The 142999-nt window shown below is 32.1% G+C and overlaps 16 protein-coding genes and 2 long non-coding RNA genes across 34 annotated transcripts in view; 7 read left to right on the top strand and 11 right to left on the bottom strand.

The window, feature by feature from the left end:
* The window catches only part of LOC107958434 (mediator of RNA polymerase II transcription subunit 15a), an 11667-nt gene extending 6436 nt beyond the window's left edge, over window positions 1-5231 (bottom strand). Inside the window, exons 1-5 of the mRNA XM_041113396.1 lie at window positions 4970-5231; window positions 3845-3963; window positions 3053-3164; window positions 2675-2777; window positions 971-2311 (exon numbers count right to left, since the gene is read on the bottom strand). Of these exons, the coding sequence (XP_040969330.1) occupies window positions 971-2311; window positions 2675-2777; window positions 3053-3164; window positions 3845-3957 (1669 nt within the window). The 5' untranslated portion in view covers window positions 3958-3963; window positions 4970-5231. The remainder of the gene's footprint in view (window positions 1-970; window positions 2312-2674; window positions 2778-3052; window positions 3165-3844; window positions 3964-4969) is intronic.
* An 888-nt stretch (window positions 5232-6119) lies between these two features.
* LOC121229334 (mediator of RNA polymerase II transcription subunit 15a) lies at window positions 6120-8494 on the bottom strand. Of its 7 annotated transcripts, none has more exons than XM_041113392.1 (5): window positions 8214-8494; window positions 8037-8124; window positions 7558-7631; window positions 7053-7133; window positions 6120-6785 (listed from the first exon to the last, which is right to left on the bottom strand). In XM_041113392.1, exons 2-5 carry the CDS (start codon window positions 8107-8109, stop codon window positions 6309-6311), a joined length of 705 nt encoding a protein of 234 aa, XP_040969326.1. In that variant the 5' UTR covers window positions 8110-8124; window positions 8214-8494; the 3' UTR covers window positions 6120-6308. The 7 variants fall into 7 exon arrangements, with proteins under 7 accessions (XP_040969326.1, XP_040969329.1, XP_040969325.1 ...); XM_041113395.1 differs by having other exon boundaries at window positions 7558-7619; XM_041113391.1 differs by having other exon boundaries at window positions 8037-8121.
* A 1205-nt stretch (window positions 8495-9699) lies between these two features.
* Window positions 9700-16798, bottom strand: LOC107958436 (mediator of RNA polymerase II transcription subunit 15a). Of its 6 annotated transcripts, XM_041113387.1 has the most exons (7): window positions 16308-16798; window positions 16079-16125; window positions 15444-15562; window positions 15251-15362; window positions 15065-15164; window positions 14586-14776; window positions 13905-14232 (listed from the first exon to the last, which is right to left on the bottom strand). In XM_041113387.1, the coding sequence occupies exons 1-7, from the start codon at window positions 16318-16320 to the stop codon at window positions 14209-14211; spliced, it is 606 nt and encodes a 201-aa protein (XP_040969321.1). In that variant the 5' UTR covers window positions 16321-16798; the 3' UTR covers window positions 13905-14208. The 6 variants fall into 6 exon arrangements, 5 of the variants coding, with proteins under 5 accessions (XP_040969318.1, XP_040969319.1, XP_040969320.1 ...); XM_041113388.1 differs by lacking the exon at window positions 16308-16798 and having other exon boundaries at window positions 16017-16120; XR_005927069.1 differs by lacking the exons at window positions 15065-15164; window positions 15251-15362; window positions 15444-15562; window positions 16079-16125; window positions 16308-16798 and adding exons at window positions 10792-10943; window positions 11216-11295; window positions 11800-11870 and having other exon boundaries at window positions 13720-14232.
* A 2208-nt stretch (window positions 16799-19006) lies between these two features.
* Window positions 19007-19366, bottom strand: LOC121228854 (uncharacterized). The gene has a single exon (XM_041111860.1). It carries the CDS (start codon window positions 19364-19366, stop codon window positions 19007-19009), a length of 360 nt encoding a protein of 119 aa, XP_040967794.1.
* A 3234-nt stretch (window positions 19367-22600) lies between these two features.
* LOC107958439 (putative UPF0481 protein At3g02645) lies at window positions 22601-24718 on the bottom strand. The gene has a single exon (XM_041113383.1). The coding sequence runs from the start codon at window positions 24541-24543 to the stop codon at window positions 22870-22872; it is 1674 nt and encodes a 557-aa protein (XP_040969317.1). The 5' UTR covers window positions 24544-24718; the 3' UTR covers window positions 22601-22869.
* A 6511-nt stretch (window positions 24719-31229) lies between these two features.
* On the top strand, window positions 31230-35688 carry LOC107958441 (BRAP2 RING ZnF UBP domain-containing protein 2). 2 transcript variants are annotated; one of them, XM_016894213.2, is made up of 12 exons: window positions 31230-31546; window positions 31726-31841; window positions 32045-32153; window positions 32274-32397; window positions 33123-33220; window positions 33375-33481; window positions 33559-33802; window positions 33883-33936; window positions 34021-34164; window positions 34276-34340; window positions 35053-35107; window positions 35266-35688. In XM_016894213.2, exons 1-12 carry the CDS (start codon window positions 31358-31360, stop codon window positions 35344-35346), a joined length of 1386 nt encoding a protein of 461 aa, XP_016749702.1. In that variant the 5' UTR covers window positions 31230-31357; the 3' UTR covers window positions 35347-35688. The 2 variants fall into 2 exon arrangements, with proteins under 2 accessions (XP_016749702.1, XP_040969316.1); XM_041113382.1 differs by lacking the exon at window positions 35266-35688 and having other exon boundaries at window positions 34021-34190.
* Window positions 35689-41904: 6216 nt separating this feature from the next.
* On the top strand, window positions 41905-43338 carry LOC107961319 (ethylene-responsive transcription factor ERF084). Its single transcript, XM_016897484.2, has one exon. It carries the CDS (start codon window positions 41930-41932, stop codon window positions 42764-42766), a length of 837 nt encoding a protein of 278 aa, XP_016752973.1. The 5' UTR covers window positions 41905-41929; the 3' UTR covers window positions 42767-43338.
* A 1005-nt stretch (window positions 43339-44343) lies between these two features.
* On the bottom strand, window positions 44344-46062 carry LOC107958442 (F-box/LRR-repeat protein 3). Its single transcript, XM_016894214.2, has one exon. It carries the CDS (start codon window positions 46060-46062, stop codon window positions 44344-44346), a length of 1719 nt encoding a protein of 572 aa, XP_016749703.2.
* Window positions 46063-65902: 19840 nt separating this feature from the next.
* LOC107958443 (pollen-specific leucine-rich repeat extensin-like protein 3) lies at window positions 65903-67075 on the bottom strand. Its single transcript, XM_016894216.2, has one exon. It carries the CDS (start codon window positions 67073-67075, stop codon window positions 65903-65905), a length of 1173 nt encoding a protein of 390 aa, XP_016749705.1.
* A 15453-nt stretch (window positions 67076-82528) lies between these two features.
* On the top strand, window positions 82529-84396 carry LOC107961320 (uncharacterized). The gene is made up of 3 exons (XR_001701255.2): window positions 82529-82628; window positions 83511-83596; window positions 84282-84396. It is a non-coding gene; the product is annotated as an uncharacterized lncRNA (long non-coding RNA).
* Window positions 84397-92614: 8218 nt separating this feature from the next.
* On the top strand, window positions 92615-93184 carry LOC121229333 (uncharacterized). Its single transcript, XR_005927068.1, has 3 exons — window positions 92615-92671; window positions 92749-92850; window positions 93008-93184. It is a non-coding gene; the product is annotated as an uncharacterized lncRNA (long non-coding RNA).
* A 5567-nt stretch (window positions 93185-98751) lies between these two features.
* LOC107958444 (probable receptor-like protein kinase At1g80640) lies at window positions 98752-102061 on the top strand. The gene is made up of 10 exons (XM_016894217.2): window positions 98752-99199; window positions 99619-99792; window positions 99942-100192; window positions 100282-100414; window positions 100524-100587; window positions 100675-100771; window positions 100873-100972; window positions 101235-101353; window positions 101430-101519; window positions 101601-102061. The coding sequence occupies exons 1-10, from the start codon at window positions 99028-99030 to the stop codon at window positions 101724-101726; spliced, it is 1326 nt and encodes a 441-aa protein (XP_016749706.1). The 5' UTR covers window positions 98752-99027; the 3' UTR covers window positions 101727-102061.
* A 2775-nt stretch (window positions 102062-104836) lies between these two features.
* LOC107958445 (ATPase 9, plasma membrane-type) lies at window positions 104837-109737 on the bottom strand. Its single transcript, XM_016894218.2, has 15 exons — window positions 109414-109737; window positions 108939-109058; window positions 108742-108840; window positions 108511-108648; window positions 108087-108401; window positions 107670-107996; window positions 107438-107557; window positions 107215-107337; window positions 107023-107127; window positions 106616-106925; window positions 106021-106535; window positions 105757-105930; window positions 105478-105660; window positions 105210-105391; window positions 104837-105115 (listed from the first exon to the last, which is right to left on the bottom strand). Exons 1-15 carry the CDS (start codon window positions 109465-109467, stop codon window positions 105019-105021), a joined length of 2862 nt encoding a protein of 953 aa, XP_016749707.2. The 5' UTR covers window positions 109468-109737; the 3' UTR covers window positions 104837-105018.
* A 9053-nt stretch (window positions 109738-118790) lies between these two features.
* Window positions 118791-119905, bottom strand: LOC107961321 (ethylene-responsive transcription factor ERF003). The gene is made up of 2 exons (XM_016897485.2): window positions 119539-119905; window positions 118791-119442 (listed from the first exon to the last, which is right to left on the bottom strand). The coding sequence occupies exons 1-2, from the start codon at window positions 119619-119621 to the stop codon at window positions 118983-118985; spliced, it is 543 nt and encodes a 180-aa protein (XP_016752974.1). The 5' UTR covers window positions 119622-119905; the 3' UTR covers window positions 118791-118982.
* Window positions 119906-121438: 1533 nt separating this feature from the next.
* On the bottom strand, window positions 121439-126227 carry LOC107958446 (protein RAE1). 3 transcript variants are annotated; one of them, XM_016894219.2, is made up of 12 exons: window positions 126025-126226; window positions 125849-125909; window positions 125293-125379; window positions 125035-125112; window positions 124741-124934; window positions 123982-124123; window positions 123473-123553; window positions 122805-122933; window positions 122573-122650; window positions 122120-122191; window positions 121953-122033; window positions 121439-121833 (listed from the first exon to the last, which is right to left on the bottom strand). In XM_016894219.2, the coding sequence occupies exons 2-12, from the start codon at window positions 125900-125902 to the stop codon at window positions 121783-121785; spliced, it is 1047 nt and encodes a 348-aa protein (XP_016749708.2). In that variant the 5' UTR covers window positions 125903-125909; window positions 126025-126226; the 3' UTR covers window positions 121439-121782. The 3 variants fall into 3 exon arrangements, with proteins under 3 accessions (XP_016749708.2, XP_040969314.1, XP_040969315.1); XM_041113380.1 differs by lacking the exon at window positions 123473-123553; XM_041113381.1 differs by lacking the exons at window positions 121439-121833; window positions 121953-122033 and adding an exon at window positions 122386-122446 and having other exon boundaries at window positions 122125-122191; window positions 126025-126227.
* Window positions 126228-127797: 1570 nt separating this feature from the next.
* On the top strand, window positions 127798-134536 carry LOC107958447 (DCN1-like protein 4). 2 transcript variants are annotated; one of them, XM_016894221.2, is made up of 9 exons: window positions 127798-128130; window positions 130145-130229; window positions 131461-131535; window positions 131620-131656; window positions 132204-132287; window positions 132404-132464; window positions 132563-132669; window positions 133115-133180; window positions 134301-134536. In XM_016894221.2, exons 1-9 carry the CDS (start codon window positions 128037-128039, stop codon window positions 134334-134336), a joined length of 645 nt encoding a protein of 214 aa, XP_016749710.1. In that variant the 5' UTR covers window positions 127798-128036; the 3' UTR covers window positions 134337-134536. The 2 variants fall into 2 exon arrangements, with proteins under 2 accessions (XP_016749710.1, XP_040969313.1); XM_041113379.1 differs by lacking the exon at window positions 134301-134536 and adding an exon at window positions 133988-134140.
* A 2714-nt stretch (window positions 134537-137250) lies between these two features.
* On the bottom strand, window positions 137251-139213 carry LOC107958448 (deSI-like protein At4g17486). 2 transcript variants are annotated; one of them, XM_016894222.2, is made up of 3 exons: window positions 138779-139213; window positions 138212-138499; window positions 137251-137715 (listed from the first exon to the last, which is right to left on the bottom strand). In XM_016894222.2, exons 1-3 carry the CDS (start codon window positions 138909-138911, stop codon window positions 137471-137473), a joined length of 666 nt encoding a protein of 221 aa, XP_016749711.1. In that variant the 5' UTR covers window positions 138912-139213; the 3' UTR covers window positions 137251-137470. The 2 variants fall into 2 exon arrangements, with proteins under 2 accessions (XP_016749711.1, XP_016749712.1); XM_016894223.2 differs by having other exon boundaries at window positions 138212-138539; window positions 138779-139117.
* A 240-nt stretch (window positions 139214-139453) lies between these two features.
* On the top strand, window positions 139454-141923 carry LOC107917121 (microtubule-associated protein TORTIFOLIA1-like). Its single transcript, XM_016846504.2, has 4 exons — window positions 139454-140281; window positions 140577-140768; window positions 141266-141371; window positions 141459-141923. Exons 1-4 carry the CDS (start codon window positions 140096-140098, stop codon window positions 141743-141745), a joined length of 771 nt encoding a protein of 256 aa, XP_016701993.2. The 5' UTR covers window positions 139454-140095; the 3' UTR covers window positions 141746-141923.
* The last annotated feature ends 1076 nt before the right edge of the window (window positions 141924-142999 follow it).

Here is a 142999-nt window from a genome sequence, read left to right as displayed (position 1 = left end):
TCTCCTAATCATATATTTCATGTTGAGCTCCATGTTGGGAATATCTTGAAAGTTAGATTACTAGGAAGTACAAAGATACAAACGTTGGACAGAGGAATTGAGTGGAACCAACCTGACATAATCAAACAAACTGCTAGAAATTTCAGACTATTCTAAATTTGAAATGAAGTTGAAGCCGTGGACATGTTTAGTTGAGCTCAATAACTCACTGCAAAATTTTCTTCTTTTTAAAATTAACCAACAAAACATGACCACTTCTTTCCTTTACACAGTAAATAGTTTAACTCTTTCCTGAAAAAAGTTCTACATTCAATAGGACAACTCACTGAATGAAGGAGAAAGAACTGTTTGTCAAAGTGAATAGATTAACCCAGTAGTTCCTTCATGGTTTAACAAAACTGTTGCACAATTACTGCCGCAAAGCATTAACAGTGACATGATAGCAAGGTCACAGCAGTTAAGACCTCACAATGATAAGGGCGACAACAATGTTTCTCATGGCATCAAAAGCCAGGCAGTGTCTATGATCAGCTAATGAAGGCAAGGGTGCCGGTAATTTTCCTAGCATCTGTTTTCCGAGCTACAGATTAATTATCTAGGCACAATGTGCTTCTGATGTGATAGCAGAGCCAAGTTTAAGAAGATATTCTCTTAATATCCTCAAGTAGGAAAGGAAATTACTTTCTATAGTAGAAATGTAATGCAAAACTAAAGCATCAACTATGAAAATTGTGTAGTTGGTGTATAAGAGGAAAGAGAATTCAGGGCTATCTGAGGAAATATTTAAAGATCAGTTAAATAACACAATATCAGAAAGCAACAAAGAAATAAGGCAAAGAGCAACAGTATGTAACTGCAAAAATTCAAAAACATAATATTTAAAGATCAGTTAAATAACACAATATCAGAAAGCAACAAAGAAATAAGGCAAAGAGCAACAGTATGTAACTGCAAAAATTCAAAAACATACTTGATGATGTCTCCGGAACAGCTCTCTGTGATTGATACAACTGCTTTTGCTGATCTATCAAATTTTGTGATTGAAGCAAGGAACTTGATGTTTGACCTGATGCTTGAAGTCTCTGCTGCATATTTTGTTGCACTTGATTGGGCTGCTGTTGCAAGCCCAACTGTTGCTGCAACTGAGTAGGCTGTGATTGCATCTGAGACATCAGTTGCTGCTGCTGTTGTGGCTGCTGGGATGTCTGTCCTTGAGTTGGCAGTAAATTAGGTGCAGTCTGCTGCGTTTGTTGGAGTGCAACCTTGGGCTGGGATAGCATGTGTAAAGATTGTTGATTAGTTTGCATGCTTGAGTTACCCGACTGGGTTCCAACCAATTGCTGCTGCTGTTGCTGTAGTCCTGAAATATTACTCTGAGGACCCAACTGTTGCTGATGCATATTTGAAAGGTTGTTTTGTTGAGCCATTAACTGCTGCTGCTGCTGTTGTTGCTGCAGATTACTAGACTGGCCTAGCAGTCTCTGCTGCTGCATGTCTGCAATACTGTTTTGTTGTCCAATTAACTGATTCTGTGGTATATTTGCAGCATTTGCCTGTTGCCCCATCATGTGCTGCTGCTGCTGAGGCATCATTGACTGCTGTGTCATTGGTGTTTGTTGTTGATGAATACCAGCACTGGTGGTCTGTTGTGGCTGTTGCTGCTGTCTAAGAACTGACTGTTGATGCTGCTGAAGCATGGACTGTGTCGACTGTTGGAGAGAAGATTGCTGATTCTGTTGAAGACCAGGAAGAGTTGATTGCATGGCTGATGGCTGCATAATGGATGATGTTTGCATACCAGATTGCTGGGATGATTGCAACTGAGTAGGTGGTAGTAGGTTTTGCTGCTGCTGTTGCTGCATGTGAGACTGCAGGAGTGAAGGCTGAAGATTCCCCTGTTGAATCTTTTGCTTCATAAGTGTTTGTTGCAGCTGCTGATGATATAGCTGTTGCTGCTGCTGCTGCTGCTGCTGCTGTTGAGGAAGCACCTGCTGCCTTCCTTGCATTTGCCTCTGCTGATTAGCAAAAATATTGGAAGGCATTCCTTGCCCCATTGAGTTCTGCGAAATTCCAGACATGTTCTGGATGTTGGAATTCTGTCCAACAACATTAGATATAGGATTCTGAGATAGACCAGATACAGGAGGCATTCCAGGTTGTAAACCAGCAGAACTCTGAACTCCAGCAGATGCCATGTTATTCGGAACACTCTGGGGTAACAGTTGTTGACGTGCTTGAGACTGATTACTTTGTAATGGTATAGGAATTGATTGTCCTTGACTGTGAACTTGGTTCTGCATGCCCTGAGAACCTACCACCGATATTTTTGGTTCAAAAAGAGTAGGGGAAGAACCAGAAGAAAAGAATTGAAGAGCATTTAAAACAAGATAACAAAAACCAAATTAATAATTAATACATTCAAAAAGATAACTAGACCAAAAACAGGTGAGGGCACTTGAACAATACCCAACTAGTTTAAGTGTTAATACGCTACCATTATGGGGACAAATGGGGTACAAAAATAGAAAATGTTCACTAAATTACTAACTAGAGCAAATGTCCATACATGTTAAACATTAAATGACTCTGCATGTAGAAGAATAGAAAGGACATGCGAAGGGAAAGTACCCTACTACTATAGTACATCAAAGCAATTTCTCTTTCTTGCTATTACCTGGATCAGGTGGTTTGCTGTTATTCCCAGTGTTGGGCATGGTATTCTGAGACTTGGTCTCCATTGTAAGCATCTTCAAAGATATTCTTCTCAGATAATCAGTCTGAATATGGAAATCCATAGCAGTGTTAAACAAGTTTCTTTATTATTCTAATACAAGATTCTCAAATATTTAAATTAATCATGCTTGATATTGAGTAGCATTTAGCATCTTTAGTTTTTTCCTCTCCTCTCTCTTTCCTTCCCAGATTTCTTCCATGCATATGAATAAGAAAAAACAGATAACACAAATACGAAGACACAGTGCAAACACACCTAAATATTGGTAAAGAAAAATGCAGCCAAGCACATTATGGAATGCTAACATTCGATGATTACCTGACTGCTTGCAGCTGTAAAAATCTTTTCCTCGAACCTCACAGCAATTTTCCTGAGTTCACTTAAACCCTCTTGCCCAGAAAATGGAAGATGCCTCTTCAATGTATCCATTCTATGTGCACAAAACATTGTTTAAGTTATTGACAAAGAAATATGATATATGTAGGAATCTTCAATTGGTATATAATAAATGCTAAGAATGCGAGCTATCGGGGTCAACATAAGATTTTCCTCTTTAACTTGTTCAGGACATCCTTCATTTAATTCCGAAACCGTAGCACCTGAACTTAACAAAACCTTTCCAATATAAACAAAGTAGTCCTCATGGCCTTCATATACCAAATACATTCAAATAGACCACATAACATCAAAATTACCATAGTTCAGAGAATGTTGTAGAAAGACAAGGTCATTAGTGTACCTTATAGCAATAAGTTATTTAATAAAAGAACCACCAAATCTTGCAAGGATACAAAGATCTAAAAGAAGAATGCATCTTTATTCAATCACATAGTTGATTAAATAATGATACCAAGTGTAGCAGATAGAGTTGGACCTGGACAAAATAGCTTAGCTACATTAAGCTAAATTTACGTGGCTAACATAGTGTGACCCCAAACTATGGGTAAAGCAAGCTTTGATTCTGAAGCACTACTAAACAAAACAGGTCCATTTTAATAAGAAACATACTGTTATTGATGCTATTGTTTCTCACAGCATACAACGACCCACAGGATTTCAGCAACTTAACAAGTATATTTAACGGAGAATTATACCATAAAATTGACTTACATCTTGTTGACAATTCTTTGTCGTGAGTCAGGCTGCAAAGTGGTTCTCCAATCACCACTGTCCATGTTGGGCTCTCCACTAGGAGGAGTAGGCCTCCAGTTATTCGTATCCATGAAATTCTGAAAAGAGAAAACAACAGTCACAAACATATCCAATCTGAATTTCCCTAGTCATAAATTGGAAGTAGTCAATTTGAAATAAATTACTTCTCAAATATGAAAAACGTTTGGCAAAGTTCTTTTCAGTAATACTTCCCTCCCCATCCTAAGTTTCTACTACTGGTAAGAGCCTCGGGAAAACACAGACTTTGTTAAAATTTCTCCTTATTTCCCCCCAAAGAAACCAAAAAGAATAAATCCATACATAAGAGCAGAATGTACTGTAATGTTGTAACACAAGGGGGACAGTTTTCATCATTTGCAGCAACATTTTAGTTCTAACAAAATGACGGCAAGTTATTAGACACTCATAAACACCCTACGACCATGATTGAAGTTGAACATGATCTTTCCCGATGTAAACCAAAACTTTACAACCGAACATCAATTTCGTTGATTAATACTAACACAAGGTGATCTTTTTAAGATTTTATTTTCTTTCTCTCTGTTTGCCCCACTAGCCCAGCGCATATCACTGGCAAGCAATGCTTATATTCAAGTAATAGCTATTCAGTAAAGAATTAAATTGTTTGTTGGCTTCCGAGAAAGCTACCTAGACTCATCGTTATAAAAAATTTGAGCCCTCTTACCAAAAAAAGCAACTGAAACTCTTGCAGCTAATTTTTTTTTTGACAATTTCCCGAAGAAATCAGCCCCTTTAAGTAGAATTTTAGCGTAAATTATTAATTACAAAAAAGAAAAAAATAAAAAAAATGTATATATGTAAGTACTTGCTTTGAGGCTTGCTTCCGTTATCGAGTATCAAAATATTCAATCAAGCTTTATACTTTTTTTTCACAGCAGAAACTATATATGTAAATGCAATGTTACTGGTGAAACAATGATATTCAAAAAATAAAATAAAATCTTTCATTCTTGAAAGTAAAGACCTAATCGCAAGTAAAATTTCTGAGGATATTCAAGCAGCAGAACCCTAAAATCTATAACTTTTTTTTGAAATTTTTACCTCGAGAAGGAGGCCCTAATTAGAAACAGTGATCGGCTTCAAGAATTCCAGAAGAATGTATTTCCCAATTCCGAAACAGAGATGGGCTTCGAGAATTCTTGAAGGATGTATTTTGCAAATATGGAATTCCTTAAGGAAGTATGTTTTTTTTTTTTGATCGAAACTTCGAGGAAGTATGTTTGGTTGTAAAGAAAGCATAAGAAAAGGGAAATTAAAAGAGAGAGAACAGACCAAAGTTGATGAATTATCTTTTATATAAACACAACCGTCTCTATGTTTATCGCCCTTGTTTTAATTGTCTTATTATTAATATTATTATTGTTATTATTACTGCATCGAAATCCAAATAATCAAGGGATACACTAGTTTTCTATCAATACTAATATGCATGGATATCGATTTATTTCAATAAATCATTTCAAATTTTTTGTAATCTATAAAAAAATATTTGATATATGTATATATTTTTTATAAATATTAAATAATAAATTTAAACAAATCTTAAATATAAATACTCATTAATTATATCAGTAAAATCAATTGATAGACACTCATATGTCTCTTATTAATTGAAATTTGTATTAGAATGAAATTTAAAGTTTAATTTTTACGATTTACTATTAGAACAAAAGCTCCGAGTAGCACATGCAGTATTAGAACAAGTATAGATAACAGTAGTAAAGTACATTGCACTTCCAACAAAAAAACACAAATTTAAACATTAGTGATGACATTGTTAAAAGGATTAAAACAAACCTCAAACAAAATATGAACTAAAAACAAATATATAAATAAACAATATCGTATTTAAATTATTTCACAACTATTCAAATTATTTCCTCATTTTATTAATTTTTAAAATATTTTAATTTTAAATCGCGAGAGTTAAGTGAGATAGATACATTGAGAAATCAAAAAAAAAAATTGATTTTATCTTTAATTTTATTAAAACTATTCAAAATAAAATAAATAAAATTATAGTAATAAGATTAAAATAAAAAATATTACCAAACAAAATAATTATATTTAATCTATACAAAATATATTTATAACATAAATTTAATGGTTATAAAATTTACTACTAATTTTTTTTAAATTATCAAACTTATCTTAAATTCATTTAACAAAATAAAAATTTGTTAATTATGACTTTTTCTTGTATTTGTTTCTATTGAGTAAAATTTGTTATTAACTAAACTTTTGCAAACTACAGTACTTCAAACAGACCGAACGGACCAATTATATAAGTCAACCACAATAACCTAAGCGAAGTTCTTCACTTCGATTCAGTCGTTTTTCTTGGTTCCAACTTCGTTTTCCCAAATATTTATTTATATATTTATGCAGCCTTATCCTGTCCTGAATCCAAATTGGAACCTGGTTGCAGCGAATTTAACATGGTCTGCTGTTCTGTTGAAACCCCAGACAAAGAAGACAATGGAATATGCAACGAGCTTGTCAGGTTGTTCGGCTGCATTGCTGGCATAGAACCTTGTAAATTTATTGACCGCAACTGAGGGTTCATTTGATTATCACGAAACTCTGTTTGATTAATTTGAGGTCGAGGCTGCTGCGAGGAATGCATATGAGGTGGAGGAAGCTGTCCTTGCTGCAAAGCTGAGACAGACTTCCTTAGCCTATTTGCATTTATAAATTTTCTTATCTGCTTCTCATACGAACTCAACTTGTCCTTGTAAGCCGGTACTTTAGCAGCTTTGGAAATTGTTAAGAAAGACAGAATGCGCTCCAACATGGTCTTGAATATTTTCAACTTCTCAAGCCGCGCTGACTTTGGCTGCTGTGGAAGAGAATCATGCTGGAAAATAGAATGCGTAGAATTGTTTTAACTGATGCAAGTAGAATAACAAACCACTATTACATCAGATAAGCATAAAGTGCAACCAGTAAACAGTGCCAAAAGGAAAGGGATTCAAGTAGCAATTAAAAAGCGGTATGGGACTGAAAGCTTCCTGAAGTGTAGTGAAGTCCTCTCCATATTCAATTTAGAGATACAGGGAGGCAGGGGTTCATGCAGTTGGATTCGATTACTCTTTGAAGGTTGATTACGTGAAAGGATACCTACCTCTACCTGCAGCAACTTGGCTGCAATTTTCTGTTGTATCTCATATAATTCAGAGAAGTATGTCTCTTTCATGGCCCTGATCTGCAACATGAAATCGGGAACAGAATGGTTAGCCGACATCCTAACCACTCAATTCATCTAGAATCATGGCTTATTAGAAAAAAGTAAAAAGATTTTTCCATTTTCTGACAAGCTGGCACTGACTTTAGTTAATAACAGAAGAAACTGAAGGGCTTAAGTAAGCTTTATTTTCTTTCTTCTCAGAAAATTCAAGTTCATAATAACAAAATAATAAATCAATCAGAAGATGCCTGAAATTCCTTTCCAAATTGCCTTTTGAGTTAACTCTTCCGTTTTATAGTTCCTGTAAAGAGACTCATCTCAACATAAACAGATCATACCATACCCTAATATTCTCTCAGTACCCTTTCCTACTCAAAATCATCTTAAACCAAGTTGAAAGCATAATATTATGAATAGGAGAACGTGTGAAGATAGTTTGTACTTTTTGGTAGACCTCTTCTTGCCAATCACCCCCATTTTCATGTCCTGTTCGAGCTGTGGAATCTGTAGAAGATGCTAAAAGAACATAACATAAACAATGCACACATAAGAAAAATGAAACTTTTTGGAGCAAGAAGAACAAGGAAAACATAATTTAGATGAATGAAAACCGGTTATGCACAAAGATACATCATTATGTTGCAGGTCTAAAAGAACATCGATATAAATAACTTATGGAAGAGGAGTATCTTTGAGCAGAGCCAAGTTGAAGAAGAGATTCTCGTAATCTCCTCAAGTTGGAAAGAAAATTACTTCCTATAGTAGAAATGAAACGCAAAGCAACAACATCGACTAAAAGAAAATTGTATAGTGGGTGGTGACTATACCGGGAAAAAGAATTCACGGCACTAGTTACAATAACACAGTATGAGAAAACAACGAAGAAACAAATCAAAGAGCAGCAAAGATTCAAAAACTTACTTGATGATGTCTCTTGCTTTTCTTGATGATGGTGGGGCTGCAACTGAGTAAGCTCTGATTCATTCTGAGACATGGGCTGCTGCTGCTGCTGGGATAAGTTGGCAATAAATCAAAGCGCAGTCTGCTGCGTTTGTTGGAGAGCAATCTATAAAAAAAAAAGATAAATGAAAATTTTACCTAAACTCGAAAACAAGATGGACTTGGAGAATCCTATCTGTTAGGCTGAAAAGAAAGAGAAGAGAAGTAGAGAAGCTACTAATGGGAAGTTATGTTATATCTGAAATCTGATTCAACCCTTCTTAGATAAGCTTAAAAACTGATACGAGCCAAAATATGGTGGTAAAATTTACAGATAAAAGAAACAAAGAAGAAAGCGAAGAAATTGTTTCTTTTTGCTCAATGAAAGGTAATAAAAAGGTTCAAGAAACAATTAAGAACATGTAACAGCATTTCTTTCCTTTTTGTATTGATATTGATCAATTTACGTGATTGCTCGATATTATTTAAGAAAATATGGTCAAATTCTGTTAGTAGACCTTATACTTTGCGTAAGTGTGGATTTAGTACCTTTACTTTGATTTGATCATGTTCATTGCCTATACTTTTAGAACTTAAAATTTTGTCCTAACCAAATGATAACTATTAAATTCATTAACTTAAGTTCTGTTATTTTTAAAATTTGATGTGTCAAACATATTATCACTTGTATAATTCTATATTTGTTTTTTTCACGTATTACTCACAAAAAGTTAGGTAATAGATTTAACGACTGTCATTTGCATTAAGAGTAAAATGTTGAAATTCAAAAAATATAACCACTAAATCTATAACTGTACACATAATATAGGACTAATAATATAATTTAATCAAACAAATTTAATTGTTATTATTGAGTCAGAATTAAAAAATTTAAAATTAAAAAATACAGGGACTCAAATTAATCAAATTAAAGCAGAAATATTAAATCCACAATTCACACAAAGTATGGGGATCCCACATGGAAAAATGCCAATCATTGTTGGGGTCTGACCAACTATGCAATGGATAATACTTTGAAAACTTCTCAACATAACAAATAAGAATCCATATGAAGAGTAATAGGTTAAAGAACAAGGTAATAGGTAACTAAGAAACAACTTATCACTTAATGTAGAACACACTAAAACATACTTTATAACTTAAGTTTATTACTTAAATTTTCAATGCTTAATTTTAAGTAGTATACCGAACATATTTTATAACTTAACTATAATACTTAAATTTACAACACTTAATTTTTTAGTTTAACAAATAGCACATAAATTCAATTATAAAAAATATTTAAATTATTATTTTAAAACTATATAAAATACTAGAATAGATAGTATTTAATAAATATTAAATTGCATTTTATATTTATATTGAAATACACTTTTGTTATAATTTATAAATTTTAAACTATCAAATTTATAGATAAAAATATCTTATTATTTAATACTAGATTATGCTTATAATTACACTTACAATTTGAATTATTAAAATTTAAAAAAAAGGAATATATTCGTAGGAAAACATTGACAAACACAAAAATATTTTAGATATTCGAATGATGGTTTGGTTACAGTACGCAAATATATATGATTTCTCAAGCTAGAACAAGAAGATAAATTATCAGGACATCTAATGAATAACAAGGGAACAAGTTCCCTGGCTATTATGATTATTATAAAGAGAGAAACCAATGTTAATAAAAAGATCTTTCATCCTTTACCCAAACATAAACTTAAAACAAAATTTAGGGGGGTGGGGTATAGAACTGAACCGGTCCTGCATATTCCAGTGCTTTAATATTGGTGGTTGAGGTTGAAAATGAAAAAAATGAGGAGAGCTAATATAACTAATGCACTCAAATAACATCTCATTTTCTCAGCTCCACTCATTCCAGTTTGTGTAAAGAAATTTCTTGCATGCAGTCCTTGCTTTTTCATGGCCGCCAAATCCTCGCCGACTGCACTGACTGCCTCATCAACCATGGTCACCACAGTTGCACTCAGTGATTTGGGTTTTGCCTGAACCATAGAAAATAGTAATCAGCAACTGAGGGTTAATATGAACATCAGAAAGGAAAATAGATGATAAATTTCAAGGTGATTTCCCCCATTTCCTTATGAGCTAAACTATCAAACCCAATGAAGAAAAAAGGAAAAAAAAAGCATGTGAATTACTTACCATGTTCACCTTGAGATCATGTGGCTGTTCTGTGATGTCCGGCTTGCCAAAATCAGTTGTCAAAGCATTACCACTAGTATCATTAACTTCTTTAAACCCTGGAAGCAAAGGTGGTATTGACATAGTTGGCGGCACACCAATCCCAGCAGTGTCGGGTGCGTGGTATTCAGATCTTGCTTCCTTATAACCTGGAAGTTGGTTACTAGGGAGGTTTCCTTGAACTCCAGAATCAATATCTATTTCATGCCAAAATGATAATTCATTTGTTTTAATCTTTGCAGGTGACTGCTGCTCATCAACCCGGTGCAAACCTCGCTGTTGCAGCATTTGAAGAAGCTGCCTCGGCATTTGCTTCTTCAATTCCGGCATCTGAGCTGGTCTCATCATTGACGGAAACTGAGGGTTCATTTCATTATCGTGAGATTGTGTTTGATTACTTTCAGGTTGAGGCTGCTGCATGGAATGCATATGAGTTGGAAGAAGCTGTCCTTGATGCAAAGCTGAGACAAGCTTCATTGGCCTATTGGCAATTCTAAATTTTCTTATCTGCTCCTCATACGAACTCAACTTGTCCTTGAAAGCCGGTACTATAGCAGCTTTGGAAATTGTTAAGAAAGCTAGAATGCGCTCCAACATGGTCTTGAATAGTTTCATCTTCTCAAGCCGCGCTGACTTTGGCTGCTGTGGAAGAGAATCTTGCTGGAAAATAGAATGCATAGAATTGTTTTAACTGATGCTAGTGGAATAACAAACCACTATTGCATCAGATAAGCATAAAGTGCAACCAGTAAACAGTGCCTAAAGGAAAGGGATTCAAGTAGCGCAATTAAAAAGCGGTATGGGATCGAAAGCTTCCTGATGTGTGGTGAAGTCCACTCTGTATTCAAATTAGAAATACAGGGAGGCAGAGGTTCATGCAGATGGGTTCGATTACTCTTTGAAGGTTTGATTACGTGAAAGGATAAACCTACCTCTACCTGCAGCAACTTGGCAGAAATTTTCTTTTGCATCATATTTAATTCGGGAAAGTATGTCTCTTTCATGGCCTTGACTGCAACATTAAATCAGGAACAGGGTAGTTAGCCAACAACTAAACCACCCAATTCATCTAGAATCATGGTTTATTAGAAAAGTAAAAGGATTTTTCCATTTTCTGATAAGCCGGTACTGATTTTAGTTAAATACAGAAGAAACAAAGGTATCAATAAATGATGATTACTTTTAAATCAAGCATGCGAGACTTTTGTAGTAGTCCTTGGGCCTTAGGTTTCTTGCAAACACATCTTAATGGATCTTTCAAATGAAACCAAAAAGTTTTATAAGCTTTATTTCTTTCTTCTAACAACATTCAAGTACTTTAACCAAACTAACAAGTCAATCAGAAAATATCTGAATTTCATTTCCCAAATTACTTTTTAAGTTCTAATTCTTCCGTTTCATAGTTCCGGTAAAGAGACACATCACAACATATTCAGGGTTCAGGGGTTTTACCTTCTTAAACCAAGTTGTAAGCATAATTATTATCTGTAGGAGAATGGGCCAAGATAGTTTTTACCTTTTGATAGACCTCTTCTTGCCAATCACCCCCATTAGAATGTCCTGTTTGAGCTGTGGAATCTAAAGATGCTAAAAGAAGATACATAAAGAATAATGAAAATTTTTGGAGCAAGAAGTATTACAAAATCATAATTTAAATGGAAGAAAATTGGGTATACAAAAAAATACATGATTTTTTTGCATGTCTAAAAGAACATTGAAATAAATACCTTGTGGAAGAGGGGTAAATTTGAGCAGAATATGACCAATTCTCAAAGAAAATTAAGGTGCACATAGCATAGAAGGGGAGACGCAGGGATCATAATGCAGTCAATAATGAATTCTTAAGTCATAAGATTCCATCAGACACACCACGGGTACAACAGCAAAGCATTTGAAGAAACCATTAAACATTTTGGACTTGACTATATGAAAATGTTTTATTGCTAGTTTCTGCAACTAACCATGCATATCCAAGTTTTTTAGGTTATGCATTAAAAAGCATGCTCCCTGCAATCCCATTCCAATGCCTTTTCCTTTTGGGATATTCCAAGATCTATGTCTACTCTACTAAAGCAGCAATTCTATAAAGTCAGTTCAAACATCATTCTTAACTATCAAGGCTAGTCATAGATTTTCTCAAGTTTAAAGCTAACTATTTGCCACCTACATCCAAGTTCAGTTGGAATATGAATAAATGATTGGTCAGTTTAGTGAGAAGGAAGACCTAAAATAAGTTAAATATTTTCTGCCATTAACCTATTAAACCACTGAAAGCTAAATCTGGTAAGCTAATGAGGATGAATCAGACTAAAGCATTAAAATTGTTTGTGGAACAAATTAGACACAAGGGATGTACAGTTCAGATATAAAACTTAATTAAATCTACAGCACAAATCTCATGTCTCAGCGGAAGCAGTGAAACTGAGCCAAGACACCACTAAAACAATCGAGTTTTGACACCCTATTAAACCACTTGCTTATCTGGACGTTCTTTGTGCATCCTTCTCCAAACAAAACTCCTAACATTTACAAGCATGTTTACCCTCTAGTTTGATGCAAAAACAGTAACAAGCGGATTTCAAGGACTGCAATCTCCTAATCATATATTTCATGTTGAGCTCCATCTTGGGAATATCTTGAAAGTTAGATTACTAGGAAGAACAAAGATACAAACGTTGGACAAAGGAATTGAGTGGAACCAACCTGACATAATCAAACAAACTGCTAGAAATTTCAGACTATTCTAAATTTGAAATGAATTTGAAGGCATGGACATGTTTAGTTGAGCTCAATAACTCACTGCAAAATTTTCTCCTTTTTAAAATTAACCAGCAAAACATGATCACTTCTTTCCTGAAAAAAATTCTATATTCAATAGGACAACTCATTGAATGAAGGAGAAAGAACTGTTTGTCAAAGTGAATAGGTTAATCCAGTAGTTCCTTCATGGTTTAACAAAACCGTTGCACAATCACTGCAGCAAAGCATTAACGGTGACATGATAGCAAGGTCACAGCAGTTAAGACCTCACAATGATAAGGGCGACAACAATTTTTCTCATGGCATCAAAAGCAGGCAGTGTCTATGATCAGCTAATGAAGGAAAGGGTGCCAGTAATTTTCCTAGCATCTGTTTTCCGAGCTACAGATTAATTATCTAGGCACAATGTGCTTCTGATGTGATAGCAGAGCCAAGTTTAAGAAGATATTCTCTTAATATCCTCAAGTAGGAAAGGAAATTACTTTCTATAGTAGAAATGCAATGCAAAACTAAAGCATCAACTATGAAAATTGTGTAGTTGGTGTATCAGAGGAAAGAGAATTCAGGGCTATCTGAGGAAATATTTAGAGATCAGTTAAACAACACAATATCAGAAAGCAACAAAGAAATAAGGCAAAGAACAACAGTATGTAACTGCAAAAATTCAAAAACATACTTGTTGATGTCTCCAGAACAGCTCTCTGTGATTGATACAACTGCAGCAAGGAGCTTGATGTTTGACCTGATGCTTGAAGTGTCTGCTGCATATTTTGTTGTACTTGATTGGGCTGCTGTTGCAAACCCAACTGTTGCTGCAACTGAGTAGGCTGTGATTGCATCTGAGACATCAGTTGCTGCTCCTGTTGTGGCTGCTGGGATGTCTGTCCTTGAGTTGGCAGTAAATTAGGTGCAGTCTGCTGCGTTTGTTGGAGTGCAACCTTGGGCTGGGATAGCATGTGTAAAGATTGTTGATTAGTTTGCATGCTTGAGTTACCCAACTGGGTTCCAACCAATTGCTGCTGCTGCTGCTGTAGTCCTGAAATATTACTCTGAGGACCCAACTGTTTCTGATGCATATTTGAAAGGTTGTTTTGTTGAGCCATTAACTGCTGCTGCTGCTGTTGTTGCTGATGCATATTTGAAAGGTTGTTTTGTTGACCCATTGTCAGGTCTGCAAAATCCACAGATGCTACAAGAAATTGTATAAATGTTAGAAGAGAAATATTATCTTCTTTGGACCCCTATCTATGGTTTAGAAAGACTTAAAAAAAGTAACATGCTAATATGGCGCTGAAAAATATTATAATCTACCCAATACAAGAAGCGGAAGATACACAAATATCAAACATGTAAAAGACATAAAAGGACAACAAATTCATTTGGACCACCACAGACATGCAGGGGAACTGCACATTCATGGAAGAAAAAGTGTGATGATGTTGTAAAAACTGCAGGACAGATGGTTTAGAAAGTCCTAAAATAAGGAAACATGCTAATATGGGGCTGAAAAATAATATAATCTAAAGAAACCAAAACACATACTTGACCATATCGTAGGCATTTGTTCGGAGATATACACGCTGGTAAAGGAGGCCATTGTTTTGGGAAGAAATCGTCAGGTCCATCTTTCCCTGGAAGGTCATATATGTTGCTTTTGCCCTTCATATCATTTGGAATGTTCTGGTGTGATAGCCCTTCAACGTGAACTTGTTCTGACTGCATGCTCTGGGAACCTACCCAATACAAGAAGCGGGAGATACACAAATATCAAACATGTAAAAGACATAAAAGGACAACAAATTCATTTGCAACACCAGACATGCAGGAGAACTGCACATTCATGGAAGAAAAAGTGCGCAGTATTTCCCATTTTATCACCATTACAACACATATTGCCACCAAAATAAATGATGTACCAGTGTTATAATACTACTAACACTACTGTCATTGAAGTAGAACAACAAATTGAATATAAGATCAACACTTAACTAGTGCGAGATAACATCACTGGTCTCAGATACCTGGATTTTGAAGATTATATTGGCCAGAATTCTGCACAATGTTCTGAGATTGGGTCTCCTTTTGAAGCAACTTCATAGATATTCTCCTTACATAATCGAACTGAAATTAGAGATCAATAAATTTATTGTTCATAGTTAAACATATATATATGATTATACAAATCATGGTTATGCGGATCAATCTACCTGGTTACTTGTTGCATTGTAAGTTTTTTCTTCAAATGTTTCAACAGTTTTTCTGAGTTCATTTAATTCGTCTTCCCCAGAAGATCGAAGGTGCCTCATCATCCTATCGAACCTAAAACAATCATGCAAAGGCTAAACTTCAATGCACATGTTCAGATTTTGAACATAAACAATACCAAAATTCTTGCATTACATCTTGTTCACAATTCTTTGTCGTAAATCACTCCGCAATTGGGTTCTCCAATCTCCTCTCCCCGTTGCAGGCTTCTCACTTGCAGATGTAGGCTTCAAGTTGTTGCCATTCATTAATGTCTAACAAAAAAAAAAAAAGCAAGACAAAAAATAAAATAAATAACGAACCACGAATGCATTGCCAAATCAGGTTACATTAAACTTGTTTTTTTATTTATTACAATACCATGGGTGTAGAAGAGGGATGACAAACTTGTATCTCCTAAATGCCTAACTTTAAGTTTTAAATAGATATTGTTTATGACTTTTTATACACAGACAAGAATGCCGTTTAAGACTCAATCAACTATTTATTTATATTTGATTAATAACTAATTTATTAAATTACATGGTTTTGACTACCTCGTTGCTAATAGAATGTGGTGGTGAAACTAACCAATAACTCAACCTTAGTAATTAAAGCAAAACTTAACTATTTTGAAAAAAAATTAACCATTACATGTGTATTATATAATCAATGAAATTATATTATTAAATTTAATGATTAATCATATATAAAACTATGAAAACATACCACTTTAAGCAGTCATGAAATGAAATAAGAGAAAAATACATAGAAAACAGTGGTAATATGACCTCTTGATCATGATCTATAGTCTCTCGACAAGCCTCTTTTCCACAATCTGTAAGAAATTAAAGAGAAAGCAAAATTATATATATATATAAATACAAACTGTTTGGAGAAATATTAAAAGAGTAATTAAAAAATTAAAAATATTGTTTAGAGAAATCAAAATGTATAAGGAAGGGGGTAATTAGTTAAAACAATAAAAAATAAAAGCAACTTAAGATTAAGAACACGTACCTCTATAATCCATGAGCAGAAACTAAAAAGCTGTTTGGATGGATTTGCTGATTTGATCAAACTCCAAACAAAAGAGAGAAACGATGTATATATTTTGGTACAAGAAATGCGTGTTGATCACTTGATGTCAGTATTTATAGAGGAAATTGGAAAAAAAGGGGGAGATTTGTGAGTGTTTTAGTTGTTTATGGTTTCCATCAAGTTTGTTGATGGAATAAGTCTATATAATGGGAAAACATGATATCGACTTGGGAGTTTTCTGTTGGGATACATACTTTAAATTAGGGATTTATAATGGTTCTATAGATTCAGATAATATTTAATACGGATATTTAGCAAATTCCATGGTGAACAGATTATATTATTTCAATCGTATTTGGATTGTAGCAATCTTGATTTAATATGATAATAATATAATTATATGAATTCAAAATTCCTAAGTTGGGGGATATTTGGGTGAATAACATTAGGAACAAACATCAAATAACTCCTGAAATATTTTATTTCTGGGTACATTAAACATCACGTTAGGCCCAAGCAGCGGATATCTGACGTTTGAGTGCTTGTTTTGTCAGGTCTGTATCAAATGTGAAGATTTTGTTCCTATAAAATTTAGATTCTCACATCCAATTATTGTACGTTGGAACATATAAGTTCCAATTTGAATATAAAATTACTGGACTAATAATGTCTGCAAAAATGACAACATTCTTTAAATATCGCAGTCAATTCAAATTTTAAAAGTCACGATTACAAAATTTTAAATAGATATCAAGATATATATTATTTGACCTCTAAACTATTTGAGCCATTTTCTAGATGTATCCTTATAAATGCAAATAATTCATAATTTAAATCATTTTTAAAATGAATTCTTTGTTATATTTTAATAAAATAAATTTGTTATTTCAACCCACATACAATTAGCAAAAGGGTTATTTAATCTTATTTAATAAAAGAGTAATTTGGTTTTCTAATTTTATAAAAATTTCATTAATTTTTCATCTTTTTTAACCTTTAATTTTATGTTTTTTGTCAAATAAGATGAATGCATATATGTGAGTTGTATGCGAATGACACGTTAGTATTTATTTAATTTTTAAAAATTTAAAATTTTTAAAAATTATAAATCATTAAATTTATTAAAAATTATAAAAATTATATATTTTTAAAATTTTAAAAAATAATTAAATATTAACTTATCATTTATCAAAGTTAACAAATCTTAACTTTCCTATTTATTTTATAGTGATTTGAAAAATATAAATTTAAAAAATTAAAAAAAACTAATAATTAAATGCAAAATTAATAAAATTGAATTACCAAAAAGGTTATTATAGATTTAATTAATGATTTCTAAATACACCAATAATTGGGTAAAATAGTCGCTTTCTTAAATTCTAGGAAAAGATGGATCGTGGTCCCTCTATATAGTAATATCCTCAATGGATAAGGATTGAGAAAGATATTTTAGATTAGGTTAAAATGTACCACAAGTGTATGTAATTTTGGAAATTTAAGAATTTAGTCACTGTACTTTTATTTTATTAAGTTTGATTTTTTTTATATCTTAAATTTTAAAATTTAAGTCCAAATGTTAATATTATTATCATTTTATTAAATTTAAGTTAATTACAAAGCTATTTTTTAATTACATACCTATTGAATAAGTTTCTTTTTTAATTTTAAAAAAAATGCCACAACAAAAAATTTAACTGTATTAATGGTTGGATTAATGATATTAATAGTTGAACTTAAGTTTTAAAATTTAAAAAATAGAATTATTAAATTTCATGAAATAAAAGTACAAGGATTAAATTTTTAATTTTCAAAAAGTATGAGAGACTTATGACATATTTTATCCTTTAGATTAAAATATATATCGTTAGCATTGGTGCAATTAATAATGATGCTAACAAAGGCCGGCATTGATTAGATTTGATCCCCACCTATTTTAAATATAATTATTTCACTCATCCAGATATTCCCCATAACTTTCGTTTTCTTAATCAAAGGCTGAACAAGAATGCCTTGCTTATTGTTTATGGAGTAGTTAATAACTAATTAAAATAATTTTATCAAACATGATTAAAGGCCCCAGACCCCAGAGTGGTATAATATTAGTAGCGAAAAGACATTTGGAGGCTGGAGCCTCTATTTTCGGATATATGAATGAAATTTTGGCAATTAGATTCACATGCATCGTGCTCAGTGGGCTGGCACAGCGTACAATCAAGAGCCACTTATATGTTCTCTTTTTGCCACATATTACGTATTTGGGGGGAACATATCACCACCGTTTGAATTCTGATTTTGTATGTTTTGCTCTTTGTTTGTGTTGCGTCAAATAATATATTTTTCATTTTTAAAATTTTGACAATCTTATATTTAATAAACAGATCATATTTATTTCAGATTCATGTTTAATTCCATGTATATCTTATAATCTACCTTAAACATAACACCATATAAGGCATTAATATTTAATTTTATGCTTGAATAAACAAACGGGGGGGAAGGCAGAAACATATATTTTTTAATATATAATATCGGAAAGCAAAAAAAAAAAAACTACAGAAAGAAAAAAAAATCCGAAATTCACCGCTCCCCTGAACAATCCCTGTCGGTTTAAAAGTTTGAGCATCTCTTATATACAAAAACAACTCAAAATTCTGAATTGAAGAAGACCTAAAAGATGATCAAGAAACCGTCACTCCATTAGCAGAGGTGTTGAGTGAACTAAACCTTGAAGGTTTGGGGTGGAAATTGCGCCTCCTTTGAAGATCGATGTGGGTGGAAGAAGGTCTAATGATCTGCATCAGAAAGGCTTTGATCAAGCTTGATTTCGACGATGACGATGATACATTAGACATCATCAACATCATCGCCGCCTTCGACTGACGCTCCCTCTGTCTATTAACATGGGGCGTCGCCGTCGATTTGCTTGAAACTTTATCCGAATTCCTATGGAGGCTGCACCTGAAAGACCCAGGGTGATTGGTGGGAGAGCAAAGGCAGACCCGAGTTGAAGAATGCGACGACGAGCTCTTGCTTGCCATTGCAAACGATCCGTTTCTATTTCTTGAACGAACTTCTGTGGCCTTACGCTAAAAGAAATATTTAAGCTTGGCTTTCAAGTTTCAAGAAGCGGTGAAAGGGTGTTTCTTTAACCTATTGACGATGTTGATTTACCAAATAGACCTTTGTATTTATCTAATATTATGATATGATAAGATGGTGTTTTGGTCATTACGTGTGTGAATTGGTTAATGTCGATGTTAATTAATTTATGCAGTAAATTGAAGTTCGATTGTGGTCATCTTTAGCCATTTGATAACGAGTGTAGTGTAGTGTAGTAAATTACTAATTGCTTAGCTTTCAAGTCAGAGCCAAAGCCGAAAAGCCACGGTGACTATTGAATAATATGGGATTCGGTTTACAGTGGCGTAGCTGAAGGGGCCGGGGGCTTGGCCCAAAATTTCAAACTCTTTAGCATCTGTTAATAAAAAAGGGAATATTTCTATGTTTGGCCCCTCCAAAGTTTATGCTCTTTGGCACCTTTTAGCACGCCTAATATAAGAAAAAGTAATAATATTTTTCACATTTCACTTATTAATTTAATTTATTTTTCACATATCACTTATTAATGAAAACTTATTTTACGTTCTATACATAAAAAATTATTTATTTAACATAAAATTAGTTAAATCAGTAAATTTTTTTATTGCTGACCTAAAAAAGTATTTTTGTTATTAAAAATTATTCCCATATTAATATTTATATATTTTATTATAACAATGTATTATTATTAAAAAATAATTTGAATTGGACCAAATTAATTCAATTTTCTAAAACGAATAAGCCCATCATATGCTTGTCTGGCCCATTAAGGTGGGAAAGTCGAGGGAAATTACAAATTTGTGCCGTCATATTCTATGAGATTTATCTTTAGATGTTTTTGTTCTTTTGGAGAGCTTAAGACAATAGAGGAATTTTTGTTGCAAAATGTTGTGTATTGTTTTGATATAAGATTATAATTTAGTAGTATCACTATTTTTCTAATATCAATAATTTCAAGTATATTTTATAATTTATACTTTATGTTGATTATATATATAACAGATAAGATAAAACCCTACAATCTTACAAATAGCAAATATGGAAAGCCAAAACTTGGAGCAGAAGAAAATAGAGTACCCTAAATAATAAAAAGAGAAACAAGAATGTCAAATGAAGAAGAAAAATAAATTGTGTGTTTGGTTGGTTGTAATAGCCAACCAAATCCTGCGTGATTCGGTCGTTTCCCTTGATGGAATTTGATATTCAATGGAATTACTATTCAGGATTTATTTAACGTTTTCTATTCTGAGCTCTTCTTCGAAATGGCTCCTTCGATGCTCAAGAATAGACAAAAGTTTTATAAACACCCTTCAAGATTTCAGCCTTTCCAAATCAAATTTCAACGATATTCAGTACCACATTTCAGCAATATTCATTAGTACCAAAACCCAAACCAGAAAAAAAAATCGTGGATAGTTTTTATAAATTTATGATATTCTGGTGGTTTTTAAGAAATAAACAAATGAAAAAATAAATAAAAAAAGAGAGAGACAGAAAGAGGAGGACCACTTGGATGAAATTTTGGGATGTTCTAGGTTAGTGACATGGTGGAGGCAGGAGAAGGCCACGGCGACTATTGCTAAAATCTGAAAAAAGAAAATCTATAACTTTTGGGGCTTGGAGATGAAGGGTTCTATAATAATACTTGTGTTCTTGTGTCTTCTGTCACCTTCATTCCACAATCTGCAAATGAAGGTTACAGACTTGGGAAGATGGAGCTTTCTCTAATGCATGATCTCTTTTTGGGTTGAGGAAATAACCAGCCATCTCCTTAGATGTATCAAATCTGACCAAACAGTTTAATTTGTGTGAAGAATTTTTTTTTCTGTTCGAATTTGCGTGAAAAAATAATTATAATAAATATGTTGTTATGTAAAATATACGGTATATGTTTGCCTTTTTTTTTGTTTTAATTGAACGAAGGTCTTATTATATTATTTTAATATGAAACATTTTATAAATTTTAATGTATTCTTTTTTAAAATAACATTTTATGGTTATTAAATAATTTTTTAATATTTTATAATAAATCTATTACTAAATTAATTTTTTATAATTAGAATATTATTTTATAATAAAAGAGTCAAATTTATATATATTTTTATCTATCCCTTACACATTCCTTTCAGCACATTCAATCAACTAAATAATGTACTACTTTATTTCTCATTTATCACATTTCATTCAACTATACTATATAATAAAATTTTTTTGATGTTATATATTTTCATTTTATAATTTATGTTGGAATTTTATAACTACCTCTTCCAAAAAAGAAATAAAGATTTTTGCTGGAAACTTTTATATAAATTATATGCTTAGAAACATCAATTATATACAGCAATAATACTGTAAATACAGTTCATCAAGATTATAATACAAGTTGAGTAGTGGTTTTCAAGTCTCATAGTCGATTTGGGTCGTAATTATTGTTGAACAGAAAATAGCTAGAGAATCGAAATTACTATTTCATTTCTTTATCTTTACCAGAGATGTTAGACGCATAAAGCCAAAACAAATTAAAGCCTTAAGTTACTAAGGAGATTCGCACAATTATTTGGGTACAATTTCTTTTTTTGGAGGGAGGATTTTGACTCAATTTGACTTGTATTTTTATTTAATTAAATTTAATTATAAAATTCAATATATTAATACATTTTTTAATATTTATATATTTTAAATTGAAAGACAGATGTTTTGAGTCGAAATACTGATCTGGAACTATACAACCAACAGATATTTTGGGCTTCCAAACCAAATTCGGCCAAAAAAAAAAAAGGATTGATTTGTATATATATAAAGGTAGTGTTTGAGCATCAATTGATGATATATATGTTTCATACAGCACATTGTCAGATACGTCTTATCCTCAAATAATTAGGTTTCCCACTTTGGGTCTCTCTCATGCTTACTATGACTTTAATTTAATCTTGGACACAAAGCATATTAATTAGAAGATTAGGCTTTTGGTTTTGGACCTCCGCACTTTTCATAGCAGAATTAGCACCTTGTTTGCTTTTAAGCGCCATAGCTGGAGAACAATCAATGGATAATTTTATTTAGAAGCAGCCGAGGATTAATGAAGAAGCCAACGAACTTTGTCATCATTACAAATTTAGTATATTTTATACCTTGGAATGAAAGAAAAAGGAAACTAAAAGCACACAAAGCCATACTTTTTATATTTTTATTACTACATTAACATACTTTTTAACACCATACATTGGAATCTGCAGTAAAAATAAATAAATAAACAAATCATCTGTAAATTTCAAAAGTTCAACCCACATCCTTTAAGGAAAAGTTATACCCTATCAATCTGACTAAATCTTGGGTTCATGATTAACACATATTCAATAGGAAGAAAAAGAATCACACACAAATTAACCAAAATGAAGAGAGAAAGAGCGTTAATGTTTACCGATGGGATGGAAATTACTGATCAGTCATTGGCATCGGCGGCATCGATACGGAAAAGCCGACTGCAACTATAGACGGAGCAAAAAGCTTGCAGTGTCATCAACAACAATAGCACAATTGCAGCCAAGAACGTAAGGATCTGCCAAGAACCAAACACATAAGATTTCATCATGTTTTTAGCTTTGATGTTCCATCGTCCATTGTGATACTTGTTGACCTCTTCGATCGTCTTGTCGAGAAAAGGAACTTTGGTCAACCTGATTGACTTGCTCATCCCATTCCAAACATCTGCAGCTTCTCCATCGCTCTTCAAGTGATTCAAGATGATCCCTTTCTCCCTCAGCAGCTTCACGTCGTCTCCCGTGTCGATGATCCCATTCATCATCTCGGTGTAACGCGTGAAAACCAGCGGCCCCGATGCATTCGATGCTTCGTATGCCACTAAGTTCCTCAATATCACCTCGGTGTTGACATCTAAGCTGATGGTGGGGAGGTATAAAGTGAAAATCTTGGGATCAAACGTAATGGATGAGATGTTGCCTGTTGTGGGCAAAAAACGAACACCAGAATCTGAAAGCTCAGAAACTGAAGGAATCGTAATCTCTTCCACTAATGGTGGCTTGTCAGCACTCGATTCTTCATCTGATTTGGCGCCTTCACTATCTCCTCCATTGAAGAAAAGTTCCACAGGCTGTTTCAAGATAGAAAAACCTGGAAGTTTACTGAGGATCGTCCAAGGCAACTTGAATATGAGTTTGATTGGTTTTGAAGATAAAATCTTCTTGATGAGACGTATTGGACTCTTGTTTAGGTTTGATAACAGATTCCATATAGCGCATAGGACTTTCTGTACGTAACCAGGGTCCTGATCCTCTTCTCGTTTGCCTTTGTTGGTCTCATTTGGATCTTCAAGCTCGGATATCTCGGACGTCGTTCGAATTTGGAGTTTAGGCACGATCCTATCATATAAACATTCTAGCAAGTGAGATGCTTCGGAAAGATGGATCTTGGGCAATACCTTCATCATCTTGAAGGGGGAGAGCTCCTTGCATAGTCCAGTTATCATCGACAGCAATAGATCATCAGCTTGTTCAAGCGACGCGGATTGAACTTCCAGTATCTTTCTCAACACAAATAGAGGAATTTGATTCTCAAGCATCATTATATCTCTAAGGATTGCGTTATGGGCAGATTTCCGACCAGCATAATCAACCAAATGCGACATCCTTGAAGAAACCCTGGTAAGCAACTTACCTTCTTTCATGGCATAGATTTGAAGGAACTCGAGCAAGAAGGAAGCGTCAATGGCCACCATCCATCCCAGAGTTTCATTGTTGAAGTCTAGTAACTTATGGTAGCATGCTCGGATCTTGGGCGCTAGCCTCTTGAGTTGCTCAACAAGATCATCAAACTGGAGATTGTTGTGGACTAGAATATTTTTCTGGGTTCTTTTAGCAGCATCGATCTTATATCTCTCCATCTCGTACAGCTCAGGACGCCAATAATGGTAAGGACCAACGGCGACCAACTGTGGGGTGTATGAATCCGGATCACTAGAGAAAAGGGCTTTGGGGACATTGAAAATGCTGACGGGGATTTCATGGTCATCTTCAAGCTCTGCCTCCAGTGTTCGACGGATTTTAATCACCCATCGAGTCTCATCAAAGCTTGGAATAATAGTGGAGCTTGCAGACATAGTGTTTATAATTAGGTGTAAGCTTCTTCTTCTTCTTCTTCTTTTTTTCTTTTGGTACAATGGAAGTAAGGGGGTTGAGTGATAGACTTAAAAGAGAATGTCCCTTTTAATTTATAACAAGGAAAATGGTGCAAATTTATAAACAACCTTATCAATATCATTAGGTCTGGCACCAACTTTGGCTTCAGCTTTAGCTTCGTTTATGTTTCTTTATTATTTATTTATTTTTTGTATGAATTAAGAAAATGAAAAATGCTTTCCTCATGTTCTAATATACTTGATACTTTGTTCTCCAATACCATTCATTTGCGTATGCCTACGTCTTGATAGCAAATGATATGCATCTCAATTGTCAAAACATCTAATGAAATTATATCTGTGATAAAAAAAATACTAAAATAATAAATAATTTTATATTTGTTTAACAGGTTAATTGCAGCGAAAGTATCAAATCACCTCTAAATTTCGAAACTTTCCAATTAACTCATTTCGTCAGTCACTTCCTTAACTGTTCTATATCATGTTACTGTTTGGGTGCAACACATGTCTCCTGAAATATTATGTAATTTTATTATTTTTATTGCATAGTTTTAATTTTCATTTTATTTGTTTATAAATAAATATAAAAATAGATAATCTTTTTAATTTTACCAATTAAAAATAAATAAATATAAATATGTTCTTGATTAAGTACCGCAAATAAAATTTTATATTTCAGTTTATGTTTTAGATAATTATTTTATCTAAAACTTGATAATAAAAAATTTATTGACAAATAAATGAAAATAACATAAGTTTAAAATGTATTGGAGAAGTAATCCGGACGAATATTGTTATACATTTGCACAAAGTGAATAGACATTGAGATTCAGATGTAAGCTAAACTTAAATCCGAAATTGATAAGAGTGATGCTTGGACACCTTTGTCAAGTAACTAAAACGGAATGTCTAAGAAAATAAAAAAGTAAAGAGAATCATTTTTTTATTTGTTTATTTATATATATTATTTAATTTGAAGGTTCTTCTTTAAGGTTGTTCTCAGTATTCATCAAAGGAAATACATGCTGGAAACCAACAAGCTGCCTTCTTGATTTCAACTTCCTAACTACAAAAATTTATGTATCTTATAAACAAATAATTAACTTATGAAATTCAAAAGTAACTATCAAATTAAAATAATTAGCTTATAAATAGATAATTAGACTCATCTATATTCAGATGGAATTTTGAACGTATTTCTAGAGAAGAAAACTTAGAAGTTGACTTCATCACCAAAATAGCATTTAGAAGAAATGAAGGCTTACCGCTATTTGCAGAAAATTCATTAGATATTATTAGATAATTATATTTAATTTATCTGGTTTTTTATCAACAAAAAAAAAAGTAACTATCAAATTCAAATGCGTGTATTTGTTTTATTACAGAAGGAAACAAGAAATTTAAATATACCTAGTTTTTCCCCACTTGAGTCTGCTTTCATGGGTTAAACGTGCCTACTTTGCTTGCCTTTACTTTCTAACTTAAGCACACATTCTTTGAGTGAAACACTAAAGAATTATTAATTATTTATGTAATATATAAAATGAAATTGAAATATTTAGAATAAAAATAGAAAACAGTGAAAATAACTGGAACTGTTTTTGGAAAAATGAAAACAAGAGAAATAAATATAAATAATGGATATTATATAGTTTTATTTCTCTAACAAAAATAGTAATATAATCTTATAGTTAAAATGTATATTAGAGTTATGTTGCTCTTAATTTTTCAATGAAAATAAATGAAGTCCAATAATATTGGAGGGAAAACGAGTAATTATGGGTTTGGTCATTGGTGCGTGTAAACGTACGTGTAAATTGAAAGGTAAGTAAAAAAACAAAATAAAAAAATTGAAAGGTAAGTAAAAAACAAAAAAAAAATTTGAAAGGTAAGTATTGTCTGCTGCTGCTTTGGAGTTGACGTTTCAAAAGATAGGAGGGGCAGGTGGACTATAGTCAGCCACGCGTCTTACATGGAATTGAATTTACGATTTACAAACTTCATGAAAGACCTTTTTCACATGTGCATTCTATTGCTGCCTAGAAACCACTGCTTTGGGATAGGGCTTTCGAGTTTGGACCAAACAGTGATTTACACGTTAAGTGAAGCATCTGGATTTTGATTAATATAATACCGTGTAAAGTAAAAATAGGCATCAATCAATATATATATTACGGCTGCTCTAGGGAATTGAATTCCTAGTCTCTTATTTGTTTAACGCTTTGCAAGGGCTGTGGCATCTCTTGAGGGTTTCAATATAACAAAAATTAATTACAATCTTTTAATTATAAAGTTAGAGTTTAATTCTATAAAGTAAATTTTATGATCAGATAGCTTATGAAAAAAAAAATCTCACTAATATTCATGATAAATTCTTTATGTATCAATTTTGTTTATAAGTAAAAACGGAAAAAGTTAAAAGAATCTATATTAAAAATATTGGAATAATACCTGCTTAAATTATAAACATTTTTTTGGGTTAAATAGCAATAAGAGGGCCACGCCCTAATTTTAATAAAACCATAAAACCAGGCTGTTAGGATCCCGACCCATTTTGATGAAGAAACTGAGCAACCCTAAAATACTTAAAAAGCTTCATTTTTTAGTTTTTTAGGAAAAATATTAAAAAAACACTTGGAAACGAATATTCATCAAGGAAGGTTAATGCAGGATTTTGGAGAGCAATGATGGTTAAAGAAGCCGTGGAACTTATATGGAAGATTTTCGTGCTTCTGTTAGAAATTGGTTGATGATCAGCAACTTTAGATTTTCTTTCTGATAATATTGGTCAACTTTAGAAATTGTATGCAATGTGTTTGTGTTGGAGGTGTGTTGCCAAGGGGAGATTGTGGGATCTAGAGTTGAATTGTTTTATGCAGATACTGATGAGGTTAGGGTTTGAATGCAGCCATCCTTGATAGGGTTTTGTGGGTCCAAGGCTTAGACCTTTTTGGTGCCTTGTGCTTGTATTTGCAAGTAACTTTTTTGGAGCTTTGTACTCTCCTATGGTGCTTTCACTTCTATTAATAAAAAAATTAATTGCCAAGAAAGAAATAGTTATTTTATTAATAACACTTAAATAATTTGAAATTTATACATGAGATGATTTTTCCTACATTTTGATTTGCTAAATGTTTAATTAATGTATTAAGACATGATGAAAAAGAGTAATTGAATAAAATTATATAATATATTTATTTGTTTGTTTTCCAAGCATATTTTATATTCCAAAACAATTTTTTTTTTAGAATTTGAAATTAGATAATTACCTATTACAAATATGACAGAATTAAATTGTAATATATTTTTCTGTATTCAAAATACAGAAGCATTTAGAAATACATTTCTCGTGTTTACACCTATATTGTACAATCCCTTGAAAAGTATACCTCCAAAGTATTTCAGGGAAGGTTCTTTGCCCGGAGATGTTTGCAAACGTTTATTAAAAATTATTATTTTGGCTATATGGGTTATTTTAATTTTCACTTAAAAGAAGGATTATTAATTCGAAATAGGTTTTATAACTTGTATGGATATAAAGATATATAACTATCCATAAATATTATATATTAATGAAAGTTGTTTCATTCAGGAGCATGTTTAGATAATTGACCCATATAAGATATACTGTTTCATTCAATTCGAAAAAATAAATTGAATTTCGAGTTAATCGAATTAAATTATTCAAGTAAACTCGAAATAATATATTGGTGTAAATACTCCTTTAGTCCTTATTAATTTTGAAAATGAGCAAATTAGTATTTCTCTCAACAAAATTTACAAAAAAAAAATTCAAAATAATTTTTAAAATTCAAAATATTTATAAAAATTCTAAAATTTATATTATTTTAAAATTTTATAATAATTTAAAAAAATACTAAAGAATATATAAAGAAAATGATTTTTTTAAATTTTCTAAAATAATAATTTTGGGTCTAAATAAGTTAATTAATGATTCAAATTTATTATACTAAAATATCTTTTTTATTATTATCATGTTTTAAAAAAATTCAAATATATATGGTTTCAAATTTATGTGCTATAACATGAAAATAATTAAATTATAAAAATATTTTTATTTGACATGTTTAATTTTTTTAATTTAACTCAAATAATTTCACTCGATTCGATTCGACTTGAATTTGAAAAAAATTTAAATCGAATAATTAGAATAATAAAATAAACTTCATCAACTCAATTAACTCAAAAAAATTTACTCAATTCCATCAAACACTAATCCCTATATTTAACATGTGAGAAATGTAACTAAAGTAAGCAACTACGAAAGTAAAATGAAGAATAATAATTAAAAAGTAGTTAGGAGACAGTAATTCACTCATATTAAGCCACGTAAGAGTGAAACTTATCAAGTAAATAAAAATAATAATACCTTGGATGCCATTGACTTGACGTAAAGAAAATGCTAACAATTACCTTTTTTTTCCATAAAAACAGATTTGTATAATCTACTGCTAATATGCGCGTGGTCAATACCATTATTTTTCTCATGTGAATTAGATTAGTGTAGGTTCCTTGAATCTTTTCAGTTTTTTGGAAGTTCTTTCTTGTTCTTTATTCTTACGTGAGAGACACAGATATTAGAGAGTAGACTAAAATTTCATCACCCAAAAAACTTTACTAGACTACCTTTTTGGGCATGGGATGTTTCACTTTCTTCATGCAAATTACTGTTCTGCGTTGTTTTAAGTTCTTAGCCAACATTGCATATATACAGTAAAACAAATAACAGAGACTACGTGCCCAATAATTCATCGAAAGAAGTGGTCGTAAATTTCATTTGCAAACATTTAGATTGAATTTAAATCTAAAAATAATCATTGTTAGAAAGCTTGTTTTATCCAAATTATTTTAAAACTCTATAGTTGGCATACGTTAAAGAGGTAAGTACTTGATCGAGTCGAGTCGAATTAAGTCAAAAAAATTCGAGTTAATCGAGTTGACGAATTATATTTTAGCAACCGAACTTAATTTAAATTTTTTTGGAATTGAATCGAATCGAGTGAAAATTTTTCGAGTTAAGTTGAGTCGAGTTAACGAATCATATTATTTATACTCAATGTTCCGTTTACATAGACCGATTATTTAACTAGTAGATAAAGTACAAGATTATTTAACTACATAAACAATATAATTGTTTTAACTTTTAACTTAATGAGTAAATATTTATCAAAACAACTTAATTTTACCTTTTAACTTAATAGTTTTGACTTTTAATTTTTTTAAAAAATAAATATTTATCAAAACGACGTAGTTTTACCTTTTCTTATTCGGATTTTCAGATAATTCGAATACACAATTCATATTCGAATTAAACCAAAAATTTTAATTTTTTATTTGAATTATGATTAAGTCAAAATAACTCAAACTATTTAATTCAAAATTTAAAATTTTTATAGAATTTTTAAAATTAAATTAAATTTTACACGTACGTTGAAGTTCCATTTATGTAAAATATTTCGAAGTGTCATACAATAATGTTGAACACGTTTACTAGAGTTCGGCCTTGAAATTTGTCTTTCGAGATATCCAATTAATTAGGACTCTCCTTAAAAAAAGCAGAGAGAAAATACCATGCTTTTTCTTTTACTTTTTTTTTTCTCTTTCTTTCTGTGTGTTTGTGGACCGTGCTGAGCAGGTTGCGGCCCAAGTTTAATTTGTTTCTTTATTTACTTGTATACATAAACATTTTACTATTTAAAAATATTTTATTTATTTATGATTGATCTAAATTTAATCGGATGCAAATTCAATCTTAAAATTCGAAACATACATATAAAAAATACTATTATAATAGCATACTTTTAGATTGAATAAATTAATATATAGAAATTATATATTCTAATTATTATATAATTATATTAAAAGTAATCTGATCATATATGCAATTTTTTTATTTTTATGTTTCATCTTAAATAAATATGAAATATATCTATTAATATAAAATAAAAGTAATTATAATTATTTAATTAATAGTAATTTTTATATATGATATAAATAATTTGAACTATATTCTTTTTAAATATTTTATTATTATTGATGTTATAGTTATTATCATTTATTTAGACTTTAGCCCTATATTAAAATATACTTAATATTTTAAATAGATTATCATTTTTTTGATAGAGTTATGTGAATTAAAACTAAGATTTACTGTCATAAATAAATTAATTAATAATGCATTTTCATTAAGTAATATTTAGAGAAACTACGGGAAAAATAGCTTTTAATATTACTTGATAGGTTTTATTTACGATATTATAAATGAAAAAAAGGCTTTATTGATAAAATCTATATATAAAAATTATCTTGCTTTTTTTTTTTAATGATTGCCGTCAGCAACATTAATAAAAAAAAAAGTTGTGAGTTATGAATTCGACCAAAAGTTTTAAACAAAAAAAAAAGAATAAATATCTCAAAAGTCAAAATTAGAAATAAATATTGAGTTGAAAAGAGCAGACGAATTTCCGATAGGTTTAAATATTGGTATGAGTAATTAATTTTTTGATATTATGTGTTTTTTGAAGAATTAAATCTTAATGGGGATTAAACCCCGACCTTATGGTTAATTAGTACTGCTTAAACGAAACTTATAATTGGCGGCTGTTCTGACGTGGCATTTCTGATTGGATGCTTTAACACGCCGCGCGATGTCCCTCGCACAGAACTGAAACCCATTCTCTCTCTGTTTCGGTATGAATCACAAATTTCATTCGACTTCCCATTTTTAAACCCCAAAAGTTAAAGAAATAAAGTAATGTCATCAAGCTCAAGCACGTTGACTAGCGACGAGAAGTTCCGGCAGTCAGAGACGGCTGTCTCCGGCGATCTAACATCTCCAAACATGAATACGGAGGCCATCCCTTTCTCTTCTGGAAACCCTAGAATCGAAGAGACGCGTGGAGTTATGCATCTCTTCTCCAATGACACCGTATCCGCCCTTCCCGTAAGCTCTTCCGTTAAATTTTTATTTCATTTTTTGAGAAATCTCAGTCATTCTTTCTGTTGCGTGCAGAAGGATATTCCGTTTTTCATTTTCATTTTGCTGAAATTTCAACTAATTTAGTAGAGTTTGATGGAGTTACTGTTAATTCTGCAAATTGATATGATTTTATATGTTTATAGGTTGAAAGGAAACCTCTTGCATGTGTTCTAGGGGTGCCGAACCACATGACATACGCTGATTTCTGTCAGTTTTGTGCTTCATTTATCCATCACATATCGGAGATGAGAATTGTCAGGTAAAAAATGCTCTGACATATTTCAAAATTATATCATCCATTCTGAAATCGATAGTCAATGATTTACTATACTATAATGTTTGTAGTTGGCATAATATGCATTGATATGCCTTTGTTTAGACAATGCTTTTATAATTAGAGCTGATCTTGCACATTGACTGAGATTTTGAGTTTTTATTGCTGCCTTTGATGGTGATGATTAGGAATGATGGAATGGAGGATCGTTATAGTGTTTTGATAAGATTTGATAGTCAAGACTCCACAGATAAATTCTATCAACATTTTAACAACCGACAATTTAATTCACTTGAGGTAGGGCTTCTTTTTCTTGTTGGGAAAGTATAGTGTTGATTAAATTATCTATGTTTATTATGATGTCATTATTTATTGTTTTTTTAAACGACTTATTTTACTAATTTTGGGTTTATTTAGGAAGAACTTTGCCGTGTGCTTTTTACACTGGATGTGCAGTTTACAGGCTACACCGGTTCCCTTGACCATGTACAGTCTCCCCCAGCAAGTTCAACTGAGCAGCCTTCGTGTCCAGTTTGTCTAGGTACCTACATCAACTCTGATTTTAAAGTTATATTCCTTTTTCTCTTTATGGTACCCTTTTTCATTACTTCTTAATCGCAAAGTTATTGTAGATTAGACCAATATGATCAAATTTTTTGGAAAGAATAAAAAGAAATTGTTGAGAAGAATTGTGACTTTAACTGCGGGTTTTGTACATCCATTTTAAGGAATTTTTTATTTAAAGCAGCCAAGCCCTAGCCACAGGTGGACTAAAATAATAAGGAAAATTATGTAGTTCTCTTTCTGGCCTGTTTAATGGTCAACTGTATCCACTGTGCAAAGTAAAATTGTTAAGATTCAAATGGCATTGGTTAGACCTGAATTTTCTGCTGGATTGGCGGTAAGGAGATAATGTATTGGTCCTCTAGTTGAGTCATACCATATCAAACCAAGGTTGCTAATTCTGAATTTGTACTGATGTGCTAACCAGATCAAACCATTACACAATATCCTTCTGTTCTGCATCTTTCTAACAGGCTGCACCCCATATGCCACACAATACCCTCAATGATTTTCTCCTTGATGCTCCGTTTTCTTCTTCCATTAACCGTCTATTTGTTTGCTTTCTTTCTTGCATACTTCTCCTTAAGGCAGTTCTATGTCTCTAATCATCAGATTTAGTTTTCACTAGCTTAGTGCATATTCATGGGACAGGAAATTGTAGATGGCATCATATTCATCTCTTTTTTTTGCCTTCTGTTACAGAGAGATTAGACCAGGATGCTAGTGGGATCCTCACGACCATCTGTAATCATTCTTTCCATTGCTCCTGCATTTCAAAATGGACTGATTCTTCTTGTCCAGTAAGTGACTATGATTGTTTTTTTCTACTATTTAATCTTTTTCGGTCATTTGCGACCATACTGCTGTTGTATCTTATGGAAGTCATTTCATACACCTGCTCTTAATCTGGAGAAAACAATTGAAGTATATTGAATGTCAAATACTTTGTTGCAGGTATGCCGATATTGCCAGCAGCAGCCTGAAAAGTCAAAATGTTTCATCTGTCAGACTTCAGAGAACCTTTGGATTTGTGTCATCTGTGGTTTTGTTGGCTGTGGGAGGTAAAATTTTTCTTTTCTCTCATCAACGTTTTCTTATATTTGTTGCGCTGTTTCTTAGAAGCAAAATATTAATGTAGGTATAAAGGGGGGCATGCTATAATACATTGGAAAGAAACACAACACTGCTATTCTCTTGAACTGGAAACACAGCGTGTCTGGGATTATGCTGGTGATAATTATGTTCATCGTCTAATTCAATCCAAAACTGATGGCAAGCTAGTTGAATTGAATTCACACTGTCTGCATGCTAGTGATGGCTGCGGGAGCTGTCACTGTGTAGATTCTGGAGTTAATGAGGCTATGTTGACCTGTGAAGCTGAGGTTGGATTATATATATATATTTATTTATTTCACCTTTTGTTTTTGGTGCTTTTGTGTAATATTCTGGTCTTCTTTTACAGATTGTTAATGAATACAATGAACTACTTCGCACCCAACTTGAGAACCAAAAAGTGGTAAGCTTTTGCTTCCCTTGTTTAGTAACATTGAAAGAGTTACTCTTTAAGCTTACAGTTAATGCGAGCTTGATTTAATTATAGTATTTTGAGACTTTGCTTCAACAAGAAAATGAAGAAACTGAGAGGGCAATTGCTGATGCCGTTAACAAGACTGTTATGCAAAAGCGGCAGAAAATGCAGGCCAAGCTGGAAAGATGTGTGAAGGAAAAGAAATTTCTTGAGGATGTGAGTAATAAGCTCTTGACCTTAAGGTTATCCACAAATTTTTGGCTGGTTTCAAAAGTTATTTTCTTTAACACATTTATTAAGTACGAAATTTGCTGTTTCTGTCTGTAGCTCAACGAGAATCTTTTGAAAAACCAGGAGATATGGAAAGCAAAGCTGTTGGAAGTTGAAGAGAGGTATGGTTAGAGTAGCACTTTTTGTAGGTTACAGCAACAACTTTTTTGCATGCTGTTGTCTTTGACATGTTTTGATGTTATTAAACTGGAAGGGACCTTTGTAACTTCTCAATGAACTTTTGAAAAGTTATATCAGACATTTATTTCTGCTTATGTTAACACTTCAGATTTTTGCCATCAATTTGTCATTTACTGTATTTTTGGGTTGGATGTCTGTCCCTTTACAATCCATAATCACATAAATTGTAATGAGAATGTTGGAGATGGATGCTGTTCATCATTAGATGTTAATTTGACTGGCTGGACTTTTTTGGCATTTTACATTTTCTTGGTAAGCAAAGGATGTATTTGGGCAAATTCTCCTATCAACATCAATGAGAAAAGGGAAAGGTTTCAATTCACCATGTATGATGGTGATGAAATCAGTTAAAATACACTTTAGGTTTCTAATAACATGTTATGGTCCTAGAGGTATTGCTGGTACACAGTCCTGGTGTTAGAAAATCTTTTCATATGGATCTACAGAGGGAAACCTTGTGTTATGTGGTTTTGATAACTGTGGATGCTTGCAATTGTAACTTTTAACTACATGAAAACTGATTCTATATGGAAATGGTAATTTGATCTACAACTCAAACGCATAATGAACTATTACGGGTTAATGTGTTGTACTTTTTCTATTTGATTTAACGTTGAGGTTAAACTTTGTCAGGGAAAAGAAGGTTTTGAGGATGAAGGTTGATAAAATTCAGGCCTTGGAGGATCAGGTAAAGGGTTATTTGGATATTCAAACGGATTTAGTGCTCTGTTGTTAATTGTATAGTCAAGTTTTCTTTTCTGTATCTGTGTTATGCGCATTGCCAGGTATACTTAATTTACTTATTTATTAATATTCTGCGGACTATTTTTTCCACTGACTTTGCAGCTTCGAGAGTTGATGGCACAGCTTGAAGCAGCAGGGAAGGCAGTAGAGCAATCGTCAGTTTCTAATGAAAATGGACGATAACAGTGAACAAGCAGCAGGGATGGGTGAGGAACGAAAAAAGCTCCTTCCAGAAAAATAGTGCTTCTTGAAATTGGTTAAATCATGGGGTTCCCTTTTTTTGTTCCATCAGTAATGACTAAAGGAAAAAGAGAAAGTAATTAAAAGAATATATGTTATATAACATCTGTAGGATGCAAATTGATTGTAAAAAATCGGATATCTGAATTTTTTAATAGTTTAGATAACTTTGGGATTAGGATATTAAATATATCATGGGTTATGATAAATTTTTTTTGGATATCTGATATTCAAGTCCCTTGTAATTTCGATCCGCATGGTATAACATGTATTAGTATTGGTAAACATATGTTTTGCAGTGCCCGTAGCCTCTCCAAATTGGATCAACGTTTAGATTCACTTATTCTCTGGTTTGCTTGCCAAATCTTTAAATTAATGTTACTCAGTGGAGTAATATAAAGAAACAAGGATGGCGTGCACTATAATGTACATGATATATTTGTGTTGGATCACATTAGGTGGTGTTCAGTGGTGGATATTTGTCGCTTGATTTTTGGGGCCGTGAAGAAGATTAAACAAAAAGGGTATCATGGATCCACTCATCAGCAGCTTAAACATATGAATATAAAGATGAAACAGAAGAATACAAGTTACAAATCAAGAGATAAATAACAATGTAATTCTAATCTTTTTAGTTTTACAATGTCAAAAATAAATTAAAAACAAGAATATAAATATAAAAGATACAAGTTTAATTTGAGGCTATTAATTTTTTTTTGGTGAGACAAACAAAACTATAAGTAAATTACTTAATCATAAGAATAATCTGAATATTTGTTCCTATCAATTAGAGCACAAGCTGTCTCGGGTGGATCATCAAACACTTGCGAATCTCCTTTTTTGAGCAAAGCTTGTTTAGCTAAACAGTCCGCAACCTGATTTTGCTCCCGTTTGAGACTATTAATTTAATTTCATTTAGCATATAAACACACATAAATATGTATGCTCTATATGTTTTCAAAATTTTTGGAAGGCACTCGGTTCCCATTGCTTCCGGACAAGAATAAATAAAAGACCTCAAAGACTTTCTTGACAACAATAAATAGTAACTCGTTGCATAAAGAGTATATATCAAATATTACATTTTAGTCTGCTGGCACGTGAGTGTGGCACTAATTAATTTTATTGTTTTCATAAGTATTCATAAATTATAGTTTTTTTACATGGAGGGGGGGGGGATAATTTACACATATAGAGATGTCCCTTGGCATTGGCAGTTTATGGTGGTGGGGGTTTGTGTCAAGCGTAATTACAATTGTAGAGTTCCAGAGTTAGTGATTGAATATCAAAGATTCAAGGTAAAAAAGTACCAGTGGAAAGGGGTTTCCAAGAACTAGGCGTGGTCCTGAAACTCGAGCTTGCTCTTAGTTGACATAGGCAAAGCCCAGCATTCAGTTTTAAGGCACAAAACAGTACTGACAAGACCCGTCGTGGTCCGGGGGAGGTAAACCAAACCCACCTTTTTGGTTGACCACGTTTCAAATTTACCGTCAAAAAGTAAAAAAGACAGAAACATACCATTCTAGTGCAAAGGAAACATGGGTATATTCAGAAGTGGCTCATCAATGGTCCCAAACCAGGAAATTACAAAAGTTCGTAGCATCTCACATGATCTCACCACAAAAGTCAAGCCAAACCAACAGCGACTTCAATTTTACTTTACACTAAAATACACAGTTTCGATGTAAAAGAATCATAAAGATATCATAATAACATACTTTCTTTGTCTTCTTTCTTCTGGGGATTTTCTCACACACTTTCACTTCCTCTCTCTCTTAATTTCTTTCCCCAAAACCCGAAAGCTTTTTAAACATTAAAACTCCGTGGCAAGTGAAGAACGCTTAGTCCAATGAATATGATATTAGTGTTAAAATCATCGTAAACTAATTATAAAAAGCCAGTCAGCCCCCATGGGCGTGCAGTGGCAGTGCTTCATTATCAGAAACCCAGTTTCTCTTGGGAACAACATTCATCCCAAATCCTGTCTTCATAGATCTAGAGTTCAAGACCGACATTCCTTTTTTATTTTTTTCGGAAGTAGCGAATGTTTCTTCAAATATCAAAGTGAGGGTATCCCAGTGGCCAACAACCCTAATCTCACCTTCACCTATTCTCTTGCTTGTGTTTTGTGTTCCCAGAGATTCTTGCATGGATTATTTCCCAAACTAATACTGCAAAAACCATGCTAAATGCATGACAATTTCTTTATTTTCTTGATTAAGGTTATGTTTAGATTTTTTACATGAAGATGAGTGACAAATCTTGGAGCATAAACTCCTTTAAAGATTTTTTAAAGAAACAATTACTTCGATTTTTTACATTTACCAAAGAAGTATTTCGCAAATATAAAATCCAAATTCCAACGTATTAAAGCTTGACTAGGAAGAAAAGTAGCAAGCATTGATCCACTATTCCATGATTATGCTTCAAATTGGAATAATAAAATAAGTTAATAACACACACGCACACAGAACAAAATTGTTTTATTATTAATTTAATCATGCATGTTAATGTCTGATTTCAACATAGTTTGTGATCTTGTATCTTCGAATTTGGATTTAAAAAATGTATGTTTTTCTCGAAACAACATAGCTGCTTCGATTTGCTTTTGTCTTTTTGCTGTCAAAGTATTTGATAATTGATATCGAGATTTTTTTTTTCCTTTTGGTCAATGAGGAATATCGAGATGCATTTTGGGACTTGGAACATGCAAATATGTTATTAGAACCGATTTTTTTTTCCAAAGGAAAAATTATCTCATTTATGGTTTGCGAGAATTCTCATTTCTGTATATACATTTGGCTTGCGGTTTATCCGTCATGAGGAAATTAATTATTATTATGGACGATGGGTATTTTAAAAAACTAATTTTAGTATTAATATAATAAAAAATCCAACTCCATAAAAATATTTAAAAAATTTAAAATTACACATAGATTAAATTATAATGTTTATTGTGTACTGTCATTAATAAATTTCAATTTGGCATTGATTTTTTTAACATAATATTAATATAAATATTCATCGTATTTTTCTAAACAATTATTTAATTAACCATATTTTTAAAATCATAAATAAATGTAATTATTTTTAAATATATACAATTAAATAAAAATTAAAAAATTATGAATATAATTAAATTAAAATTTAATATGTAATTATATCAAATTAAAATTTATATATTAAATTAAAATTTTAACATTTAAACTAAACAAAATTGAAGAATGTGAATCGGACACGATGCAGAAAACTTTTGATATAGGGTGTGTTCTCCATTACTTTTGGGATGAACTTTTTCTAAAAAAAGTGCTTTTCTCTTAAAAGTAATGAAGAACACATATCATTGGGGCAATTTTTTTAACTTTTGGGATGAGTTCTTAAAAGCAGTAGATTTTAGCTTTTTCAGCCAAAAAACACTTTTGGCTGTTATTTTACCTTTTTAACCTTACTTTTTGACTTAAAATGTGTTTGATGCTATTATTTTGTGTTCTCTTTCTTGGTTATTTAATATGAGTTTTACAAATGTGTTGAAACCATTAATTAAAAATAAAAAATATTTTTTTAAATAATACAGTTGTGTCAATATCTAATTACAAAAATTTAATTATTATATTTAAATATTTAAATATAGTTTATATATTCTAATTAAATTTAATAAATAATTAATATTAATTACTTAAAAATATTTAAAATTAATATTATATATTAAAATATTAACAATAAGTTATAATAAATTATTTTTTATATTTTTACTAAAATATCATAATATTAACTAATTTGAACATTATATAAATATATATTTGTTACTTTATAATATCATGTCTAAAATGGACATTTTACTTTTCAAAAGTATTTTTTAACAGCAATATCAAACACTTAAATTTTTTTAAAGTACTTCTCAAAAATACTTTTTCACGACACTTTTTAAAAGGAATGAAAAACTGGCCTATAATATTTTATTAGTCAATTTCGATAGATTTTGGCCAAGTAAACCCAAAAGGAAGGGAAAAAGATTAGAACTTTAGAAGTGAAGGTGTGATTGACATGAACCATATGATGTGGACCTTTCGTGTGTCCATAATAAGATACGCCATTTTGACTCGAACCGAATAATCATCATCTCTTGATCAAAATCATGCCCTTTTCCCACTTACACATCGGTTCTTCAACAGTCTCCACACGGTTATGCCACTGCACCTCACCTACTCCCAATTCTTTCCCTGTAATAACCATGCATCCACTTTATTATTTTAGCCAACATGGCACGGCAACCCAAACATAATTCTTTCTATATAATATTGATTATTATATTTATGTAATTGAGTATATCAAAATTTTTATTATTCATTTAATATAGAGATTTTTCTGTTGTTAGTCGGCAAGTTCCATCATTTTATTTGAAAAAAAAGTTGGATCATTAGATTTAAAATTTAAATATTATTAAATCAAATAAAAACGATTTTTAATAGTTGGATTTTTAAGTAGATTGATAATTTATAAAAAAAAGAACATAATTTTTTAGTAAAAATATGGAAAATGATGAATATATGAGAGTTGTTTATAGCTTAATGTTGATTTTTTAATTCTTTTTGTTTTGTTTTTTGTATTTATTTTAACACTATGTGCTTTACTTTTAATTTTTTAAAAAAAATTACATTTATCAAACTATTTAATTATATTCTATACTTAATTTTTTAAAAATAATTTTTAATATTTAATTTTTCAAAATATTATTAAAATCTTAATTTATCAAATAACAATTAAATAATAAAATCTATCTACATAAATTTTGACTTATCAGTTAAGTTCATCCATGGATTTTTTTTTTGTGTGATGAATGTAATGGATTGAGTTATATATGTATTTATATTATAAATACATGAAAAGTAAATAAAATATCATACATATAAAATTCAGTAGAAAATTTTATTAAGTAAACACCAACCGGTTTAATCTATTTTAATCGGCCATATAATTATTAATGGATTTAATTCAAATGGATAAAATTAAAAATGATAATCAAGGCTTTACTCGATGGAATAGAAAAAAATTGAAAAGATAAAAATTCGAAAGAATAGAAAATTATAAGAAATCATAATGATTATAGATTTTTTTCTATTCATTAATTGGGAGAAGCGAAATATGGAATGAAAGAAAATAAAACATTTAAAAAATATATAGATTTAAATTAACATGCATATCTTTTGGAATGAATAATTTTTATTTATTAAGATAAAAAAAATTACATTTTCTATTTTCTTTCTTCTCATTTATTTTCTCTACTAAATATACTTAAATTTCACTTATCGCTCCACTTTTTCACTTAATCAAATATATCCTAAATAATAATAAAAACATCAGTTAGGACATCCGCTACTTGCTTTTTAAAATTTATAAGTAAGAATTGTTTAGAATTTTGGTGTTGATAAAAAAAGTATATACTTTTTCATTCATTTAAATATTGAATTGCACGTACAAAATTATACACTCAAATAGATTAGAACTTGTTTTGGGTTATAAGATTCCACCAAACACCATCAACAAAATCGACTCAAAATTATAAATCTATAATAACTGCATTTATATTACTACATCTAATAAGCTATAGAATATAGAATCGTTGTCATGTACACTCTCTAAAAAAAATTATAAATAAAATAGTGATAAATGTCCCTTTTATTTTTATTTCTTCCCTAATTTTACTATCTGAAATAATACTTACTATAGTTTTAACTTGTAATTCTTTTAATTTCAATCAAGAATATACAGTAAAACAAATAAAATTTACAGCAGTATGATGAAAAGCATCATCGACACATATCTCGAGCCAAAGCGTCAAACAATCTAATCTTTTGATGCCAAGCTGACGCCAAGCAATCCAACGGCTATTAACCCATCAAGTACCCTAGGGATTACGCACATTAAATACCCTATTACACTCCATAATTTCTCCCCAAATTCTGGATTGCCCATCATCTTTTACCTCATTCACAATCATGACCCTCTTCTATTTACTCCCCGAGCAGAAATTAGAGATCCAATTAGGGCTTAGGGTTATTTTTGACCTTTTAAACCTCTTAATTCCCCTTCCATCAAATCAACTTTAGTCACACTTCTAGTTTGTTTTTGTTTTTTTTTTTTATGATATCCTTAAATAAGCTTACTTTAATTTTCATGATTGTCGTGTTACGTTTTTGTCCTCTACGAAAAGAGGTGTTCCAGCATACATTTGTTGTAAATTACAACGAAATAGAAGAACAAAATAGGTAATCAAGCAAGAGATATGGCAACGTAAATATTACGGATTACGGTCTCATCGACAATGACGTTGACAGCAATATCTCCAAACCCAAAATCAAATCTTATTAAACCCTTAATTAAAATAATTTTAATTTACGTAATGGGTTAGATTATTTCTTTTAATTTAATTAAATAATAATTTGTTTCCCCTCTATAAATGTAGTTAATGTTACGCACACTAATCGAACTCTACATGTCTGTCTGCTCAGTTACTCCACCTCTTACAATGCAAAGCCCCGCCATGGTAGATTTCCGTTCTTTGCAAGCTGTTCCGTTCTTCGATACGCCACAGACGTCTGAAGCGTCTTGGCCATGCAATCGCCCCGCGGGTTCCTCACAAATCCCTTCTTGTTCCTCAATGATAGCCCCGACCTATTTTTACAAGCGAAACTATCCACCATTTTGCACTGAATTCGCTGGTGTTTTGTCACTTGATGGCTTTGATAAGAATCGTGAAAATGCAGTTGAAACCACGATCGAATCCGGTCCAGAAATGCCGCCAGTTCTCGATGGGATAGCCGTTGTGGTTGGCCAGCACGTTCTCTTCGGTAACAAGACAAACCCCCCTTCAACCAACCGTAGCAGCGATGGCGATAGGCCAGGTTTCATTTCGGTGTCGCAACGTTTCGGGGCGAACAAGAGAGAGCTCGGTAGTAGTGTTTCAGTGCAGAAAAGCTACAGGGGTGTGAGGAAGAGGCCGTGGGGAAGATGGTCGGCGGAGATACGCGACCGTGTGGGACGGTGCAGGCACTGGCTAGGCACGTTCGACACGGCAGAGGAGGCTGCACGTGCGTATGATGCGGCGGCGAGGCGGCTGAGGGGGTCGAAAGCCAAGACCAACTTCGAAATTCCATCGGTTTTGCCAGCTCTGGCATCACCCTCCACCTCGTCTTCATCTTCAGAGGCGAAGAAGGTTAAAGGTAAAGCTAAAACAGTGAGGAAATGCGCAGTGGTGACCTCCGTGGACCAGCTCTTCAGTTCTGATAGTTTTGGTGGCAATGAAGGGAAAGGGAAGTCGGGCTTGGTACCTACTGCTAGCAAAGCTACTACGTCAAATAAGTAAAGAATGCTGGTTTAATATGACGGCCAATGCCAGCTCCTCCCTATTAGCAGTTTCTTAAATTTTACTTTAATCCTTTGTTTCTTTCTCAAGACTTGTAACCGAAACTAATGATGGTGCGTGCCAAGATACTTTTTTTTGTTTTCCTTTTGCATGGTGCATTGAAGCAAAGTACCTATCTGGGCTTTTTCAGGGTTGTAAGTTGAAATCTAGGAAGATATATATATATGAAGATATAGAAAGAATCTGACAATATAGTCGTTATCTTTTCTGCTATGAAAGATTCATCTTAATGGTTTTTTGGTGCTCGGGGTGGGTTTTTCTTTTGTGTTGAACTGGAAGTGAAAGTGAAAGTGACGGTACGCTTGAAGCAAAACCAGTGGAATGTCCTCGAAACGAAGATTAGTGGTAATGGTTTATTATTGCATGATGACATGAATCTTCTACTTGGAGTTCTGGTTGTGTATGTTTAAACTCCCAAGAATAATTCTCTGTTTGTTGGCGAAGTAGTAGTACCTTTTTAAAGCAAATTCGATGTTACAGTGTTTTAGTGAACAATACACATTTTAAGCGAATCATCTGCTGCTCTCAAAACCTTCAACCAGGAAACTCTATTAATCTCGTCTTCATGTCTTTGCCTTGTAATGATCTGTGTGCAATTATTACAAAAGAAAAAAAACACTTCTACTAACTCGCTCTCGTGTTCATTTAATTGATAATAACTCATATGAGGTTCCTAAAAAATGATAACCGGACATGAAGAATATAATAACAATTAAAATGTAATTTTGACTTAACTGTGTTAATAATTATAATTTCTGAAATATAATACATTAAAATAAATAATTAGTTTTGCTTAATTGAATTAAATATATATAATGAAAAGTATAAAACGATTAACTAAATAAAAATCAAATTCAATTGTAAAAGGATTAATTCAGATTCACTAAACCTATTAGCCAGACTATAAACCTAGTTTAGACTGAAAGAATGAAAAGATCGGTATCATCATTGTTAATTAGCAGTAGCTTACATAAGCATACGGGAAAAAGGGACTATATTTCCTTTCAAATCGACCTGAAAAGCCGCGGGTGAAACTTGAGAGAGAGATTTTCAGGATATTATATATCTTTGCTTTCACAGCTGGTTTCATCCATCTATAGCCAGCTCAATTTCCATGAGTTAATGAGAGATTTAGCTATTGTATCATTAGGATCGAGTGTTAATAATGGTTAAATTACAATCAGTAATAAAATATTTCTGGATATAAGGATAGTTGTGGGGAGTGGAAAGTGTTGGCAATCAGATGAGGTGGAGAATTTGGAGTATATTATATACAAACTAACAATCAAACAAATAAAATGAAACAGTGTCTGAAAGGAAAGAATATATTATAACATACGTATCATAGCAACATATTTTATGTGCAAAGTATCAAACAATTAGGTTAAGTTGCAAGCAGTAGCAAGTACAGGGAAATAGAAAATGACTAGTTCATATGAGATGCAATTCTAGTCGTCACATTGTTTCATGTTAACTGTGCACAAATCTGAACTTAAACGGAGTGTGTCGAAAAGCTGCTAGCCTTGACAAACTAAACATCCATGACGAAGGAAAAAATTCCTCTGGTTTGCAGTAGGAACAGAACCACATGGCAGGGTAATCTTCCTCAAAGATGGCCTTGAAAGCACCATCCAAGCTACAATGTCTACACTCACATTGTTACACCATCTCAAGTTCATCTCTTTCAATGCTTTGCAGTTCACAATCACGCCTTCAACTCCTCTGGCAGTCACATTCAAGCAACCTTCCAGATTCAGACGGGATAGGCGACCACATCGCTTCCCGATTGAAGCCAATCCCTCATCGTTAATTGCCAACCCCTCTGCCTGCAAAACCTCTAGTTTAGGAAGTTCAAAGTCCAATTCAAGATTATTAACCCCCTGGCATCTACTGATCTCTAAACACCTAATCTGCACACAACTCTTCAAAACTTCCAAGATGCCCTCTTCCGTAATACCCGAGCAATAGGTAACGTCGAGTACTTCTAGATTGGGGCAAACATAGGAAGCCATTTTCATGCATTCATCATTCAAATTGTTATTCCAACCCAAATGTAACGACTTGACTCGAGGATTCACCACGATTGCAGCTGGAAATGCTTCCACCCCTAGGTTTGTTCTCTCCATATTGATAATTGTTAGCAATGGACAGTTTCCCATAAGATTGAACAAGGTTGAATTGGTAAGCTTAGAGCATAGACTAAGGTTTATAAAGGTTAAATTACCAAAAAACTTGGCTAATTCTATTATGGACTCGTCATTGAGAAAATTTGCTCCTTCAAGATCCAAGTATGCAAGGGACTGGTACTTGGACAAGAGAAAATAAATCCCATCAAATGTGAAGCAAAAGCAACGAGAGAGAACAAGTTTGTTCAACGGAAGGTTTGCCTCAGCTACTAAACACAACAATTCATCGGATATAAACGAATTGGAGAGATCAAGCTCGCATAAGCTTCTGGCATAGGAAAAAGAACCCAGAAAACATACATCTATAGAAGGAATTCCAATTCCGTTCATGAAAATCGACTTCAAATTACCAGTTTTACGAATAGCCAAAGCAATCCCGTTCTGGGTAATGAAATCGCAATCACGAATCCCAATTTCAGTCAAAAACATACAATTGGAGGATAAACTAACAAGAGCTTGATCGGTTATAAAGGTATTACCGGAAAGATCAATCTTGCGCAGTCTCCTGAGCGACGAGGCCAAACCGAGGATCCCATAATCGGTAACCAAACCCGAAAAGCTCTTGGAATCCAATGACCCATTAGGGGAAAACCCACATCCATGGTCAGGGTAGCTAATGTCAACCACTTCAAGAGAAGGAAAACAATTCCCGATCTCAATCAAATCAGAGTCTTTCAAAGACCCAATGTTGGAGCAATTCAATTCCGTCAAAATCCTAATTTTGGAAGCCAAGCATTTCAAACCCAGTAAAGGGAAACACTTGTGGCAGGACACGTCGAGGGAGGTCAAGGGCAACCCAGACTGAGAAATGAGGGAAAGAACGGAATCGAGATTGCCGTGGAAATCACGAAAAGCGATGGTGGTGAGATTGGGAAAGCGGAGGAGGAGATGAGGGAGGGATTCAAGGGTAGGGTCGGTGATGGTGAGACTGCGACGGAGATGATTGGTGATGGAAAGAAATCTTTTGCAGACTAAAGAAAGAGGCTCGAAGTAGCGATGGCGTTCTAAGAAACTGAATATTGATTCCCAGCATTCTTCCGGTAATTCCATTCTCGATTTAGTGGGGAAGAAACTGAATGCGAGGCCAGCCACAGGAAAAAAAAAATTGATCTCAAATTCTACATAAATATATAGATAAATCAAAAATCCATAAATATTATCAACAAAATATTTTCAAAATTTTATGAATAAATCACTTTGAATTTTAACTTTATTGCCCATGTCTACGCTCCATTCACCATAACGGTCCATTACTTTGTGCCCACTTAAACTTAAACAAAATGAGATCCAAACCATTTCTTTCTTTCTTTTTTCTTTTTAAATTTGTAAGGTACAACATAATCTAGGCTCCATTCACCTATCTTCTTCTTCTTCTTAATTATTATAAAGCAGAGTTATTAAATCAACAAAATTTTTACTTTAGTTATTAAGATATCAATAACAAATAATAACCACACTTTTTTTTTTGAATTTAAAATTCTATTTCGTTTAATAAAAAAATGAATGTCTCTTAAATAGTAGGAGTCAAAGGAAACAGTGATTAAAATTTTGTTAATTCTTCAAAAGCTAGAATTCAATTTAAATTATTTTTTAAAACTAATAGCTGGAAAGGTGGGTTTTTTACTAAAAAAATATAAAAAAAAATTAAAAAATTCGAAAATAATACACCTAAAAAATTAATTACGAAAATGATATGGTCAAGGTGGTCACGCCACTTTGACAGGCGGCACTACCCTGACATGACGGCCGTAACAGTAAAAAAAATTGAAAAAGAAAAAAAACACTGAAAACGAAAAAATAAAAATAAAAAATGGGTCATGTTGGTGCCAGAGGTGGCACCAGTGTTGCCTCCGGCAGATGCGGCACCGGTGCCAGGTGCTTTTCAGCTGATTTGACCCCTCATGTAGAGGGGTTTTGTTTTTTTGTTTGAGCTTCATTTTCGAGAACAAAGAAGGCGGAGAAAAAGAAAAGAAAGAGAAGAAGGAAAGAAGAGAAGAAGAAGAAAGAAAAAGAAGGGGAGGAGGAGAAGGAGGCTGGCAGTTGAGAGAAGAAAAAAGAAAAAGAAAAAGAGAAGGAGAAGAAGAAGAGGGAAGGAAAAAGAAGGAAAAAAAGGTAATTTTTTTATAAAATTGCGTAATTAATATTAGTTTAAGTTATTTGTTTTAGTAATTATAGCAGATTGATTTAGATTTAAATCAGATATAATTTTTATTTTTATTTCTTTGCAAGGTGTTATTTGGTTAAGAAGTGATATTAATGTATGTTAGTATTTATTTTATATTTACATTGAAGTAATAAGCATTTATGTGTAAAGAATGTTTTATTGTTATTATTTTATGTAATTTATTTGTTAAGTGTGTTTTAGGTTGTTTAAAAAGATTTTTTAAATTTATTTGACTTATTATATTCTGATTATTTTTATTTTTTATTTTTTATGTGATGGGGGTTTTAAACTTTTTACAAAAAATAGTATAAAAAATAAAATATTAAAAATATATTAATGAAAAAATAAAATACGAGAAGAAATAAAATATGAAAATAACTTTTTTGGGAAAAGTGGTGCTGACAAGTTTTTTGTTAAAATAATATAAAAAATAAAATATGAAAATAGTATATTTTAAAAAATAAAATTCGAAAATAAAAAAATATGAACAAGGTGCCAAAGTCAGGGTTATTTATTAAATTAATATAAAAAACTTAAATAATACATTTGAAAGATTTTATGCTAAAATAAAATACGAAAATAATATATTTTAAAAAATAATATACGAAAAAAAATATGAATAAAGTGCTAAAATCAGGGTTATTTATTAAAAAAATATAAAAAAACACTTAAATAATACATTTGAAACATTATGTACTAAAATAATATAAAGAAATAAAATACGAAAATAATATATTTTAAAAAATAAGATACGAAAATAAAAAAAATTACGAAGAAAGTGTCAAAATCAGGGTTATTTATTAAATTAATATAAAGAAACACTTAAGTAATACATTTGAAACATTTTTTGCTAAAATAATATAAAAAATAAAATACGAAAATAATATATTTTAAAAAATAATATACGAAAAAAATACGAATAAAGTGCTAAAATCAAGGTTATTTATTGAAAAAATATAAATAATACTTAAATAATACATTTGAAACATTATGTACTAAAATAATATGAAGAAATAAAATACGAAAATAATATATTTTAAAAATAAGTTACGAAAATAAAAATATGAAAAAGTGTCAAAATCAGGGTTATTTATTAAATTAATATAAAAAAACACTTACATAATACATTTGAAACATTTTTTGCTAAGATAATATAAAAAATAAAATACGAAAATAATATATTTTAAAAAATAATATACGAAAAAAATACGAATAAAGTGCTAAAATCAGACTTATTTATTAAAAAATATAAAAAACACTTAAATAATACATTTAAAATATTATGTACTAAAATAATATAAAGAAATAAAATACGAAAATAATATATTTTAAAAAATAAGATACGAAAAAAATACGAATGAAGTGCTAAAATCAGGGTTATTTATTAAAAAAATATAAAAAAAAACTTAAATAATACATTCAAAACATTATGTACTAAAATGATATAAAGAAATAAAATATGAAAATAATATATTTTAAAAAATAAGATACGAAAAAAATACGAAGAAAGTGTCAAAATCAGGGTTATTTATTAAATTAATATAAAAAACACTTACATAATACATTTGAAACATTTTTTGCTAAAATAATATAAAAATAATATACGAAAATATTTTACTTATTATCATTTTAAAATAATAATATTTGTATTTAAATTGGATATATTTAATTTTTTAATGTAATATAGAAAAAAAATATGTTGTCGAAAAAATTGTTTGCTATTTTTTTATAAGTTATTCTAATAAATATTTAAAATCTATCAAATATTAAAATTAATAACCGAAATTTATTTTGAATTGCAGCCATCCCAATGGCTTCATTGATCAATACGGAACTTTCTCACATATGTGACACAATTAATAATACGGTAATATATTGTTATTTGTTAAGTAAGGGTTCCATTAAAAAAAGATCTACGTAATTTAAGAAAATAAATTATATTATTATAACTATTTTTTGTAATTTAACACTGTCAGGACTCGTACCGCATATTAAGGGGCCGGGTGAATGGTGTAAGATATTCCCCGAATGCATGACTGATGCCCTACTTAGAGCTAGCTAGATTCGGGTCAACAGCATTGACCCGGACGTTCGATTTGCGGTACGATTTAATATTCGCATTAGTCAAGCGTTGGTGATCGGAGACCCACACTTTTCATTTGCCGTGTGCAGAGTGCACAGTCACTCTGGAGGATGTTGCATTACAGTTTGGGCTCCCAATTGACGGGGATGCCGTCACGGGCGTAAGTGCGATAGTTGAGCCGACTGCACTTTGTTATAGCCTACTAGTAGCCTCGCCCGGCGATGCTGAGTCTACTTTTTCGGAGTTGAAATTTACATAGCTAAAAGCCAATTTTCAGCATTTATCAGATAATGCCACCGAAGAAGAGTTGGTGTGCATAGCTCGAGCGTACATTATGCATATCATATGGGGTGTATTGATGCCCAATTCGAACAACAACAAGGTTTATATCCAGTATTTTCCTGTGTTAGCTGATCTGCTTAGTGTTCGCTCCTATAGTTGGGGTTTCGCAGTTCTGGCTATGTTGTCTCGTGAGCTTTGTCGGACGACAAAGCCTAATGCTGTAGACATGGGCGGATGCCTTATATTGTTGCAATCATGGGCTCTTTATCGGATGCCATTCTTGGCATCGGTTAGTCACCAACCATACGTATATCTACTAGTTAACATGTGATAAATTTTAACTTGTTAGTAATTGACAATTTATTTATAATGCTACTATTCTAATGATACTATGTAACACCCCTCGCCCGCATCCTACGTCGGGACGCGGTTCGAGGTGCTACCTGACTTTTACTAACACTTCCATACTAAACAAGGCCATGAAATCTCAAATAATTAAAAACTTTTCTTTTCACATGTAATCTGTCCCTTATGCGAGCTTACGAGGCCCAATACATGCATTCGGGGTGGTTCGGGACTCAACCGAGAACTCATGGAAAACTTAGGAAATCTCTTGCATCAAGGCTCCACACGCCCGTGTAGGTATAGAGCACACGTCCGGGTGCTAAGGACACGCCCGTGTCCCGAACCCATGTCCAAAAACCTGGACAAATACAAGGCTATTTTCCAAGCCATTTTGTCACACTCACAACACATGCACGCATACTTATACAATAGCATACAACATGACAAAATTAGGCACTTAAACCTTCCTAACATGACATGACCATGGTAATTTCACATGCAACCATTACAATAAGTTTTTCTTTCATCTTTACCATATTAATGCTATAGCTATCAACATGTCATCAAACCTCATGTCCATCACAAAGCATGCATAATCATATCCACAAACCATTCATAAAGCATTATTAACTATTTACCAATCACTTAATCCTACATTAGCTATTAGCTCATCAATGAATCTCAATTCAATCTCTAGGCATACATGTTGTAAGCCACATCACAAGAGATAATAACATACATGCATAAGAATAATCATATCGGCCCATAACGATATTAGCCGACATAGGCCAAATTACATGACTAATACTACCTTAATAACAAGCCAATGCCTTTGGCTAAATCATAATATTACAATACTACCTTAATAACAAGCCAATGCCTTTGGCTAAATCATAATATTACATACTCACATTAAAACCCTATACATGCCATAGACTAGAATCACTTGAGTTTACTTACGCCGATAGTGTTAACTCGACAGTGTGATAATATCTCTGACGGCCTCCAACCCGAGCTAACCTGGAAACTCTAGAAAACATGGGAAAGAAGAGGGTAAGCTTTCGCTTAGTAAGTTCATATGAAAATAATAAGCAACTCCTTAACTTGTTTTATCAATGTTTACAACATATTCTCAAGTTCACTACAAGCTGTCTTCTTAAGCAGCAGTCACTAAATTATTTATATCTGGAGCTACGAAACTCCAAATTAAGTTCCGTTAATTTTCCCTGAAACTAGACTCATTTACCTTTCTTCCATAAAATTTCCAGAATTTTTGACTTAGCCAATTAGTACATTTTATTTCTCAAGTTTGATCTTGATTCACTGTCTGACAGTTTCAACCCTTCTGCACTAAAGTTCAATTATCTCATAGTACAGGGCTCGAATAATATTATAATCTATTTCTCTTGAAACTAGACTCATATTTCTACTTACTAATTTTTTTCTAGAATTTTTGGTCAAGCCATTTAGTACAGTTTATTAGTTAAAGTTTCCCCTGTTTCAGGGTATGACTACTCTGACCCCTATGCACTACGAACCAAATTTATCCCTGTACATAATTCCAATGATCATGCCGTTTGTTTCCCTTAAAGATAGACTCAATAAGGAACCCATGCATGTAAGGTATGACTCTTAATAATTTTTTTACAATTTACGGTGAATTTATAAAATTAGAACAGGGGATCTCGAATTCATTCAGACCCTGTTTCACGAGAATTTAACTATCACACAATATAGAATTCTTTTTCTTCATCTATTTCTTTCATGTGAAAATAAACTCATTAAGCTTTAATCCCATATTTTATTCTTCCTCTAATTCATTTTCAACTATTTTTAGTGTATTTTCAAAGTTACACTACTGCAGTAACTCAAATCTGTCAAGGCTAAGTTACTCATTCATGGTCATTGTTCATAATATTAATACAACACCATTTTATCCATCATGGTAAGAACACATATTATGCATCATAGATCATCACATATCAAGGCATTCTCATAGGCTTAGTATACATTCTTGCACAACTCGTAACATAACTCGAGTGCATACTTACCAATGACTTACCTCATTGGGACCATCATCAACTCTTTCCTTGGATTGCCCGTTGAACACTTGGAATACTAATTGGATACTCGGAAAAGCCTTTGCACATAAGTGCCTCAATTGTAGCTAAAGCTATATCATATCTCATGACATTTCAATGCTCACTATCGAGCTAGTCATCTAGACTCATAATTCCTAATGACATGTCACTCGTATCCTAATTTATTCCTAAGGTTCAAACGGGATTTTTCCTTGCCTATTAAGGCTTTGTCTTATCATATTTCTATTAATCACATACACATTAGTATCTGTACAATTCATGTAATGATAAAATTTAAATACATGTATAGCATGGTATTGTTTACATACGAACTTACCTCGATACCACAAAGGTGAAAAGACATACTCGTCCATAAATCGATTTCTTTCCGTTCTAGGTCCAAATCTCAATTTTCATCATCTATAACATCAATTTAGTCTAAAAATCAGTCAAAATATTCATATGGGTCTAAAAATCATATTTTTACAAATTTTCATTTTGACCCCTAAACTTTTGCATATTTGCACTTTTGCCCCAATGCTCATAAATTAATTTTTATCACATTTCTTTACTCCTTGAGTCTAGATGAACCATTTTCATAACTATAGCAACTCATAATTTCAACTATTTTACACGTTTACAACTCATTTTATAACTTAGCAATTTAGCCCTTTTTAAGGTATTTTCATGCAATTTCTTTCACAAAAGTTGTTTATTAGACAACTAGGACTCATAATCTTCCATAAAAACACAGAAAACAACACATTTACTCTCATGGTAAAACCCTAGACTCTTCATCATTTTGCAAAATAATCCACTCTTATGAAAGCTCATGCTTTAGGGGTTCAAAAAATGTAAAAATCATCAAGCAAAGACATTAAAATCACTTACTATAAAGGGAGTTTCTTTGCTAAAAGTTTCCAGCTTCTAAACCCTTTCTTTGCTTCCATTTTTCGGTGGAGAAAAGATGATATTTTCTTTTCTTTATTTTATTACTAATTAGTCAATTAAAACACATAAAAGCCACAAATTTTGGCCTTTTGACCAATTGGTCTCCGCTTGGCCGGCCACACACTTAAAAAGGGTCTAATTGCCCTTTAAATGCCTCCAATTTTAGTTCTCTAGTCTATTAACACATTTAGGAATTAACACACAACTTTTACCTTTTACGCGATTTAGTCCTTTTTCGAAATTGGACTAGAAATCGCTAAAATTAACTTATCAAAATTTACATGCACTTATAAAATTATATTATAACACAAAATAATACTAAAATAATTTTCTCTGGCCTCGAAATAGTGGTCCCAAAACTACTGTTCCGACTAGGCCCAAAATCGAGCTGTTACATTTCTTCCCCCCTTTTAAGGATTTTCGTCCCCGAAAATCTTACCAGAAAAAGTTGTTATCTACTTTCACGAGTCACTTATATCTTTTTCTCACAACTTACAAAACAACTCAGCAGAAGCTCATACTCAAGATTTCCTATAGCTTTTCCATAGTTGAGGTATAAACCTCAGAGCTCAATTTGAAACACTGGAGACTGACATTCTTGGAACTATAAACTCAGAAACATACAACTCAGTCACATCTGTCGAATAATATATCTGTACATACTAAAATAATCATGCGGACTTCCATCATCGATCTATCACAATTCAACTTGCATCCCTTCTTTTTCCTGGGAATGAGAAACATCCCGATACGAAATTCATAACAGTCCTTTCTCATTTTCTTCCCACTGTCATCACTGACAATAATAATCTCGAATACATTTGATATTCGGCTTTACCCTATAGACAATTCGACATCCTTTGAACGAATAGACAAGATACTGTTGTGAACTCTGTACTCAATTCTCTGTATACCCAGAGTTTCTCAGTACTGAAATCTTACTCTGAATTAATAGTAATAGAAACCAGAAATCAAATCCTCCCTGAAATTCCAAATTAAAAGTCGAATCATGCTTTACTTGTTTAATTTACTACTTATAGCCACATTTCTATACTCTGATCATCAACTGTTTAGAAACTTTGCTAACATGAATCAAATGATTCCAACTTCATAGATGTGGTCTCTTTATTAATTAGGATAACTATACTTATAACATCTCTCGAACAAGAGAAATCCAACTAATATGTTTCCATAACATACTTTCAAGAATAAAACCCCATCATTTCTGACTGTACGACTACTTACCAAAGAACACGTAACAGTATTCTCGAACCAGAGAATAAACTTAAATGCACATAACTCAGATTTACTTTTGCAGAATAACCATTCTTTACCCCAGGAATTTTAAAGAAATCTCGACACTGAAATCCCCACACTTCTATGGTCGAGCCAGAAGCTTAATCATAACAGATTCTAATATCGCAAGTCAAAGATTACTCGTAAAGATAAGCCAAGCTTGATAATTCTCGAAACAAGAACGAGAAAAAAGCCCATATAAGAAATTCCAAGATATAAAGACTATACCAGAAATCTAAGAATATAATCGAGAAGAAAATAATAAAGATGATCTGGAAAATCCCTCAGAGAAAACTAGAAGGAAACTACTATCTGTACGCTCTAGAATTTCTCGTAACAGAGATAATATAATTCTCGCATATATAAACCATAATCAATAGAACATTAGAATAATCTCACATAGATTTTTTTTTTACTATCAACTTCATTCCAATATATCAGAATAGAAATCTGAAGAAATGGGGAAAATGTCAATCATAACTAACTGGACCAATAGAGCTTTTCATCTAATATCACAGTCACTAGCATCCTCGTATGATAGAATTTCCATTCGAAAGGGATAACCATACATATTCCCCAGAATTGAGGAAAACATAGAATACTCAGAAGAGAAAGATAGCCATCACTTTTGTTTAATTGAATCCATTATACTCAGACATCTGTGTGAGTTTGATGTTATTCCTCTAACTAATTCTGTCTTCGCTAATCTCATACTATTCCATTATTGTACTCTTCAGTTTCACTTTTGCAAGCTTATGCAACATATCTCTCGAGAATCTCATGTATAACTCTATTCTGGTAAGAGGGAAGATTGTAAAGCCTCTAAACTTTTGACTCTCAAGCAAATACACATTCAACAACAACATAGCTTTACGCATATTGATTCAAACATTTCAAATTTCCAACTTGTTATAAACACATTTTCACTTATCTCAGTAATATATGCAACTTTATTTCATGCGAATATTAGCTAAACATAAGTGAATTTATCATAACTCAAACTTTCATTTCTTTTTTCTCAAATTACCCTTAATGTCTTATCAAGTTTCCACATTTAGTCTTAATCACTTTCCAATATTTATCAAATTGGAGAACGTCTTACGGTTTTGAGTACATCGTTTACTTGATGCCATAGTTAAACTATGGTCTTGTACTAGCCCTCATCCATCTATATTAATGCCGTGTCCCAGACAGGTCTTACACTGACACATGTAACCGTGCTGACGCATGTTCCAGACATGTCTTACACTAGCACATCTCGTAGCCGACGCATGTCCCAGACATGTCTGACACTGGCTAACATCTCGAGGCCGATGCATGTCCCAGACATGTCTTACACTGGCTCTCATACTGTGGCTGATGCATGTCCCAGACATGTCTTACACTAGCCCTCGTCTCAATGCCGATGCCATGTCCCATACATGGTCTTACACTGGCACACAAATCTCATGTATTGCCATGGTCCAACCACGGTCTTTTCTGTCAATTCATTAGTGAACGATCGTACACATTCCCTGCGTTCCACCCAATTTGATCTTTCATTACAACTTTCATGCTATTGTGACATTTATGATTCTCTAACTGAGATTATAAAGCATAACATTACTGCATCTTGACTTCTTAATCTAGACATAAATGTCAACCTCATATATATACTGATTATTAATCATGCAATAAAAGCATTCATACATACATTCTGTCACTTCAAGCAAATTTCTTTCTTTTCATAAACACTTGGCCAATCAAGTTGGACATTTAACATCGTATGAATACTGACATGCATAAAAGCATTTTTCACAACTTAACTGTGTTTTGCTCTACTATTTCACATTCTTTAACTCAAGAGTATCATATAATGAATACTAGGTCATGTAAAAATCATGAATTTCTTTTCATACCTTTCCCAATTTTCAGCATATCATAAGCATGATTCAATAATCTCAACTTTACTCTTATCTTTATCAAGATTTGCTCGATTGGAACTCATTCCTGTCTTAACCAACAGTTTTGTTAGGGCTGAGAGATATCACACTATCATGAGTAATACTATGGCATGTATAGCTAGACTCTATTACGCTAGGTTAGTCCGAGAACTGACTAAACCATGCTCTGATACCACTAAATGTAACACCCCTCGCCCGCATCCTACGTCGGGACGCGGTTCGAGGTGCTACCTGACTTTTACTAACACTTCCATACTAAACAAGGCCATGAAATCTCAAATAATTAAAAACTTTTCTTTTCACATGTAATCTGTCCCTTATGCGAGCTTACGAGGCCCAATAAATGCATTCGGGGTGGTTTGGAACTCAACCGAGAACTCATAAAAAACTGAGGAAATCTCTTGCATCAAGGCTCCACACGTCCGTGTAGGTATAGAGTACACACCCGGGTGCTAAGGACACGCTCGTGTCCCGAACCCATGTCCAAAAACCTGGACAAATACAAGGCTATTTTCCAAGCCATTTTGTCACACTCACAACACATGCACGCATACTTATACAATAGCATACAACATGACAAAATTAGGCACTTAAACCTTCCTAATATGACATGACCATGGTAATTTCACATGCAACCATTACAATAAGTTTTTCTTTCATCTTTACCATATTAATGCTATAGCTATCAACATGTCATCAAACCTCATGTCCATCACAAAGCATGCATAATCATATCCACAAACCATTTCCTTGTTTGTATATGCAAGTTGAGTAAATGTAAACTCAACCATTTCCTTGTTTGTATATGTGACTAATTCGTTGATTGAGTGTAGGTAATTGGTAAAAATGTTTGGTTATGTGTGCTTCATGAGAATTGAATGATGATTATATTAAGTTTTATTGTGTAATTGACCATGGGATCCATGAAATGGTGAGTTCATGATTAGTTGAAAATGATATTATGATAAATATCATTATATTGTACAAAAACAGTTTGGACAGTAGTAGTAATCCGAATTTGAAAATTCAATAAAAATTGTAGAAATTGAATTAAAGGCTGGATGAAATATGGAATTAAAGCTTATTGAATCTAGTTTCACATATAAGAAATGATGTAAGTAAAAGAATTTCATATTATGAGATATTTGAATTATTGTGAGACAGAGCCACAATGATTCTAAAATCCCCTGTTCTGATTTCAGAAAATTATTAAAAATTTCAAAAAAATATTTATGAGTTGAAATTTATATGCTTAGAATCCTTAATGAGTATTTTCAAGAGAAATAGATGAGAACATTATCCAAATCTCGTACTATAATATAATTTATTTTTAGTGAATAAGGGTCGGAGCAGTGGAACAGCAAAGCAAGGGTAACTTTAAAGAATAAACTGTACTAATTGGCTACATAAAAAATTTTGAAAATTTATGGTAAAAAGATATGTAAGCTTAGTTTCTAAAAAATTAGCGGATCTTAATTTGGAGTTCCGTAGCTCCAGATATAAATAAATTTGTATCTGTAACTCCAGAAAACAGCTTGATGGATTTTTAACAAATAGAGGAATATTTGCAATATAATTTTTTCATGTAAAATAAATACATTACAACATAAGTTCAATTCTTACCTGATCGTGACGATTTTCCGACATTATAGTTTCGCTGCGGGCATTTACTCCGATTGTGATCAGCTAACTTGCATAATCCACAACGCGTACTGTCGAATTTCTCCCTAATGTCCATTTCATTACGGATTCTAGTTGATTGCGGACGACCTCTCAGATTCCTGCGTAGCCCTCTATCTGGGACAAGTTCGAAAGTCATCGGAGGCACTTCTCATGTTGACAGGTCGGACACGACAGGGAACTCGTTTTCCCATACACGTAACGTGCGATTGAGTGTATACACATCATCGACAAATTGTTCAACATTAAGGTTCACTTTAGTACACGTTGCAACGACATGCACACACGGATAATGAAGTGTTTGGAATCTCCTGCAATCGAATTGTCTATTATGGAGATCAACTCCATAGGACCTAGGTGGTAGACCGGGTCAACGACCAATAGTCTACGTAACTCGAAATGTTTCAAGGCGCCGTGAATATATTTCTACATTCATCGACCTCGCCATCCGACGGTTTGCAACCATTGCATCCCTAATATCTTCGACAAACATGTGTCCCGCCTCAATCTGGTTAACTTGTTGCTGACCCATTCTTGACATCAAGGTAGCCAACCTGTAGAATGTAGTTGAGAAGACTGTTGAAATCGGAAGATGTCGTATTTTCAACTATACAGCATTGACCCCCTCCACTAAGTTTGTGGTCATTTGACCATAACGAAAGCCCTCGTCGAAACTTTGAGCCCATTGCCACGGCTCCATAGTACCCAACCACTTTCGGAAAGATGTATTCGTTTGACCCTCCATGTCACTCTCAAGTCGAGTCATTCTTTGGCGAAAAATGTGTGGCTCTAGCTCATACGCTGTATATGTATTAAGAAAAGATAAATTACAGTATTGCCCTAAAAACTTATATTGAAAAGATAAGGCAATCGTTTACCTATTTTCACAAATTGTCTTTTCCAGTCTGCATTTTTATAATCTCTAATGAAGTTAACTGCGATGTGACGGATGCAGTAAACGGATCTCCATGGTACACCGAAACGTCTAATGGCGGCAATTAATCCTTTCCCTCTATTAGAGATAATGCAAATATTATCATTTCTAATAACATACCTTCGCAGGTTGGTAAGGAAGAATTCCCACGATTCTATGTTCTCCTTATCTACAATGGAAAATTCTATCAGGAGGACGTTCCTGTTGCCGTTTTGAGCAACCGCAATAAGTAAGATATGTGTATATTTTCCATATAGCCAGGTCCCATCCACTTGCACAAATGGCTTGTAATGGGGAAATGTGCGCACACATGGATCAAACGTCTAAAACATCCGATGAAAAATTTGTTTTCCCGACTGTAGTTGGTCATCCGGGCCGTAAGAAGGTCATGTCTGTAACTCAATGACGGTCCCTGGTACGTACTCCCGCATAGCGGCTATCCATCCCTGTAGCTCGTTATACGACGCATCGAAATCCCCATAGAATTGCTCCATTGCCATCTGTTTTGCTATCCATGCCTTTCGATATGACACTCGATACTGAAATTCTGCTTGTATTTCTGTAATCAGTACCGAAACTTTAATGGTCGACATGTCCTGCACCATTGGCATGATACACGAACAGATAGTTTTAGAATCAAGTTTTCGATGATCTTCTGTCATAGTGTTGATGTGCATGTGTGAGGCCCAACAAATTTACATATCTCCCACATCTGCGAATTTTGAATAAATGCAGCTCGTACTCGCCAATTGCAACCTTCCGCCGACTTCCAACACTCTCCAATATATAATTTCGGTTTAGACACTGCAACTTTATAATATACTGATATATTCATGCTATACCGCTTAATAGCAAATACGCACTTTTCTTTACTTTCGGATCTCTGGCCGACGAATAACTCCTCAGGATCAGAATTTACGGCCAGTCGGTGAGCAGGAAGTATTTCAGGGTACTCTGGGAACTCGGCTACATGCGCTGCATCGGGGTCTATGAACGACATGTGTGGCCCAAGATTATTGTGAATCACAACACGTCGCATCTGGTTCTTGACCGAAGACGCGTTAATATTTTCATCGTCATTCATGTCTTCATCATCAATATCATCGGGGACATCGTCCACATCGGGATCACTATCACTATCGACTTCTTCATAACAAGGATCACTACTATCGTAACCATCATCACCAACCACATCCATATCGGATGTAACATTAAGATCGATATCGATCCCACATATAGTCGATTCACTATCAACGTACGATATTGGAGCCACCATGCACGGTTCTTAAGCTCTATGTTCTTTACCATATGCAGTGAGATTTTCATTTTCCTTCATACCAGCTAACTTAAGAAATAAGTGAATCGGTGTATTGTTGTCACTCCCATTCCCATAGCAAAGAGCGATCATTGTCCCCACGTCTTCGTCGTCTAGAAGTTCTATTTCAGTGAATTTGATTGGATCTGTCGAAACTGGAAACTTGTAGAAAAGTTTCGAGATCCTTCTCCCATAACGTCTAACAATTTTTACGTTAATTCTTCCCTTCATATCATCCAACGAGACATTTCTATTAAATCTCATTGCTATTTGTTGCCGATATTCAAATATACATCCAACGATTGTTGTCAAGATAATTCCATCGAAATAAACGCATACGAAAAACTGATTATCCATCTTCAATGCTCAATCTGTTAAAAAATAAACAAACTTTCTCAAAATAATTTCGATCACCAAATAAACTACTTAAATAAAAATTTTAATTACTCAATATGCAATTTTTTTCATTCATAAGCTCATAGTTTTTTAGTTCTCATTTTATACATAAGCAACATTTATCCTTACATTTAACCATTTAAATTCATTTCTATGTTTTCTTCCATCTCCGACCCTGTATCTTTCTCTGGGAAATACAATACAATCCAATTTAGATATTCTTGATTATCTTCATATTCATCTTCTACAATCCAATTTGGGAATTCCTCGGGATTTTCTTCCTCTTCAATTTTTGTAACGGGTATTGAAATTAGAAATTCTCTTGGTAATTTCCTAACATCTAATTTATTCATCCATGGTATGTCAATCACATTTTGCTTCCCAGTCAACTTTCGTGAGCCTATACTTTGTCTCGCTATTTTCCTTGCTCCATAAGAGATTATAAACTTTACGAAGCATATAACTAGATTCCAATAGGTTCGTGGTACCAATGTCTTCCAAAGTTGGTCTAAAACGATTTGATGTTCTCGTTTTGGTCTAAAACGATTTGATGTTCTCGTTCTATTAATGTCCCTCTAAGGGTTAAGTATTGAACTTTATTCTTTCTAATCATTTCATGACCTTTCCACAACACTTCCTGCATCTTTTTATTTACTGTCATAACGTGTTGAACAATGTCTTCTTCTGGTTTCATTCTGTAATCTTGCACTTCTCTCATTATCTTATCAACTTTCTCCCTTTGTGCTGAAGTTGTTATTTCATCAGGTAATACCAAATATGTTGCCATTTTTAACAATATCTATAACATGCCAAATAAATTTCATAAATATTATCTAATCAACCTAAAACGAGTTTTTTACCCTAATAATATAAAAAATAAAATAAAATACCAAAATAGGTTGTTTGAAAGATTAAGTGCCAAAAGTGCCAAAAATGGTACTTAATCTTTCAAACAACTTATTTCGCTATTTTATTTTATTTTTAAATAATAAGGGTAAAAAATCTACCTAAAACACATATAACAAAATAATACATTCTTTACAAAACATAAATAGGCTTTTTTAGGTTTTTTTTTACAATAATAATAACTAACAATAATTATGGTTTTTTACTAATAATAATAACAAAGATTTTTTACTAACAATATTAATAACTAACAACAAAAAATAATAAAAATCAACAATAATAATAACAGCAAAAACACATTAACAATATAAAAATTCATTATTTAAAAAATTTATACCTTCTTTTTTCTTTTCTTTCTGTTTTCCTTCTCCTTCTTTTTCTTCATTCTCTTCTCCTTTCTTTCCCTTTATTTTCTTCTCCTTGCTGCTGATTCTTGCTCCCGGAGTTACTGGCTCTGCTTAGTTTTATAGTGCTTAGGTGCCGCCTGTGGGACTCACACAACTGGTGCCGCCTCTGGCACCAACATGACCCATTTTTTATTTTTATTTTTTTCGTTTTCAGTGTTTTTTTTCTTTTTCAGTTCTTTTTTTTATTGTTGCGGCCGTCACGTCAGGGTGGTGCCACCTGTCAGAGTGGCGTGACCACCCTGACCATATCATTTTCGTAATTAGTTTTTTAGGTGTATTATTTTCGAATTTTTTAATTTTTTAATATTTTTTTAGTAAAAAACCCTGGAAAGGTTACCAAGTGAAAACAAATTTTGATGGCTCTATTTAGGCCGAAACACGAACAAGTGGGACAGCAATAGTGGCGTGGCCCAACATCAGCATTAACAAATTAATTAAAATTTTAAAATTAAAAATATTAAGAAAATGTTTTTGTATTTTATCCTGCTTTTTGGATAAATCAAACTCTATTTCTTTTTGGTATATGTTATTTTTATTAAAAAATTATCATAAATAAGTTTTGAATTTGGTTAATGTAATATTTGTAATATTGAATTTAATAATTGATATTTTTTAAAAATTTTATTGATGTATTGAGTTGATTTATTGTGTTTTTATAATTTTAAAATATATAATATATTTATCTAATATATAAGGTGTCGTAAAAAGAAGTGACAAATTTGATAAAAAAATGTAAAAATGTTTATGAAATAAAGATTGATAATTAAAGAAACTTTTACTAATCAAATGTTATGTCAAAATATAACGCCTAAAATTATTCATAATCTCTATCTAATATTTAAATAGGAGGAAAACATGTTTCAACACGCTCAAACCTACGTCCTCCTGCATTGGCAATGTAAAATCTCAGATCTAACCTAATTTTCGGATCTAAATACAGGATGTTAAACAGTTACCAAAGCAACTCAAGCTATCTCATTTATATAATCACAAAATTTAAATCTTAATCATCATTCAAACCAATTTAAATCATCAATCATACCCAAACACATATGCATTCATAGTATTTAGGATTCAAATTATTATCATTCATAGATTTAAGACTCAAATCCAAACTTGACTATCAAATTTCAATATTTTGTCTCGAGAAAAAGGCATTATTTTATTTTAGGTCTTGAGACAAGTTTCCCTTTATTTTCTTAATTTAGCTTTAATGTTTGAATGTCTCGAGACAAAAGGTTCTTATCTCAAAACTTGGAATCAGGGCAAAACTAATTTAGCTTCAAAGTTTACTTGTCTAGAGATGAATACCGCTTATCTCGAGGCTTAAATAGAATTTTCTAGTCTCGAGACACTAAGCATGAATGTCAAAATATAAGGTAAATTTTGTTCTTATGGTCACGAGACACAACGGTAAAATTTGTCCTAAATGCACATTTCAAGGGTCCAAACTAAACCAAATGACACCTTAAGTGTACCTAATCTTCAAATCAAAGTAACACCATAATCTAATATGTAAAAAAACAATCAAACTTCATCAAATCATAATCACCAATGCACCGACATTTAACCATCTATTTCTCATAATCAAACTTATATAAACTAGTATAGTTATCTAATAATTAAAGATTAAAGTTCAACTTATAAAACTTCATAAACCAAATATCAATATACCAAAATGGAAATTTAAACAACATGACTAAAACAACCTAGGTACATGTCATTCCAACTTAAACACTTATATACATACAAAAGAGGTAGCAAAATTATTCTTGAGATGAGCTGTTGAGAATGAATGCTTTGACATTTCTAGCTTACAGAAAACCTCGTCCAAAACCTGCACACAGAAATAAACAAAAACGTACATTGAGTATTGAATACTCGGTGCTGCTAATATAATTCAAATGTATTTTATTCAAAATCAACTAAAGTAATTATATATAACAAGTATCAATTACATTAATATTTACTATTTTAACTCAACATATGATTTTTTCCAACTTTCTTATTAAATTCACATTTCAATATCAATTCTCGTGCTTATTCGTTTTGGTATTATTTGACGATTAACAATAGAATGAATACTCGAATCTATATATATTGAATAAGTCCATGTCCCTTTAAAATTAGGACTATTTTATTCCGTCATCCCTAGTTGCCCAACAACGATGAGTTTTAATATGTGATTATTCTACCATCTCAGGTTGCCTGGCAACGATGGTTAGCAAATCACTAGAACAGTGACCTTATGACATGCTAACTATACTAGAAGTACGTCTAACATCATTTAATGGGGCATCAACATCATAATCGTCATTGTAATATATATCATTATAATATCAATGTTCAAATATTCATAATCATATCCAAAACAATTCCAAATAATTCATTATTTATTTCAAATACCGCCAATCGAATCTATTATTCAAAATTCATTAGAGAAATATACAATTACCTTGATGCATAATCATATTGATTATAATGACTAATTAATCTACAAAAGAAAATTGAAATTGAATCATAAAAACACAAATCGCAAAAACTATACAACATTCATCTTTTCCTTTCCTTCGCCTTTGATGTTCCGACATCATCTTTGGCTACATTTGATAATACAATTACGGACACATCGCTAATCCCGTACTTCAACATAGTTCAATGAAATCAAACATGAATGCATTTAATTCAATTTAGTCATTTACTACTCTAATACTCGAAACATTTATATCACACAATCTATCCAATCAAATTCAGATCTGACTTAATAAACATAATACAAGGACCTCAAGCTTTCAACTCATAACATAATCTTTTTAACAGTTTTCAATTTCTCTCAATTTGGTCCGTATTATTAATTTTAACTAAATTTCTAGCTAAATTCAACATTTTTATTACTTAACTTACCAAATCTTAATCTAACCCACATAATTCTGAATAATCCATGATATTTAACTTCTATTTCATCTTAGTTTCAACAATGATATCTTAAACTAAATTACATAATAGTAAAAATGAATTAATGAGTCGGCTAGAGTAGGATTCTCACGTGCAAAATCTACAAAAATTTCAAAGGAAAAACTCACCTAGATTGTTAATTTTGGATTGGCAAAAGCATCAAGAACCAAAATCTTTTTCTCATTTGCTAATAAAACATCGGTTAAATTGTTTTTATCACCACGTTTTATTTGTCAAATTAATCCTCCATTATTCTATTATTCAATTTTTATTCATTTCTGACAGTTTGCAATTTAATCCCGATACTATAATTATCAATCATTTCATTCTAATTTTACTAAATAATTTAATCTATCATTATTGTAAATGACACATGCATTTTCACTTTCAAACTTAACTGTCTCATTTAGCAATACAACTCCAAAAATGGGCTTTTTTGACACCAATACCGATGCCAAATAAGCTAAGACTCAATCGGCAAATGTAAGATGATTTGAATCATAAGACTCAGTCAACAAATCAAATCAATTTAATTAATTGATACTAGTTTTAAGTAGTTAACTAAATTAATGACATAAGCTTAGTTAGAAAATAATTAAAATTTTTAATTTTTATAGAAAATTTATGATTTTTAAACCTAGAATTGCTCATAAAACTTAGAACTTTAAGACTTATCTCCCACCCTGACTAAAACCTCTCCCACCCTGACTAAAACCTTATTTATTTTTCATCAATTTTCTATAAATAATCAAGTCAATTTTTCTAAAAATAATCTAGTAAGGATGGATGATTTATCAATAAAAAAACAGATTACACCATTCAACTGAACTTTTTAATGAAATAATCAATCTGAATATATAAATAGAATTTAATGTTGAATTATAAAATATACAAACTAGTTCAACAAAATTAGACCAATTTATTAGGTCTTGGACTTGATTTCATGTTCTTCCTTCTTTAAATCAAACTTTCCGTGCATTGTTATATCCATTGAACGTAAACAAAATATTATACATGAAACAGGAAAAACGATGCATAAAGCAAACCTAATCAAAACAAGTCAAACTTTTCAACAAGGGAAAAGCATCCATCAACTACCTTCTCCTTATTCTAAAAACATATATTTAATGCTGTGTAATATAAGACGGAAGTTTAATTTTTAAAAGGTGGCGAATCAAACGATGGGGGAAGCTGGAACGGTGGCAAGAAAGATTGTGGAGGCGACAACATTGGCTGCACTGGATCAACGAAACCCGTATCTGGTGCTGCTGGAATCGATGAAAATGGAAGCGGCTGCGGAGGAATCTCAGGGATTGTGGGAACCACCTGTGGTGGCAGAAAGACATTTGGTGGACCAGTTGACTCAATGGGTGGTGCATCTGTAAAGGGCTGTTCTGGTGGTAACAATGGAAGTTGTGGAGGGTCAGGTGGTGAAGAAAATATTGGGACTAGAGGTGATGGAATAGTCACATCAGGCGGCAGATCTTGTGCTGGCGGTGGAAAAACTATAGGCATAAATGGCGGTGCTGGTTGAAACTCATCTGTTGGCGGAGCGAATATGGGCAGAAATGGCGTTGCTGGTGTAAATTCATCGCCTGGTGGTAAGTTCGGGTTGGTTGGAGGAGCAAATATGGGCTGAACTGGTGTAAATTCATCAGCCGGCGGAGAAAATGTAGGGATTAGAGGTGGTGCTGGTGTCAACTCAGGTTGTGGGGGTGTAATTTCCTCTGGTGGTGGAAGGAAAACGTTTGGTGGTGGTGAGAGATCTGGAAGGGATGGGGTGTCTGGAGGACTTAGCCATGGGAATACTGGAGAGGGAATAACATCAGGCGGAGGAGGTGAAAGAACTAGCGGTGGTGGTGGGATTGATGATGGTGGTGGTGAAGGCACTAATGGTGGAGGTGGTGGTGGTGGGGATTGAGGTGGAGGGGAGGGGGGTTGTGATGAAGGTGGAGGGGAGGGGGGTGGTGATGAAGGTGGAGGAGAAGAGACAACAGGTGGTGGGGATGGTTGAACAATTGGTTGAGCAGGAGGTGGTAAAGGCGGAGGCAACGGTGGAGATATTAAAGGAGCGGGAGGCCTTCTAGGAAGAAAAGGATTGTCGGGAGAGGGAGATGTTGAGAAAGGCCATTGACCGCAGGTTCCAAACAGGAACTGAAACAAAGGGTCGCAGTTTGAAGATGTTCTTTCACCGCCGCCGCTTCTTCTTCTTCTAAGTTGTTGTTGTTGTCCTCTGTGGTGGGAATGTGACCTGGCCTCTGTTGCAATTTGGGTGAACAAAAGCAAAGCTAACACTACCAAAACCACTAATCTGCTTGCTTTCATTTCTGCTTCCTGTATCCCGTCGCTTATTATTTCTCTCTATATATAAGAATGCATGAAAGTGAGGTGTCATTTTACACTAGTGCTGATTACAAGTATGGTTTACTTGACTTTTCTTTCGCTTGCAATAAAAGAAACCGCCTTGAACTTCACAACATTATGGTCTGTTTTGGAATTTGGAAATCAAGATTTTAATACGGGTGTGTTCCAAATACAGGCATGCATGCATGCCTTCGCTGCACCACTAATAAATTTGCCATCCTTAGATTCGCTTTCAGTGCTTCTCTCAATTGACAATTGGTGCTTACTTTTCAGTCTGCTTATTTTCACAATTTATTGAATTACTTCAAGGTGGCAAAGTCTTGCAAGGAACCTGCATTGCATACTGCATTTAATTTGTAGTGAATTAAGAGAGTGGATAAGATCATAAGATGGAAAGGAGAAGGGCGGGCCAGCTAATTAGAGTTAGGGTTTTCAATGTTGATAAGTTAAATTAAAAAGGGGTTGAAAAGTCAAAATGGTGGGAGGTGCAATTGGCACCGAAAGAAAAAAAAATAGTTGGCAAGTTGTTTAAAGTTGAAAGGGATAATTGCAATTTTGGTCCCTAATTTTTTAGGCCATTTGCAAGTTAGTCCCTGAACTTCAACTATAAATAGGCCTAACCATTTCTCATTTCAACCATCCCAACCAATCTTTCTCTCTTAGTTTTCTCTCTTCTCCCATTTGAGAATTCTTAAGGAATTCTATTTGTTTGTAATACTTTGGAGATAGTAAAGTTATCATCTGGTGTTAGTGCCCGAGGACGTAGGTATAATTTACCGAACCTCGTTAAATCTCTTGTGTTCTTTCTTGTCCTATTTTTCTTTCAATATTTGAGGGTATAATAGTAGTATTTAATTGTGCTATTAAATTACTATAGAAGGGATATTCTGTCTAAGGAAAGACTTGGTATTTAAGAGATCCATGTGATCCACCTCTCTTCCCTGGGAATTGAACTTTGTGTGATTTTTTAGTACAATAATTTACACGCTTCCGACCCTATTGGAACAACAAGTGGTATCAGAGCCGAAGGTTAATCGTAGTATGCTCTGTGGTTGCAGTTTAAACTGATCTTCCACATCAGAAAAGATTTCCTTAGGTATATTGAAAGATTATGGAGAAAACGGTCGGTGTAGGAGCTTCAACATCGTCCATGTGGACAAGACCGACAATTGCAAATGCAAGATTGGCCGTGGAGATCTTTGATGGCACAGGCCATTTTGGTATGTGGCAAAGTGAGGTTCTAGATGCCCTTTTTCAGCAGGGTCTAGACATTGCCATTGATGAAGAAAAACCAGATGATGTACAGGAGAAAGATTGGAAGGCGATCAATCGGTTGGCATGTGGCACAATTCGATCATGCCTTTCTCGAGAGCAGAGGTATGCTTTTTCAAAGGAGACTTCTGCAAATAAGTTGTGGGTGGCACTTGAAGAAAAATTTTTGAAGAAAAACAGTCAAAATAAGCTCCACTTGAAGAAAAGACTGTTTCGCTTCACATACGTCCCAAGTACCACAATGAATGATCACATCACCAAATTTAATCAGTTAGTCACTGATTTGCTGAATATGGATGAGACATTCAAAGATGAAGATTTGGCTTTGATGCTGTTGGGGTCACTTCCTGAGGAGTTTGAGTTCCTAGAAACTACTCTACTTCATGGCAGGAGTGATATATCTCTGAGCGAAGTCTGTGCGGCCTTATACAGTTATGAACAGAGAAAGAAGGACAAACAGAAAAACTCAATCAGAGATACAGAAGCTTTAGTAGTCCGAGGTCGTTCATACACTCGGAAGAAAACTCAAAAGGGGAGATCAAAGTCAAAGTCCAGACTCGGGAAAGATGAATGTGCTTTTTGTCATGAGAAAGGCCACTGGAAGAAAAATTGTCCAAAGCTGAAGAATAAGGGAAAAGCTGCTGTAGATGCTTGTGTTGCTAAGCATGATACTAGTGACTCTGAACTATCACTGGTTGCATCATCATCGTCGTTCCATTCAGATGAGTGGATATTGGATTCGGGTTGTACCTATCATATGTCCCCTAACCGGGAGTGGTTCTCTGATTTAGTAGAACTAAATGGAGGAGTTGTTTATATGGGCAATGACAATGCCTGTAAAACTGTTGGGATAAGTTCAATCCAATTAAAGAATCAAGATGGATCAACCAGAATTCTGACTGATGTTCGGTACGTGCCCAGTTTGAAGAAAAATCTCATCTCATTGGGAGCCTTGGAATCCAATGGCTCAGTTGTTACTATGAGAGATGGGATTTTGAAAGTGACATCTGGCGCACTTGTGATATTGAAGGGCATCAGGAAAAATAACTTGTATTACTACCAAGATAGTACAGTTATTGGAGCAGTCGCTGCAGCTTCCGGTAATAAAGACTTGGACTCAATGCAGTTGTGGCATATGAAGTTGGGACATGCCAGCAAAAAATCCTTGCAAATTCTGGCAAAGCAAGGATTGTTGAAAGGTGCAAAGGCTTGCAAATTAAAATTTTGTGAGCACTGTGTTCTGGGAAAGCAAAAGAGAGTGAAATTCGGCACTGCTATCCATAATACAAAAGGTATTTTGGAATATATTCACTCAGATGTGTGGGGGCCTTTCAAAACACCTTCGTTGGGAGGAAAACACTACTTTGTTACTTTTGTTGATGACTTTTCCAGAAGAGTTTGGGTGTATACCATGAAAACTAAAGATGAAGTGCTTGGAGTTTTTCTTAAATGGAAAATTATGATCAAAAACCAGACTGGCAAGAAAATCAAGCGGCTTAGGACGGACAATGGAGGGGAATATAAAAGTGATCCGTTCTTCGATGTGTGCCAAGAGTATGGTATTGTTCGACACTTCACAGTTAGGGATACACCACAGCAGAATGGATTGGCAGAGCGTATGAATCGAACATTGCTGGAGAAAGTTCGATGTATGTTGTCCGATGCTCAGTTGGGCAAGCAATTTTGGGCTGAGGCTGTGACATACGCTGGCCATCTTGTTAATCGTTTGCCATCATCTGCATTAGAAAGAAAAACTCCTATGGAGGTATGGTCTGGAAAACCGGCTACAGATTATGATTCCTTACATGTGTTTGGATCCACTGCATATTACCATGTGAAGGAGTCAAAGTTAGATCCGAGGGCAAAGAAAGCTCTCTTTATGGGAATCACTTCTGGAGTGAAGGGATTTCGTCTTTGGTGCTTAAGCACAAAGAAAATGATCTGTAGCAGAGATGTTACCTTTGATGAATCTGCCACATTGAAAAAGGTAGCAGATAAAGATATTCAGATGAGCAATACTCTACAGCAGGTGGAGTGTACTCCAAAACAGGTGGAGTTTGAGCAGATGGGGATTTGCCCAGTTAATAAGTCTAATTCTCCAGCCACAATGGAGGAATTAGAGGTTGAAGAGGTTCTGACCCAAGAACCACTAAGTACACCAGAACCAGTTGCAGTTGTAAGGCCACGGAGAGAAATTCGTAAACCTGCTCGATTTACTGATATGGTGGCTTACGCCCTTCCCGTTGTTGATGATATTCCTATCACTTATCAAGAAGCAATGCAAAGCTTAGAAAGTGATAAATGGAAAAGCGCCATGGATGAAGAAATACAGTCTCTCCGGAAGAACAATACTTGGGAGTTGGCGCAATTACCAAAAGGTAAAAGGGCAATCGGATGCAAGTGGGTATTCGCAAAGAAAGATGGATCTCCTAGCAAGAAGGATATTCGCTACAAGGCAAGATTGGTAGCTAAAGGCTACGCTCAGAAGGAGGGAATTGACTACAATGATGTATTTTCCCCTGTTGTGAAGCATTCCTCCATTAGAATTTTGTTGGCCTTGGTAGCACAGTTGAATTTGGAGCTAGCTCAACTTGATGTTAAGACGGCTTTCTTGCATGGTGAGTTAGAAGAGGAGATCTATATGACTCAGCCAGAAGGATACACAGATGCTGGTGGTAGAAATTGGGTTTGTAAGCTTAACAAATCGCTATATGGATTGAAGCAATCCCCGAGGCAGTGGTACAAGCGATTTGATAGCTTTATGAGAAGGCAGAAGTACACAAGAAGCAAATATGACAATTGTGTGTATTTGCAGAAGCTGCATGACGGATCTTTCATTTATCTACTCTTGTATGTTGATGATATGTTAATCGCTTCGAAGAGCCAAAATGAGATAGATAAGCTGAAGGCTCAGTTGAATCAAGAGTTCGAGATGAAAGATCTAGGTGAGGCCAAGAAGATTCTCGGCATGGAGATAAGTAGAGATAGACAGAGAAGCAAGCTTTGTTTGAATCAGAAGCAATATCTGAAAAAGGTATTACAATGTTTTGGTGTAAATGAAAACACAAAACATGTAAGTACCCCACTTGCTTCTCATTTGAAACTTAGTGCTCAATTATCTCCGAAAACTGAAGAAGAAGCAGAATATATGGCAGTTACAGAAGCTGTTAAGGAGGCTATTTGGCTTAATGGATTATTGAAAGACTTGGGAGTTGTTCAAAGTCACATTAGTCTATATTGTGACAGTCAAAGCGCTATTCATTTAGCGAAAAATCAAGTCTATCATTCAAGAACCAAGCATATCGACGTAAGATATCACTTTGTGCAGGAAGTCTTTGAAAAAGGAAAAATTCTACTTGAGAAGATTCCGACAACAGATAATCCCGCAGATATGATGACCAAGGTGGTAACAACAATCAAGTTTAATCATTGTTTGAACTTGATTAACATCCTGAGAATTTGAGCACCTTTAGGTGTATGGCGCTCGAGAGCGCATTTGGAGGCACTACAAAAGATAGCTTTATTGAATTTGGGGAGTTGAAGGAAGTGTGTGAAGATGTGGTTATCCTAATCAAATCTTCAAGGTGGAGATTGTTGATAAGTTAAATTAAAAAGGGGTTGAAAAGTCAAAAATGGTGGGAGGTGCAATTGGCACCGAAAGAAAAAAAATAGTTGGCAAGTTGTTTAAAGTTGAAAGGGATAATTGCAATTTTGGTCCCTAATTTTTTAGGCCATTTGCAAGTTAGTCCCTGAACTTCAACTATAAATAGGCCTAACCATTTCTCATTTCAACCATCCCAACCAATCTTTCTCTCTTAGTTTTCTCTCTTCTCCCATTTGAGAATTCTTAAGGAATTCTATTTGTTTGTAATACTTTGGAGATAGTAAAGTTATCATCTGGTGTTAGTGCCCGAGGACGTAGGTATAATTTACCGAACCTCGTTAAATCTCTTGTGTTCTTTCTTGTCCTATTTTTCTTTCAATATTTGAGGGTATAATAGTAGTATTTAATTGTGCTATTAAATTACTATAGAAGGGATATTCTGTCTAAGGAAAGACTTGGTATTTAAGAGATCCATGTGATCCACCTCTCTTCCCTGGGAATTAAACTTTGTGTGATTTTTTAGTACAATAATTTACACGCTTCCGACCCTATTGGAACAACATTCAATAGATATATCGATACCATCACTACATGTGCAAACTGATGTGAATATCACAGAGTGAGACAAAACGTAATGATTCTCTTTTAAATGCAAAACGAATAGAAACTATAAAATCCCCCCGCTTTACTGCCAGTATTTTAGTTGACACAAAAATGATTCTCCCTTTGGAACTTCAGTCTACGTATCACTTATTTATCTTCCTCCACAATTTCATGCCTTTTTCAGAATTGTGTTTAATCTATGGATTAAAATGCTTTGATGGACGAAGAACTTAAATGAGTAACCTTTTCTAATGGAGGGTTAAAAAGGCTAATGTAATTGTTAAAAAGGCTAATGTAACCTTAAATGCAGTGGACGAAACTTTATTAAAAGTAGAGTATATAAAAAATCAATAAAAATTTAGAATATTTTAGATTTTGGATGGACATAATAATTTTTGTTTTTGTTAACACAAATGCTATTGAATTTATTCGGTATTTTGAGTTTCAAATTTCATTCATTTACATATCAAAAAACCCACTGTTGATCTAAACTTTGTTTAGTTTAAAATAGTTTTGTTCATAAAAACTAATTAAACGACTCAATTAATTCAATTAGACATCCTATTTTAAATTGGTCCTTCAATTTTTTAAAAAAAAAATTAAAAAAATATAAATTTTAAAAATAAAAGTTGTTAAAATCTTGATTTAAATATTTTTGAAATTTTTACAAAAATTATATCATTCACTTTCTTTTTTTCACTTTTACTTTCTTGCTTAATTAATTTTAATTAACAGCATGACATACAAGTGTGTGGCACTAGCGTGCTTGAAAGGTATCGTCCCGGGGCCTTCTCTAAAATGCATTACCAACCCTACAAATCATCCAGGTTTCTATTGCTTATGGAAGCAGGAGATTCTTTTCTACGCCAATTTCTTTCAAAGCATCTCTACTGCTTTTGGGTGATTGCACTCTCATCATCTGCAAGACAAAAAAAGAAGTCAACTATTGACTCCTAAACATTATTTAAATGTGTGCTCCTCAAATAAATAAATAAAAATTAATCATTATTTCAACACTTAAACAATTGCTATCGCAGCAATTAAGAATATATAGATTTGAGCATTTAAAAATTGAGAAAGAATTATAGTAAAATAAGATTTGTATAAAAGAAATTCATAATTGACTTTTATTCGAGCATTTAGTGGTTAAATATTTTCCGTCGGTCAAAATTTTATAAAAATATGGTTCAAAAGAAAATGTAAACACAAAGCGTCATGAACCCAAATTGAAGAACACTACTAAATTGGAAGGAATTTGATCCTAAAAGTTTACTAATTCCTCTTGAAGGCCCAAGTAGTCATTTAAAGCTTATTAGGATTCCTATCGCCTACAGCGTAAGAAACAGTGACTAGGCGAAGACGCCCCACGCCCTGTGCATCCTCGAGAATAATTTATTCAGCACCTTCTAGAGGATTTAATTTAAAATGGTTATATATTAAATAAATGATATTTTTTTAATTTATTATGAGGGATAAAGTTTCATATATATATATTAAATATTTGATTGTTCCGTATAACAAGTCATTTGAGTTCGAAAAATATTAAAAAATATATTTTTAGTAATTAAGTTATATTATTATAATTGAGTTTTTAATATTTTTATAATTAATAAAAATTCACACATAATAATCAAAATAATTTAATATTTAATCTAAGTCACATATCTATAATATTTAATTTTTTTAAATTTTATCATTTCAACTAAAGTAAAGTATTTATGTAAACTTTTAATAAATATATTTTATATAATTTCATTTGTCACTCACATCATGGTTACTACTATTATTTATACAATTATTTAAATATCTAATTAAGTCATTCATTAATTGGGTTCTAATTTAATTTTGAAATTATCAAAAATTTATTTCATTTTTACAAAGTAAGATATATTACTCTAAGGTATTTATGTTTTATTTTTATATTTTTATATAAAATCTAAAAAATTACTTATATAATAAGATTTAAACATAAAATAACATGATTTTTAATATTTTAACTCTACCCGTTTAACTAAAAACTTATTTAATTTTACATTAAATTTTATTAATATATTTGCTAAATAATTTTCTTACTCGGATATTTTATATTATATTAGTTTTTAATATAAACTTACAGAATATAGAAAATTAGTTATTGAACTTACTCTAATAAATATATTGAGAAATAAAAATAACAAATAATTCTTTGTAAAAAAAATAGCATACTTCATCTTTACTTTGTAAATAGATTATAATAAAATTTTAATTGTTTAATAATTTTACTACTGGATTAATTGACACCAAATTCATTCCCAAGTACCTTTATAAATGTATAGATTATCACAAACCCTAAAGATAGAAGGTAAAAATCTCAAACAAATTTGGATCATATAGATGAGAAGAAGTATGAAGAAAGATAATTAATAAATGATACCCCGCATATTTAGTTAAGTCTGCCACATGTTGCAATGTACTTTACTAATCTAGAAGTCGAAGCAGACCCCTTCGTCCTTGGAATTTGGAAAAACAAATAAATTTATTTTAAGTCTCGTGGAATAGACGATGGAGTTGATGTAATAGCTCTATTTTTAATGATATCAAAAATAGTAGTTTGAAGCTATCTTAATAAGTTCCTAAATATTAATAATATTTATGAGTAAAATGTGATTTTAAAAATATTTTTGAATTAGTAATTTATGTTTTATAATAATTTATTAAGTCAAGTAGTTTTAAAAAATAAGGTATCGAAATCTAGTTTTTATAAATCGAGTAGTAAATATTTTTATAAGTATTTACGGCGTGTCATTAAAATAGTATTAAAGTTTTGTTAAAAAATTTTAATGTTTCGATAGCTAATTAATTAAAAAGAACTAAATTGAAAAATGTGCAAAAACTTGTTAATTATAAGAATTAAGTGATTAAATGGTTTAATTAATAAATAAGGAAGGCCATAAAGAATAAATAAACTTAAATGAAGAGTTGAGGCGGCATATGAAAGAAATAATAAAATAAAGCCTTTAATGGCAAAATTGTAAATTTTAGGAAATTAAAATGAAATAAATTGAATTTAAAGTTTTTTAGACAATTCATCTTCTAATTTTTGGCCAAAAACAGACATAAAAGAGAGTTTAAGCTAGTTTTTTTTATAATTTTACTTCATATAAGTTCAATTTTTATCCGTTTCTTTTAATTATTATATTTTTGAAATTGTTACAATTAGGCTCAATTAAACCTTACCTTTGTTTTTGACTTTATTAAAAATTTTGGAAGTTTTCATTGATGGACTTTATTAAAAATTTTGGAAGTTTTCATTGATGGACATTAGATGTTTTTGAGAAATAACATGGATTTAGAACTTTAATTGTATTGTATGATGATTTTATAAAGTGATTTTGTCAAATATTGATTCTAGGATTAAATTGTAAAAATATCAAAATATTAGGGTTTGATAGTGAATTTTAGGATATTAGAGGTTGTGTGATGGCCTAGAATATTTTGATAGATTAACTAATTAAGGGATTAAATTACAAAAATTGTAAAAGTTGAGTTAATTGTGTAAATTTAAAAAATAAAAGGATATTAATTGTGAAATGAATTGGAAATGAAATATATGCTAATAAATGAGTAATTTTATATTTTAGATCAAGATCCCGTAGATACTCTTGAAAAATGAAAAATAGTAAAATAGTTCTTAAACTTCTATAATTACTACAATTCAATCCAAGTAAGTTCGTACTGTTAAAATTTAATATTTTGTACAAATTGATAAATGAAATTATTTATTTATTCTATTGTTGGGATTATAATATTGAATTGAATTGAATTGGATTTCAGTTTGAATGAAACACCGGATTTGAGTACATTTGTATTTTGGTATATGATGGTATTAGAAATAGACAACAACATTTTTTCCAAGTAAATCAGGGTTCAACATTTATTACGAATTCTTATGTTTTACTTTATGTTAAGTTATGAGCTTATGTTGTAACACCCCTTAACCCGAAACCGTCGCCGGAACAGGGTTACGAGGCATTACAAAACATATCGAATAATTTACGAATAATTTACAATTAATATAACTTTCATAGTATAATTTAATAAATAAGTCCCTATATTGGACTCTCGAAGCCCAAAACACGTATTAAAAGTAGAACGGGATTTGTTCGAGTATTCTAAAAAATTTTTGTAAATATTTTTTTTATAAAAATTTCGACAATATTTCTGCTTATTCTTACCTAAAACCCCCTGCAATTTCAAACCAAAAACAACCAATACCAATGTTTCAAATTCACCTAACTAATATTTATATCATTAACATAATTTTAACTTAAATAACTATCATAGTATCATTCAAAATTGATTGAAAACTTCGTTCATTTAACAATTTAATGTTCATGTGTCAAAATATTATATACCTTTCTACCATTTCATTTAACAATCTAAACCTTACAATTCATCCTTCACAACCAAAATAATATACATATTCAAGTGATCACACAACACCTATGTACATGCCACCTTTACCCAAAAGAAAAAAAAATACATCACCAAGTTGTGTTGGAGTCGGGAATGCTCTGGATGCTGAGCCGAGACACTTGACTTTTACTAACCTGCGCATAGAAACAACCGTACGCTGAGTATGAATATACTCAGTGGTATTACCATAATTCAAATTATAATAGCAATAAAGAATTATAATTACCGAACATGTAACTAACCAATTTATCAAATATCAATTCATTCTTAACTTCATTAATTAATAATAACAATACAATTTTTAACTATGCTTCAATTTCCATCACACATCATGTGTAATAATTTCAATCACTACATGAATATTAAATTCATGTCTTTCATTTTCAATCTTCATTTCAATTCATAATTCAACTTTCTCATTTCTTTCAATATTTCAATAATATAATCAATCAATTTATTTTAAATTTCTCATTTTAGATGTTCACCCTATTAACAGACTCGGACTTTGACGGATACACAGATTCCAACCCAAACACACCGGTACGGCACATTGTGCCTAAAACGGTACATAGTACCTGATCAGAATACCCGACACATAAAGTGCCTAAATGACACACGAGGTGCCTAAAATACGACACATAAAGTGTCTGATCGGCAAAGCCGATAATTCCCGTACTTTTCCAAATCCTATGGCATGCCAATTATATCCGACTCAGCCCGACTAGTTAATAGGGTATTTCATATCACTTTTCAATTTCAATTTCAACTCAATTCAATTTCAATACATATTCATCATTCAATTAAATTTTTATACAATTCAACAAATATACTTACCTTATAATTTACTTACCATATACATAAATTAAATTAAACATTTAATGAATAAATAAATAATTTGAGTTATAGTACTACAAACCCGAATTTTGCGATTACTCCTCGATAACTTTCTCCTTCCCTTTTCGTGCCAATGCTTCAGGTTCTTTGTTGGCTACGAAAATAATAGCAATTTACATTATTATTTACAGCATTAATTAAAATAAATAATTAAATTTCTAAACAATTCCTACCTTATTCCCAATTTAATCCTAACTAAACTTACTTACTTTCTTAATCCAATTCACTCTCTTTTTTTCTATTCAAATTTTGTCTAAACTCATATTTAACTATAAAATTTCCAGCATATTTTCCTAATTTCGAAATTTCTTTAATTTAGTCCCTACAACATAAAACTTATAGCCTAGTTTTCAATTTAATCCCTTAATCGATTCTAACTTAGAATTCATTCAATTAAATCCCTAATTCCATAAATTGTCCAGCATGAACCCTATTTGGAAACATGTGAACTCTTGAACTACCAACTTAATTTCATCAAAATCTTGTTTTAAAGCTTCTAAAACATCAAAATTAAATAGAAAGGACTTAAATGACTTACCAATCAAAGTTGTAAACCTTAAACTCTTAATTTTTCCTTTTTCTTTTCTTTCCCTTTTTCTTCCTGCTCTGTTTCGAATGTCTCTGTTTCTTTCTTTTCTTTGTTTCTTTTTATTTCATTCTTTTATTCTTTTATTTACTTTGTTTATTTAATTAACATATATTATAATATATTTATTTTAAATATCTATTAAGTATTTAATCATATACACAAGTATACACCATCAATACCATACATTTGTCATCATTTATTTTATTTTTCACACAAAAATTTAATAATTTAATAATTTAATTAACAAATATCTTTTACTTTAATATTAAGTAAATTAGTTATTTTATTACAAGTGTACATATCTATTTATTACAAATGTACCAATATTTTTATTACAATTGTCATTATTCAATTTGTTTGTCAAACAAAAATCTCATAAATTAATTATTTAATTAATAAATATATTTAACTTAATATAAAAATAATAATAAATATCTATTTTAATATCAATTAAATATATTACATTTGTACACATACATATTATTACACATGTATATTTTTGTTACCATACAATTGTCTACTATTTAATTTATTTAATAATAATACCGATTAAATAATTATAACTTAATATGAAACCATAATAATAATAATAATAATAATAATAATAATAATAATTTAATATAAAACCATACTAATAATTAATAATAATAAAATTTTAGATTTTTTTTAACACATATGCCGCCTCATTTTTTGCAAATGGCTCAATTGCCATTTTAGCCTTTCTACTTTCTATTACTTTATAATTAAACTTTTACCCCATATTCAATTTAGTCCTTTTTACTAATTACTCTAAATGAAGCTAATTTCACCTAATTAAAACCTAATTAGACACACCACTAAACTCATAAATATTTCTAATAATTATTTTCGAACTTATTTCACTAAGACGAAGGCCCTATAACTCACTTTTTCGGTGCCCATGAATTTTGGGTCATTACATCTGTTCAACTTTCGAGCTTCTGTTGATGTATTCGGGAGGACTAACTCTTATGAGCTTTTGTTGATGATGTACTCTTATCTGTAAGTAGTTCTTCAAATGGAAATTTTCAGTGAGGTGATTAATTAAATGAATTTGAAAGACATGTTATTCATTTTTATATTGATTTGAATACATATGTATTTATCAATAGAAGTTATGAATGATAGAAAATTGTCAATGAATGACACGGAATTAACATGAATGATTTTCTTTATTTGACTTGTTATAGTAGTTCGGTAAGATTTTGTTTAACCTGTCAAACTTACTAGGCTTTTTGTTTAACTCGTTGAACTTACTAAGTTTCATTAAGCTTATATGTGTTGTTTAATGTCTTTGTAGATTTTCGGAAGGTTGGACGATCAGATCAGCACTCAAGTTACACTATCCAGCTTATCTTGGTAGTTTTTGAAGTGTTAAATACATTTTAAATGGCATGTATAGGATTTTGTTCGATTTTGATCAAAATTTAGCTTATGTAAATATTATGAATAATATTTTGTTTATATAACCAATATATATATTGATATGAAATTAATATATGAGCGTGATGTTAGTATAAGTGATATATGTATGTATGTAATTGAGTTATAGTGAACTTTGGTAACTTGGTTAGATAAATTAGATAGGTAAGTTTAAATATTGGTGGACATATTTTTAAATTGTCATTAGAGGTACCTATCTGTATATTAGTTGTATGTGATAAAAATATATGTTTAAGATTTGATTTTAGCTTGTGTTGAATGCCTTGTGATGCCTGTAATTAGAAAATGGCCTATTTTCGTTCACACGAGTAGAGACAGGGCTGTGTATCACACACGACTAGGTGACATGGTCGTGTGTCCCCTGTATCTTTTAAAAATACAAGTCAGTATGCTCACACGGCCTAGAACACGGGCGTGTGATTTGGCTGTGTGACCCAAGTCAGAGAGTTACATGGGTACGGACACGGCCTTGTGTCCTTATTTTGAATGCTCACACGACCTGAGACACGGGCGTGTCTCCTGACCGTGTGAGTCACACGCCCCTGTGACCTCTGCAATTTTGAAAATTTTAAATATTTCTGAAAATTTTGCTGAGTTCCTGATTTAGTCCTGACTTTTTTCCAATATGTATTTTGGTTCTTGAAGGCTCGTTTAAGGGACAATATGTTTAACTTCAATTGGTTTCCGACATGAATGTTATATTATATGAAATATTTGTTTATTGATCTGTAAACTCCGGTAATGCTCTGTAACCCTATTTCGGCAACGGACACGAGTTAAGAGTGTTACAATTGATATTAAAAATTATGTTAAATTTAATTTTGTAATAATACAATGTTTTGTTTTTCATATAAAATTTTAAAAAAATATTTATACTCAAAATATAACATATATAATAGACATAGAATCCAAACTTAAATCTTAAAATTTTTAAAAATTAGATTTCATTGTAATTAAAGTTTTATTATCATTTTATATAATTTTCGTACTCATATTATAAGTGTATCATAATTTAGTACGAGTAATAAACTGTAAAAGATTATGAAAAAAAGTACAATGAAGACCTTTGTACTAATAATTATATTGCATTTTGTCTCTTTTACTCAAAAAAATGAGTAAATTGATCATTGTAGTTAGATTAAAGAGTAAATTGATCTTATTAAAAAATTTATTTATTTTTACTGTTAAAAATTGTCGTGGTTGACAAAATTATCAAACAATAGTATATGGCATACCACATATACCTCGTTCTAATGTATAGGAACCAATTTTTAATAGTAAAAATAATGAAATTTTTAATAAGACCAATTTACTTTTTGATCTAAAGTACAATAATAAATTTTCCTATTTTTTTAATAGAAAATAATAAAATACAATTCAACTCTTGATTCAATTATTTTTATTAAACTTTTACCCAAGAATGAGACACCATCTCATAATTTGTCCCCACTTTCATATAAAACGAAAAACCCTTTGAGGATGGTTTCATCTAGTGATTGATTTTGATAGTTAAATCCTTTAAATGTGCCATAATTCCCTGTTTTTAGTAGTTAAATCCTTTTTACTAATTGTTCATGTTTCAATCATTAAGATGTTTTCAACTAATGATTTATTTTAATTAATTTGTGTTAAATTATAATCCTTTTAGACAGTTTTTTTTTTAATATTTTATGTTAAAAGTCTTGAAAGTATTTTAGTAGATTTTTCTGATGTACCTATCCGGTGGTTTCGAACTGGATCCTTTACTTCTACCAATAAAAAAAACCCTAAAATTACTATAAATAAAATCACACCAATTTAATTAAAAAAATTGGAACATAAAAAATATTAACAATTTTAAGTTAAAAATATTTGAATCATTTACTTACTCTTTTTTTCTTATTTATCTACTGATCTTAAAAAAGCCGATTATATTATATATAATTCTCTTTAATTTATTTTTTAAATTTATATATCTAAATTCTTAATTGAGATAGTTTCATAAGTTAATTGAGTATTAATTTGGTTGGAGAAATGAAAAAAATTAATATATTTATACTATTATTTAAGCTATTAATTGAATTGATGTTACAAATTAATCGATGCTAGTTTAATTGAAAAAATAATATAAAAATTCAGTTAAATTATCTGTGACAGCCCTAATTAGACCCTAGTCGGAATGTGATTTCGGGACCACAAAACCGAGTCACAAAAATTTATTTTTATTTTAATTGTATATATTTATGTGTGATAGTGTATGTGTGAAAAAAAATTAATTAAATGTTTAAAAATTAGTCTTAGGAATGTGAATTTTCTTGAAAGGACTTAGTTGAGAAACTTAGAAAAGATGATATGTAAATTGTAAGGATCAAATAACAACAAGGTGAGAAAGCATGGATTTGCATGTCAAAATACCCTTAATGCATGAAGTGGCCGGCCATGTGATGATGTTCCTCCACGAAGTCTAATTAAATATATATTATAATGGTAAATGACAAAATAATCTAAATAGAAAAATAGATTAATAAGAAAAAGATGAATAAAAGAAGAAATGGAAGGAGAGAGAAGTGTTCGTCTTCTTCTTGCAAAGCCGAACCTAAGTGAAGAAAGAAAGAAAAATTGTTAAAAGCATTCGGTCAATTTAAGGGTTAATCAAGGTAAGATTTCATGTTTTTTTTCATTAAATTTTATGAAATTTAGTTAGTAGACAAATCTATATTACAACCCATAGGTTGATTTTTCTATTTGGTGACAAAATGTGCATTCGGTTGTGATGTTTAGATGTTATGAGGATAGTGTTTGATGCTTTGGATGGAATATTAGAAAGATGAAGAATGATCTAGTTAATAGATATATGAACATTGGTATAAACTTATGAATAGATGTGGAGTTTTTATTTTTTTTAGTTAGAAACATTCGGTCAAATTGTTATGTGGAGGAACTAAATGTTTAAATGAAATAAAAATGATATTACATTTGAAACTGTATATTCGTACTTATAATTAAGTATATAGGTGATGTTGAATTTAATCTTGCACATTCGGCTATATAGGTATACACATTTGTGATATTATCTTTGATTGTATATAATCGACTAAATGAGTGATGTTGGCTTATAAGTTGAGTTTGATTCATGATTATATATATTTGAATGTAAACATATTTAAGATAATGTTATGTTTGGAAGTGATGATGCATCCGGCCTTGAGGTAATAGATGAATATTTGTTGAAGTTTTAATGTCTTGAACAATTACGGTTGTAAAATGTAATGAAAATTATTAGATTATATATGTGAGTAATTAGCAAGGGTGGTCGCCGTATATACAAATATATATATATGTTATATATGTATGTATAATTAAAATATTGATTGGATTATTGATAGTAATGTGATATTATGTGGTTATTAGCCGAATAACTCAAAAGCAAAAGGTAGAAAGATCAAATTTTACCATATGTTCCTTATGATATAAAATCATTAAAATTTGGATACAAATAACTAGCAAGGCGGTTAAACTAGTTAATTTATTTAATCAAGCTCAAGAACTCAAAGGAGGGGAATCAAGCAAGGGCAAAGCGAGGAGCATCGAGTAGCCGATTTGGAACCGTTTTATCCAACACAAGGTAAGTCCATAAGCATTTCTAAGGTTGATTAATTTATACATAAATGACTCTAGCGTATCATGAGAGAATTTCTTTTGTTAGGTATTCTTTTGGAGTGATATACATATTTATAATTGTGGCCATATATGCCAATTGAATTAAGTAAATTGTCTTATTATAATGGGTCAACATTGGCACTAAGTGTGCGGATTTGAATGGCACTATGTGTGCGGAATTGAATGGCACTATGTGTGCTGATTTGGATGTCAATACATGAGTGAATCTTCAAGGCACTATGTGTGCGGTGTAGCATGGCACTATGTGTGCGAATTTGTTTAGCACTATGTGTGCAAAATCGGTTGATGATATAAGAAGTATAGGGAAAGAATAAAGTGCTAGAGCTATTACTTGAAATATCGAAGTTGAGACATGAAACGTATATGCATGGATACATCTAGTTCATCATTGTTTCATACTTTGAAAAAAAAAGATTTAAACCATTTGGTTGTTTGATAGTCGATCGGATAGCAATATTTGGCTTATGGTTGGATCGATAATCTAGTTAATTGTAGCATAGATCAGTATGGCTGAAATAGTTGATCTTACATTATTTCTCTTATAATCTCATGTTAATGGTCTGTTTTATATTGCTTATGACTTACTGAGTTGAATACTCATTTGGTGTGTTTGCTTGTCTCCTATTTAGATTTCCTTGACCCATTTTGCATGCTTGGAATCATCGTCGAAGTCATCACACCAGCTTGCAACATTTTGGTACCCTCTTCTTAGTTGATCTAAATGAACATTTTGACATGTATAGGCTAATATGTATTAATTTTGTTTGAACTTTGATATGTATACTTCCAGCCATGTGAATATGGCTTAAATACTAAGTTTGAATTTGGTTATGTTTAATCATGGTATAAATCGTCTTGGTTATAATGTGTAATGCTATTAATGAATTATATATATATATAAATCTATACATATGTTTGAGTGTTGAAAATGCTAAGAAATATTGATTATGTGTTTTTGGGGTAGTTCGATTATGACACATTTATATAGGTGATTAATTGCAATTTGGCTATTGTATATGATATTAGTATTTAAATTGAGATAGCGTAATGGGTCGTCTGGTTATGTCTGAACATAACATAAAATCGTATGATATGGTTGTTATATGATGTAAACTTATGTAATGGTTTTGATTGAACTTGATAATGATTAATTATGTGTTCCGGCTATGTATGAATAAGGATCGTATATGGTAGTATAATGAATTATGCATTATTAAAGATGAACTTAACGAAATGAAGATGATAGAAGAAGATGCATGAAAATTTTACGAATAAGTATTTGGTTCGGTAATATCTCGTAACCCATTCCAGCGATGGAAACGGGTTAGGGGTGTTACATTATCACTAGATAATTGAAAATGAGATTAAGAGGTAATTAAATAAAATTTAAATATTTTCTACAAAAAAAAATTCATATAAAGTTATAAAACTGCCAACTACTCAACTCTTAAACAAAATTAAAGGAAAAAATACTAATACGAAAAAAAAACCCTGACTTTCCCAAATTCAACGACTCAACAATTTTTTCAATACTTTTCTCTCACTTCATTCAACAAAATTGTAATTTTTATTACTTTTTGATAAGTGTAGAAATATTATTTTTATATGATATTCTTTTATTATAAGGCTAGTTGTGTTTTATAGGTGTCCCAAAATGTAGTTTTGATTATGAAAAAAATTCAATGTGAACAAGTCTAGAGCTGCATATTTGTTAACTCACATTAGCGCTTCACGTGCAATTCTGAGGCCAATGTTTTCGCAGCATTAATTTAGTTTGCGATTGCTTTTCGACAAAGAAACGTAAAAACCTAGCAGAGGAGCCGTTGGATAACGAACAGCATCCATCAATTGAATACGAATTATTAAATAAAATAGATTCAGTCCAAAAATTCATATTGAACTAGAAGCAAAACTTTTTATGTAAGAAATTATTTTCTTTTAATGAGAGGTATATGAATAGTAAGTAGTTAAATTCAATATTGTAATATTCTTAATATTATCATTCATCGTTAAATTGTTTAATATTTATATTTAGGAGTAAAATTTAACGAAATTTTATTTTGTAATCTTATCTTATCACTTCATATAAAGTTAACTTATTCACTTCTTTAAAGATAAAAAAGAAATTTTATCAATACACGTCAAGATATCATTTCTTCAAGTTCCATCAGCTACTATACTTCTAGTTGATATATAGTATGCCACGCTACCCTTGCACTTGTGGAGTAGAGTGCTTGATCACCACAATTCATGCCCAATTCACCTTCCTCTTTAAAAATCTCCTCCCAACACTAATGTAAGGAGAGAGGATAATCTATCAAAAAATATATATATAGAGAGAGAGAGAGGGGATAAAAACATCATTTCAGTTGTAACACACTCAACAAACCACTATGAAGTATTTTCACAAAAGAAAAAAAGGGTTCACAAAAATTTTTGAAGAATAATTATTTTATATAAAATAAATAAATTTGTTTCCAAACATTAAAACACAAAAATACTTATCCCTTTTAGAAGATTGTCCACAATCTAAATTTACTGACTCTGTCCCCTGTGGCTGTGCACACCAAAATCTTGAGCCAATGAATGTTCAGAAAAATAGAGAATGATTCAAGGGTTTTTATTTTTTGTAATGGAGGAACTCGTATTTCTTTTTAGACTTTTCAACTCTAAATATTGGGGCTAATGGACTTTGTACATAAATGTTTCGAATATTATCAATAATATTTTATTTATATTCAGACCGGTCCAAGAGACAAGCAAAAACCTTTACCCATTTTGGTTTATATGCTAAAATTATATTATAATCTCTCGTAAATTAATAATTCAATTTAAATTCTTTAAATACAAAATTTTAGCCTGAATCTTCAAAAAAATTATAATTTTATCATAGCCTATTAACACAAATTTTCTTTGCTTTGCCTTTATATATATATTCTCAATTACCACTCTTCACGATCTTAAAAAATGAAAAAAAAAATGTAAGCAATTTCTCTTTTAATTTTAAATTTATGACATGTATCTAAATACATAAATGATTACTGTTTTTTAATTATATATTAATGATTAAATTTTAGTTCTTATATTTGAGTTCTATACTTTAATTATTGATATAATTTGATATCTCAACTTTATAATATTATTAGTTAGCTTAAATATTTTATTCTGATTAAAAGGTTTAATAAATTTTAAGAGTTGATAACACCATTAATTTTTTTTTGTTATATTTAAAGCTTGTTGTTATGTATTTTTTATGTGGCTATTAAATATTTTTTTTAATTTCAATGTTTTACACTGGTGAATTGAATAAAATAAGTTTAATAGTGTTAACAATTAAAATTAAATTTTTTAAATTTAAAAAGTGAAAAAATCACTACAGGAAAATAGGGCTTTAGCGGCGTTTTTAATGGCGTTTTATTAAAAAACGCCGCCAAAATTTTAAAATTCAGAGCAATAGCGGCGTTTTAAAAAAAACGCCGGTAAAAACAGAGCAACAGCGGCGTTTTAGTAAAAAATGCCGCTAAAACCATAGCATTAGCGGCGCTTTCAATAAAACGCCGCTAAAAACTGAGCATTAGCGGCACTTTCGGTAAAACGCCGCTAAAAACCAGAGCATTAGCGGCGCTTTTGCTAAAACGCCGCTAAAAATCCCATAACCCCTAAACCTCAAAAAGAATCATAACCTCTAAAACAATAATTATTAAAATTTATGATTATACAATATATTAAATATTTTCTTATATAATCATAAAAGAGATAGTATTGAATTTAAAATATTGAATTAATTATCATTATAGTTTAAGGTTTATGGTTTAAGATATATGGTTTAAGCAGGTTTAATTATGAGTTAACTATGGTTTAAGGTTTAGGAGTTAACTAGTATTTGAAGGTTTATGATGAATTCGGGGTTTATGGATTATGATTTAGGGTTTAAAGGTTAGGGTTAAAATTTAGATCAATGGGACAATTATTAACTTCTTAAGAGATAATTTCCTTTCCAGATTCTTACCTGGGATGCTATTAAGAAAGGGTGATTTTGAATGTGGAATTAGCATTTGTTAAACTATGTATAAATTCCAAGCTTATATAATATAGAAATATCTTACAGAGTGGACATTATAACTAGAGTGTTCCAATAGAGAATTAATTGTTTTTATTAAAGTTATGTAACTTTGTATAAATAATAATGCTATTGTGTATTTTTAATTATCTATTTTTTGTTTAAATATATTTAGATTAAATTAATAGAATGTCTGAAATAAAATATGTTAAAAATTAAGTTTAGGTTAAGGGTTTAAGGAAATTAATGATACTATTAGCTAGAAATTAACTGAAGAACATTTGGATTTTACTAAGATTCATGTTATTTTGTATATACGTACTCATAATATTATTTAATATAAGAATATAAACATATATTTATATATATATGTGTGTGTTTTAATTTGTACTACACTAACATTGGCCACACGAATTCCCAAAAATATGTTTATTATGGTTTAGGGTTAACAATTTTTTAGAGTACTTTATAGTTTGGGCTTTATGGTCTAGGAGTTATGGTTGGTTTAGGGGTTACCGAATGGTTTTGGGGTTTAAAGTTTGGGGTGAGGTGTTTTGTGTTTGTGGTCTAAGGTTTAGTGTTTAGAGTATTAGATTTAGGGTTTTAAATTTAGAGTATAATTTTGGATTTTAATTTAGAAGATAAATGTATATAAGATAAATATATATAAAATGTTATTTTAAAAAATATATAAATATATATATGAAAAGTGGTTTAGTGTGCAATTGTGTACATGAACTGTAATTTGATCTAGATCTTGTAAAATATTTACACGTTATTGATATAATAAACAGCATCATGTTTTATTTAATTAATTTATATGCATACATAATATGTATTTTAAAATGTGTATTAAATCAAAATTAAAGTTTCAACTATAGTTAGGGTTTTAGGGTTTATATATAATTTAAAAGAAATTCTAAATATATAGTTTTAAATTTTGATCAATTTCTATAAAATATTCAGGTATTAGCGGCGTTTATACATAAAACGCCGCAAAAGATAGAAAATAGCGGCGTTTTTTTAGAAAACGCCACAATATTTCATTATACATTAGAGTAAAATGGCGTCGTTTCCTCTGAATAGTAGTTGCTTTAGCGGCGTTTCTATAATAAACGCCACAACGCGTATTAGAACGGCGTCGTTTTATAGTGTAGATAAAATAGGTGTTACTGGCGCTTTGCTGAAAACGCTGCAAAAGGTCTTATTAGCGGCGCGTTGATGAAAACGCCACAAATTTTCCTTATTTGAAACGGTGTCGTTTTTTCTCTCCTGAGGTTTATGCCCTTTACCCGAAATCGGTTTCATTTTTTTGCTAAGTCATTTTCCCCCATCTCGTCTTCCTTCCCCAAATCATCCCCTAATTCCCCAAACCCGAAATCCCTAACATTTTCCCCAAGTTCCCTTTTTTTCCCTTAATCTGTTCCCCCATACCCGAAATCCCTAACTATTTTCCCTTTCCTCTCGTCGACGGTCAGATGCTTCATGGGTTTGAAATGGTTAGTTTTTTAGTCCCCTTTAGATTAATGTGTAGTTACTGTATTACTTGCCTTTTATTTTTTTTTGGAATTAAGCTTAATTGACTGAACTTGCTATTTTGAACAACCACTTCCTTTCTTGATATGTAGTGTATGCTGGAATTTTCTTACGTCTTCTTCTCTTGTAGACTTCTCTGTCATTCGTGTAATTAAATGTTATTCATGGAGAACTTGCAACTCGTTTTTAGCACATTACCTCTGCTCTGATTTGTTCAGTTGCTATAGTAGTCCATTGGATCTGAAATCTTATTCATGTTAAAAGATATGGATTTCAGTTACGGGAAGCTGAATCAACCATCTAATAGGCAAACAAATAGATGATCGAGGGATGAATCTGATGATGAATCTGACGAGGAGGATGACCCTAATGAGACGGACTTGTGGAAGAAAAGAAGTATTTTTTTTGAGTTACCTTATTGGGAGCATCACATATTACGCCACAATCTTGATGTGATGCATATTGAGAAGAATGTCTGCGAGAACATCATCCGGACAATTTTGAACGTCGATGGTAAATCAAAAGATAATCTTCAAAGTCGACTTGATTTAGTTCACATGGGAATTAGGCGTGATTTTCATCCCCAAGTACTTCCTAATGGAAAATATTGGTTGCCGCCTACAATTTTTGCAATGTCAATGGAAGAGAAATAAATGTTCTGCACGGTGTTGAAGGATATAAAGGTTCCGGATGCGTATTCATCAAATATATCTCGATGTGTAAGTTTTAAAGATCGAAGACTATATTCATTAAAATCACATGACTATCACATCTTGATGCAAGATCTACTTCCAGTTGCTTTACGGTGCTGTATGTCAAAGAAGGTAACGTCCTGTATAATTGAGCTGTCCAATATAATGAAAGCAATTTGTGGCAAAGTTTTGAATGTTGAAGAACTTGAAAAAGTACAAGATCGGGCCGCTTTGACATTATGCAATTTGGAGAAGATCTTTCCACCTTCCTTCTTCACTATTATGGTGCACCTTGTCATTCATCTCCCTCGTGAAACAATAATTGGTGGGCCGGTTTTCTATCGTTGGATGTATCCAATTGAAAGGTGCTAATTTATTTCAAAGGCATTCACCTTTATACCTATAGTTACCAGTTTTGATAATGTTGTATATGGTGTTTAGGTTCCTAAGCAAATTGAAGTCTTATTGCCGTAACAAGCGTTATCCGGAAGGATCAATTGCTGAAGGCTACTTGGCAGAGGAGTGTATGACATTTTGTTCTAGATATTTAGATGTTGAAACAAGATTGAATAGACCAAGTAGAAATGCCGGACTCAATGATCCTAACTTGGACAAAACTTATTTATTTCAAAGTTATGGAGAACCAATGGGCAAAGTTGAAATTGTAGAATTAGATGACCGATCTTGGATACAAGCACATAGATATGTTCTTTTCCACCACGATGCACTTGAACAATTACGCAAGTAAGTTCTAGAATATGATAAATATTCTTCTTTTTTTGATTTGTTTATTTTTTAACGAATTAAACATGTGTTTAACATAGTGAGTACAAACAAATCTTAAGATCTCGTCCATGCTCACGAAGATTACAACATCGCGAGATTAATAGGTTATTCGCAGAATCTTTTCATGAATGGTTAAGCCAAACGGTATGCAACTCAACATTTTGTTGACAAATAATAATGTTTTCTCATAACATTTATAATTACTCAATTTACTTTTGATTCAATAGGTTTGGAGTGGGAATATCGTTAATGACGAAGTTAAATGGCTTTCCCAAGGTCCGAATCGAGTAGTAACAAGATATAGTGGCTTCATCATGAATGGATTCAGATTTCATACCAAATATCGCGAGAGATTGAGGAGAACTCAAAATTGTGGAGTAGTTGTTAATTCTTTAATTACAAGTTACGCTAGTGCTAGGGACAGTAATCCTGTCGAGGGAAATGTGGAGTATTATGGACTTCTAACCGACATTATTGAGTTGGATTATTATGGAAAATGGAAAGTTGTCTTATTTCGATGTGATTGGGCTGATGCTAATACTGCTCGCGGAATTAAAAATGATCAGTTTGGTTTTACAATGGTGAATTTCTCTCGATTGATTCACACTGGAAAACATTTGATAGACGAGCCGTATGTATTTTCTTCTCAAGTTAAACAAGTTTTTTACTCGAAAGATCCAATTGATGAGGGTTGGTACGTTGTACTCCGAAACACCCGTAGTGACTTGTTTGACATGGGGAATGGAAGTAGAGATGACATCGGTGAAAGATCAGAAACTTTGCCTTTTCCAGAACAAGACTTAGATGAAAATATCCCTAGTACTAGTACACAATTTCAATGGGTTCGTCAGGATGTAGACGAAGATATTTACGATTTATGATGTAGTAAGATTTTATGATTTTTTATTTATATGTAATGTTACAATATTAACATTGGTCATGTTATATAATTTAACTATTTTATATTTACTATTGTTGTTATTTCTTACTAAAATTTTATCTATTTTATGTGTTGCAGGAAAAATGCCTAGAAGAAGATTAAGAGATCTTAGTATTGTACAGAATACTACAAATTCGGAAGAAGTAAGTACTGAACAACAGACAGTTGTTGGATCTTCAAGCGTGCCGGAGACACTTGACGAGTCTGTGGAAATTCAAAGTAATGTTAAGTTTATTTTACAAATTGTATTAAATTTTATTACTGATTTATTTTTAAATTTCAATATAGTAATAATTTATTATTTTTTAGCTGAAAATGGTGGGACGCGCAGAGGTTGAGGACGTACGCTCCTAACAGATTTATATAACTTAAATTCTGTCGAGCATGTCAAAGTAACTAGAAACAGCCATGGTCAGCCAGTTGGACAAGAAGCTCGACTTTTAGCAGGCTATTTGGGCATTATAGCACGAAATGCCAATATGTTGCCCATCAACTACGAATCATGGCATAACATGCCTGATAGCAATAAAAATCAAGCTTTCTCTAATATTAAGGTAACAAAACATTAATGTAATTATAATACTTTTGTTTAAGTTTCATTTATATTTACTTCCTAAACTTGAGTTTTTTAGGATAGGTTTGCTTTAGAGGTCTCTGATGCCTATATCAAGAAGGCATTGGGTAAAAAATGGAGAGACAATAAAAGCATTTTGAAAAAAGAATATTTTAAAAACCCATAAGCCTCGAAGAAAAATTGCAAAATGTCCCACTGGGAATGCTGAGGTACCAATGGGAAGATGCGGTTCGATTTTGGAATTTGAAGAAATGAGAGGTATTATGTACTTGCAAACTCTTATAAATTTTTCGGTTTATAGTATTTACTATATACGTAATAGTAATTTCATTATGTAGGACCGTGAGCGAGTTGGAACAAGCAGCAGGGAAAAACAAAAATTTACGCACACGGCAGGGTCGAAAAGTTTTGCTTGTGTAGCTCAGGCCGAGGTACTATGGATTTATTAAATCTATCAAGTATTAATAACTTTTTACTATTAAATAATATTTTTACTACTATATTGTAGGAAGCCTCGTCTGGTCAAAAAGTTGGACGCCTTCAACTTTTTGATATTACGCACAGGAAAAAAGATGGAACTCCGATGTCATCTGAGGCTGCAGAAATTATGGTATATTTACTTAATAAAAATTGATTCATTATAAATATTTATAATATCTAATTATAATGTTTTAATTCGTTGTTTTTATTAGTGTAATTTAAATAATGTTATGTTGTATTCCTTTTCATTGTATATTTCGTTTCTAACTCTTTAACTGATTTATTAGGAGAAACTAAAAGATAAGAAGGCAGAGTATGAAGCGACTGCTTCGACTAATAGTTCTGTTAATTTTGAGGATATTGATAACAGAATTATTAATGAAGTTTTGGGTCCTGAAAGGTATGGTCGGGTTAGATTTCAAGGATCCGGTGTTAACCCGACCCAATATTTTGGATCCACCTCGCACCAATACATGCCTTCCGGGAGTCAAAGTCAAGCTGAAGTTCAGAGGTTAAAAGATCAGATAGTTCAGATACAAGCTAGCACAGATGAGAAAATTTCTCAACTTAGAGCGGAGGCAGCAGCGAGGGAGGCTGAGGCAGCAGCGAGGGAGGCGGAGCAGAACAGGAAATACAATGAACTCCAGCATCAGCTTCAGTCTATGATGACTATGTTCCACCAATTTCAACATTCGCCATCATAGACATTTGTTTTCTTGTAACTTTTAACATTATTTTAAAAATATTTTGAATATTCATTTACAATTTATATAATATATTTATCGTATAATTTTTTATTATTTAAATTTGCGTGTTTTGGTTGGGTTGGATTTCATGATATATTTGTTGTTTTTTATTGAATTTCTTGCAGGAGGGTTGAATATAGGTGTAAAAATACATATTGCAAAACTGCGCAAATTAGCGGCGTTTTTTAAAAAAGCGCTGCTAAAGGTCCTGGTCATTAGCGGCGTTTTTTTATAAAAGCGCCGCTAAAAGTACAGGTCGATAGCGGCGTTTTTTAAAAAAGCGCCGCTAAAAGTACAGGTCTATAACGGCGTTGTAACAGCCTAATTTTCAGTGGTATCGAGAATAGAGATTTGAGATCACTAAATTCGACGGGTGAGTTAAAAATTTAATAAATTAATACCTATGAGTCAAATGCGAATATAAAAGCATTTTTGAATTAGTGAATTTGGTGATTTAAAAGAATTAATTAGGTAAATTGGGTCGAGAATGAGGTATCGAGACCTCAACTTCATAAATCGAGCTATAAATATTTTTAGAAATATTTATGGAGTGTTGGTGAGGTAGTATTAAATTTTAGTCAGAAAATTTTTACGTTTGGGTGGTTAATTAAATAAAAAGGACTAAATTGAAAAGGGTGTAAAAGTTGCTAGAAGGATTAAATAGCTCAATTGTCAAATGAGGAAGGACCTAAAGTGAAAATAGTCCTAAAGGAGATATTTTGGGCGGCAATAGCTGAGAAAAATCAGGAAATGGATGAAATAAGGGCAAAATTGGAAAATTGCCAAAATTGGTTAAATAAAAATGGGACTAAATTGGAATATCTAGAATTCTCTTCATTTCTCTTCATATTCATCAGCTGAAAAACAGCCATGGAGGAGGGTTCAAGCTGGTTTTCATACTCTAGCTTCATGTAAGTTTAATTCTTGCTTTCTCCTTGAAAGTTTTATGTTTTTGTGACTTTTACAACTAGGTCCACTTGTTGAATTCATTAGTTTTTGATTCTATGAAAGAAATTGAAAGTTTTTATGAATATGTGCTGGAAGTATATGATGATTTGGCATGGAATTAGAGCTTTAAATTATTTATATGCTGATTTTATTGAAAGAATTGAATAGAAAGTGAATGTTTGGGACCTAATTGTAAAAGAGTTTAAAGTTAAAGTTTCATATGGAAATTCTGCATTTCAAAAATTATGAAATAACTTAAAATGTCTAGAAAAAGTGTTAATTGAGAAAATTATCTTAATTGAGGGGTTAATTGAGCAAGGACTGAATTGTATGAATTGTGAAATTTGGGGCAAAATGGAAATAAACATTTTGCACTAAAACTGATTTAGACAGCAGCAGTAGTCTAACTTTGAAAAATCACTAAAAATTATAGAAATCGAATTAGAGGATGAATAAAATATGAAATTAAAGCTTATTGAGTCTAGTTTCTTATAAAAGAAATTATGTAAGCAATGGAATTGTAAATCATCAGATACAATAACTTTTGTGAGACAATGTCAGAATGATTTCGAGTTCCCCTGTTCTGACTTTGGAAAATCATAAAAAATTGGATAAAAATAATTAGGGGCTTAAATTTATATGTTTAGAATCCTGAATGAGTCTATTTTCAAGAGAAACAAACGAGGACATCATTAGAATTCTGTACAAGAAGATAATTAATTTTTAGTGAAGAAGGGTAGGAACTGTCAGACAGCAGAACAGGGGAGACTTCAATGAATAAACTGTATTAATTGGCCCAACCAAAAATTATGAAATTTTTATGGTAAGAAGGTATATGAGTCTAGTTTCAGAGAAAATTAGCGTATCTTAATTTGGAGTTCTATAGCTCAAGATAAAAATAATTTAGTGACTATGACACAGATGGATAGCTTGAATATTCACATAAGTAGATAATGAAAATTATGGATAATGTTACTTACAAGTGTGTTGTTTATACTAAGGATGTGGATGGAGAGGAGGAGGAGAAAAAATATACATATATATGAATGACTCGTGTATAAATTGATCACATGCCCGGTTATAATAGATGAGTGTTGGATTAGAAATGATATAATGTTTTATTTGGAATATTTATTATGAAATTATGATTATCGTTATAATACAAAAATTGAACTTGTGAGTTTATATGACTAAATTTTAGTGATTATTTGTTAATTTTATGAATTTTATGATGAGTTATTTCATATGTATTGATGATAAAATCGTGAATAATGTAAAAGCATGAAAATTGAATAAATGATCAAATTGAGCATTTCAGTTCAGTGACAAGATGAATTGAAGGAAAAGACCATGGTTGGACCATGGAAACAAGTGATAAGTGATAGCTTCGGCTACACTTATCTTATCAAGGACAAATGAAAGTGATAAGTAATAACTTCGACTACACTTATCTGATTAAGGACAAGTGAAAGTGATAAGTGATAGTTTCGGCTACACTTATCTGATCAATGGCAAATGACAACTGAAAAGTGGTAGCTTCAGCTACCTGATCAGTGAAAAGTGGTAGTTTCAGCTACCTGATCAGTGAAAAGTGGTAGCTTCTGCTACCTAATTAGTGAAAAGTGGTAGCTTCGGCTACCTGATCAGTGAAAAGTGGTAGCTCCGGCTACCTGATCAGTGAAAAATGGTAGCACCAGCTACCTGATCAGTGAATAGTGGTAGCTTTGGCTACAAGTGACAAGTGACAAGTGATTTCTGTATAAGACCATATCTGGGATAAGGCATCGATGTGATATATGCTACTGTATAAGACCATATCTGGGATATGACATCAGTGAGATATGTGATTACGTGTAAGACCATAGCTGGGCTATGGCATCATTATGTAAAGATGTGTAAGACCATAGTTGAACTATAGCATCGAAAAAAAAACGAAGTACTCAATTCCGTAAGATGTTCACTAATTTGAAGAAGTTTGGTAAGTATTACATGGAATTATGTGACATAAGGAAATACGAGTTGATGAGACATGAGCATAAAACTTGGTTGATGGATGAATTCATTTGTGATTATATATTTCTACGCCTTGAGTGTATTATCCGTATGAATTGGTACTCCAAATGAGTTAATGAGAAAACTTCTAGTATGAAATAATCTGAGTTCGAAATGAAATATCATGAAAACGTACTTGAAATACATTGGTATGTATTGTATATGCTATTTGAATTCATAAATGTGGAAAGCAAATGTATGTGGAAATATAAGATGATGATATTTGTACATGAAATTTATTGATGAATACGTACATCAAAATTTATATGATAAATTTTAGTGAACATTGAAATTGGGCTCAATAAGTGATTTGGCAATTTAAATCGTAATTGGTAGGAAGAGTTAATGAATTGCATATTTATGAATTGTTACACGTATTTGTCTGAAATATGAGGAAGTAATGGTAATTGATACATGGAAATATGAAACTATGATATATATAAAAACATGGAATATGTTTGATAAATGTGTTCATTCATAATTATAGAATTATGTACCTCATGTGTGCTATTTGCATAAAGATGATATTTCAAATACTTTAGTGAATAAAGCTTAAATATGAAATAGTATGAAATCGAAACAAATTGTTATGAAAATGTATTTAAATTATCTGTAAGTGTTTCGTGCTTCTCGGTAATGCTCGTACTCTATTCCGGCGACAGATACGGGTATGGGGTGTTACAGGCGTTTTTATAAAATCGCCGCTAAAGGTCTTGGTCTTTAGCGGCGTTTTTATAAGAGCGCCGCTAAAAGTCTATTTTCCTGAATTAAATTTCTAAAATTAAAAATATGGGGATTAAATTTAAAATATATGAAGAGTACTGTGAGGACTTTGCAAATATCATGAGTTTCAAAATTTCACTCTATTTTGATCTAAAAAAACAAATTAAACCAACAGAAAGGCAGGTGATAAGAGTCATATTTATTATTATTTAAACATCAACAGTTTTTAGGAAAAAATTATCAAACACGATCTTAACTTTAAATTTACAACATTTCCACAATAGTGAAAAAATCAAAGAAAATAGATTCTTACTTAGCCCTACAATAAATTAAATTAAGAAATCCCATTACAAAAAGCATGCATTTTAATATTTAGCATTGTTTTATAAAATCCTCTAAGCGGAAATAAAGAATAAAAGAAGATAAGAAGAAATAATTAATTCAGCTGTTAGGGTTAGCTGACTACCATCGCCACATGGGACCTATATAAATAACATAAATCACTTCTCTCATGTGAATGTGAAGAGCTTTTCACCAAATTATGAGGAAATAATTTTTATATATATCGCAGATTAAGTTGCATACTTGTATTAAATGTTGGAGGCTTAAAACTAGAGATTAAAAATTTGGTAGCATAAATAGAATTTTGCTTCTTTAACTTTGATTGGGAATGGAAGAAAACAGTCTCCTACTTAACCCGGCAATAAATGAAATTAATGTGATGGTTAAGGTGGAAACTTCAACATCCAAATTCAATTTAGTGTTTAATATATATAAAAATAAAAGAAACTCTGATTGGGACGTTGGATTTTAAAGGTTGGGTAGGTGTCCCTTTGCGACGGCCACTTGAAGTTTGCTGCCCCATCTCATAATGTCTCATCCTTTATTTATTTATTTATTTGAGAATATCCTCTACTTTATTAGATTTAAATTTAATTAGAGGAGTTTAGGAAATTGAGATTGGTAAGTAATATAAATATTTATATTTGAAAATAAATAATAATATAAATAAGAGTTGAAAAAGGCGTAAAAGGTTTGGGAAGACATAAAAGTTGAAAGTTAGTAATAATAGAATAATACCTTTGTTGGTTTAGGCGGGTTCATGCCTGCACCTTAAAAGAATTGGATCCAAGTAAAACCTAAGGCAACTTCTCTAAATCATCCTTAACGGGGCCCACTAAAACTATGTGAAGAAACATTTCTCTATTCTGCTATCAACTTTGTAAAAGTTACTACCAACATACATACAAATTTTCTCCATCCAAAACAAAAAACAAGCTTCAAAAGTTACTTAAGGATTTAATTAATCCATGTTTACAAATGAGAAATGCATGAAAGGTTTAAACAGTATTTAGGGTCCTCTGGAAAAGAAAAATTAATTTGTCAAATTAATTATATCGTAATGTTGAAGAAGAGCCACTATCCATAAAAGATCTTAAATTCAGCAGTTAAGTAATAACTGTATTCTGAGACTAATCAACTTTGTCTATCTACATCCCAACTGTCTAAACCCTCTAAACTCATAAAACTTAAATGAAACTCTCCCTTTTTTTAACTGTCACACATGATGCACTATGTCCATCAACTCCCCCACACATAATTTAACTGATTAAATTTAAGATAAATAAACAAAAGACAAGAGTTCTTTTTCTTTTTCTTTTTCTTAGTTTCCTGCAATTTTTCCCCCTCAAAAGGAGAGTTAACCATAGATAGATTCAAATGTGAAACAGCAAGATCTTTGAACAGGAAAAGAAGTTTCATTCATTAGTTCCTACATTTTGATTTTTTTTTTTTAAAAAAATTTCTCTCTATCGTCCTTCTGTCGTAGCGGAGACACGATGAATCTTCTGTGTCTATTATTTCCCATGTGGGCATGTTCCTTCTCTTTGTTTTCACTCTTAATTCATGCCCGACCACAGTCAACTGTTCCCTTCACATCCGCTTCTGTTCTTCCTTCTGAACAAGAACCCATTTCTCAGTTTTCTTCACAGATGGAAGCTGTTTCTCCAGGTTTTTCAACTCTACGTTTTTTTTTTTTGGCTTTGAGTATGCAATCTGTTCTTCATTTCTCCTAAATGGGGTTGTTTCGTTTGCTTGCTTCAGATGGTCTAGATTTCTGCATTACTCTACTGTTATTATTACGTTTTTCTCTTATTTCCCAGGATTTAGCACATATTGTGCACTGTACCTATAGGCTTATGATTTTTCAGTAGTTTGGCTGTTAGGAATAATTGCTAATTCCATTAAAGTGGCCAAAGTTAACTTGTTTGGAATAGTAAACAACAATTTGTTTGTGTCCATTTAAGTGCCCCATTTCTTTTATTTATTTTTGAAAGTATAGTTCTTTATGCAAACAAGAATGAAGGATCTTTTCCTTCCGTTTACCTACAGATATGCTAATTTAAATAATCATGTTAATGGTAAAGCAGGGGTGGCTGTTGTTCGAGTAGTGCACCACCAGGATCTAAACAAGAGAATTCTTATAGCTCTAATTGTTGCCTCCACTCTCCTTGCTGGAATATTGCTCTTTTTGTTATGTTTCTGGATATGTAGACAGAAAATCTTGAACAACTCCAATGGGAAAAGCAAACAAAAAAACCTAGGTATCTTTTTTTTTTTTGTCTCACTTAATCACCTTATGTTTTTGGCTTTCAAGTTTTCACCTCGAGGTTAAGATTATGGCTTGCTTACGCTTCTTGTCTTCCAATTTCAACTCTGTTCTTTGTTTTGGTTTTCGCTACGCAATCTGCAGAACCTACAAAAGCACTTTCATTGAGTCCAATTGTGGATCGTTTTAATTCCTTATGGATGGCTGGGAAAAAGGGGTCAGTAGCTGTCATCGAGTATCGGTTATTGGAAGCTGCAACAAACTGTTTCGGGGAAAGTAATGTTTTGGGTGAGGGCGGTCGTGGACGTGTCTATAAAGCTCGCTTCGATGACAAATTTCTTGCTGCTGTGAAAAAATTAGATAATGGAGGAGTGGATGCTGAAAGGGAGTTCGAGGTAACATTTTGTGCCCGACTGAAATAGATTTTTGATATCTAGTTTGTGTGCATCTGATACATCCTTCCTGGGTTTATTGCAATGTGCAGAATGAGGTGGACTGGCTGGTCAAAATTCGGCATCAGAATGTTGTATCGCTTTTAGGTTACTGTATCCATGGTGAAACAAAGTTACTTGTATATGAAATGATGCAAAATGGTTCTTTGGAGAGTCAGTTACACGGTATATGAACTCCTTTTCTTTATCCCAAAGTCACAAAGAATAGTGAAAATTAGTTGAAGATGGCTAAAGTTTGTCTTTTGATCTAATTTTATTGGTTTGGACATTATAGGACCTTCTCAAGGATCAGCTTTAACCTGGCATTTACGAATGAAAATTGCAATTGATGTTGCTAGGTGAATTCTCCATATCCGATTCTGTTCTAATCTCTTACTCTGATTCATTGCTTATCTGTTGTTAATTTGGTTTGAAATGTCTGATAGAGCGTTAGAGTATCTTCACGAGAACTGCAATCCACCAGTCGTCCATAGAGATATAAAGTCATCTAATATCCTTCTCGATTCCAACTTCAATGCTAAGGTAACATTATGCATGACAGACATGAAAGCTCGTGTCTTTACGGATCTTTCTTGAAATGTCAACTTTGAATGGTTCCCTTAACTATCTTTTCATTGATTCAGCTATCGGACTTTGGCCTTGCTGTGACTACTGGATCTCAGAACAAAAACGTTAAGTTGTCCGGAACATTGGGCTATGTAGCTCCAGAGTACCTCTTAGAGGGTAAGCCAAAGCTCTTTATGCTTCAATAAGTAAGAAATTACGAATGAGATCCGCTAAGTTTTCTAGTTCAATACGTCTTTTTGCAAACACAACATACAGAAATGCGTTTTCTAGTTCATGAAATCCTTGAGCAATTACGAATCTACAGAAAGATGCAGGAGACATAGTTGTTCTTCCTTCCTAAATGGCTCCATAAAAGAGAGATTTTAGTACCAGATGTAATCTCACTCTTTGATAGAGTAAAAACCTGATTGTTTCTCAGGTAAATTGACCGATAAAAGTGATGTATATGCTTTCGGAGTTGTACTTTTGGAGCTGCTAATCGGAAAGAAACCGCTAGAGAAAATGTCACCAACTCAGCACCAATCTCTTGTTACATGGGTAATTTCTTTGGACCATACATTTTGAATTTCTTTCAGCCATGGCTTAATACTTCATTTATATACTATTTTTATAGGTCATGCCCCAGCTTACCGACAGATTGAAACTTCCGAAGTTAGTTGATCCAGTAATAAAAGACACAATGGATTTAAAGCACTTATATCAGGTACATGGAAAATTATTTTATTCGCATCGTCATATGCCCATGTTCTCTTTATAAGCATCAAATTATGTCATTTGTGAACAGGTCGCTGCTGTTGCGGTGCTGTGCATACAGCCCGAACCAAGTTATAGGCCACTCATAACTGATGTCCTGCATTCTCTCATCCCTCTTGTACCGATAGAACTCGGAGGTTCGTTAAGACTTACATAGCCGGTCGGTGCCTCCTCTCTTCCATCTCTTTCGTGTCGATTATACAAATTCTGAACTTGTGACCATGATGTCTTGAATTTTGATTTTGCATCTACCCTTCTTTGATACAACACTGCATTTGGTAGACTAGTTTTCCCTCATTCTTTTCCAAATGAACCTTTTCTTCGAGGATCTGATGCAATTTCATCATGCCATGGAAGTGTCTTTTTGGTGATTTTCTGATGTTACAACGTAGAATTTATATTCCAAATACAGATATTTAACATCATCTGTTTATTACTCTGATCCTTGTACTGAAAAAAAAAAAGGGAATAGAAAATGAAATTCTCGATTAAGGATGGCACTTAATTGTTAAAACATTATTCAGTTTGATCAATTTTGTGGATTAGGATATTTAACGAATTTGGATAAGAATGTTTTTTTTTTTTGAAGATGGATAAGAATTTTTTAATCTTTGATATTCAAATCTACTTTGATTTCTATTCATATATTGTCAAATATTCAAGTCCATTTTATTTAAACAAACAACTTAAGACAACTTAAAATGATTAAAAGGGACAAATTCTTTGTTGGGCAGTCTAAATTTAATAAATGTAACAGAATAATTAGAATTATGATATGATAATCTTACTTAAATCTTTTCTAATTTGGTATTTTTGCAAAGTCTTGTATATAAACAAAATAATTTTCGTATTTTCCAATGTGGTTTATAAAATTAGTTAGCAACTAGAATTAGATTCACTTGAAAAAGGGGAATTGCCTAAGCCTAAGCCTAAGCCTAAGCCTAAGCCAAACCAAAGCCGAAGCATTGAATTTTGTCTACTTCCCCTATGCGGAATATTTCCAAATAAGAAAGGAATGATAAAGCTTTGCAGGCAATGCCAATGTATCTTGAAGTATTCGACGGTCGGTGTTGACCTTATGAAATGGTTTCAGGCTTTGCTAATAACACCCCTACACAAAAATAACATTAATTTCGACTATATTTAAGAATTTATATAAAAAAATTATTTTAGTTTTTTATTTGATTTTTTTTCTTTTTTAGTTCTTTAATTTATAGTTTTTGTCAAATCATCTTAAAATAGATAAAAAAATTAACTTTTGTTATCTTTGTTAATGTGGCATACACATGAATTACTATGTGAATAGCATGTCGACATTTAATTAATTTCTTAAGATTTAAAAAATATAAAAAATATTCTTTTATAATTTTATACATTTTTAATAAATTTAAAAATAATTTTTATATATTTAATTGAATTTTTAAAATTTTAAAAAATTAATTAAATATTGACGTGTCATCTACATGTATACCACATCAATAAAGTTAAAAGATGTTAACTTTTTTATTACTTCCGAGATGATTTAAAAGATATAAATTTAAGAATTAAAAAAAGATAAAAATTAAACAATGAGTTAAAATAATTTTTTTAAAAATAAAATTGGAGTGAAAAAATAATCATAATTTAAATTAATTTATATCCAAATGAAATGAAATGGGTCCAACAATTAGAAATGTTTTTATGTGAAAAAAAGGAATATGCCACGTGATGAGCCAAAAAATAAGTATAGTTCCCCGTAGGAATAAGAAGTTCTCATTAATATTAGATTCCAATGGCATGACATGTTTGTCCTTGTAAATGAAGACAAAATTATGAGTAATGCGTGTGCTTGAATTTTAACATCATTGCCACGATATTATCAATGAATCAAACCAAAACAAGAAGCAAACTAATGAAAGAAATTTTCATAGCTGTTTAAATTGGAAGGATATTCTCGACCGTCTCTAGGAAACGGCAGTGCCTTGAAATACTTCTCCGATTATAATCATAATCATTATAATCATAATCATTCTCATCCTCCCCCCCCCCCAAAAAAAAAAGAACATGGTGTTTTCAAGTTGGATTTGCAGTAAAAACGCCAAGAACCTCTTTGTGAAGATTGTTCATCCAGGAGGTCACGTGGAGCTCCATGACCGGCCTATCCTTGCGGCGGAGATAATCTACCGGAACCCAAGATGTGTGGTGGCTTACCCGCATGTTTTCCAGCAACCATGCGCCATTGTTGCACCTGAGACTGAACTAATGCTGGGTCAAAAGTTCTATGTGGTGCCCATAAGCACTATCCGAAAGCTTCAACGACTCTCCAACAAGTATTCGCCTAGTCCTACACCAAGAAGAAGCAACTACCAGCAAAGCGAGGAATCACAGGATCCAGTCAACGATGATTCCAGTACTAGGTGTTGGTTCTTTACGAACAAGAATAATAAAATTCCATATTCCAGCCTGAACCATAGTTTGGAGGATGAAGATTCGAGTGCAGATTCCAGTGCGGAAAAAGGTGTTCCCAAAGGTTTGGAGGAGGAGGATGGATCATGTTTCGATGACAAAAGTTGCTTCGCTTGCTTGATGACAGGTGCTAAGAGCAGTCACGATCATCATAAAGCCTGTGATGGCGATGATTCTGCTGAGAAAACCAGATTGCCTGGGAACGTGGTATCAGTTGATCATGATGATCAGACAAGGCTGCATACGAGGAAGAAAGCCAGAGGCCATGCAAAAGGGTCACCCAAGAGACGCGCATCATTTGACCAATGGCAACCAAGTCTAGCAAGCATTACTGAAACTGAAGAATAGGGAAATCACACACACATACGTATATGTTCTTACCTTTTGAAAGAAGAGTATATGTATATATTCTTGTTGAAGATTCTCTCTATATCTGCTTGATAAACATAAAATGCTCAAATATTCAAAATTTCTGAAAAAAATTAATATATATATATATATCAATTTGGCTTTTTTATTGATTACACCGATAACAATTTAATTTAAGATTCAATTCACAAGTTTAACTTAATTTTTTAATTCATGAATTTATATCACGAGTCTATTTATAACAGTTATTATTTTTTTCTCTCATATCAAGCAGCAAATCATATTGGTTAAAGCTTGTTCATATGAACTCGTTTCGATTATTCATTAGTAAATGGTGTTAGGGTTCCATTAAAGTTATGTTTCTTTTGGCGGAAAAGAAGAGATATACGAACTTGAAAAGTGCTTATATGACAACCAAAAAGCTAGAAAAGAAACGAGGAAATCTATAAGGAGTTAATGAAATATTCCTTCAATCATTAAATGGAAGAAATTTTTTTCTTTATTACATTGATACGGACAACACGAACCAGCTGAATGAAGCCTGTCTTTTATATTGCCACTCTGTTATTACAGAAACAACTAATAAAGAAAAAAAATTGGATATCGTTAATTTGCAATGTTCAGCCCTGCATTTCTCATACAGTGTAGTTTTGGTTGATGGTCTCAATGTCAAGTCCTTTGAGTTTCACAACTGAGTCAACATGCCCTTTCAGCGTATGAAGCTCCCTCAACCTGGTAAACCATACATAACATGTTCATCTCATGAAATAAAACTAGTGAAACAACGAACATATTCACAATTACCAGTGATCATATCATATTATACCTTGCAACTTCAGCACGCTTCTTGGCTTGTTCGGCAATCTCCGACAACTCTCGGTAGCTGCTCTTCTCATTCAAGATTTCTTCAGCTCCGGGAGCCTGCAATCCATGAAGGGTTCGTTGTGCCGTGGCCCATTGTGCCTCCCTCTCTTCCCTTCCATAATCCTTCTTTGTTGTGAAAGCAGTCTGTGTGCAATATGAAAGTGTGAATATCAAGAAGAGAGAAACAGAGCATTGTCTCAGTTGTCATTCAAGGATAATGATTTGCATACCTTATTCTGAAGGAGATTATCCCAGGCCTTTCCACTTAAGGCATACCGGATTAAGAACTTGAGAACATCAAGTGGGATGTAGAAAACTATACTGTAGAGCCAAATAACACCAGCCCAAGGCCATCCGATGCCTTTAATTCTAGCGAATCCCCAGTTTGCATAAACGGCAAGGACAGTAGCCACCTTACAAAGTAGAACAACACACCAAAAAATGAAATATAAGTTGGTTCTTTTGTATATCAAATTCTGCAATTGATGTGAAATTTTACACCAACTCACCAGTTGTGCTAGAATGAAGGCAACCACTAGAAGGAGACCGGGACGTTCGATAAAAGACCAGCTCCGAGAACGAGTCACAAAGATGAGTGCCTGACTCACAATACTCACTTGGAGATACACAGCGGCTGTAAGCTCATCTTGACTATACCGGATGGATTTTACCCGAAACTTATCCTGCAATTATGGATCAACATGCTTTGTGGTTCATACTTCATAAGTATGGTTCTTAAGGAGAATGTAAATGGTGTTTCTTTTTTATTTTACCGAAAAGAAGTCGGAATCGTTCGCAGCCCAGAAAAAAACAACAGTCATGCAAGCAAGATAGGTTCCGAGAACAATGCCGGTGGCAAAGATCTCATTGAGCTTCCATGAGTCAGGCATAGGAGATGGCTTAACCCTGTCCTTGGAGATGGTCATAATAGTTCCGTCATTGAGTATAGCAATGATCAAAACCATGAAGGGGGAGAAATCGAACTTCCAAATAAGAGCAAGGAGCATGAAACCCAGAACGATACGGATAGTGATGGAAACGGCATAGATGGTATAGTTTTTCATTCTCTGAAAAATGGCTCTGCTTGTTAGAACAGCACTAACAATCACACTTAGTCCAGGCTCTGTTAATACTATATCCGATGCACTTCGAGCTGCATCGGTTGCATCATCCACTGCAATTCCAATGTCTGCCTTCTTAAGGGCTGGTGCATCATTCACACCATCTCCAGTCATGCCACAAATGTGGTTCCTTTCTTGTAGCCTCTTCACAATCTCATATTTGTGCTCTGAATGGTAGTTCATTAGTTAGGAGTTAGGACAACATGACAGCTACAACACTAGCTACGAAATATATCAACTCAGTTACCTGGGAAAACTCCTGCAAAGCCATCGGCCTTTTCAATAAGCTCATCCACATCGATTGTTTCAACTTTTTCATCTTTATTGTGGCCCAGGAGAGCAGATGATGGATACATGTTGGTTCCCATGCCCAGCCTCCTACCGGTTTCCTTACCAATGGCCAACTGATCACCGGTAATCATCTTGACATTCACACCAAGATGGAGTGCGCGACGAATCGTCTCCGCGCTGTCGTGTCTAGGAGGATCAAAAAGAGGTAAAAGGCCCACAAATTCCCATGGACTCCCCGGGCTGTCCTTGGTTTTCTCAGGAACAGTCTAAAAATACAATTAAGTTTATTCCACAATAAGCTTTTCTTCCATTTGCTTCTTAAAAGAAAGCATAGCTATCAAGAAAAATGGGTTGCAAACTCACCTGTCTAGCCACACCAAGAGAACGAAGTCCACGATCAGCAAATTTATCAATAATATCATGAGCCTTCTTCTTCACATCATCTCGAAGGTCGCAGAGAGAAATGATCTGATAGAGATTTCAGGTAAAAATAAGAAGCCAAAAACACTGCCAGGAAAAGAAAAATGAGGTATAAAGCTCCTGCTGATATTTTACCTGCTCTGGTGCACCTTTGCTGACTCGATGCCAACTGCCATCGGACTCGATGTATGTCATGGCTGTACGCTTGTCAACTGGGTTAAAAGGGAAGAAATGGACCTCTGTGATACCCTCTCGTGCCTGTAAACCAAATATTAAATGTAAGATTTATTTGCATAAGATGAAGTGGATGAGGAAATAATGGAAATGGATTGAGAAAGCACAAGCAAGAAGAGTTCACCTCCTTGGGGTCAGCTAGCATTCCAACAATGCAGGCATCAATAGCATCTTGATTTTCAACCCTTGAGGCCCTTGCCGCGAGTAACAGAAGCATTTCCTTGTCAACATCCTTTGTGAATACCTGAAATTTCAGTTGCATGATCAATGAGTTATGGTTTCCACAATAAACGATTTGACTCTCATAGTTGACGGTATGTTAATGGCTGCCTGTTGAACCCAATTCATGGACCAACCTCAACCATGCTCTTGTCTACAGTAAGCTTGTTTAGAGTAAGTGTCCCAGTCTTGTCACTGCAGAGTACATCCATTCCTGCCATTTCCTCGATGGCTGTCATTCTCTTTGTAATAGCTCCTTGTTGAGAAAGCCGGTGAGACCCGATAGCCATTGTCACAGACAAAACTGTTGGCATGGCGATAGGAATCCCTCCGATGAGAAGCACCAAGAGATTATCAATTCCATCTCTATACTTTCGACGCTGGATCGGATACATCACCACAATCTCAACTAGCATGCCCACTGCAATTGAGCATATGCAGAAGTTCCCAATTGCGGTCAGCACCTGATCAATCAGTTCCCATCCCAGTGCACACATCAGATACAAGTTAAGAATATACCACAAATGATGCTTGTCATAAGCTTGTGAGATTACCTTCTGGAAGTGGCCTACGTTGTTGGTGCTATCGACCAGGTGAGCTGCTTTACCAAAGAAGGTGTGAACACCAGTAGCGATAACAACGGCCTCGAGCTCACCTTGCTTGACAGTAGAACCCGAGTAAACCCCATCACCGGGGTTCTTGTTTACTGGCAAAGACTCACCAGTTAAGGCAGATTGATCGACCTTGAGCGCATCGCCCTCTAGGAGACGTGCATCTGCTGGGATAATATCTCCCAACTTGATGCTGATGATATCTCCTGGAACCAAAATTGCAGCTTCTTGCTCGCACCATTTTCCATCTCTTAGGACCTATTAGTTAATCAATTATTCAAACATGCAAAGGAAACGTCAGTTTTCTACTATCACATATGCATGTATTGTTTGTGTTGGCCAATTATTGATGTCCCATATAAAGCACCTTGGTTTTGGGAGCAAGACCAGCCATAAGTGCCGCTGCTGCATTGCCTGCATTGTTTTCTTCAATGAAACTGATAGTGGAGTTGATAATAAGCAAAACCGTGATACCAACGAAATCTTGCCAATCTGGGGGCTTGCCCTGCATTTTTGGTTTATCCAGTTAAAAAAGATGGTTTACCTAATTGCAATGCAAGTGTAGCAAGAAAGCGTGATGAAAGAGAAGGATTAATACTCCTCCATTGGCCAAAGCAATGGCCATAATTGCTGCAATCTCCATCACCCATGATAAAGGATTCCACATAAATCCCAAGAACTTCAAAACCTTGCTTTCCTGTTTAAAATTCGTTCAACCCTAGTCAGCTTCTGTCCTCGTTATATATAATAACAGAAAATGAAGAAACAGTGGGAGTAAGATTAGCAAATCTTTACACTCTTCTCTTCGAGTTTGTTTGGGCCAAAGATTTGCAATCTCTTCAGCCCCTCCTCGGTTGTCAACCCTTCCTTGGTGCATTTCAACTGCAGAAATACTTCTTCAACGGGTATACGCTCCTACAACCCCACACACACACACCAAAGTTATCAATTCTATCATCAAACAATTAAACAGTCTTTAAATTTTATTTTTTTTAAAATGCTTCATCCCAACTGGCAAAAAGAGCCATCGTCAGCATGGGAAACGATTCATATAATAAGTATCAGCTATCGAACAAATTCAGTAGGTGGCTAAGCAACATAAAAGTAAAATTGAATCTGGTGTTTGCATTGCAATGCCAATGACTGCTAACATAACAATCGTGTCATCTCAATATGTACCTTAAAAAACTAAGACATAAAAAAACACAAACTAACCATCAAACAAAAAGTGATAAACAAAGATAAAATCATGTGTTTTTTTTTTCCTTACAAGATCGACGTTCTCGTTCTTGATCTCCTGCAAGGTGTCGTCTATGTCCACCATCTTTTCTTTTTCTTTTTCTCCTCGAAGAAAAAAAAAACCCAACACAGTTTTATTAGCCTTTGTATGCTCTTGTATTAATCTTCTTAATCTCCAGTGGCTCTTCTTTTTTCACAGTAAATCCCCGTAGGGTTGTTTACATCAAAAGGATGCTACACTTTTAACGTCTTATTGATAACAATTACGACTCTTTTTCTTTCTGTTTCCCAAAAGAATATTTAGGGTTAGGTTTTGTATTGTATTTTGTTTGTTTATTTAGTAAAATAGTAGAACACAGTATATGAAAAACTCAAGTGAGAGTATGAGTAAATATATACAATCCGATGTTTCCAAAAATAACCGAAGCTTTGATTTCGAGGGTTTTATTCATTCAAAGGACCAAAACGAAAGATGGAGCGCGACTCCCTTTGTTTGTGGAACCATAACGCAAAAGGGGCATCTTTCATACGGTGAGTGCATTATTGTAGGTTTCAAACACACACATCAAAGTTCTACAACCAGGATGTGGATCATAAACTATAGGAGAATTTTTTGGAGGCTATTTGAATTTGTATTTGTCAACCTTAACAAAACTACAATTAACTTTACAACCATTTCTTTATTTTATTTATTTTCCATTTTTAACGTTTGAAATATATTTTTTTAAACTAAATATTTAAATTTATGCATTTGAATTGAATTTTTATTTATCTTATAACTTGAGCTCAACTCAAGGGATATTTTAAGATTGTTTAAATTAAATATTCTTGTCACTTCTCTAACACTTGTCTTTTAACTTAGCAATAAAACTCTAATATGGGTTTTTTATTGACCTAATAACAAATTTAGTCATTCAATATTTATATATTCTATCAATTGATTCTAAAATTAAAAAATTCAACAAATTTAACCTCAATATTTACAAACTCTTTATCGATAAACTCAAAAAAATTATAATTTTTTAAATGATAAATCTTCTAACCATAATAGTCATAGGTAGGTGTATGAATTTAAGAATGATCAAACTTTAATTAAAGTGAATTTGATAAAATTGATAAATGTATAGGAACGATTTAGATAGGATAAAATTTATATAATAGCAGGTATGAAATACATACTACCCTGAATTGTATTGTTTTAAAACTATATAAATTGGTAGATAAATTTCGAAAAAAGAATTATACAACACTTGAGAAGCAACTGTTGTTAAGAACCATTTATTAATCAAACATAAAAATAAAATATTTTCAATTTTATGCCACACTTGAGGAATAAATATTTGGTAATTTCTTTAAAAAATTTCTCAACCATGATGCATTTTCTTTTGTATATAGTATAAAAAATTCTGTTAAAAAGATAATAAATAATAATTAGAGGGGGCGTTTTATAATACTAATTAAAGATACTTGATAGTCTTTTAAATTTACTTGTAGAGTTAAAAAAATTCTATCGCCAATGTATCAATACTAACTCATAATTATATATGAATAAAATATTTTGTAAATTGCAAGTGGACAAATAAAGTTAGGGATCAACAAATGTTCTATAAGAATATAATAAAATATTTTAATAATAGGAACACATGGCAATTTTTTAAGGTTACTTGTGGAATAAAAATATATATGGTAAGTGTAGCAAATACTAACCCTTAGATGCTAATTGGGAAAATGTTATTGTTGAAATTGACAGTACTCTATCTATCAAAGGTATCTATGGTGGCATCAGAGGGCATTCAATAGAGATTTGGTGTTGCAAATTCAAAAATTGTGTAGACATAAATAGAGAGTAGATATCAAGCGCAGATACCAAGGGAGGCAAATATTGTGCTCCTCATATCTTGGTTGGACTAATGAAAGGTCTGCATTTTGGTACCCGAGTATTTCATGAAGCTCCTTCAATGGTTGTTGACCAAATACGGTTAGATAGACATTTTCTGTTGTCACCCTATTGTTGCTACTATTATTTCGTAATTGATAATTCTTTTTAGTTTATTGAAACAAAAAAAAACTAACCATTTGATTATATATATATATATAGAAAAGAGTTTATTAATCAAAGGGTAAACTAAGGAGCAAGTACATATTCCTCTCCTTTATCGCACGCATCATGCGCCAAAATACTCGAAATGTCCCATGCAGAACCCAAAAAAATCTGCAAATCATAGGACATGAGGAGATTGGATTTGCCAAGAAATCTGCTGCCATAGTTGCTGATCTGTAAACGTGAGATAACTGCATTTCCCATTGCCGGCCTATAAGCTCCTTAATGTCCCGAAGCAAAGCAATGGGGCTTTTGCAAACCTTCCTCTCCATTTAACAATAGAATGGCTTCAACACTATCACTTTGGACGACTATCTTTTTAAAACCCCATTTTCACGCCACATATATCAATAAAAACTTGTCCAATATTTTTTTAAGCAATTGTTCAATATTTTTTATGCTCACTTTATGGGGTCAATGCCCGAGGTTTATGACTATCCCTCTTAATAATATTGTCTTCAATATTTGAACCATATTTTTCCTTTGAGAGTGCAATATGTTTTGCTATTGAGCTCAACACTTAATGATAGTTTTTATATGAAACTTTAATAAGTATATTCATTATATATTTGTCTATCTATATTTACTATTATTTACATGCCTAAGTTGGTGTTACGAGTCAACTACCCGCACAATTATGGAAATTATGAAAATGATATTCTGTAATTGAAATAAGTCATATTATTCGAGGGTATTTTAATCGTTTAATTTTAAAAAATAAAAAAAAATTGCATATGGTTGAATTTGAATCAATGCTATTGACATTAATAAAATTTAAATTTTACTATTGAGCCGAAACTTCATTTTAACATAATATTTACATTTTAATTATATTATTTACATTTTAATTATATTATGCATACTTTATTACCACTATATCTCTATTTTAGATATATGGTTTTCACATACACGTTTTTACATACATAAACGTGTGATAAATATAGTAGTAATATATAAAATTTGTCGAAACCCTTGAAATTATATTATGTAACATAGAAATATTGCATTTGAAAAATAACATAAAATAAGACAAAATAATAATAATAATTAATAAAACAAAGTATATTAAAAACATGGCCAACATATTTAACATTAATATTTTGATGATGTGTCATGTAAAACAGGGGCAAAGTCAAAAAAATTTTCTTTGAGGGTCAAGGTTGAGTTATATATTTTTATGAGAATTAAAATATAATTTCACTATTGTATTTGTATATATTTTTGTAATTTTTAGAAGGAATAAATCAAAATTTTATTATTTTTGAAAGAACAAACTATAAATTTATCATTTATTTATTTAAAATTTTATAAAATTTCAAAGATTAAAAGCACCATTTTTAGGGGAACTAGGTAGCAGTGAGCATTTGATCGAGTCGAGTAGAATCGAATAAAAAAAATTCGAATTAGTTGAGTTGACGAATCCTATTTTAGCAACCGAACTCAATTTAAAATTTTTTCAAATCAAATTGAATTGAGTAAAAAAATTTTAAATTAAGTCGAGTCGAGTTAACAAATCCTATTATTTATACTCAATGTTACGTTTACATGGACCAATTATTTAACTAGTAGACAAAGTATAAGATTATTTAACTACATAAACAATATAATGGTTTTGACTTTTTACTTAATGGGTAAACATTTATCAAAACGACGTAGTTTTGCTATTTCTTATTTGGATTTTCGAATAACTCAAATTGTGTAATTTATATTTGAGTTAAACCAAAAATTTTAATTTTTATTCAAATTGATTTGAATAACTCGATTAACTCAAACTATTTGATTCAAAATTTAAAATTTTTATCTAAATTTTTGAATCGAATTGGATTTTGCCCACCCCTAAAACTAGACACTTGCTTGCCCCTCCCTTCAGCCCTGCATAATAAGAGTTGCTACTTGCCAATACATAGGATTCTTTTCTTAAATACTTTTGTACCTTGTAATATATATATATTATTAGATTAATATCAAAAGCATAATAAAGAAAAAAGAATAGAGAAATTCATATTTCCACATTTCCGTATACAAAAATCCACCTCTTGGTAATTTAGAATTTGGGAAGTTAAGTAGATTGAATCTTAATTCAATTAGCATGAGCATTATTATCAATATAAGAGAATATGTGTTTGAGTGTGTTGAAATGTATTATCTTCCTGTTTATGAGTTAGGAAGAAATTATGAGTAGTTGTAGACATAATATCAAAAAAGAATTTGAGAAGTTAAATTTTATCAAAATCAAATTGGACAAATTCTATCAGCTACACAAAAAATTAAAATCGTGAATACAAACTATTCGTAAGAAAGTTTGGTTTCATTTTTTAAAATTATTTTCGTATACAATTATAAAATTTTACAAATTAAATATATTGTTTAAAATAAGAAGAAACTTAATTTAAAGGAATTTAAAAAATGATTAAACCTTTTTCATAGGATATAATTAAACCTTTCAAATATAAAAACAACGAAGAAAATTGGATTGAATCTTAGAAATATTTTAAATAAATTTTAAGACGTTATTTTCTTTTTTTTTCTTAAGTAAAATTTATAAAATGACGAAATCAGTGACAAAACAAGGCAGAAAAATAGGGGGGGAAAATCTACATCCAAGCTGATACACGTACCAAATACACCTAATCATAATTCTTTTCATTTTCATCAAAATTAAAAAAAAAACAATCGATATTTAAAATATCCAAAATAAATGAAAGATATTGTAAACTTTCAGGGTAATTTACTTAAGATAAAATCGTCTTCGTCAATAAATGAATTATATTATTAACGAATCCAACGTATAGATAACAATAAAAAAATTAAATAAAAACAATGTTTTAGCAATATTCCGAAATCTCGGATTTCAGAGAGAGAGGGAGAGAGAGTCATATTGGCCCTTCATCATACATGATGCGGCTAAAACCATGTGGAAGCTATCATGCATGAAAATGGGGCACACTATTTGGTAACATGCTTGTGCACGTGGAGCGATGAGGACCAGCGAAAACAAGTATTCATGGATAGATTTTTTATTTTACTTTAATTATTTTGGTTCTATTCTTGTCCCTAGATTTTATACAATTGAATTTAATCCATATCATATATCAAATTGTAATGGTAATATTAGAAATTATTGGGAAAAAAATAGATAAATTACAATATTTACTCATTCTATTATTGTTATACTCTCCTGACTCAAGATATATAGCAACACCATAAGATATTAAGGAAGAAATTTTCCGCTTTCTACCTATCAGTTAGTGGCTAGAAGACCAATTACCTGGAAGATTTGACTTTTGCTAATCTTTTGTCTTTCTAGGAGGATTCTAGTTAGCCATCCCTGTGAGATAGCTACTTGTTTGCCTACTGAAGGTTTTCACTATGCACTCGCTTTTTTTTTTTTCTAAGAATGTGACTCTTTAGGCTACTAAACTGTATGTAAGCTTAATCACTCTGCACTATAGTTCAGAATGAATGATGTAATATGTCCCATCACAAACATCCAATCATGTGTCTTGCAATGATGGCATGATAGTAAATTCATCATGTCAACGCCATCAAACATAGAACCTCCCCTATAAATACTTCCAACACAATAAAGAAGGGATAGACCCTCAAGTATTCAAGCCTCTTTACTGCCCTTAACATACTCCTTCACAACATCAACCTTTTTACTCATTTTCCTCTTTTGGCTCTCCACCTAAATTGGGTGAATTGGCCTCCACTAGCACCACAAGATCTTCCTCCATACGTCCTCTCTTACTGATTCCTAACATCAATAATCACATTTTATTTTATAATTAATATTTTCAATGTGTTTTAAAATAAATAAAAAAATCATTCTACCCACCTTATTTATAAAATTTAAAATCAATCAGATCCAATGATATGCATATAAATATGATTAAAGGATATTCATGGTAAGTGGCTCATAAAGGTCTCCTTTCATGTGCTATGATCGAGTCTTTTGACTAATTAATGGATTTGTAACGATAAAGACAAGCTGCCTCACATTCTATTCATCTTACATGGTTTTATCATTTTTAAGATAATTAATAAATTGAACCTCCACTATTATATTTAAAATATTTGTATTAGGAATGACCAGATGGGATGAAACCATTTTCTTTTTCTCGCCTCAAATTTGAACCTCTCCTCTTGGTTTTGTTTCCAAATATTTGTACCTCGCCTCAAATTAATTAAAAATAAAAGTAAATATTTTTTTTCCAAATATTTAAACCAAATTCGAATTTCTCAACTCCAACAAAATTAATTCTAAACATATAAAAAGATAAAAACACTATACCAAATAATAATAATAAAAAAGTTTTAGGATAGTGTTTGACAACATTAATATTCTGCAATCCGAAAGTTTAAAAGTTTAAAGCAGTGTGAAGCAAGCAAATCCCGGTGATGAAATTTTGACAATTAAAAGGGCCTCCAACATTGTGACAATGAGACATGTGGGTCCAAATTTTGTTGGGAACTGTCTGCATGACTCCATCACTCTTCTTCCTTTCCCATGCACACAAACACTTCCAAAAAGTGGTCCCATTAAGATAAACATGAATATATCTTACTTTAATTTAGAAGTTTTATATCTTTTATTTCCATGTTGTAATATTTATTAGAAATAAATTTCATCCTTTAAAAAAATAAATTAATTTCATAAATGAATATTTTTTAGAAAATCCAAATATATTATGTGTGACTAGATTTTTCTCAAAACAACTATTGCTTTACTTCCCAGAGAATTTGTTTGGATATGCTTCAAACTGCTGGACAGTTAGCTTTTATCATATATTAAAAAAAAAAAACTTACAAACCATTCATGATTTTTTAAAGGGTAAATTACAGAAATAATCATTCAATTATTAAAATTTAATTTTAAGAATTTAAAAAAAATTGGAATTTAAACATTCACTAGTAAGTTCATTCATGTTGGCCACCAAAGTTAAAAACTGTGAAGGAAAGTTGACCTGAAATTTTTAAAATTACACATAATATTCACATAAATTTTTTATTGTTTCATTTTCTCTGCTGCTGGGTAAAAAAAAATTGATTCGATTTATAGAGAGTTTCAAGTTGCGAACCGATAATAAAAAAAAAATCGAATTGAAGATTAGAAAATGGGTCGAAAAGGGGGGAATCTTCTTCTATTAAAAGTACTTTCTTTCAATTTTTTGTAAGTCAAATAATAACATGTAATCGTTACGGGTTTCTTGTTTCATAAAAACATTGTTAGGGTTCTTTGTTAACTTTAACATATGTTGAAATTGTTTTAATTTCATCGTTATGGGTTTTGTTGGTTCATCAAACATTCGTAGGGTTCTTTCGATTTCGTATTAATAATGTTTGTTTTTAAAAGCTGTGTGATTATTAAGGGGTTTAGGAGTATTGTGAGTTTGGGTCTTTCCTGCAAACAGACCATTTACATGTTTTTATTATCATTTCTTGTTTGTCTTCACTGCTACGTTAGAAAGGAACTAAGAACAGAGGCTAAAAAATTGCATTTTTTTCAGGGTTACCTCATTTAATTTAAAGGGTGGTTAAAATGATAATATTTTTTAAAGAATCAGAATGACATGGGAAAACGATAATTAGGTGAAAAATCAAATTAAAACAAAAATTCCAGCCCAGCTTTCCCTTATAGTTTTTAACTCGGGTGGCCAAAATGAATCAACTTACTAATGTGAGTGTTTAAATTGCAAAAAAAAAATTAAAGTACCTAAAAGGAGAATTTTAATAGTTAAATGACTATTTTTAAAATTTACCTTTTTCTAAATATGGTGGCGGCTGCCTAGGCTTAGGGCTAGACTCTAGAGGGACTGTTAAGCTATGCTATCCTCAAAAATTTTATTGCTTTTACCTTGGGGAAAATAGTAGTAATATAATGCAAAAATATTTTAAAGTATATTTCCAAAAATGTTTTAAAAATACCTAAAATCTAATTATCTTTCCTTAGAAATAGAATATGTGCAAGCCTCTGGTAATTTCTTTTTAAAAAAAGGAAGAGAGTGTTGACATTTTTGTTAAAGTTAGATACGGTAGGAATGGGAATATGGAATGATGTACAAAATAAATTAAGTAAATCAGCAGCACAAGGAAGGAAAATTTCAAATTAGAGGAATTAAAATTAAGGAAGTTTAAAAGGGGTTGCTTTTACAGAAATCAAAGGATTGGATGCATCATTCATCCTCGTCTCCAAGAAACCCAAACCTCTTTCACATCAACAATTAACATAAATGTACAACATCTTGAATTTCTTTTCAATTCCCTCTTTTTCTTTTCTCTAACCTTATTAGATCTGTATTTTTTATTACCTTATTTTTTTATTTTAAATTTAATTATTTTATATTTTTATAGATTTTAAAATTTTAACTTTTCACTAAAAAATAACAATAAAATTTTTATATAAAATTTTGTTATCAGTGATGTATGTGTTTTTGGAGTCGAGTTTTAGTTGTATATTTTTATAAGAGTTAAAAGTATAATTTCACAACTTTAATACTTCATACATTTATAACTTTTTAAAAATTAAATCAAAATTTTATAAATTTTAATGGGTTAAAAATAATTTTTTTTTCTTTTAGAGGTCCAGACCCTTGTTACTTATTCTCCAATTTGTTCATTTTTAGTACTTAATACTTTTCGAATTCAAACTTGATTCTAATAGTAGCCATTAAATGATGAACTAAATTAAAATCGCTATTTTATAAGTGTTATGTGGAAATCATAACTTGGCATGATAGTGCACATGTGATTGTTTGTTGCATAAAATTTTGAAAATAGAATAATTTAACTTAATTAAATTAATTGTTACTATTTAGGTCAGGAATAAAATTCTAAATTCAAAAAATACAAGGATAGAAATACTCAAATTAAAACTAAAGCTACAACTTGGAGTAATAGTAAAATTTTAACTATTTCTTATAAATAAAGGAAAATGTTAAATCTTGTACCCAGTTAAATTATTTCACATAAACTTTATTCACACCCTCGGTTCCTCTTCACACTTGCACTTTCTAAAATTGTACCTTTTTTTTTTGTTCAAAATTCCTAAATCAAACTTATCACCAAAATAATCTTAAAAACACTTATAAACCACCTAAATTGATCATATTTTCAAAATTGAAGATGAATATAAATTAGACCCAAACTTGGGATACCAATTAATACTTAATATTTATTTGGGTAAGAAAGCTTTGCTATAGGGTCAGGTGTTCACATGAAAGCTCATATTTATAAAAGTGGGGAAAAGAAAGATGGAAGAAGAAGCGGCTTCGTGCCTTAATATGTTCTATGTAGTTCAGATGATATGTTAAATACTTTATTCCATTAATGTATTCACACTACTTTATGCAAATCAACCTTTGCATAATGTAGCATATCTGATCTTATGAACTAAACAAATTACCGGTAACTAGAAAAACTAAACCATTGAAAAAGAAGAAGAAGCAAGTTCCATTAACACATGGAAAATGCTCACAGTTAAGACCTTTAACGTTGAACTAATTAGAAGAGAGTTCAATAGATCCATAATCAAGCAATTCCTCTATCATCTGCTCTATATGATCATCTTCTAATGGGACGAACTGCTGTTCACCCTCAACTTGACTTTCCTCATATCCATCCCATTTCTTCCCCGGAATATGCTGCCGGAAATCCGTTTCCCCGATATTGCTTCCGGTGACGGTGTAGCTTGGAGCAGCCGAAGGGTGACCACATTGTGTTGCATAAGGGTCTTTTGCTGCATTTTTTTTAGCCAGTTGCAGTGCTGCCATGTGACATTTATGTAACTTAGCGGCCAAAGTAGCCGAGAGAAGCTTTGATGAAGCAGATTGGGAGTCATTGGGATTGTATGGGAAATTGGTTCGTGTTTTTGCCCCACACATAAGCCTCGCCGCCTCGTCATATGCTCTTGCTGCATCCTCCGCCGTTTCAAATGTGCCTAGCCATATTCTAGTCTTCCTGAAAAACACAACAAACGTTTTCCTCATCAATAAATAAATAAAAACAATCAACTATTATAAGAGGGGAAAGAAAAGGTGGTTTCAAGGAAATTACAAGATGGGGTGTCGAATTTCAGAGACCCAAGAACCCCAATGTCTTTGACGGACGCCACGGTATCGCTGCTGTGGTCTACCCATGGTGGTTTTTTAAGAGAAAACGTAAGTGTTCGTGATATGTCTGAGAGAGAAGAAAAGCAAAACAAAATGAGCAGAGAAAGGAAGGGAAGAAAGGGGAGTGTGGAAGCTTAAAAGAGGGGCTTATATACAAGCTTCTATCGCCGTATTTGAACCTGTGTGATTGCTTATCAATGATCAATTTACGAATAATAGGACCTACAATGGGTAGTTTCTTTTTTCGTTTTCCTCCCCTCTTTACTTTTTACACGAGGAACAAAATATTTTTCTTTGTTCCACTTTTTCGTTGGTCGATTTTTTTTAACTCCCTTTATTATATATTAGTTATAATACACTCATGTCAATAAAAAAATTCTTAAAAAAATTTATGTAAAGAATGGTACAAATTGATTTTTAGAATATTCATTTCTTAGGTTTGAAGTAGGTTAATTTTGGGTTTAACTTATTTTTTATTGCATTTCATATAAAAGTAAAAAAAATATAAATATTTTTATAATAATATTCTTTTCTTTTAAAATAAAAAAGGCTTTTAAGTCTCCTACCTTTAACCAGTAGTCAAGGTTTCAATCCTTGCCTTGAATATGAAACAGTTTTAAAACTTGTGGCTAGCATTTATCTCTTAATGGGCCTACAGAATATAGAGAATTAATTACTTGGCTCACTTCAATAGATACCTTAAAAAAAAAACTTAAAAGTAGTTTTTTCATTAAATTGTTGTCTAGTTAACCTATAACATCATTTCGGTTAAAAGTTTTACCTTAATAAAATACATTTGATATTTTTTATAATATATAAAAGGGCATAAATGTGATTTCAAACGTTTAATGCTGTTAGAGTTTTTTTATTTTGTTTTTGTTTGAAAGTTGCTAGAAATTTGGATTAGGAACTTACACGTAATTTTATAGAAGTTGTTTTCTTTCTATAAAGAAATAATAATAATCACCCTGTATTTAATGAATTGATTATCTAAAGATTGAGTGGAATTCTGGTTGTAGACTTCATTCGGGAGACATATATTGTAGGTCAGTTCCTACAATCATTAGTTATGAAATGACTTCCAATGGGCAAGAATGTTTTTATCTTTTTCCTTTCCACTCTCCCGGTATTTTCTAATTTATATTAAAATTTACGTATTTATGATGTAGGTGAAAATTTTTTAAATAATACATATGTGATGCTTCTAATTTTTTCTTTAAAAAAAAAGTCCATTTCGAGAAAAAAAAAATATCGTCTAACCAATGCCAAATCTTTTGTTTTTAAAAAAATTGAGAGGGTAGGGTGGTTGTGTTTGGTCGTAGTAGTCAGTAGACAAAGGTAACATGGCTCACATCATGTTCACAAATACATAGGAAACCTACCCATATGCAATAGAACAAGGTAAGGACAGAAACCATGTTTCATGTGATTTTCAAGCCCCATCCTTTCCTAATATAAAGATAATATTACATTTGTCCATTATATACCCATTGAATGAGTATGAGCTACAATAATTGACCCATATATTCCTTTGTTGTGGATGAGGCAATCCATGTCCCAAAAGATTTGCAGGTCGACACCAATGCCGACCTTTTTGTTCCTTTTTGAAGGGGTAGGTGCTTATTAGCTCATCAGCAAAGAATTCGCAGCAAATCCCGAGACCAAATATTCTCAGGTTCTGACCCGAGGTTATTGTACCTTAATTCTTACAGCTTAAAAATACCAAAAAATAAAATAAAAGATACTAGTATGGATGATTATGTTCAATTTAAGAAAAAAAAAACATATTTGGAAAATAACAAGCACGATGAAGCTACAAGTAAACCATTGCATAAACCACTCTCTAGACTCTAAATCCAAAATTACCAACAAATCGCATAAAGTGACAAGTTTCCTAATTAGATTTTACACAGATAATTCATTTCTTAATAGCAGATATGGGCGAAAAGAATGGTCGGATTAAGGTTTGTAACTTCGCAAGAACTCTATAGATTCTAAGCTAAAACATTGAACATAAAAGTAGGGATAAAATGATTCAAAGGGAAAAAAATTTTCTGATGTACACAACACATTCCTACCCTAGTGACTCAACTTGAAGCAATGGCCCATCGAGAAGCCAAACCAGACAAAATGTGGCAAATCCTTTTTCTTCTAGGGTTCAGCCATTCTCTAATCCAAACTAACCTTCTCACTTTCTACCACTTGTTCCAACTCTTGGCTTGCCTTTAACTTCAGATTCCTGTATTCCACGACACACATTCATTAGTAAAAATTTCTTATTAAAAATGGCATTTTTTAATAAAAGTTTAGTGAATAAAATAAATGATCAAGTATGTGAGATAATTCATTTTAATGTACCTGTGGCAAGTGCAGGAAAATGTAGGATTTTGCTGTTGATGGGTTGTGATTTTCAGCACCCTTACTCCAGTCATAACAAACCTATTATAGCAAATTCAATGTAAAAATCACCTTACGAATTATTTTTCAATTCAAATAGAAAATAAGCATTCTTGCAAAGTAGATACCGAATATGCGAATATTGATCCATCATTGTTGAAAGTACTGCATGGTATAGGTTGACTGCACCTTGACATTGCCTGCATATCAGCAAAAGACAGCATTTATTACCAACCAGAATACAGCACAGATGATCTTGCTGCCATAGTTAGAATTGCCAAGTTCAGACCACCATCAATTTAATTTAAAAGAGGACAAACAATTTAATGGCGATTCTCTTTTCATTTGGCAAAATTGATCTCGGTAAAGATAGAAAGCATTTAAGGGTTTCTACTTTCTAATAGACACCAGACTGTTGAGGAACTCGGGTTCACTGTTATCTATGATATTGGTATCTGAAAAACAGCAATTTAATTAATTATAAACCATATTGTACAAGTAGTAGAGAAGACTAATTGCGAAAGAAAAAAAACACAACAGTTTATCTCATAAATTAAATGAACAAAGGATTCTAAGAATACCTTTAGTCTCTGTTTGCTATCCTTGTCCCAGAAATTGAAAGCACCATCAGACCCCGCAGTGGCAAAAGTGTGATGTATCTGAAAGAGGAACAAACAACGACATCCGATCACAAGCCAAAGAAGATTTACATCCCTAAAATGGTTAAAAATAATACCTACCTAGCATAGATAATATGAAACAAACAAGGAAGAAAACAACATGAAGATGTACAAGGCAAAAAAAAAAACTTACAGGATGGAAGTTTAATGAGTTGACAGAATATATCTCACTGCCATCCCTGTGGCATTTAAAAGTAAAGTTTTTACCCTGTTGTCCATCATCAAGGTGGTGTACACCAACCCTTCCCTCAATTGAACCAACCTGCAAAGAAAAATGATAAATGTTAATACTAGCAATGAAACTCTTCCATTATTAGTTGCAACCAAAAACTGGAAAAAGAATTATATGCAGAAATATAGAAAATCAGGCAGTTGTCATAGGCTGTTTCAGAATTAAAGTTAGTAACAACACTTGGGTATCAACCAACACAAAAGGTATAAAAACAGATATAGTTATATGTATATATCTCAAATGCCAAGTGATTACTTGAAAAAAAAGAAAGAAGAACAGCAAAAGGAGAAAGGAACCACGATTACAGAATGACAGAACGAAACATTAGAATCTAAAAGATGATGCAGAAATAGGGGGAAACAACTCAGATTGAAGTAGAACGCACAAACTAAACCACTATGAAAAGTGACTTCTATAAATCACTCAAACTAGTACATTGAACTGAAAAAATTTTAAAAAAAAATGATGTCTTCCAAAGATGTTTCTCCATATAGACAAAATGATGGGCCAAATGAATGCAAGTATCACATTTTTGGAAGTCCAAAGATGAAAGGAAGGAATATGCATACCAAAAACCCTTGCTGGTCAGGGAAGGCAGCAACACATCTTGTCTGATACTTGAGGGGTGAGGTGACTCTCTTGTATTCATTCTGTTAGCATTTTAGCAATGTTATTTAACATGATGATGCAAGAGAAAAGCAAACAAATAACATGAATAATTTCTCAATTCATCAGCCAACAATTCTATTAACATCTGTCCAAACAGTCACGTAGTAGGAAAAACATTAGCATAGTCCACTTACACTAAGCTTTTACAGATAGAAAGAAAAAAGTAGGCATGAGTGCTATTATCCGTAACTCCTAGAATTCTTCCACCAGTTTCTAAATAATAAAATTCCATACAACCAAATGCAATACTAGTTATGCATAACATCAAAACTATAATGAGACAAACAAGATAAGTCGATCACAGCGGCAAAGCTTTTGGGGGGGGGGGTTGGAGGAGCACTAGTTATAGGAGAGATTTGAAAATAGTGAAGAACCTTAATCTATAACTTGATTTATAAGAAAACACTACCTGAGGATTCTGCAAGTTAAAGATTATCAGATTCCTATCTGCGGTACCAACAACCATCAATGGATATTTCACTGTGAGTGCATAGCAGCGATCAGGAAGTTGTTGAGTATGCACTGGGTTTGACTGCCTTGTATCCCAATATCTGAAGGTAAAGGTAAAAAAACACTAGTTGGTTAAAAGCCACAGTAACATAAAAGCATCAAATTGCTGACATTGAAAGATGAAGTAAAAGCAATATGGAAAAACTCATTAGTTGATGACCAATAACACAAAAAACATGTAAAAGTAATGTAAATAATAGTCCAAAAATTAATGTTGCCCATAAATATTCAGCTTTAACATTAAAACTGATGCTTCAGAATGTACAACTTTGAATGTGGAGAGATCCCTTCCTAAAGTTAAATATTCTTTCCACAGTCCCAAAAACCTCCTGCATGTGGCCCTAAAATCCAAGCCAAATATATATTTTTATCACATCATAATTATACACATGTCTAAAACACAAGCAATAACACCTCCAATATGACTACACCATGTGAACAATTATTGGACAAGCACCTTGTGACTACCACATAATCATACCTCCCATGAATTGAGCATGAAACTTACAAATAAGCAGGCACTACTTAGCAAGAAGGCAAGAGTGCCCTCACATGAAATGCTTTACTTGACTTGTTGTTAATCACTAGGATGCAATACCAGAAAACAAGACTTCATATTTCCCAATGGTACAAAAATGAGGAAAGGTGAGAGTATTACTTTAATGTCTTGTCCCAGCTTCCTGTAGCTAACAGGTTCATTTCTGGGATCCAAGCAACTTCTTTAATAGGGGCATCATGCATGGCAACTGTCATTGGTTGACCACCAGATAATAAAGGCCACATTTTGACCTGCTTGTCACAGCCTCCAGAAAAGACTGTCATCCCATCATCCTTCCAGGTTGAGCACAAAACCTTTCAAAAGAGCAAGGAGAAAACAGCATTAGTTTACTTCAACTACAAATTGACGAATAGAATAATACGTCTCTAAATACAATACACTCTGACTCATTACCGGCTGATCATGAGTAATTGATGCCTTTGGCGTACTAGCAACAGCTGTACCATTCCGGGAAATTTCCCAACATCTCACCTGCACAATCATTCAAAAGGGGAAAAGAGGATCAAAATTCAGCTAACCTTAACAAAATAAAGGGGAGACAACAAGGAAAGAAATTTCATTTCTTAAATTTCAATAATTCATCATCTTACTAGAAGAACAGAATTGAGACATGGCATAATCAATAAGAGAAACAAAGAAAAGTGAGTAGACCTGATTATCCCATGAAGTAGCAATCAAGAAATTGGCCTTGGGACTGAAGCTAAGGCTTGAAACAGAATCACTGGGTGGTTGAGCAACCTACAATAAAAAATTGCATGTAAGAACCCCTTGTTGTACCAAAAGTTCAACCAAGCTCGAATTACTTTTATTCTTTTCAACAAGAGTATCATTCTTTGAATCACTAACATTGATCCTTGCCTATATTCATCTCAAAAAACTCGGGAAAAAAAAAAGGAGCTAAGCATCAGCCTAGTATCTCTAGTCAACTATTATTTAACTAAAGCAAAGAATAAAATTTATGTTTGTTTTTTTTTTCTTTCCTCTGTAACATTAAAAAAAAAACCCAAATCACAAAAAATACCGTAAGAAAAAAACTTCTTTCTTTACTTACAAGCTTATAGACAAAAAAAAGAAAGGAAGTGATAAAGCTCAATAGTAAAAGCATCGACCGTAAAATTATGCTAAAAAAATCGTAATCAACAATTTAAAATTAAAATGAACAATGTGAATCGTATGAAGCATTTAATACGAATTAAAAAATGAATACCTCAAACGATTTATTAGGGTTATGATTGGCAGCGGCGGCACCAAAAGTAGACATTACGAAACTGCACAATTAATCAAAGAGAAACCAAAAAAGAAATGCGATTGTGATAAACTTCGAATCTTTGCATTGCAAAATAAAACAGAGAAGATATGACGGGGGAGAAAAATAAAATTTACCTTGTAGAAAAAGAAACTTAGATTTTGGTTTTGAAAGGAGAGGGAAAACTGGATAAAGTAAGTAGAAAGAGTAGATGGAATATATATATATGTGTGTGTGTGTATATATGTGAGAAAGACTCGAGAGTCGCTGGTTGGGGAGCGAGGCGGTGTAGGTTAACGGAGAGGCCGCGTTGCGTTCGATGGACGCCACACCAGATGACCGTGTCTGTAAGCCTTTTATCTTGCAATATTTTATCGATATCGGGCCTGGCCTGAGTTAGACTACATCTTTGATAACACTTTTCAAGCCCAAACTCATGTTTCTCCCGGAAGATTAATATTATTTTATTTGTTTTACATCATAATTTATTGTTATTTTCTTGGGTTTATTTTTATTTTTAATTAATTAAAAATTTATAATCTATACTATATATAACACTTATGGGAAAAATATGGTTCATTGAGTTGGCTTATACTTACCATAACTGATTAAATTGGTGTTATAAATAAAAATTAACCATTAATTCTATTAAAATTTTTATTTAAAAAATTATTTTGAATAATTTAATTAATATTAATATAATGATATTTTTAATTTTTTTATTGCTTAAATACAAACTTTCCACGTATCGTGTTGTGGCGAAGAATAAATATTGAAACAAATAAATTGAATAAATTTAGATTGGGCAATTTTGAATTTTGACTTGATTTTTTTTAATTTGGGCAATAATCTTACCTATAGACGCATTTACACTTAATATCATTAGAGTCTTTTTAAATAATTTTATCATATATTTTGGTCATATTTATTATTTTTTATTATATTTTTAACATATATATATTTTAGGGTTTAAATAAAAATTAAAGAGAATATATATCAGTTTGATTAAATTAAAAAAATACATATAGGTATGTAAGTTAATATTAGTATAACAGAAACTTTAAAGTTTAATTTTCAGTTTTCAACTTAAAAATCAAATCTCTAAAATCAGAATGTTATCGATATTATAAAAATTAATGATAACTCCAAACAATATCGACGCAAGACCAGAATTATAAAACCAAATATCGAGGCAAGACCAGAATTATAAATTCTAAAATCCAATCCAAGAATGAGAGCAGAAGCAAGAAAAAAGAAACAAGCTAACGTATAACAAGTGGTAAAATAAAAAAACCCAAAACTCACTGCAACTTGCGATATTTGAGAATCTAGCAAACAACTTTTTTTATTTATATCAGTTGTAAACTTGTAACATGTGATTTGTAAAATAAAAATAATTAAAATTAAGTCAAATTTTAGTGACATTTAAAACTTATCTGAATGTAAGCGATAGTCATCACTAAGACTATCGAATTATTTAAAATGTACCATAAACTTTTTTAATCTTTATAACTTTTTAATTTTATTCATGTACTTTTAATTTTTATGAATTTATTCTATTTGTTATTTAAATTTTAAATTTTAAGTTTAATTATTAATACTATTAAATTTGTTAATATGATATTTTAAAATAAAAAATAATTTACTTATTAATTATATAATTAAAAAATAATATTATAATAAATATAAATATAACAAAATAATTTTAATAATATTGATAATTGAGCTTTAATTTTAAAATTTAATAATAATTAAAATTTAAATTTAAAAAATAAAAAGAAATTCTTAAAAATAATATTAAAATTTTAAAATTAGGAAGGATGTAGAGACTTAGGACGGATTTCAAGCATTACTAAACTACTACTGACATATTAAAAATATAGCGGCCAGGTAAAGGAAACAAGCGAATGACAACTTATTTTAATCGAAAAAAAGGGGTCAAAAGTAATCTCCTTTGAAAAAAGAAAATGACTAAATTACATTTCAGTCGACAGAGGACCTTCGGAACCTTAAAAATAATAAATAAAGAAAGAAAGAAAAAGAAAATCTTCCAATCAAAACAACCAACAAACTAGTGAAGGCAAAGCTTCGCTTGTTTAGTTATAATTTTGTTGAGCGACGAAGCTTAGATATTCTTTGGTTTGTGCTTATGATGCGTCGCTCTGCTTGTGCATCCAAAAAAACGGGTCAACCCAATTCAACCAACCCGATTTCCTGTTCTCCCTCCGATCTCTTTCGCACCGGTACTTCCCTCTTTCTCTTGTTTCTTTAATTCTAAATTTTGTTGGACTTGGATTCGGCTTTTGATTTCTTTTTTCCTTTGTTTTTTTTTTCAAACATTTTTCACTGTTTGTTAGATTGTTAAATTTTGTTTTTTCTTTTATTTCTCTGGTTGATTTCTGTAAAGCGATTCAATTTTGCATAAGTTAAGATCGTGTTTGTAGAAGAAAGAAAGTTAACTTGTTATATAGAAGAGAGAGAGAGAAAGAGAGAGAGTGAGTGTAGTTCTAGTGGATTTTGTGGATAATGATGAGCTATTAGGAAAAAGTTAACCGAGTAAAGAGATTGGGGTCTGATTTTGAAATTAGTTCTCCTAAGAAATGATTCTAAAGAGTAAGAAATTGGGAAATTAAAAGAATAAATCTTTAGATACGATAGGTGAAAACAAACGCCTTAGAACCTTAAAGAGAATACATGTCAATCTTAAGGGTAGATTATAGCTTGAATGCAGTCTTCTTAAGGTAGTTAATAAAACCGAGTTTGAAAATTAGGTTTAGCTAGAGACGCTGAAAATTGAAGCAAAATCCTTAAGGATAGATTTTGCGTGAGTGCAGTCTTCTTAAGGTAGTTAAATCTTAAAACCCTGTTCAAAATCAGGTCCAGTATGAGAAGTTAAACTTTTTGCAAAATCACTGGCCGTAATTGAGAAAGAATTTTGCCTTGTTATCAGTATGTGCTGCATCTATGGTATGTCTACTACCTGTTGGCAAGGTGGGCGCCTCAGCAAAGGTTCAAGCAATTTAAAGTTTGAGTTGAAAAGATGCTGATAGATTATATTGTGATATATGAAAACAAAAACCCAGGAAAGTGATAATGGTGATAAATATACTAGGAGGGAAAGATGAGCAATAAGGATTTGATGAGAAGTGATCAAAATTAGTTTCAAAGACGATTCTATCAAGCTTTGATTCATGTCTTACAGATTTTCTGATTAAGGAGCTGAAGATAGGATTAGTAGTTCTTCGTCGGAGTATGAGACAACACGTTAGTAATTTTGTTTTCAATTGAAGTTAGAAATAGAGACTGATATGAAACCTGAACTGGTCCTGAAAAACACAAGGAAGTCCCTACTTCAAATGGGATTACAACAAAAATGAAAAAGCTTACTCATTTAGTTGAATGCTTAATTAACTGTTAAAAAAATCATGCGGTAAAGAAATGTCAAAGAACAAAAGCAGATAGAAAACTGTCATAAATAACGGTTCGTTTTAAAACTATACAAAATTTTGAGTTCAGAAACCTAATCTGCTATATGCATTCCAGTCCAGATGCCAATGATCATGATCCTAATGCTTGGTCCTCAAGATATTCCTAACTGTGGTTCTAACTTGGTGATACAAGTTTAATTAGGAAGCTAGAGGTTTATCTTAGTTTAGGGTTTCTATTATTTAAAGGAGTTTTATATTTAATTATTAGAAATATATTGTAAAAAAAACTACTTAATTATTATTTATTGGGATAGTTTAATTAGAAATTTATCTTAATTAGAAGTTCATTTAGGAGATTAAATATTTATTTATTTAGAGATTTGGTTAGATAAAACATGTAGAACCGAATTTTTAATTAGTTTTTAGAAGTTTATATTTCTTTTAAACTTTAGCAACCATCATAGTTGATGCTAGTCACAAGTTGATTAGAGGTAGTGTAGGATAAATTATTTTATTGTATTTACATCAGTAACATGTTCTCTTGTGGACTTGCTCAACTTAGAGATTTAGGAGATTAAAAATTTATTTATTTAGAGATTCTGGGGTTTTCACATATCTTGGTTTCAGTGTCACTTGGTCTCCCTTTAACATATTTACTGAAGCTTACCCTGAAAGATTACATAAACCCCCTAATCTTTCATCAAACTAGAGACTATGGTAGACTATGTAATTTGAATGTTTTAAAGTTATTTATTTTGTCAAATGTATTGGCAAAGCTGTTCTAAGGTTTTGTAACTAATGACTTGAAACTGTGTTTCATATTTCTCAGCTTCAAGTAAGGCATCTTCAAAAGAGATGGAGCGGATTGACAACCTATTTTATTCTTTTGCCAATAGGTCTTCTGGTATGATTGAGTAAGTGCTCAGTGGAATATCCAATTTAATAAGTGAATTTGCATTTTGGATATTAACAATGAGTAAGGGGAAATGGGTTTAATTTTGGAGAATTTCGTAGTTATATGGATTTTTTATAATTAAATATGTTAGATCCAACCATATTTTTCAAATATAATTTTTCATTTTAAAATTTTGTAATTTTGAGGCAACGTCATCCAACCTGCATAATTATCTCATCTTGTTATTCATGTGTAGTAGTGATCAATCCATGTGAGACTTTGCACACTTATCTTTCATATAGTTGTTCACAATCCTAGTCACAGTCTGATATGTGAGCTTGTGATGACTGAAAGTGTCAATGTGCTGTGAAGTTTAAATCTTTTAGATCAGATAACTAATATGCTGATTGAGTTTATCCCTTCTTGTTCCAAAATTACTGCTTGAATGGACTTTATGTGCATATAAGCAATAGCTGATATGTTTGATAAATTTCCATTTAGATTTTCAATTTATATGGTATTAAGTTCCAATTTCTAAATTATTTGTCAGAAGGTTTAAGTTCTTAAATTTTCAATATTGATGAAAGGTAATCTAACAATAAACAAGTAAGCTTTGGAGCATGACAAATATTCTTTCATTTAATCATGACTATGGGATTTATTTTCTCTACAGGAAGTTGTAATGTAGGGTATATTTTTCTGTGGTACACACTACCGGTTTTCTGATTAGAGAATTTAAAGGGTAATTTTCTTGTATCAGTTTATAGAAAGATTGGATGATTGATCAACCCCAATAGCTAACAAGTAAGAAGTTTGGCTAACTAGTTTTTCTCACTAGCCAAATGCTCATGTTGCTTGGACTCAGTAGTCAGTGCCAGATATAGGTATTTTCCCAACAAGGATTGGGATCATGTTTTCTATGTTTTCCCCTAGAAGGTTGGAACTCCATACTTATGTATATTACATATGTGTTGAATGTGGGTACTCTAGAAATTGAAAAGTTAGAGCACCATAGAATATAAATACCCAGATAATAATGGAATTAGTTCTGGGGTCATTCACAAAAATGTCGTTAACTTTATTCTACAAAATTTTAATACTGTGGAAAGATTTTCAAAGCAAAGCTAAAATAAGAATGCTGATAGCTGCATGTTGAATTACTGCTTTTACTAGTATTGCCATTATGAAACTGAAGTGCTTCTTGACTATTTTGACATGCATTCTAATGTTATGATACACTATTTGAACAGCCCAGAAGGGATTGAGAGTCTGTGTTCAGACATGGAAGTTGATCACACAGATGTTAGGATCTTGATGCTTGCCTGGTAACTGTTATATAAACTCGTCCAGTGACTCATTTGTAACTTTTATCCTAAGTTTTTTTGTTGAAACTAGTGTGTATGTGTCAGGAAAATGAAAGCCGAAAAACAAGGATACTTTAACCTGGTAAATTTTTTTGTTTATCTTCTCCATTTACTTTTATAATTTAACTGTTTAACATAAAATTGCTATCAGCTCCTATGCCCTCTGATTATTTTTCTTCTTTATCATGGTATGGTCATATTAATAGCTATAAGTTTCCAGTCTCCCATTTTAGGTTGACGTTGGCATGTAGGCTGTATGGCGATGCCTGGATTTCTGTTTTCATCTATTGTTTTGTTAATTGTCATTTTGGATCTTTATTGTATTCATTTTGATCAACTTCTACTACCTGTAATTTGATCATGATATCCAAGACTTGTGAAAATACTTCAGTTTTTACTAAATAATATATAAGTTTTGTTGAATTGAGTTTCTTCTTCTCAATACAGTTATGATCCTTATTAACAGTATCATGATAGCCTGGATTTAGGTTGGCTGGTTCATTGTACTGTGTAACCAGCAACATACTTGTTCCTTAGATCCCAATCTTTCTTTATGTATTTTTATATTATTGTACATTTTTGTAGTTAAATTATCTGTTGAAAATGACATTTGAATTTTATCTTTGTAGGAGGAATGGCGAAGAGGATTAAAAGCACTGAGGGTTGATACTGTAAGTAAATTAAGGAAAGCCCTCCCTGAGCTAGAAAAAGAGGTAGAGATTTCTGAACTGCTTGATACCTGAGGTCAATTGACTTGTTACATATGTATGATTATTATGGCGGAAAAGTCTGCAAAAGTGGTGATGTTCTCTTTTCATATTATAAATAGGTCAGGAGACCATCAAACTTTGTGGATTTCTATTCCTATTCATTCTGCTATTGCCTGACAGGTATGATAGTAATAATGTGGCATGTTGCTTAGATGTTTACACTTTGTCCCTTTTTCCTGGTTGAGCCCCTACTTACTTTCTCGAATTTACTGCTGCAGAGGAGAAACAAAAGAGTATAGATATAGAAAGCATATGTCAATTGTTGGATCTTGTTTTAGGATCCCAATTCCGTGCACAGGTTGACTATTTTATTGAGTATTTGAAGGTGAGTTGTGACAATTATTGCATTTGACCTCTGGGATTGCATCTGTTTATACTTTATTTTCTTCATTTCCTTTATGATGCTGTTTATACAGGCACAACTTTATCTGTTATTTTGGGGGATGAGTTCATTTCAGTTTTAGCTTCTAGGATTGTATAAATGTATATGGATATGTTAGAAAGTCTTTTAAGTCTGTTATCAGATTGGGGAACATTGTTATACAGACGGACTCGTCAAAAGTTTCTTCAGAAAATAGGATTAATCCTCTAATTTAAATGTTTAATCTTTTAGGTGTAGAAATGAATCTAAAAACTCTATAAACTAGATTACGGAGTAAGTTGCCTGTTGTTATTGTGATGCTATAATTCTGAACTTACGCTTCTATCCTAACCTCAAAAAAAGAGGAAGAGAAAATATGCCTCATACCATGCTTGTTTTCTTAATGTAGATTCAGAGCGATTATAAGGTCATAAACTTGGATCAATGGATGGGCTTTTTTCGATTCTGCAATGAGGTACGTCACAGTTTATCCTTGTTATGTAACTTTTTATTGTGCTCCCCATGTTTAGATGCTCTATCATAAAAAATAGGGTCTGCAAATAATTCTTTAAATGTCATGTCAGGCTCAGACAGATATCACTTTAATTAAAAAAAATAAAAATTTTTCCTGGAACAAACTTGTTGAATTATACTAAAATCTTTTAGATAACGTTCTAAGTTATATGAAGACATAATGTCAATTGGTAGTGTGTGGCAGAATCCCCTTGGCATACTTATAGACTAATATAAGAGAGAAGACCAAGGAGGGTTCCCTCTCATCCTGCAGGTTGTGGCTAAAATAAATCCTTTCTCATGAGAGTTTTATATATCACTTTTTCGTTCTTTTCATTTTCTTTCATCCATTTTTTGTAACTATTCTTCATTTATTGATAAAAGTACATATATTTTGGGCTGGAACTGATTTCTAAATTGCTTGGTTTACTTTTTCTTGCAAACATGGAAATCAATACAGAGAATAACTCTTTTTGGCATAAAAATTGAGACAAAATAAATGGTAGGAAACTGTTGATCTTTACAGTTTAATGTTATAAATGACCGGTTGTTGCAAATTGCAGTTCAATCATAAATGTATGTGGTAGCGTTACTATTTTTCTATTGTTTATCATCAGATAGGATAGAGAACTAGAGATGCATGGGGATATAATCTTATAGTTCCAACGAAAACTGAGTTGCCTCTTGCATCCTTGCACCATTATTTGTTGGGGATCCTCATGTCAATAATTGTGCAAGTGCTCTTACATTTTCCATTTTATGTTAGCAGATAAGTTTCCCAGACCTTAGTAATTATGATCCAGACCTCGCTTGGCCGTTGGTCCTGGACAATTTTGTAGAATGGATGCAGGCAAAACAGAGCTAATGTCTTATTAGCTTTGGTCAACTTGATTCTCAGCTGTAAACTCCAGTATTAAAGCAGGTTTTTTTTTTTTTTTTAAAGTTTAAACCTCCTCCTTTTCTTTGGTCCCTTTCTCTAGAGCCTTATATGATTTTCTTCGTTTTTAGAGGCATAAAAAAGTTGACTTGAATTTAAGCTTACCATTATTTAATCAAAAAATTTCTCCATGATCTGTTGTCAGGAATGTCCGAATTGCAGAACCATGCTATCCAGCTGATCTTTTATATCTTTTTACATCAAAACATGAAGGTCTTCTCCAAAACTTACCTTCCAAAATTACTTGCTTTGTGTTACAAATATGCAGGAGACAATCTTAATATGTTTAATCGTATTTCTGTCTTCATATTCAAAACTGTTGGATTATGATGTTATATTATGAACAAAATTATTTATGAGATTAAAGAGATGTTAGGTCTATCTGATTTTTTTTTATCCCATTTATATAAATTCAGCTACGTTTCCCAAGAAAGTAATTTGTTTCTTGCATAGAATATCTTGGTGGAACTAGCAACAAGCTATTACATGACAAAATCTCCCTGCAATTGGTTCCCCTGTCTCCTCAGTCTGTTGTGACAGGTATTGGCTTCATTGTAGGCGTGCAAGCTAATGATGCTAAACACCTCCAGCCGTTGAGGTTTGAGGATGATCCTTAAAGGATGGATTGTAGCAACATTTTTCTGATTATCACATCATCCACTCAAAAAGTCGATTGATCAACCAAATTGGTCATATTTCTTTCATACAGCACTGTCAAGATCATCCTCATTGTCTAAGGTATATATATATATATCATAAAACACTACTATTTATGTGCCTATATTGGACAACCATCAGCAACCAGCATTATGAGTTAAAAAACTTCCTTAGGGCACTTCCGAACAAGCTTTTGGGTGTCGTGTTTGGTCAGTGTAGTGTGTACATGAAGTGTACCTTTCCTGGTGTTTGCATGTATAGAAACAGCTCTGCCTGCCTCGCATGCTCATGCCTTGATAAGATTTATGCTTGATGGCAACATATCATGCTTATGAAAAGGACCTCAAATTTGTCATGGGTAATCAAACTTGAGGTAACCCTTTTTGGCGCATATGATTTGGATTTTAACCAAATGCAAAAATAATGCACAAATTGGATGCTTTTCCTTGTGCCCATATGTCTGCTTGTATCCATTTATTTAAAGACAAGTGTGGTCATCTCAATAGGAGTAAGCTTTGATGGTGTTCTTGTGCTGTAAAGTTTGCCATTTGCTTCAGATAACTGCTTGGTGCTCAGTTGAAAAGAAAGAGGACATTTATTTGTGGAGGATTTGGGTGGTTGGAATTTTGTATCTAACACAGCTAACAAAACAAATCAATCACAAACTTATCTATGACAAAAGTAAGGTAATAATAACCCATGATTTAGTCCTGTTGGTTCTTTTAGTTTCTCTTAAGAGGTGGGCTTTCAAAATATCGATATCGAGATTGTAATAATTTTTCCTACTCTCAGACAACTGAAAAAAATTCACTAAATCCTTCGCTAGTTGGGATCAATTTGTGTTCTTGAAGTTTATTTAAGCCTAAATATTATCTATACGTATATATATGGCTTTTTTTTTGGTCGAGTATCTAAAATTATCTCTCTCTCTCTCTATATATATATGGAGAGAGAGAGATGTATGCTTCAAGTTATAGCATCGCCAAGGTGGAAGGTTTTGATGTTGGCTTTCATGAAGGGTAGTGCAGAAGTAAAAGAGTTGCTATAATGATAATGTTATTAATCAGCTAACTAAAAGTATAACATCCATCAACTATTGGAGTCTGTACAAGTAAAAGCTTAATGTAGAAAAATGTTTTTCTGAGGTTGTTATTATTATTATTACAAACAAAAAGTTTTTTTATTATAGGAAATTACATACAAAAGAAGTTAAAGTACAAGAATAACGAGACTTATAAATCTTGAAATTTAAGTTGTCAAGAACTCTATGAATTAATAGAATTTATATTTTTGTTATCTTACTTTAAAAGCCAGATAATAATAAGGTTAGTTTTAGCAATAAATTGCAATCGACTTTTTATTAATGTATAAAGGTCTCAAAATCAATATAATTAACTGTGATATTCACACTATCAGAGGGTTAATGTCAGTACTTTAGGACAACAAAATGAGATGTGGGACTAAAGTCGTTATTTGGTGTGCTTCCATGGTCTTTCCTTTCTTCGGAATTTTGGAATAGAATTACATTAATAAAAAATCATTTCCAAGGGAAAACAGAAGTGACCTTAGTAAATAAAGAAATGAGTGAATAGTGTGGCGACTTCATGATTGGCAAGCAAAGAATCTTCAGATCATTTTCCGGTTCCCATTTTTTTTTCCTAAAGAAAAACAGTGTTTGGTGACAAAATTTGACTGGTGTGGCCAAGCACCCACTCAAGGCAATTAAAATCACTGCATTCTTGATATAGAACATGTGTCGTGGGACTCAATTTTGGTAAAGATGGCCCTTGCTTTGGATTTGGGGTCAAAAGGAAAAGAAAAAGTGAACAAAGTGACAGCAACAGATTGAAAAAAAAAGAAAAAAAAAAGAGATTAGATGCTCCCCTGTTTTAGGGTATTTAAGCATGAACAGTGCAGCTAATAATTGAACAAATGGTCAATCAAAGTTGAATAAAAAACCCAATCATATTGCTTAAGTGATACCACAAGAGTTGAAACGCAAGTATTTGAAAAAAATTGCAATCCGAAATTAAAAAAAAAAAAAGATTATATATGTCAAAACTCAACCTAAAAGTTTATTGGATGTATCTAAAACCAAAATAAGTATATGATGTAATTAAATTATGGTCTGAATGTAATGTATGCAGTGAGGCGCTGTTTAGGTAGTCTGCTTTTGCTCGCAAACCTTGACGTATAATGAAAATTACATGGACTTCATTATCATTACACTTTAGTGGTTTTTTATACATATGAAAAAGTTTCGAGAAAAGAAGTCGAATCTCGAATCTTATCTCTCTTTTTCTGAAATATGTCAAATGGGAAACTTCCGGCTTCAATCCTTACATCGATTTACTATACGTATATTGTTATAACTGTAAATAAACCAAATAAAAATGAGGTGGATGATTGATGAATTTTCAAATACCAAAACAAGCATGCACAATCCAAATCATAGCCCAAAAATTTAATTGATAACTTACAAATGTACAGATTTCATGCCTGCAGAATTTCCCAAGACAATGTTAGAATCATAAATGCACCAAGAATTTTAAATGAAAAAAGAAAAAGAAACTCAAATGATTTGCTTTGCTTTGCTTTGCTTTTTTTGTTTTGAGCATTTGATTCAATTAAAGTGTTTCAAATAATGAGGATGATGAATCAAGATGACGGAGGAGCAATAACTAATGGTGAAGAAGGGGGAAGTGAGCGTCTGCTTCGGCTTCTACCCCTGCTTTGAGTGATGGATGGCGATGAATTCGATGAAGAATTTGAAGATGATGTGAATCTGTTGGATTCGTTCGTCAATTTCTTCTTTTCTCCTTCACTAGATTTGTCTTCAATTCTGTGATGCCTCACTTTGGTTGCATTTAAAGTCACCGGAAGAACACAGTTGCAGAAGAACCCTACAATCACCGGTACATGTAATTCTTTATACACCCCATTATCCTCTAAAATCAAATTCAGAAAACAGAAATTATTGGGGGAATCATATAAAAACCAGAAACTTAATTATTTCTGTTATTACATTCAAAAATTTCTAAGTTACCAAGTAGCAGTTTTTTTATCATTTTATCAAACCCAAAGAATGTTATTTAGATTTATTTTTTTCTTGAAGTACTCATATCTAAGCATATATTCATAGGATATGGAATAGGATGCTCTGTTTCAAAAATAAATATCTATATTTGTCACTTAATATGAATCTGGACAACGTAAAACTGACTAAAGCATTGACTCTGGTTCTTGCTTTCTTGACGCTTTCAACCATTATATTCCATAAAAGAAGAAAAAGAAGAATTCGGAAGGGCAATTGATTTATCGGTTTCTTTGGCGACTTATAACAGCAAAATTGAATGAAAAAAGAACCCATTTTATCATTAATTGAAAAAGCAGAGTTACCGATTCTAGCAAGGCGATTAACCCAGCTTGGGATAGGATTCCCAGTCAACCTAATGCAAGCATCATTGCAGAAATGGTTGCAATTTTTGGTGATTAAATTGTACGCATTTCCTTTGTATTCCTCAGCTAAATCCTCCATCACTCCCCTCACATCTGCAGGCCCCAACTCTGTTTTCCCAATCAAAATCGACTTCCTAAAAGTGAACCCATCGCATTGCTTTGGTTCTGCCTCAAATATCCCTGTTGTTGGATACTCGTGAGCTCCAAACGCATATTCAACCCCATGAACTGCCACCCAAATAACCCAACAATCAGCTCCTTCATAAAACTATCAATAAAACAAATACCAGAAAAATAAGAAACCAATTTTCTTCAACCTCACTTCACTTCAGCTAAGGTTTTTCAACTTTTTTTTTTCTTGGATCTAAAAATGGAAAACAGCATCTAACAAAACACCCGGTTTCAAAGATTTAAAACCCAAACCATAGATCTGCCATCCAAAACTAGCAGCAGAAAGGAATATATAAAGACGGAAAGTTGATAATAGTAAGTAATAAGAAAACAAACCTTGAACACCAGAATGATAAACCCCAAGTCCAAACCAATAAGCATACCCATTAATTGGTGTTAGATCATACACATTGAGATACACTGGTACAGATCCTGTTTCCTCGCAGCTTGAATTTTTACGACACAACATTTTTTTGTTCTCAGAAAAAAAAATTTTAATCCAAGTACTGAGTCTGAGACTTTTTTTTTTTTCCCCTAATGAAAATGATAGTCGTTAGTTTAACGAAGAAGAATGGTAACATATTATAAAAAGAGCAAATTGGGTTTTTTTTTTAATTTTTTAAATTTAATATGGTTTACATGTTTTAAAAATTTTGAAATGTGGTAAAGTAGAGAATAAGAATCTTCTGATTATGGGCAGCATCGGCGGCAGATAGTGCCGCCCTTTTCTTTTTCTTCTTCTTCCTTTCTTAATTATTTTTCAATTTTGATGTATTTTAAACTTTAACAGCACAATTTATTTTATATAACTTAAAAATCATTTGAAACAATATCATTTAAGTTTTTGAATTTGAAACTCATTTTATATAATATTTTTAAAGTACAAACATCCCATTATTCTTAAATTTTAAATCCTTCTTTACAATAAAAAGGGGGGAAAAAATCCAAACTTTGAATATTACAGCTTGTTTGGTTGGTGTATTGGCTAAGCCAATACACCCCTAATCGGTGGGGCCCACCTAATACCAATCTAAGACGCCGTTTGGTTGAGCGTATTGCTAATACGCGTCTATCCCCTTACTTCCCTAATCGGTGAAAAACACCGATTTCTACTCCCCCCCTTATTCTCAGATTAGATGACCCTACCCTAAACCTTCCCTCTTTTACCCCTAATCGATCCCCTCTGTTTCTCTTCCGTTTCCCACCTTCATCCGAATTGCTTCCTTGTTTCATTGCTTTTTCCCAGTATTATTTTCTTCCCTTTTCTGCCGATTTGCTCCCCCGATTATTTTCTTTTCTATTTCGGCCGATTTGCTCACAGTTTCTGCCGATTTGCGTCATCGGTTAGTCTATGTTTCCCGATAGATTAATATCCTTTGCTATTGTAGATGAAAACCAATACTTTCGAGGTAAATATGATCTATTGTTTTTATCTAATCGGTTTCCCCTTTTGCTTTTTTCAGGTTCTTCATTGTGCCCCGATTTGCTAATAGGTTAGTTTTAGCCAATTTTATTCTGTTTGTATTGCATGTTGAATTGAAATGTGTTTTCTGTTGTTGGTTAGGCTTAAGAAATGCATGCCGTTCGAAGTTGTTCTCTCTTCTCTGCTAATCTTCGATTTCTGTTGTTTGTTCTGTTGTAATTTAAATAGCAATGGGGGAGCAGAACAAAGGGGTACAATCTGGTGCATCGACGTGTATGGCTAAGATGGTGGAATGTGCATCTGATCCTCCTTTGCCTGCTTTTCAGAAACTGTGTCCAAGGATCTGCAAGCTGTTGAATAACCAGAATTTTATGGCCAAGGCTTCCCTTTTGCCAGTAGTGGCAAGTTTGTCACAGGTTTGTGTATTGCAGTTGTTTTGTGTTTGATTCATAAGGATATTGATGATTTATGTTGTTGGTTTTGTGGATGTCAAGTATCATCGTAAATGAATATCTTGTAGTTTCTTTATTGTTTACTTTGTGCTTGTTTTTTTTGGCTGGTATTGTAGATCTTGTTTTATTTGATCATGTGAATTAGGTAGCTAGGTGGGGAATAGATGTGGAAAATTCCACAAATAGGAACAATTTGTTTTTTTGGTCAAAAAATAGGAAAAGAAAATTGAAGTTCTGTAAATTTATGATGACCATGTAGGTGGGAGCAATTGCACCTCAGAGCTTGGAAGCATTGCAGCTAAGCATCCACGAATGCCTTGGGAGCACAGATTGGGCGACGAGAAAGGCAGCTGCAGATTCTTTAAGTGCATTGGCACTGCATTCAAGCAACTTGATTGCAGATAGAGCATCTTCGACAATAACCATACTTGAGGGTTGTCGCTTTGATAGGGTAGCTTTTTGGAGTCATTTTTCTTGCATGCATGCATACATACTTATATATATGTATATTACTTTTACATCAATGCCTTGTGTATGATTTCATTGTGAAATTTTGATACATATTTTGGACATGACTGGTGCCAGACCATGTACTTTCTTTTCTTCATTACATGTGTTGATCTGGTCACTTTGCTTCGGGAAAACATGTATATCCTCCACGTAGATTTCCTTTTTTTTGTAGGAACTTGATATAATTAGAAATCCTAGGGTTAATTGTGTGACAGAATTTAGACTAATGGAAAATGTGGGTTTGGACTGTATGCATCCATGCTTTCTAAATTGGTTTTCAAGGGACTTTCAGCTAGCACATTATGATTAAACAAGGTTAGGATTGAAGTCCTTTCACTATCATCTCTTCTAATAGTGCAGATATGACAGATTTACATTACTCAACACTGCCTCATGGAAATTTTATTCTATTGTAACGTTTAATCATTGGTCAACCAGATGAAACCTGTGAGAGATAGCATGACAGAAGCATTGCAATTATGGAAGAAGATTGCAGGAAAAGGGGAAGATGGAGCTGTAGATGACCTGAAAGCCTTGTCTCATGGTAAGTGTGTCAGTTAAGTGTTACGGGTTGTCCTTTTGATGTGTAGGTCATTCATCTTATTGGATTAAACTTGTTTCAATGCTGTAGATGGTGACAATGCTCAGTCAGCTGAATCATCAGAAAAGAATGGCTCCAAAGATCCAAGTGCGGGTGATAAAAAAACACAGACTTCAGATTCTGTTTCTGAAGGCAAAGGTGGAAGCATTATTGACAAAGCAGTTGTAATTTTAAAGAAGAAATCACCTGCATTATCAGACAGAGAGTTGAATCCTGAATTCTTTCAGAAACTCGAAACAAGGGGACTCTGCCCTGCAATGCAATGCAATGCAATGTCTGGACTTCTTGGAGCAATGCAATGCATGCCCTTCAAGTAGGTGATATGGACTCTGCCTATGCAGAAGTTCTCTCTACAGGGGATGATCTCTTGCTTATAAAGCTGATGGATAGATCAGGCCCTATGGTTGATCAACTGTCAAATGAGATAGCAAATGAAGCCTTGCACGCTATTGTGCAATTTCTTATGGAGCAAGATTTGTTTGATATTTGTCTATCCTGGAGTCAACAGGTATGGGTTCTTCATCTTTGAGCCATTTACTTCAAGCTGCTCTATTTAGACATTTTCTTTTATAAGTTTACTATTAAAAAAAAAATTCCTGTAATTATTCAGCTGGTCAAAGTGGTGATAGAAAACGGACATGATGCATTGGGTATAACGATGGAGTTGAAGAAAGAGCTTCTGTTGAATTTACATGAAGCAGCTTCCACGATGGATCCACCAGAGAATTGGGAAGGCGCAGTACCTGATCAACTTCTATTACAATTGGCATCTGCCTGGAAAATTGAGCTGCAACAGTTTGATAAGTAAATATGCTGGTTTTGGTTTTGGAATCCTGTGTTGTTCTTGCAAACTTCATGATTATGTTACTCTGGTTCGGCGCATATATTTTACATGATGTAAATTTGAAGTGAAAGAAAACTAGCATCAATGGTTGAGGCCACTTATACATTTTTGTATATCATGTAAGATAGTGGCCTCTGATATAAATGTAAATGTACGTCTATTATACCATCTATGCAAAACTAGCATCAACAGTATCATATATTATGATTTGAGTAAATTAATATAAGAACATTAATTATTAAGAATTTTTTTAAATTATATAGTTTAATTAAAATATATTTAATAATAATTATGTTAATTTATATTTTACAGTATCATATATTATGATTTGAGTAAATTAATATAAGAATATTAATTATTAAGAATTTTTTTAAATTATATAGTTTAATTAAAATATATTTAATAATAATTATGTTAATTTATATTTTACAGTATCATATATTATGATTTGAGTAAATTAATATAAGAATATTAATTATTAAGAATTTTTTTAAATTATATAGTTTAATTAAAATATATTTAATAATAATTATGTTAATTTATATTTTACAGTATCATATATTATGATTTGAGTAAATTAATATAAGAATATTAATTATTAAGAATTTTTTTAAATTATATAGTTTAATTAAAATATATTTAATAATAATTATGTTAATTTATATTTTACAGTATCATATATTATGATTTGAGTAAATTAATATAAGAATATTAATTATTAAGAATT

This window comes from Gossypium hirsutum, chromosome A05 (assembly GCF_007990345.1).
Source record: "Gossypium hirsutum isolate 1008001.06 chromosome A05, Gossypium_hirsutum_v2.1, whole genome shotgun sequence".
Classification (NCBI taxonomy): domain Eukaryota; kingdom Viridiplantae; phylum Streptophyta; class Magnoliopsida; order Malvales; family Malvaceae; genus Gossypium; species Gossypium hirsutum.
This window is presented reverse-complemented; position numbering and strand designations above follow the sequence as displayed.

Bases quoted from the DNA above. Each gene is read 5' to 3' on its own strand.
- LOC107958443 (XM_016894216.2), bottom strand. From the start codon at position 67,075: ATGAAAGCAAGCAGATTAGTGGTTTTGGTAGTGTTAGCTTTGCTTTTG.
- LOC107958444 (XM_016894217.2), top strand. From the start codon at position 99,028: ATGAATCTTCTGTGTCTATTATTTCCCATGTGGGCATGTTCCTTCTCT. The intron at 100,772-100,872 runs GTAACATTATGC...TCATTGATTCAG, and splicing joins ATTCCAACTTCAATGCTAAG to CTATCGGACTTTGGCCTTGC. The intron at 100,973-101,234 runs GTAAGCCAAAGC...ATTGTTTCTCAG, and splicing joins TCCAGAGTACCTCTTAGAGG to GTAAATTGACCGATAAAAGT.
- LOC107958439 (XM_041113383.1), bottom strand. From the start codon at position 24,543: ATGTCTGCAAGCTCCACTATTATTCCAAGCTTTGATGAGACTCGATGG.
- LOC107958446 (XM_016894219.2), bottom strand. From the start codon at position 125,902: ATGTCTACTTTTGGTGCCGCCGCTGCCAATCATAACCCTAATAAATCG. The intron at 125,113-125,292 runs GTCTACTCACTT...ATGATTGTGCAG, and splicing joins CTACTTCATGGGATAATCAG to GTGAGATGTTGGGAAATTTC. The intron at 122,034-122,119 runs GTATCTACTTTG...TTGCTATAATAG, and splicing joins GATCAATATTCGCATATTCG to GTTTGTTATGACTGGAGTAA.
- LOC107958447 (XM_041113379.1), top strand. From the start codon at position 128,037: ATGATGCGTCGCTCTGCTTGTGCATCCAAAAAAACGGGTCAACCCAAT. The intron at 131,657-132,203 runs GTAAATTTTTTT...TTATCTTTGTAG, and splicing joins AACAAGGATACTTTAACCTG to GAGGAATGGCGAAGAGGATT. The intron at 133,181-133,987 runs GTACGTCACAGT...TTATGTTAGCAG, and splicing joins TTTTTCGATTCTGCAATGAG to ATAAGTTTCCCAGACCTTAG.
- LOC107961321 (XM_016897485.2), bottom strand. From the start codon at position 119,621: ATGGGTAGACCACAGCAGCGATACCGTGGCGTCCGTCAAAGACATTGG. The intron at 119,443-119,538 runs GTAATTTCCTTG...TGTGTTTTTCAG, and splicing joins GAAATTCGACACCCCATCTT to GAAGACTAGAATATGGCTAG.
- LOC107958448 (XM_016894222.2), bottom strand. From the start codon at position 138,911: ATGTTGTGTCGTAAAAATTCAAGCTGCGAGGAAACAGGATCTGTACCA. The intron at 138,500-138,778 runs GTTTGTTTTCTT...TTTGGGTGGCAG, and splicing joins TTATCATTCTGGTGTTCAAG to TTCATGGGGTTGAATATGCG. The intron at 137,716-138,211 runs GTAACTCTGCTT...CGGTGATTGTAG, and splicing joins TAATCGCCTTGCTAGAATCG to GGTTCTTCTGCAACTGTGTT.
- LOC107917121 (XM_016846504.2), top strand. From the start codon at position 140,096: ATGGGGGAGCAGAACAAAGGGGTACAATCTGGTGCATCGACGTGTATG. The intron at 140,282-140,576 runs GTTTGTGTATTG...ATGACCATGTAG, and splicing joins TAGTGGCAAGTTTGTCACAG to GTGGGAGCAATTGCACCTCA. The intron at 140,769-141,265 runs GTAGCTTTTTGG...TTGGTCAACCAG, and splicing joins AGGGTTGTCGCTTTGATAGG to ATGAAACCTGTGAGAGATAG.
- LOC121229334 (XM_041113389.1), bottom strand. From the start codon at position 8,109: ATGTCTCAGAATGAATCAGAGCTTACTCAGTTGCAGCCCCACCATCAT. The intron at 7,134-7,557 runs GTACAAACTATC...TTCATGTTGCAG, and splicing joins AAGAAGAGGTCTACCAAAAA to ATCAGGGCCATGAAAGAGAC. The intron at 6,786-7,052 runs GTAGGTATCCTT...TCTATTTTCCAG, and splicing joins CCAAGTTGCTGCAGGTAGAG to CATGATTCTCTTCCACAGCA.
- LOC121228854 (XM_041111860.1), bottom strand. From the start codon at position 19,366: ATGGCAAGCAAGAGCTCGTCGTCGCATTCTTCAACTCGGGTCTGCCTT.
- LOC107958442 (XM_016894214.2), bottom strand. From the start codon at position 46,062: ATGGAATTACCGGAAGAATGCTGGGAATCAATATTCAGTTTCTTAGAA.
- LOC107958441 (XM_016894213.2), top strand. From the start codon at position 31,358: ATGTCATCAAGCTCAAGCACGTTGACTAGCGACGAGAAGTTCCGGCAG. The intron at 32,154-32,273 runs GTAGGGCTTCTT...GGGTTTATTTAG, and splicing joins GACAATTTAATTCACTTGAG to GAAGAACTTTGCCGTGTGCT. The intron at 33,482-33,558 runs GTAAAATTTTTC...ATATTAATGTAG, and splicing joins GGTTTTGTTGGCTGTGGGAG to GTATAAAGGGGGGCATGCTA.
- LOC107961319 (XM_016897484.2), top strand. From the start codon at position 41,930: ATGCAAAGCCCCGCCATGGTAGATTTCCGTTCTTTGCAAGCTGTTCCG.
- LOC107958436 (XM_041113385.1), bottom strand. From the start codon at position 11,287: ATGAAAGAGACATACTTTCCCGAATTAAATATGATGCAAAAGAAAATT. The intron at 10,944-11,215 runs GTAGGTTTATCC...TCTATTTTCCAG, and splicing joins CCAAGTTGCTGCAGGTAGAG to CAAGATTCTCTTCCACAGCA. The intron at 10,085-10,244 runs GTAAGTAATTCA...TCTATGGTTCAG, and splicing joins ATGATCTCAAGGTGAACATG to GCAAAACCCAAATCACTGAG.
- LOC107958445 (XM_016894218.2), bottom strand. From the start codon at position 109,467: ATGGTGGACATAGACGACACCTTGCAGGAGATCAAGAACGAGAACGTC. The intron at 108,841-108,938 runs GTAAAGATTTGC...AATTTTAAACAG, and splicing joins ACAAACTCGAAGAGAAGAGT to GAAAGCAAGGTTTTGAAGTT. The intron at 107,997-108,086 runs GTAATCTCACAA...CTGATTGATCAG, and splicing joins ACGTAGGCCACTTCCAGAAG to GTGCTGACCGCAATTGGGAA.